The 101,991-nt window shown below is 49.5% G+C and overlaps 5 protein-coding genes across 5 annotated transcripts; 2 read left to right on the top strand and 3 right to left on the bottom strand.

The window, feature by feature from the left end:
* Positions 1 to 8,891: 8,891 nt before the first annotated feature.
* Positions 8,892 to 20,486, bottom strand: RGR (retinal G protein coupled receptor). Its single transcript, XM_055425316.2, has 7 exons — positions 19,772 to 20,486; positions 17,960 to 18,116; positions 16,829 to 16,950; positions 15,209 to 15,362; positions 13,237 to 13,354; positions 10,588 to 10,701; positions 8,892 to 10,112 (listed from the first exon to the last, which is right to left on the bottom strand). The coding sequence occupies exons 1-7, from the start codon at positions 19,848 to 19,850 to the stop codon at positions 9,981 to 9,983; spliced, it is 876 nt and encodes a 291-aa protein (XP_055281291.1). The 5' UTR covers positions 19,851 to 20,486; the 3' UTR covers positions 8,892 to 9,980.
* A 3,676-nt stretch (positions 20,487 to 24,162) lies between these two features.
* Positions 24,163 to 35,493, top strand: LRIT1 (leucine rich repeat, Ig-like and transmembrane domains 1). Its single transcript, XM_055425315.2, has 4 exons — positions 24,163 to 24,583; positions 28,554 to 29,020; positions 32,754 to 33,059; positions 34,520 to 35,493. The coding sequence occupies exons 1-4, from the start codon at positions 24,462 to 24,464 to the stop codon at positions 35,491 to 35,493; spliced, it is 1,869 nt and encodes a 622-aa protein (XP_055281290.2). The 5' UTR covers positions 24,163 to 24,461.
* A 5,796-nt stretch (positions 35,494 to 41,289) lies between these two features.
* On the top strand, positions 41,290 to 45,482 carry LRIT2 (leucine rich repeat, Ig-like and transmembrane domains 2). Its single transcript, XM_055424322.2, has 3 exons — positions 41,290 to 41,399; positions 41,699 to 42,480; positions 44,689 to 45,482. The coding sequence occupies exons 1-3, from the start codon at positions 41,290 to 41,292 to the stop codon at positions 45,480 to 45,482; spliced, it is 1,686 nt and encodes a 561-aa protein (XP_055280297.2).
* Positions 45,483 to 51,756: 6,274 nt separating this feature from the next.
* CDHR1 (cadherin related family member 1) lies at positions 51,757 to 75,889 on the bottom strand. Its single transcript, XM_055425969.2, has 17 exons — positions 75,772 to 75,889; positions 75,166 to 75,261; positions 74,229 to 74,374; positions 72,816 to 72,866; positions 71,571 to 71,660; positions 70,271 to 70,357; positions 68,614 to 68,730; positions 67,426 to 67,569; positions 65,639 to 65,717; positions 64,306 to 64,406; positions 61,280 to 61,483; positions 60,560 to 60,712; positions 58,423 to 58,587; positions 57,923 to 57,990; positions 57,155 to 57,383; positions 55,018 to 55,275; positions 51,757 to 54,422 (listed from the first exon to the last, which is right to left on the bottom strand). Exons 1-17 carry the CDS (start codon positions 75,824 to 75,826, stop codon positions 53,862 to 53,864), a joined length of 2,604 nt encoding a protein of 867 aa, XP_055281944.2. The 5' UTR covers positions 75,827 to 75,889; the 3' UTR covers positions 51,757 to 53,861.
* An 8,076-nt stretch (positions 75,890 to 83,965) lies between these two features.
* Positions 83,966 to 92,793, bottom strand: GPR15LG (G protein-coupled receptor 15 ligand). Its single transcript, XM_055425970.2, has 3 exons — positions 92,657 to 92,793; positions 90,758 to 90,847; positions 83,966 to 84,864 (listed from the first exon to the last, which is right to left on the bottom strand). Exons 1-3 carry the CDS (start codon positions 92,724 to 92,726, stop codon positions 84,779 to 84,781), a joined length of 246 nt encoding a protein of 81 aa, XP_055281945.1. The 5' UTR covers positions 92,727 to 92,793; the 3' UTR covers positions 83,966 to 84,778.
* Positions 92,794 to 101,991: the final 9,198 nt, after the last annotated feature.

Below are 101,991 nucleotides of genomic sequence, written 5' to 3'. Positions count from 1 at the left end.
CTTCGTGCCATGTGGTGTGGCAAAAAAAAAAAGATGTTGGAGAATTTTGTCAATGTGATGGAAAGCCTTTACAGAGGAAAGGAAGGCACTAGGAAGGACCATCAGCATGAATTGGGACCTCAGTGCTCTAGTGAGGTGTTGCTTTGAACATGATTGCAAGCCAACTGTATTTCAGAGACTTGAGAGGGAATAGAAAGGGAACTTATTTCACCTCCTCAGGAAAGCCTTCCTGGATCTCCCTGTACCTTTTAACTTTCCTCTGAGATCTTTTTTTTCCTCTGTAGCTTTTTTAATGTACATACTGTAAAACTGAGCTAGATAGTGAGATATATTGTTCCATCCTTCCTGCTGACACCCCAAAGCATTTTTAATCAACTTCATCTAAAGCACTTGTAACAAACGATAATGTATGACTTTATTTTCCTGCTAGATTGTGAACTCCTAGAAGGAAAGGATTATGTCTTATTCATCTCCTTATCTCCACCCCCAGAATGAAGCCAAGAGCTTGGTAAATAGCAAGCTGTTATTGAGGGAACGAGTGACTGGATTCCAAAGAAGATAACCATTTCTTTTTTTTTTGGCTGTTCCACGTGACATGCAGGATGTTAGTTTCCCCATTAGGGATGGAACCAGCACTCCCTGCATTGGAAGTCTTAACCACAGAATCACCAGGGAAGTCCCAAGAAGGTAACTACTGAGGATAAGTTTGTGTGTTTTGTTGTGATCCTCTGCTTTATTCCTTAATTCCAGAGAATCTTAGAAAAACTATTTGTATCTAGATAGTTTTGGCAGTTTCTCTCCCAATTGTGTCACTTATTAACAGTGTCCTAAGTACTGCAAGGAGATCCAACCAGTCCATTCTAAAGGAGATCAATCCTGGGTGTTCATTGGAAGGACTGATGCTAAAGCTGAAACTCCAATACTTTGGCCACCTCACACGACGAGTTGACTCACTGGAAAAGACTCTGATGCTGGGAAAGGTTGGGGGCGGGAGGAGAAGGGGACGACAATGAGATGGATGGATGGCATCTCCGACTCTGTGGACATGAGTTTGAGTGAACTCCGGGAGTTGGTGATGGACAGGGAGGCCTGGCATGCTGTGATTCATGGGGTCGCGGAGAGTCGGACACGACTGAGCGACTGAACTGAACTGAACTGAAGGCAGTTTTTATAATCATTTAGAGCCTCAGTTTTCTCATATATGTGATGTGGATAGTAATACCTGAGATCATAATATTATGATTGTAGTACGGTTCAGAGGATTACATGAGATGACATACAGCACGGTGTCAGGCAACGCTGCTCATAATTATGAGTGTTTATTCTTCTTACCTTTTCTAACTCCAGGGAGCTCTTTAATCATTTCCTGTTTAACTTAAGCAAGGATTGGGCAAATGTACCTGCCAACAGCAACTGATGAATTATAGTGTCTTTAGCTCTCTGATGCCTGAGCTTCTACAAAGGCTTTCTTTGAAACCCAGGCAGGCAGAACAACCAAGGTGCTCCATCTGTGGTGCTCATGCCCTGACAGAGCTATGAACAGAGAGCACCTGCTGCCTCGTGGGGCTCCCAGGTGTGGAGACAGGGACTGTAGGCTTTAAAGCTGGGGGCAGGTGGGCAGTCCCAGGACTCACCTAGAAAGGGAAGCAACACACAGACTCCTAGAATGCAGAAAGAGGGTCATCAGATCTTCCAGGATGATAGTTCTCAGAGAAGAGGACTGGGACAAGTTTGCTGGGATCTGATTTATTTACATCCTGGTATGGCTTTTCTCCAAAAACAGACAAACAAATACTCTCATTTTTTAAAACTTTGAAAACAAGTTATAAAATCCACATCCCTTATTAGATGAAAATATAGACCAGGAAAATTCAGTGACCCACTCAAGGTCAGAAAGGAAGGGAGCAGCAAAGCTGGAATTCCAAGGTTGGTGTTGTTTTGACTGGGAGCCCAGGGTTCTTTCCACCTTACCTGTTGCCACTCTGTTAAGTCACCACTGGAATAAACATCTGAGCACGTGCTGTCTTGAGTCACGGACATATTCTCCAAGAATAGTTTATCTGGTACTTGGATCTGCAAGGTTTGGAGGCTTAATTTAGAATCAAGAGGATGGGGTTCGTGCAGGCTGTGGTGTCATCAGTTAACCTGTGTGAATCTCAGTTTTTCACAAAAAAGGTGGCTCCAAATCTTCCTGCTTTCCTTTTTTGTTTGTTCTAAGAATCACAGAGAGAAAAGGCTTGAAAAAGAGATTTGGGTTTTTTGTGGGTTTTTTTTTTTGTGTGTGTATGTTTGTGATTTCTCTGTCCACATCATGCAGTATGTGGGATCTTAGTTCCCTGACCAGGGATTGAAACTGTGTCCCTTGTAGTGGAAGTACAGAGTCTTAACCACTGAACCACCAGGGCAGTCCCGAAAGAGGTTTTTAATTCCAATCCACATATTTACTAAGATCCTCCACTTATTCCCCTAGTAGCAGAATACTAATACTGATGGCTTTAATTGGTCTGGAAAATCACTGGCCCTAAATCTCTCATCAGAATCCGAGGGCACTCCTATCCTCGTGCTAATTCCTGGGCTGTCAAGAGAGACTGTGCCAAGACTGGGAGTTGGTCACTCTGTCCCACACCTAGAGGATGTCTATGTGACGTGGGTTACTCCACCCAGGACAACTCCCTTTAGCTCCTACTCATGTTTCCAAATGCTCACTGGACTCAGATACCTGAGCGTTTAAGAGGCATCTGTATCTATTCCCCTCCAAACCTGTGTGTCTTCGCCCATCTTAGACGTCACACCTCCAAAATACCTAGGAGTCATGCTTGCATTCTCCCAGGCCTTCAGCTCTCATACAGTTCCCACAATGGAAACTGTCATCTCCTCCTCAACACCCCTGCTGTTCTCCCCTGCTATGCAGCACCTGCGTCATTTGGGTAGGACAGACCACACCTATACCGTCATTGATCCAAGCCAACCGAGGTAATTTAATTCCATTTCACATGGTGACTCTTTCCAGCAACTTCATCAAAGTGAATCAGTCCAATGGCAACGGGGGTATAGTAGGAGTATGAAGCCACCTATCTGATCCATGCACTTGGCAATAAGGATTAGTTTAAATATGGGTCAGTCAATCCCAAGATCAAGATTCTTGTTTCACGGTTGTCACAAATTATGCTTGTTCCTCCTCCATGCCAATGGAGCCATCTTGCAAGCATGCATGTATCTTGCTCTTCAAGTCCTCTTGCAACTATGTATGAAGTCAGCCTAAGAATAAACCAACACATAAAGAGCTGTGGAGAGACTGAAAATTATAGAAAAATAAGGTTAGAGCCTTGATCAAAGTTGCCTGAAGCCTAACTTCATCTAATTTCTATTTGTGTGAGTATCTAAATTGACCTTATATTCTGAAGACAGTTGACTAACATTGTTTTTTCTGTTTCCTGAAATCAAAAGCATCCAAACTGATAAACCTATTCAAACTACTAGCAAGTCCTGTCCCATCTGCTTCCAAAACTATGTACTATATTTGTTTACTTCTCACCAGTTCCACCCCACCACCATCATCACCATTCCAAGTCAAGGCAAGCATCCCTCCAGCCTGAACTACTGTAACAACTCTATTTTACTTTCCTACTCCCACCACTGGCCCCTCCATAGCAGCCCCTACACAGCAGTCAGCACAATCAGTTAGAAACAGAAATCAGATCTTGTTATTTCCCTGATCAAAACCTTTCAAAGGCTTTCATTTGCTCTTAAAATAACCTCCCCTCCCCTTCTTCCCCATCCCGCAGCCCTGCTGAACATGGCCCCTGTCTCCTCTTGCTTCTCTTGACGTCATCTGCTCTAGCATCATGAACTTTTATATTCCTTGAACAGTCAAGCCCATTCCCACTTGTTGTTCTCTCTGACTGGACTGCTTTCCGCCCCCTGCTCTCCACCTGACTGCCTTATTCTCATCCTTTAAATCTCAGCTCAAATATCACCACCTCGGTGCTGTCTTTTCTCAGTCACTTTCTCTCTTATCTTCTTGCTTAGCACAGTTCATAATGATCTATTTTATACACTTGCTTATTGTCTCAGAGTGTAAACTGCTCATGAGGACCTTGACTGTCTTGTTTAAATGGTATCCTGATATAATTAGGCTAAATAAATATTTGTTGAACCAACACCAAAGGGTTGCTCAACAACGTGAAATCCTGCAGGGAGGTGTTCCCAGAGCGTCACCCAGTGGTGGGTTGAGGTACAGCATGGCGATCAGCAGATGTCCATAGCCTGATTACACACCTTGAAACTTTGGCATGAATTGTCTGGCAGGTGAGGGAGGCTGAATGATCAGCCCGGTCAGCTACTGGGAAAGGAAAGCCAGGCATCGGGACTAGGGATCATAGTGTGCTCAGTTCAGTTCAGTCGCTCAGTCGTGTCCGACTCTCCGCGACCCCATGAATCACAGCACACCAGGCCTCCCTGTCCATCACCAACCCCGGAGTTCACTCAAACTCATGTCCACAGAGTCGGTGATGCCATCCAGCCATCTCATTCTCTGTCGTCCCCTTCTCCTCCCGCCCCCAATCCTTCCCAGCATCAGAGTCTTTTCCAGTGAGTCAACTCGTCGCATGAGGTGGCCGAAGTATTGGAGTTTCAGCTTTAGCCGGGGGCAAATACACCACAGCTTCAACAGCATCACTTCACTCAGGAGTTTGTTAGAAATGTGGACTCTTAGCCCCACCTCAGACTCACTGAATCAGAATGTGCCCTTAACAGTGGTTCGTGGGCACTTTATGCCTTGAGAAGCCCAGCTCTACTAGCTGGCATCTGAGCTGCCAGCTCTGATACCCCAGAATCTTTGGACTGGGACTCAGAAGCCAGGCTTCCCCACGTACTATATGGCCTTAAGTAGTGTGTTTAACCTCTTTATGACTTTGTCTCTCCATCGATTATAAGACATGACTCTATTCTCTTGTAAATGATATCATGGTGATAAAACGAAAAGCCTTACTTAGGCTGAAACACTGCTGCTGGGTTCATGATCTTTGGGATTTGGGGAATTAATACAAGAAAGATGAGAGCAAGCCATAGGGTAAGATGGGAGTGTGTAACAAAGAAATAGACTTCTAGAGAGAAAAGTATATCATGTGTGTGTGGAGATACATATGTGTGTGTATATATATGTAATATATTCATATAGAACAGCAAAGAATGGCCTCAGAGCTGACTCAGAGTAAATCTCAGCTAAATCACTCTTCATAAAATGAGTGTCCATAACCTCCACCCCCATCCCTAATCAATGGTTCTTAATCCTGGCTGCACAACAGAATCATCTGGGAGCTTTTAAAAGCCTCAAACCCAGCCAGCCCTTCAGACCAATTACATCAGAGTCTCCATGGGAGGAAACCAGACATCACCGTCTGTAAAGCTCCACTGTGCTTCTCAAGCTTTAAGATGCACACAGAGGTCCTGGGGGTTATTTCAAAAGCATATTTGGATTCAGGGGGCTGGGGTGGGGCCTTGGAACCGGCATTTCTAACAAGCATTCAGATGTTTCTGGTCCAGGGACCACTTTGAATTGCCAGGTCTCAAGATGGTTCAAAGGTGCCAATGAGTTTGAGGATATGTTTTTGAGGATGTGGTGGGGGAAACTAAATAAAGTTGTGGAGGTGACACATGTTGCATATAACCATCACTCAATCATAATTCTCCTGTACACCTCTTTTTTTCATATGCCCCCTTCTTGAGTGATAGTAAAATTCAGGGAGTCGTTGATAAGGTGGGACTCTAATATTTATTGAACACTCACTATATACTATGTGCTTTAAAATATGCCACTCCAACCAGGTCATTTTGGTGGGAGCAGAACAATGTCAGAGATAGGAAACTTGCTCAAACTCGGTCACACGTTGAATAAAAGGCCCATCCTGGATTCATGCGAGGCCTTTCTGACCCACACCTAAGTGCTTTCTAAGCTGCCATGCTGTCTCTCACCTAGACAGAGAAGGAATTGCAGGTGTCTTGACAGCTGCAAAACGAAGGGCAGCTGGATGGAGGAGGCCTCGCAGGAGACAGTGGAGGCCATTGTGGCAGCAGCTGCAGGGAGCAGGGAGGAGGGGACAGGTGTACAGTGTCCTGGCCAGTTCAGTTCAGTCTGTCAGTCGTGTCTGACTCTTTGCCACCCCATGGACTGCAGCACACCAGGCTTTCCTGTCCTTCGCCAACTCCCGGAGCTTGCTCAAACCCATGTCCATCGAGTCGGTGATGCCATCCAACCACTCATCCTCTGTTGTCCCCTTCTCCTCCTGCCCTCAAACTTTCCCAGCATCAGGGTCTTTTCCAATGAGTCCGTTTTTCGCATCAGGTGGCCAAAGTATTGGAGTTTCAGCTTCAGCATCAGTCCTCCCAATGAATACTCAGAACTGATTTCCTTTAGGTCCCCGCCAGGGAGCAATACTAAGAGGGGAGCAGCAAGTTACCTCAGCCAAGAGGACAGGGAAGACTTAAGGAGTGTGGTTTTGGCCTTCACCCGGGGCTTTTCCAGAGCTCTTTCCCATCACCCAATGCCGCTTATGGCACCTCGGCTGAGGCTCGAGCTGCTTCTCTTGTGCACAGTCCTTTTAAAAACTGCAGTTAACAGTGTGTTTCCACATGTAATATCGGCACAAGGTATATCACCTCCGCTTTCTAGATAAGCAATCCAAGAGAGAAAAATTCAGGCACTGCCCCAACTTCTCACAATTTAGAGGCAGAAGCCAGACCAGACCTCCTAACCTCATCCCATGCAAGGGATTGGCATCTGGCTGGGGCCCTCCAGGAGTCCTGTGGACAGTGGGAGTGCAGTTCCGTGCCCTTCGAGGAGAGATGTGGAATCGTAACATTACTTAGAGGAGAAAGCGAGTAGACATCATGCTTCTGTAACAAGAGCAGAAAAGAAAGCTTGTCTGGGATCCTGCAGAAATCTAGGATTCACCCGAGTGGCCGCGTGAGACACCTCCCGGCTCTTCAAGAGACATCTGGGCTGAAGGCCCGGCCTGAATTAATTGATCATTGAGTTAGCACTGCCACCCTGTGGCAGACCCTAGGCACTTCATCGTCCTCATTTTTCTGCCTCTCACAGGGCACATGGCTCTTCCATCCTCACACTCCCGCCCCTTTCTCTTCATTTAAGCTTATGACAGGACAAATATGAATGATATTTACTGAGATGTGAAAAACAATTCAGGAGACAGTGGGACAGTGCGCTTGTATTTGAAAAAATTGAACTAGAACTATCTCTAACCAGGAAAACAGAAATCCTTTCAATTTTGTGGCAAAGGGAAAGATGTAAATAAATTAGGCCAACTACCTGTCAAATTTATCCATGTAGAAAATCTGCAAAAGCCCTTTACTTTTGAGAGAAAATACAGACATAGTTTAGGCCATAAGTAATTTGTTTCTTTTTCTTTTTTGCTAATCAATCAAGTACGAAGTCCTTCTCTCCCCAGGAAACTTGTTCCAATGGGGGATATTGGGAAGGAGGCCAGAGATTATATATTCCTTTACCTCAGAAACAACTTGCTACTGTGTTTGTAATTTTAATTCAAGTCCATTTGTCAAGAGGCAGAGTCACCTTTCCCAGCAAGAAGATGGGGTGAGATGGGGGCATGTTATTCCACTGTACTTATATTTATTTTTTTTTAAATTTTAGTGGCATATAGTTGCTTCGCAAAGTTGTGTTAGTTTCTAATGCACAGCAAGGTGAATCGGCTACATGTATACATATATTCCCTGTTTTTCTGATTTCCTTCCCATTTAGACCACAGGAGGGCCCTGAGTAGAGGTCCCTGTGCTATCCAGTGGGTTCTCACTAGTTATCTATTTTATGCCTAGTATTGATAGTGTCTATATGTCAATCCCAATCTCCTAATTTATATTTCTTTTAAAAAGAGCTTAAATAAACTCTGGAATCAAGGGATCTTAGAATGGTCATTGTTAGGACACAAACTTTGTGGCTTTTAAGACGGGCTTTATATAATCCCAGGCGTGGCACCTAAAGGTGATGAGGCTCCCTAAACCCAACCCATGAGTGAGATGCAGGGGTGTGGGTGGGCTTGGGGCTTCTGAGTTGATAGTTTCAGGTGGGGCTCTGGTTGTTCCCCACCAGGTGCTGACAGTCCCTCACATTTCCGGCCAACCCAGCTCAGAGTGGAGATGCCCCAAGCCCACCATCCCAGCTCTGGACAGATACAGCTTGGGGATACAGGGCTCAAGGTAATGCCTTCCTTGGCCACGCCCAGTCAACCTGCCTTCCTCTCCTCCTCTCTGAGCACAGGCAGGGGTGTGATCTGCTTAGGGACATGGGCCACTCTTACTGGAGTCTTCAGCCCCCCCTTACCTTCCAGCGCTTCTCTCTTGGACTCTGGGGCACATCTCCCCTCTCTTCTCACTGTGTACCCTCGTCCCTCCTTAGGAGCTTTGTGCTTCTAAGATCCATGGGCTGTGGGGACAGTGTCAGCATCTCTGGGCCCCAGAACCCATTGCTTTCCTGCGTTTTCAGTCTGTATGTGAGCCTGGATCAAGCCCCAGGGTTTCCCCACTCTGGCCCCACTCCAGGGCCAAGCCAAGAACCCTGAGTGGGAGCTGGAGGGAGGCCAAGTGATATCTTGTCTTCACGGTGCCTGGAAACGGTGCTGTGCAAAGACTTCGTCCTCTCCCCACCCCACAAGGTTCTGCAAAATGACTGAACCAGCCTCTGTTCTGTGCAGACTTCTGGTCTGGTGTTTCTGTGGCCTGATTTTCTACATCTGCAAAACCAAGAGGCAGATCCTGGTCTGCAGGGTTCTGAGAGGCTGTTCTCATGACCTTCCCCCACCCCCACCCCCACCCCAGGAACTTGGCACCTCCTTCCCTCAACTCTAAGGGATTGGCTCTCAGACTTCCTGCCCAGGTGGTGCCTGGGGCAGCTGCCCCTATGTCGTCAGACCTTCTGCAGCGCCCTCAACCATCCTCCACCCATCTCCACTTCCCCCTGGAACCAGGCCTGGGTGCCATCCAGGCCTGTGCACTTGTTATGCCTTTTCCCTGAGGGGCTGAGCCCATGGGAGGTGCAGAGTGCATCCAGGAGTGGGGAGCCCAGCACGAGTGTCTCAGACTCAGATGCCACAGGATCTGAAGGGAACACACGAACTGCAGCTGATGGGAGAGCACACGCCCTGGGCAGAGGGCAGAGCCACTCTGTGCCTCAAACCGTCACCATGGAGCCTCCTCCAGGCTGGTGGGGCCTCACCTTCAGATATCTGAAGTTCTAAGCAAATTATCCTGATTTTTTTAAATGTTGGCAACTAAGCAACGTGCAGCCAGCTGTCTTAACTGGAGGGTGGTGATGGCGACTCTTGATGAGCACTTCATATGTGCCTGGTAAGGTGCTGGGTCTTTCTGCATGATCAAGCCACCATTCCTGTTGTCATGCCTCACAAATTGGAAACACAACCCAAGAAGTGTAAGTCACCTGTACGAGATCACAATTTAATAAGAGGTGTTTGAATGCGGGCAGCCTGGGTTGAGCTCCCACAAACAAACCTGGGGCTTTCACCCCTTTATATGTAAGTCTCTGAATCCTAAGAGCTGTACTAATGAGCAGCAGCTTCTATGTGCATATGAGTATATGCTATCAAGTTCAAGCTTCACGACAGACCCAAAGTCCATATTAACATCCTTAGGTGAGGGGCCAGGAAGCTGAGTTCAGAGAGTGTGACTTTTCCAAGGTCTCTCAGCCTCTATGTGGAGAGCTATGGCCAACACAGGTCCATGTGGCTCCAAAGTCCGGGCTTGTTCCATGCAGTCTGGTTTTTCTCTGAAACCCCTGTGTCCGGCCTTGGGCCAGGCTCAAAGGGCCATCGGGGATGAAGGGTGAGTGTCTGGAGCTTGGCTCCTGAGGCTGCTGGACAGGACTCCCCAGGCAGGGGCTCAGTCCAGGAAGGCCTGGGTGGGCCTGGGTCTGGGCAGCCCCCTAGAGAGGCTCACTGCTCTCGGCTGCGCTCTCTCCTCTGTGGCGAGAGGCACTGCCAGATTCCCCTGTGCACCATCTCGCTGCCCAGGGCATAGTTCATGGCGTTGACTGTGGGTACTGTCTTGGCAATGAGAGCGGGCACCTGTTGTGACGGAGAAATCCAGGAAAGAAGTTTCAGAGCCTCTGTTCCTCTCCCTGGTCCCAATGGGTGACCACCCTCCCCCCTCCCCAACCCAACGTTCCCCTCCCCTCCCTGCCTCAGCTGCCAAGCATCTGCCCTATGGCTTGACTCTACAGCCTCTAAGCCTTCTCTGACTAGTTGCTGGATGATGCGTGGAACCTTGCTCCTCCCCAGACACCACTCTCAGCCCCTGGTCCCAGAGTGCGTGCGTCACCATTTGGCTGGCTGTCCCTGTCATCTCACGTGAGGCCTGGGCAATGTCAAGCAGTGGCCTCATGTGACCAGAGGGACAAGCAAATACCCAGTGAGTTATGAGCGTTCAGAGGGAAAGAGAAAGCGCGGGCCTATCAGGGAGGCTATAAAGCCAGAGAGAGACAGGGAGAAACAGAGGTACACGGATGGGGAGAGGGAACTGGAGGACTGAAGGTGTCGGTACCATCTGCAGCTTGGGGGAGATGGAGGTTGCATCTGCCATGGTGGCGTACAGATACAGGAGGGCGTAGGGGCCCCAGCCGAGCAGCAGCGTCCTTGCTGGCAGGACGGTGTTCACCTGCGGAGACATGGGGAAAGGAGGGTGGCGTCACGGTTGGTGGGAATGTAAACTGATCCAGCCACTGTGGACAACAGGATGAAGAGTTCTTCAAAAACTAGGGCTAAAACTACCATGTGACCCAGCAATTCCACTACAGGGCATAAACCCCAAGGAAACAACAATTCTAAGAGACATGTGTACCCCAGTGTTTGCTGAAGCACTATTTACAATTGCCAGGACACGGAAGCAACCTCGATGCTCAATGACAGAAGAATGGATAAAGAAACTGTGGTACATATACACACTGAAACATTACTCAGCCATAAAAAGGGGCGGATTCGAGTCAGTTCCAGTGAAGCAGATGAGCCTAAAGCCTGTTATGCAGAGTTAAGCAAGTCAAAAAAAGAAAAATATCCTATATTGATGCATATACGTGGAATCTAGGAAAATGGTTCTGATGAACCCGTCTCCAGGGCAGAAACAGAGACGCAGACAGAGAGAACAGACCTGTGGACACAGCAGGGGAAGGAAAGGGTGGGAAGGACTGAGAAAGCAGCGCTGAAACGCATACAGTACCATTTGTAAAACAGATACCTGGGGGAAGTTGCTGCGTAACACAGGGCGCTCAACCCGGAGCTCTGTGACAACTTGAGGGGTGGGATGGGTTAGGGGGTGGGAGGGAAGTTCAAGAGGTGAGGACATGTGTATACTTATGGCTGATTCACATTGTTGTATGGCAGAAACCACACAACGTTGTAAAGCAATTATTCTCTAATTTATTTTCTAAAAAACAGGAGGGTGGCATTGACTGGCTCAGGTGGCCGGCAGCCCCGTGAGGTCCCAGGACCAGCTTGGCAGGGCTGTGGGAAGGTGCTGAGCCTGTGGAGGAAACTGGGACCAGTTGAATCTCTCTTCTGTTTGAGATGCTTGACCCTGGGCCTCTCATTCAAGCTTTCTTGACCTCAGTGACCTTGTCCATAAAGTGGCCTGATAATGCCTGACTTGCCTGGAGGCAGTGACTGGAGTAGAGGATTCGCTTCCTTCTCAGTCTGTTCTCTGAGAAACCCGGGGCTGCGTGAGTGTGGCTGTGTGTATAAAGGTCCCCAGGCTGAGCTGCCCTCACAACTCTGTCCCAGAACTACCTTGCAACCAGGTCCTGCATTCACTGGCGGCTCAACCTGTCCTGGGTTCAAAGCGGCCGCTTTCCACCCTGTGAGATCCTCAACCAACCAGGCAGCGGGCGACGTGGTACCACAAGTGGCCACAGGAGGGCGCACGATTTCCGTACCATTTTCAGAATGGAATTTGCGAAATTACGATTCGCCACGTACACTCAGAGGTTAAAATTCTGACGCTAAAAATCAGTGCCTATTCTCTAACCGACCATGTCGCCCTTTAACAAAGCAGGTAACTTAAGCTCGCATCTGAGGTCCCTGGGACAGTGCGTGGCGACTCCTGCTGATACTAGTGAAACGGATGGTTTAAAGTAAACTGGGAAAAATGAGAAAAGCCGAGCGGCAGCCTTCTCTGCTGGCCCATTGAACCTCCAATAAATGTGGCGACTTTGAGCACCCAGGCAGGGGTAGGAGCCGGCGCAGCCTGGAGGCAGGCAACCGTGGAGGCAGCGATGAACAGGAAAACACCTGTGCAGCCCTCGCCCTCCTTCTGTGACCAGGAAAAGCTGGGTCCACAGCTACAATCAACTGGTACAGTGTTTTTCCAGTTCACAAAGGGAAAAAATGTGGCAGATGAAGTGTTTCAACAAAGAGAGTGCTTCTTTTATGCACAAGGATTGCCCACTTGAGTGACAGAGCCCCAGTCCTGGGTTTGATCCAATGCTGCTACTACTAATGGCGCCGCTTTTGACCAGTTGCTTAGCTAGTAACACCTTCCAGTCTCAATTTTCTGATCTGTGACATAGGGACAATAAAGCCTTCCTTCCTCAGAGCGTGGGTGCAAAACTGAAATGATATAATGCACACAAAGTTGCATTAGTACCTGAGGTTTTTTAGCTTTTGTTTTTTGAATCTTTACAGCTATGACTCATCAGCTAGAGACTGTTCAGGTAGCAAAAAAAAGAAAATCCGGCAAGAGGATATTAATGCAGAAATTGAGCAATGGCCAGGAAGGCTTATTTTGAATCATTGTTTCTCTTGGACAAATGTGCTTGCAGGTGTGATTTTACTTTGTGGGTAACAGTCTGTGCCTGCGGTTAAATGAAACATCCTGAAGCCATTTAAAATGCATGTAATTTTGTGTCAATCTTCATATCCTTGGGAAGAAGCAAGGGTAACAGCAAGGATGATGTCCACGAGGACACCCTGCCTCTCAGTGTTACGGGGTCTGGGTAAATCTGGGCAGTTTTGTTTCTTCCTCCCAGGTGTTGGTGATCTCCAGCAAAGGGAGGGGAGGGTGTGTTTCTGCCCTAACACCCCATGCTCTATATACAAAGCTAGATTCCTCTCCTGATCATTGAAAACACAGAGAACCCCTGATTGCAGTCACATCATTCATGTTCCCTGGTATTTCTCCTCCTTAGGAGCTGATCCTTACCGGGGGACGGCTGGTCTTCCCGAGTTTCTGCTCCATGAGCTGATAGGATACGACTGTGATGAAGAGGGGCAGGAAGAAGTTGAAAAAGGCCATGGTGAAGAGGAAGCTGGTGAAGTTTCTGCAGGCAGAGGGGATGAAGAAGTCAAGAATTGCCTCTCAGAGATGATCAGTTGCCCAAGAAGGCCCATCAGACTCGGGCTAAACAGTCAGATGCAGGGAACTCTTCCCATCAGGTGAGTATTCAGAGGTTGGGTGCTTCCGGGTCCCAGCTGAACTCTCCTGGGAACCAGGAGCTATGAGGTCCTCCTAGAACCTGCCTTTAGGCCAAGGAGCTGGGACAAAGGATAGCCTGGCTTTGATTTGCTGCTGGGCAGTTCAGGGGGCTCAGCCCTTCTCTCTGTATGTGCCCCAAACACGGAGAACGGGACAGTTTGTTTGGGAAATGTGTTTAGCAAATGGAGATGTCAGTTGACCAGGAGGAAAGATCATTCAAGGAGTTTTCTGGCATGGGTTTGGAAGGACCCTGTGGATGAGACTGGACATTGCATCACTGAAGAAATCATTGAAGGGACCAGAGAAGAACCAGGGGTCCCAGGCAGTGGTCATGGGAAGGCACAAGGGCTGACCAGGAGCAGGTGGGAGTCACAGGGAGGCAGACTGCCATTCTGTGCTGCGGAGACCACATCATCTGGCTGCCGTCCACTAAGGAGGGGTGGGAGGGAGGGCTGCCAGAAGAGCTGGACACCAGCGGGGGAAATACCTGCAGGGAACTCCCTGGAGGACATTAGACCAGACCCTATGTTCTCCAGTGGGTTTGACTTGAGAAGCCTGTCATCAAGGCAGGTGCATTATGAATAAACATGAATAGGAACCTCCCTGGCAGTTCACTGCTTAAGAAGCCACCTTGCAATGCAGGGGGATGTGGGTTCAATTCCTGGTCCAGGCACTAAGATCGCACATGCCATGGGGCAACTAAGCCTGTGTGCTAAAATGAAAGATCCTGTTGCAACTAAAACACAACACAGCCAAAGAAATAAATGAATATGTCAAGCAGATGAATGCAGTGTGCCTCTGCTACTGCTAAATCACTTCAGTCGTGTCCGACTCTGTGTGACCCCATAGACGGAAGCCCACCAGGCTCCCCCGTCCCTGGGATTCTCCAGGCAAGAACACTGGAGTGGGTTGCCATTTCCTTCTCCAATGTGTGAAAGTGAAAAGTGAAAGTAAAGTCGCTCAGTCGTGTCCGACCCCTAGCGACCCCACGGACTGCAGCCTACCAGGCTCCTCCATCCATGGGATTTTCTAGGCAAGAGTACTGGAGTGGCTTGCCATAGCAGAAGCAAGATCGGGGCTGGAGCCCATGTGGTCCCTCCCCAAGGCAGCCCCTAGAGGGAGCCCTGGACTCCCCAGAGCCCAGTGGACCTGGCGGTACTAGATGAGTGCTTCCTGATGGTGGGCGCCATCACGCATTTACTGCTGTCTCTCCAGGGCCTGGCCCACAGCAAATGCTCAGAGAACTGTTCTCAATACCAAAGAGCTCCCTCCCAATGCAAAGATCTTAACATTCTTTGACACTATAGAACCAAGGATATGGCTCCCTGTAGGAGTCAATACATCAGAGCTGGGATCTGACTGTGCTGAAGGTGGCAAAGGGGTCATGGGGCTCAGTGGCTGTTATAACCAACACAGGGGCTCAGCATTGTTATAACCAACACAGCTCCCTGGACAGGACCCCTTCTAGGGCCCAACTCTGCACCCCAACTTGCATAACATTCCCATCCCTTGGCCAGTCTTCAGAATGGGCTTTCTTTAGTCCCACTGTCAACTTATACACAGGGATCATGGCTAAGGAGTTGAGACTGTCTGGCAGATGCACATCCCCATGTGGATTTTCAGCTGACACCATTGTCCCACAGGCTCAAAGCCCAGATTCCCATGGAAAGAAGCCTCGAAGCTGCTGCCGACACCTCACCTGTCCCCCTTGGAATAGTCCAGAGTGCAGCAAGTCCCCAGCGGCTCATAGTCATAGCGGCCCCAGCCCAGGAGGGGCAGTGCCGCCCAGAAGGCAGAAGACAGCCATACGAAGAACACCAGGGAGACGGCTGTGTTCCAATCCAGACGGTTGCCTGCGTGGGACACAGGAGGATGGTGGAGGGGAGGCGGTAGCTTGGCCGAGTGAAAAAATAATGGACTTGGTGGTCATGCGGAATGTCCTTAAACGCTGGCTGTGATGCTTAACAGCGCAGTGCTTCAGGCAAGTTAAGTTTCTCTAAGCCTCAGTTTTCTCCTTCATAAACGGAATGGTAATCCTTGCCTCCGACGATTGTTATGAAGAATAAAAGAGACAATGGATGCGGAGGCCCCCTAGAGACAGTCTGTACCATCTTCTCTAGAGAACAGAGAGAAAGGGGGCAATGGCAAAGAGACAGGTGTGCGTGCATATGTGAGTGAGGGTCTGCGGGAGGTTTGGGGACAGGGCTGGAACAGAAGTAGTGGAAGAAGAGCTCCAAGGTCAGACGAGGCAGATAGGAGTCAGCATTAGCGAAGAACAAAGGCATTTGTGTTTTTGGCCCTGGAGAGAAGCATGTGACACTGTTGAGGGCAGTGAGCCTGTGTCCACGGGGCAGATCTGCAGTTTCAAAGGACTGATGCTCATGGCTCAAGGCCACGTTAGCTGTGAACCCCAGAGTAACCTCTGTGTCAGGGATTAGGACTCAGAGCCCAGGAGACAAATGGGACGCTCCCTCTGAGGCATCCAGGCCATGCACAATCCCAGCTTGGCTCCTGTAGCCGTGTGACTCAGGGCAAGCTACTTGACTTCTCTGAACCTGTGTTTCCCAGTCTGCAAGCTGGGGGTTTGAGTGAGGGGTGACTGAGCCACAGCCCCCAAAGAATGTTTATGTTTCTCCCATGGTGAGTGAGATTCTACATGGTCTGTGGGTGAATGTATTTCTTACCTTTACGGGTATTAAAATTATGACATTAACTTTGTGATTTCACAGATACTTTTTAGAATGAGACTAAAGCAGTGATTTAAATTTTTAAAATGAGTCAAGAAAAACATCAGGTAAATAACAAAGCAGGTGGTACACTTATATGTCTAATTATGAAGAGGGAATTTGACAATACAGCTTGGGAAATCTTGAACTAGAGTCATTTTCATGAAGCCTTTGCATGGCAGAAGCTCCATGGAAGTGTGAGGTGCAAAGGCATGTGCCTAGTCTCTCTCACACACACCACCTCTCTGCTGCCTCCTACCAGTGCCTGTCTTCAAGGGCATCCTCAGTGTCCAGCATCTCATTTGATTTTCCAAATAAAACTGTGACGTTGGTTACAAAACTCATCCTTGCAGAGGAGGAGACCTAGGTTCACAGAGGACCCCTGACTTGCCTGAGGCTGCAGTGAAGGCACAGGGAACCTGCCCAGCAGGTGTCTCAACATCTCTCCTGCGCTCTCCCACCCTCCTCCCTTTCTTGGGGGCCCACACCCCACACTCAGGCACACTTACACCCACCCACACTTCCCTGAACCGGGAAATGCTGCGCAGACCTTCGCTCTGACCGCCCTCAATATGTGGAACCCAGAGACCTACGGGTGCAGTAGTGGTGATAGCGCCCCCAGGCGATGGCTGCGCTGCTGCAGATGCTGGCCAACGCCGTGGCAAAGCCCTGGAAGCCGTGAGCCTGGCAGCCCTCCGAGCCATAGGGCCAGCGGCTGTGGGAGACATGGGGCACCAGTCACCCCTCACCCTCGCCGCGTCCTCCTCCCTCACCTGCTTGTCCGCAGCTTGGAGGGCACCTTCGGCTCCTTAGAAGAGGGCTTTAGTATCTGCTTTGCTATGAGGAAACCGAGGCCTCAGAGATGGAGCCACTGGGGTGAAGGGGCGTCTTGGTTGGATCAAAGAGTCTCCCTGGTGATCAGGTGCCTATATCACAGGAAATGGAGCAACATGATGGGAGGAGAGCTCGTGCCTGAGGCTCAGAGAGGAAGAGGTACTGAGCCAATGTCACAAAGCACATGAAGGCAAAGTCAGAGTGTAGACCCCAGACCTCCCAGGGCGGCAGCTTCAGTTGCCCATCCCCCACCCTGGGAAGGAGCAGAAGGACAACAGGGCAAGGAATCCCACTGATTCAGACCCTACAGAGTCAGCCCTGAGTCTTCGCACACAGACGCGGTGGCGGGGGGTGGGGGTGGGGAGTAGGCGGCTCTAGCTTCCACAGGAATGATTCATCTGCTTAAGAAAACAATCCTGTAAACACCTTCTTAGACCACATTGGAAGACCCTGGTCACGCAAGGTCTGAGACACTTGTCAAAATCCTGTTTGCTTTCACAAATACTTATTTAAGGCTTCCTAGCTGACAAGCATTTTTAAATTATTTACAAATAATACCTCCAACCACCATATGAGTTAGGTAATAATACATAATTTACAGAGTGATAGAAATAATGAAGTCAGGATTCCAACCTAGGCAGCCTGGTTGCAGGGCCTAGGCTCTTGGTCCCCACAATCAGCCAGCTCTGATGGTCAGGTCCAAGGAACTCCTGTGTTCCAGAAATCAGCTGTGGTTCTGCAGGCATGGTCTGGAATTCGGATTTACCCTAGTTCGGTCTGCCCACCCTCTCCCCTATAGCTTTCCACAGGTAGGAAGCATGTCTCTGGCCTGCTGCCCAGTGCCCTGAGGTCAGGCCCCAGAGCCCAGGGACTAGGGTGGGGGAAGGTACCGGAGGAGGCTGGACGTGGCTGCAACGAGGGCGTTCAGGCTGATCCCACTGTCGGCCAGCGCCAAGCTCAACACCAGCAGGTGGCTGGGGGTCCGCAGCTCTGGGGTCTTGCAGAAAGAGAGGATGGTCAGGATGTTTAAGCTGAGGCCAGAAAGAGCTGAAAAGAAGGGGAGAGCTGGCACTGGAGCTGCGAGGCCCTCCTGGGGTCAGAATGAGGGCCCACAGAATGGATGGGCCTTCTACAACCTCCCACCCCTACACTCAGCACCCATCTCCTTGCAGCTCATCAAGCGCCTATGAGGCGGGCTGGCCCTCAGATACCAAAAGCCATGAAATGTACACCCTGCCCTCTACCAATACACAGTCTGACAGAAAGATCGACAAGGAAGAAAATCAGTCAAGTGCAGTGGCTTGTGCCAGCACGGTCACCGTTATGGACAGCCACTGAGCACTTCACATGGATCCTCCCAGTCACTCTTCACCTCGACACTGTCCTCCCAACTTGCCACAGAGATGCCAAGGCTCAGAGATGTTGGCCTAAGTACACAGCTAGCAAGGGGCAGGGCTGGGACTTGAACTCAGCTTTTTCAAATTTCAAAATGCCCTTTCCAAGACTCTGGAACAATGTTAGGGAGAACCTCAGAAAGGAGGAGGCAATGTAGACCTGGTAGCTTCCCAGGACCCCAGGCAGTGAAGTGAGCTTCAAGCGGGTGGTGTCCAGCGGCAGACAGACCCAACTTGAATTTCAGCTTTGTCACTCATTTACTGCTCCTTTAGGCTCCCTGAACCTCAGCTTCTCCCATGTGAAGTGAGAAACTGGGGAGGATCCTGCCTTCAAACTGTGAGCAGTCACAGGGAGGACAGGGTGTGGAAGAGCATTCTAGAAAGAGGGACCAACACGTGCAAAAACATAAAGCTGTAAATTTTCAAGGCACATTTGAGGACCTAGAGGTATGCTCGATTGCAGGGTTCCTAGAGGCGAGGAAAGGGTGTTGAGGCCACGAGATGATGGGGTCCAGGGCTTCAGGGCCAGCCTGGTGGCTGCTGCTCCCTCTCCACTGTCAATTCTCAGATGTGTTGATTTTGTCTCTGAATCTGCTTGGAACAAAGGCTACATCCCCCACTGACCTAGACTTGGGCTCATCCAACTCTAGGGTCTATCGGTCCAGCCCTGGCTCCAGTGAGCATCTTAGGGATTTGGGGTTGCAGCTCACATCTCATGGACCCACGTCACCCTTAGGGCAGAAGTGCTTAGGGCTGAGGGCAAGAAGATGGTGAAAGTAATGTGGGGCTGGAAGGGAGTGAATGAACTTGAATACCTGGGTTTGTCCAGGCGGGCACTTTATACTTTGATCACATCCAAACTTCACCACCACTCATTTGGAATGTCAGGGCGCTAAGGGTCAGATAGCTTAGGTGTCTTGGTTTCAGTGACTCAGACAGCAGGTGTCAGAGCCGACTGTCTTCACAGCCTACCAGGGGCCTGATCTTATACGAGATTCTTGGCAGGATTTCCAGGGAGTGGATTCAACTTTCTCCTGACAGCAGGGACATGAAAAGGCCTGGTTCTTGGTCATGCCCTGGGCAGACATCCCCTTATCAAAGTCCCTCCCTCCCTGTCCCATGCCTGGCTTCTCTGTCTTGGCTCCCAGGCAGCAGGCTGCAGCCCATGGGTTCAACCATCAGAAGACCCTATGGGTTTAAGCACAGAGAAGTATGGTTTGGGAACTTCTCCGTGCCAGCTTTGTAGCTGTGACCTGCATTCTGGGGGCCTGCTGAGTTCCAGTCCACCCCAGATCCTGCCTGGCTTACCTTCCACCAGCAGCACCGTCCCCACGGCCAGCACCTCCAGCTCCCCGAAGCCAGTAGGCAGGGTCCCGGATTCTGCCATTCTCTCTGCCTTTCTCCCAGCTGACCCAGCTCTTCTCTGGCTCCCCCAACCCAGGCTCCTCCATTATAAAGGGCCATTCCACGTGCTGGCACATGCAGGGTATTATGCTAGTCATTGGATTCCTTTTTTGCTGCCCCCTGGCCCTCCAAATCATCTTCTTGGCCCGGACAGAAGGAACCCATTCATCAGTTAGACAGTGTAGCCTTTGTGAAGCCAGCACGGAGTCCGGCCTCATTCATTTCAGCTCCATCGGATTAAGGACCCAGAATCCAAATGTAGATAGCCGAAAGCTGAATTAGAAAAGAGTTGCATAACGAGGGCGGAATGAGGAGCAGAAGGGGGGATCTGAGCTGCAGCCAAGCCTGAGAGCGGGTCAGGAGCCAGGCCCTTCCATGTTTGGAGGTGCTGACAAGCTGAGCACCTGTGTGCATGTGTGTACATGTGTATGTGTGTCCACCGGAGCTCATGTGTATGCTCACAAGCCATGGGGAAGAATGATGGTTGGAAGCTATTTGTTGTCATGGAAAGAGCTCCAACTGGTACTAGAGACTGCTTCTGGTTCTGAATTAACCATTAACTGCCTATGTCCCTGGGGTGGACCCACTGGGGTCATCTCAGTTGTCTCTTTTGCAAAGTAAGCATCTCCCACCACCCTCCCTACTCCTCTCCACCCACCCTGGCCTGTGTAAGTCCTGGTCAGAAGAATACATCATGGATATAGCCTCTGGGGCTTCGTTTCCTGTGTCCCATTAACCTATGTGTCCACTTAACCTATGCAAGCATAAACATCTCCCAGGCACTGGCCTGAGACAGAGGGGCTGCTGCCCTAAGTGGACCATGACCCACTAAAAACTTTGCCTTCTATAAATGAAGTCCTGGTATAAGTTACACACTGGCTTATAGTGACATTTACATTAAGAAACACTAACTTTGGGGAGTCCCTGGTGGTCCAGAGGTTAGGATTCTGCGCTTTCACTGCTAAGGCCCGGGTTTAATCCCTGGTTGAAAAACTAACATTCTACAAGCTGTACAGCACAGCCAGAAAAGAAAAGGAGAAAAAAACACTAATCCAGAGCAACTTAACTCATTTTCATATAAAGAAACCAAGGCCCAGAGTGCTGCTATTAATATTACTGAATCCAGTATTGGTTTCACCCAATGCAGAAACCAAAACGTCAGTTTGGAGTAGGGAAAAGTTTAGTGCAGGGCCGTGCAAGAAGGAGTGGCTCTTGCCCCAAACACCCCAAACTCCCCAAAGAGTTTCAGCAAAGCATTTTTAAAGGCAAGGTGAAGCGGGGGTGTGGTTGGTTGGTGCAAATTTCTTGGTGTCAGAATCCTTTGTTCTTACAGCTGTTCCTCCAAAAGACAAATGTTGCTGTCTTTATACAACTTTTCATCTCTATACAAACGGAAGTGTGTTAAAACCCTTAATTTTAACTGTTAATGTTTTTGGCATTGTGCTTTTTACCATTTATTAAATTAAAAAAAATTAAATAAACCCTTAAAGGTCAGAGCTTTGAAAACAGGCTATCCTGTGTATATAAGCAACATTCTTTTTTTTTCTGCACTGGATGGCTCAGCTCCCCCATTAGGGTTTGAACTGAGACTACAGCAGTGAAAGCCTGGAATCCTAACTACTAGGCTACCAGGGATCCCCCTCTAGGCAACATTCTTAACTCAAAGCCAAAGCAAAAGAATATCAAAGGTTAAAGTAAAAGAAACAGATCTATTACAAGTATGGAGTCAGGTTTATTCTTCCCTATGACACTAGCAATATAGCTAATGTTTATTGAGTGCTCGCCAAGGGCCTGGTACTGTGCTGAATGATCTTACGACGATTCTTACAACATCTCCAAGAATTAGATACCACATCCTTTTAGTTTCATGCGAGGAAACAGGCTCAATGCAGTTAAGAACTGGCCTGAAGTCATACACAGATTCACATTTGGAGCTGGAACAGAAGCCCAACCTCCTACACCGACAGCTCCCTGCCAAGCAGTTCATTTCATTCTGTAAGTGTTCATTCCCCATGGCCTTCCTCTTGTTGATCCTCACTTATATCCAAGCCTAACTTTATTTTTTTGGGTTCCAAAATCACTGCAGATGTTGATTGCAGCCATGAAATTAAAAGACGCTTACTCCTTGGAAGGAAAGTTATGACCAACCTAGAAAGTATATTAAAAAGCAGAGACATTACTTTGCCAACCAAGGTCCGTCTAGTCAAAGCTATGGTTTTTCCCGTGGTCATGTATGGCTGTGAGAGCTGGACTATGAAGAAGGCTGATCGCTGAAGAATTGATGCTTTTGAACTGTGGTGCTGGAGAAGACTCTTGAGAGTCCCTTGTACTGCAAGGAGATCCAACCAGTCCATTCTAGAGGAGATCAATCCTGGGTGTTCGTTGGAGGGACTGATGCTAAAGCTGAAACTGCAATACTTTGGCCACCTCATGTGATGAGTTGACTCACTGGAAAAGACTCTGATGCTGGGAAAGGTTGGGGGCGGGAGGAGAAGGGGACGACCGAGAATGAGATGGCTGGATGGCATCACCGACTCTATGGACATGAGTTTGGGTGAACTCCGGGAGTTGGTGATGGACAAGGAGGCCTGGCGTACTGTGATTCATGGGGTCGCAGAGAGTCGGACACAACTGAGCGACTGAACTGAACTGAACTGAACAAAACTCAGGGCTGAGCTGACCCTCAACGTCTTTCTGGAAGCCTTCCTTGATAACCCTGTTACCACAGAGTCCTCCCTGCCCTTCCTGATTTCTATCTTGCATTACTGTAACCAGAAGCACAGGTCAGATTTTTTTTTTTTTTCATGCCTGCAAGATCACAAAGACTTCAAGGGAGAAGAGAAAGCAGGACAGGGCCAGGAATCAAGGGTAGAGTTTGGGTAGGCAAAAGAGAGAAGGAAAGGCATCCCCAACAGAAGAAAGAAAAGCCAGAGATGTGGGAATGGGCTGCTGCTGCTGCTGCTAAGTCACTTCAGTAGTGTCCGACTCTGTGTGACCCCACAGACGGCAGCCCACCAGGCTCCCCCGTCCCTGGGATTCTCCAGGCAAGAACGCTGGAGTGGGTTGCCATTTCCTTCTCCAATGTGTGAAAGTGAAAAGTGAAAGTGAAGTCGCTCAGTCATGTCTGACTTGTAGCGACCCCACGGACTGCAGCCCACCAGGCTCCTCCGTCCATGGGATTTTCTAGGCAAGAGTACTGGAGTGGCTTGCCATTGCCTTCTCCGGTGGGAATGGGCAGGGCTGGCTTTTTGGTTTGGGGGGGAGGAGTTACAGGTGGAAAACACTGAGAAAATCATATTGGCTGAATTGGAAGAGAGGAAGGAATGGGAACCAACAGTGCCTGGAAGCCAATGTTGTCAAAACAGGCACAGACATTGTGTGTGTACTGGGGCCCCAATCTCTGTCTTGGTCACACCTCACTGGTGGAGGTCTGTCTAGGCCCATGGGCAAGGGGGCTGATGAACCTTCTGGAAAAGCCATCAGAGCCAGGTAGGGCACGCCTGGGCAGAGAGCAAAGCCTTGGAGTCAAATGTGAAGGATGGATGAGTGAAAGGCGGTGTTGATGGTGGTATGAGGTTTAGGGTGGGATCAGTAGAAATTGACAGATCCTTCTCTAAAAGCTCTGGGGGGTCCTGCTCTGGGACCCTCCTCAGAGTGAGATAACTAGAGGTGAGGGGTGCCTTTGCCATTGGTGGTAATGCCCATAAGGCTCAAATGGCAGTGATCCGAGACTGTGTCCATGGGGTGTTCAGGGCAGTGGGCTGGGAGAGTTCATGAGCCCATGGGAGACAACCTCTGTGGTCACCCCCAAATATCTGAATCTACCCAGCTCATCCTTGGAAGAACCAGTGGAGCAGGGTACTTACTACTCCCAGGAAGCCTCTGTTCCCATAGGCTGTCAAGGTCTGAGAAACATGGCTTGTTTAATTTTCGTGAGCACCCTGAGCAGAGTAACGTTACTTCCCATTGACAGATGAGGACACAGGAGCCACAAGAGGCCATGTAACTTGTCCAAGATCACAGCCTATGAATGGAACAGCTGAGATTTGAACCTGGCTGACCCGGCCTGGAGCTTGGGCTCTTTCTAATGCCTTCACTGCCCTCATCTCATTGACTTTTCACTGAAAGACAGTGTTACTGAGAGAATGTCCAGGTGCCCTTATTAGAGGCTGGGTTCTGTCTTCATCTCCTTTGAGTCCAGGCACCCTGCGGGGTCTGTGCAGTCATAGCTTGGCTGGCATGCAGTGGCTCTGCAGGTATGCAGCCCTGCCGGTCAGTCCAGCAGCTGCCTGCCCCTCTCAGTGACCGCCCACCTCTGGCCGTGCCCTGCATGCTCTGGGCCTGCGGCTGCTGCCATGAAAGGGGATCCCCCACCCCCATCTTCGGGACTGGGTGATCCCAGGAAGCAATAAGCCGCTGAGTGCTGTGGCCAGGGCTCCCCTCCCTAATCCCCAGCCTGTCTGTGTTTATCCGATGGCTTCAAGTGGGGGTGTGGGCAGACGATGAGCAGTGGGCAGCTGCTGGGTTTGCTGGGCCGGCAGGACAGAGCAGTGAGGGACAGGCCCCTGCCTGGGCTACAGAGGAGCCAGGAGCCATGAGGGTGGCGGTGGGCATGCTCTGGCTCCTGGCCCTCGGAGGGCCCCCACAGGCCCAGGGTGCCTGCCCCTCTCAATGCAGCTGCAGCCTCCATGTCCTGAGCGATGGCAGCAAAGCCAGGTATGGCACCAGGTGTGTGGGGTGGGTAGCTCAGCCCCCGAGACTCTCCCAGCTAGTCTGGGCTGGGAGGGGTTGAAGGCAGGGCCCTAGGACCACAGCTGGGTGAACCCTCCATCTCCCTGGTCATCAAGATCCAAGGGTCTTATGGGGCTGGTCTGGGTTGCATTTTCTTCCAGTCAGCAGGTTGTGCCTCCACCCTGGGGATGGGGTGGGAGTACCAGGTACCTATACACAGGGGGGCAGGGGTGGGGCACAGGGGTGCCAGCTCCAGGAAATCCTTCCTGAATCTTCTGCCAGGATCTTGAGAGAAGAACCCTCCTTCAGGGCACAGGAAATCCCCCCGTCACTTGTTTCCTCTCCTTCCTTCCTGCCCCCGACTATCCCCTCGCTGTCTCCCCAGCTCCTTCTTCCCCAGGACTCTTTCATTCTCTCTCCTCACTTCCTGGGGATACCCAATCATATCCCAGGTATTCACCACCCCACCCATGATGGGACCACTTTTGCTTTCTCATTTTTCCCACTTAGGGTCCCCTTTGGCCCAGTCTCCAGGAATCTCAGCCTTGACCCCATTCTATGGGCTCTTGGAAAGGGCCAGGAGTGCCCATTCCATTGCAAGCAAGGACCTTCCATCCTCAGCCTCTACCTTGACTTTCCCCATCTTCCATCTGAGCCTGGAGAGCCTGGGCCCTTCCATCCTCTCCTCCATCCCCTCCTGGAATGTTCCCAAGGCCCTCGTGGTTTGTGGACCCTTACTCTTCCCCCATGGCTCATTCCCTGTCTCTCTTTGGCAATCTTTAAACTATCTTGTCTCTGACCTCTTCAGCGCTCTATTAATGACTGCTGCATTTCCCAATTTGCTCAAGGATTTCAGTCCTTGGCTTAGGGTCTTTCTTACCATCTTTCTAACCTTCTTGAATTTCATCCTCCCTTTCTCCCTTGTCTTAGATGAGGGTTGGGGAGCCACTGATGGTTTCTGATCAAGGCAGCAGTGTTATCAATACAACCCTTTCAATGATCTTACCAGTGGGTGTCAGGCTGACTGGGTATGAGGGGAGGTAGAGAATGAATGGAGAGGCACCCCCAAGAAAGGACACCCCATGTGGTCGGAATAACAGGAAGAGCCCCATATTCAGCCCACGTCTGTGATGCTCCAACTCAAATGGATCATCAGAGGTAAGGATCTTCTCCCCAAGGGAAGTCAGGGCTGAGCCCTGAGCAGGCCAGGAAATACCCTATTGCCAAGGACAGGGGTTTCCCAGGTGGCGCGAGTGATAAAGAACCTGCCTGCCAATGCAGGGGACATAAAAGATGCTGGTTCGATCTCTGGGTCAGGAAGATCCCCTGGAGAAGGGAATGGTAACCCACTCCAGTATTCTTGCCTGGAAAATCTCTAGGACAGAGGGGCCTGGCAGCTACAGTCCATGGGACTGCAAAGTGTCAGACATGACTGAAGTGAATTAGCACACAAGAATAGTGTGACCAGTGTGACAAAGAGCCTCCCTTGCAACCTACAGGGAGCCCAGGGCTCAAAGTCACACAGCATCAGTGGCAGAGCTGGTCCTAGAACTCAGAGCTTCAGTTTTACTTCTAGAACTCTTCTTACCTGGTGATGCTGCCATGAGCAGGGACCAAGGAAGGCTTCTGATAGCAAGCTGGCTTTAGGATGGAAAATGAAACTCCAAGGGCAGTTTCCAGGGCCCCTAAAGTCAGCCAATGATCAGTTCAGTTCAGTTCAGTCACTCAGTCATGTCCGACTCTTTGCGACCCCATGAACCGCAGCACGCAAGGCCTCCCTGTCCATCACCAACTCCTGAAGTCCACCCAAACCCATGTCCATTCAGTCGGGGATGCCATCCAACCATCTTATCCTCTGTCGTCCCCTTCTCCTCCTGCCCTCAATCTTTCCCAGCATCAGGGTCTTTTCCAATGAGTCAGCTCTTTGCATCAGGGGGCCAAAGTATTGGAGTTTCAGCTTTAGCATCAGTCCTTCCAATGAACACCCAGGACTGATCTCCTTTAGGATGGACTGGTTGGATCTCCTTGCAGCCCAAGGGACTCTCAAGAGTCTTGCCTCCTCTAAAGCCAGAGCTCTCACCATCGATTCTACCTGCCCAGATGTCCCACATCTAATAGGCACCAGGCCATCTGCATAGTGTCTTCTGAGGGGACATGAGGCCATGAAAAGCTGCAGGGGATCCTGAGGTCCCCAGTGGCCACAGGCAGATGGCACAGTCAGACCAGGCTGCTTTGGCATCTCAGATGCCTTTGGTCCTCTTGGAGGGCCCAGTTTTTACATCTGAGCACTTGGTGGGTCTGCCTGTGCTCCAGGCTCCCCGATCACGAAAAGACTGTGTGCATTTATGGGTCCCTGTGGTTTCCCGGGGGGAGGGTGAGTCTGGGCACCTGGAAAGATGTGCCCCATGTCCTTTGTGCCTTTTCACCCCACCAGGAGCCACGCTGTTGGCCTATATTGGGCTCTTATTGTTTTCTTTCATCCTTTCCTTGACTGTTTTCTCCCCCTTCCAGCACATGTTTCCCCATCAATTCCCTTCCTTCTACTAACATCCAGACCTACCTCCCCGCAACACCCAAGCTTCCATTATCCCTGAAGATATCATTGCCTCCAATGCTTCTTTTTCTTTCTTTGCTAAATTATAAGCTGTATGGGGACAGGGGCTGTGAGTCTGATGTTCTGAATTTCCACTATACTCATTGCTCAGTAGGAGTTCCACGTACATCCGAAGAATGAATATGAGTGGGTGGAAGTAACTGGGCCTTTTGTGGGCACATTGACAATAACTAGGAAGCCCAGCTGACTTCTGAGTACTGTATGTGAGTTAAGCTGAAGGATGAGGGTGGAGCCTGTGTGTGTGTGTGTGTGGTGCTGGGAAGGACGATATGAGCAATGTGTTATGACATTACAAGGGTACAACCTCTCTTAGTAAAACTAACAATACCCCACCCTCACCCCCCACCTCCTGCAGTGTGAGCAGAGACGTCCTCCAGATGAAACTGGGGCTGCACAAGGGCGGGTCCCTCAGGCCCAGCCTCCAAGCATCTCTTGCTTTCACCGTATGTGGGTGTGCTGCTGTCAATGATAGTGCATGACAGAGTCCTGAAGTGGAGTCTCCCTGAGGGTAGGGACTGCCTCCTGCTCTCTCTCTCCTCTGCTTTAGTGTCAAACTTGATAGGATGAGGTTTCAGAAGTCACTGTCTGGGCAGAAGGAGCACGGGAAGGAGCTGGTCAGACCGACCTGATGTACTTGCAGCACTAGATGCAGAAACTTACAACACCGGTCAACAGTAATTGGGTTTCTACAGGTAACAGATATTGCAGAGGTGGTATACATATGACCTCACTTAAAGCCTCAAAATTTCCCTCTGAGGAGGAGTCTATTCTTCTGGGGAAACTGAGGAAAAGAGAGGTTATATAACATACTCAGGGGCACACAGCCAGCAAGCAAAGAAAGAACCCAGAGGTGAATCTACCTGTGAGATTGCAAAGTTCCAGCTTTTAAACACCTTGATCATCTCAAGGTCCCTCAGAGTCAGAAGGGGCTTGAGGCATCTCTTGAATGGCTTCCACATCAGATGCCATGGGACATCTTCATTAAGGGACTCTCAAGAGTCTTCTCCAACACTACAGTTCAAAAGCATCAATTCTTCGGTGCTCAGCTTTCTTTATACATTTAAAGGGCATTCAAATTTGATTTTCAAATAATTTCTTAATGAAGAAAAGGCAACGCAGTCACAACTGAGCTATAATTTAACAAAGAAATCCTTTCGATTCATAGACGCAGTGTAACAGTATACAAGACAGTCTCAGGGTTTCTAAACACTGTTCATTCTTTGTGCGCTGCAGGAGGCATGGGCTGTAAGGGGACACAGCAATTCAAGCTTGGGCCTTTAGGCAGATGACTGGACCCACTCCACAGAAGCTTTGCTCAAATACTCCCATTTCTGTGTCCAGGACAGTGGTGTGCAACGACCCGGACATGACTCTGCCCCCAGCATCTGTCCCTCCAGACACCTCCAAACTGCGCCTGGAGCGGACAGCCATTCGCAGGGTGCCCGGGGAAGCCTTCAAGACGCTCGGCCGCCTGGAGCAGCTGTGGCTGCCCTACAACGCCCTGTGCGAGCTCAGTGCCCTGATGCTCAGAGGCCTGCGCCGCCTGCGCGAGCTGCGCATGCCCGGGAACCGCCTGGCAGTCTTCCCCTGGGCGGCGCTCAGGGACGCCCCCCAGCTGCGGCTGCTGGACCTGCAGGCGAACCGCCTCTCCGCTGTGCCGCCGGAGGCCGCGCGCTTCCTGGGGAACCTCACTTTCCTCGACCTCTCCAGCAACCAGCTGCTGAGGCTCCCACAGGAGCTGCTAGCCACTTGGATCCACCTGCACACCGGGCCCTTCCTTCCCGGTCACCATGCCAGGTTGGTCCTAGGTAAGAAATGGCATCTCTTAAGAGGCACACATTGACAGGTAGGGTTAGGAGCTCAAGCTTCCAGCCAGGCTGCTTCAGTTCACATCCCAGCTCTGAACTTTCTCCTTGTCCCAGGAGGGTTGGGGAACCCTGGTGGAGTCTTGGAGAGTGGGTGATGGGGAGTGGGTGAAGAGTATCATCAGAGAGACAGATGTCCCCTAAACATGCTTTAGCTCATGTGGGGTCCAGCTTTGCGGGCTGGAGCAATCTTAGAGTGGTTCAGGGCAGCTCCCACCCTGAGGCCAAGGAATGTCTCTCAAACAGGGAAAATTTAGACACCTCACTTCCCTGGAAGTGGGGCAGGGAACAGCAAACCCCATTCCAACTCTTTGTACTTTACAGACTTTCTTACCTAGTAAAGAACACTATATAGGGTAGTACTTACATGGAAAGAAATTGTTTATTTGAAAATCAAATTTGAATGCCCTTTAAATATATAAAGAAAGCTGAAAACCGAAGAATTGATGCTTTTGAACTGTAGTGTTGGAGAAGACTGTTGAGAGTCCCTTGGACTGCAAGGAGATCCAACCAGTCCATCCTAAAGGAGATCAGTCCTGGGTGTTCATTGGAAGGACTGATGTTGAAGCTGAAACTCCAATACTTTGGTCACCTGATGCGAAGAACTGACTCACTGAAAAAGATTCTGATGCTGGGAAAGATTGAGGGCAGGAGGAGAAGGGGATGACAGAGGATGAGATGGTTGGATGGCATCACCGACTCAATGGACATGAGTTTGTGTAGGCTCCGGGAGTTGGTGATGGACAGGGAGGCCTGGTATGCTTCAGCAGTTCATGGGGTCGCAAAGAGTCGGACACGACTGAGCAACTGAACTGAACTGAACTAAATATATATGTGAGCGTGTATGTGTGTGTGTGTATATATATATATATATATATATATATAGTGCCCTCTTCTGATTATAATTCCTTCTCCCTCTCCTAAAAGGTAGCCACTGTTATGTTTATTTGCATGTTCCCTCTCTTCTACATTTACATACACATGCATAAACATACATGCACATAGAAACTTTTATCATATTATACATAAAAAACAGCACTTTTTCACCCAGCAATAAGTCTTGGAGGTCTTTGTAAGTTACCACAAATGGATCAACTTCATTTTTTTTAAACTTTGGCATAATATTCCATCATAAAGTTATTATTGTTGCTGTTTAGTTGCTAGTCGTGTCCAACTCTCTGCAACCCCATGGACTGCAGCCTGCCAGGCTCCTCTGTCCATGGAATTCTCCAGACAAGTTGCCATTTCCTTTTCCAGGGGATCTTCTGACTCAGGGACCAAGCCCAAGGCTCCTGCCGAGTCTCCTGTATTGCAGGCAGATTCCTAACCACTGAGCCACAGAGGAAGCCCCATCAAACAGTTATACTACAGTTTATTTAGCCATTCCTCCTTTTACGGGCCTTTAGATCGTTTCCCTTATTTTGTTAACACCTGTGGTGCTGCAGAGAACATTCTTGACAATGCATCCTTGTGCACGGAGACAAATGTTTCTCTAGAATAGGAACAGAGAAGTGGAATTTCTGGGTCCATGGAGTGCACAACTTAGATGTTTTAATATTAACCATGTTCTCTAAAGTGCCAGTTCTTACCTGCCCCGAACCATGTGTATGTTTACTCAGCAAGGTTATTTGAGAAACTCAGCCAGCCAATGTGTGGGCTCCATTCTAGGTGCTGAGGATACAGCAGCGAACAAGATGGATGAACAGCTTTTCCTGCATGAGGCTAACAATCAAAGTGGTCAGAATGTTTAACTTTTGCCAATCTGACTGGTGAAAGTTTCACTGTCCTTTCACTTTGCCATTTGTATTTTTTGGGGATTCTGTTGTAACAAGTGAAGTCAGAGAACTGACTACCAGAGCTGGGCAGTGATGACACTTGTGATGCAGAGGTATCATAACATGCATTTAACCAGTGACACAGGATAGCAGTCACCAGGATGGAATGGGGCTGGGGGTGGGAAATAAACTAGTGCCTTCCAACCAGTGCGAGCCCCAGAGTCATGGATATACAAGCAGGTCTGAATCCACTGTCCCCAACCCTTGATATTTTCCCCTCCAAATATACCAAATACATCTATGTAAATATACTATATGCTATTGGTTCAGTTCAGTTCAGTCGCTCAGTCGTGTCCGACTCTCCGCGACCCCATGAATCACAGCACGCCAGGCCTCCCTGTCCATCACCAACTCCCGGAGTTCACTCAAACTCATGTCCACAGAGTCGGTGATGCCATCCGGCCATCTCATTCTCTGTTGTCCCCTTCTCCTCCTGCCCCCAACCTTTCCCAGCATCAGAGTCTTTTCCAGTGAGTCAACTCGTCGCATGAGGTGGCCAAAGTATTGCAGCTTCAGCCTTAGCATCAGTCCTTCCAATGAACACCCAGGATTGATCTCCCTTAGAATGGACTGGTTGGATCTCCTTGCAGTCCAAGGGACTCTCAAGAGTCTTCTCCAATTCCACAGTTCAAAAGCATCAATTCTTCGGCGATCAGCTTTCTTCACAGTCCAACTCTCACATCCATACATGACCACGGGAAAAACCATAGCCTTGACTAGACGGACCTTTGTTGGCAAAGTAATTCTCTGCTTTTTAATATACTATCTAGGTTGGTCATAACTTTCCTTCCAAGGAGCAAGTGTCTTTTAATTTCATGGCTGCAATCAGCAGTTAGACACTATCAAATTTAATAACAATCAGGGGAGGACAGAAGGACATCACATTAAATGATTCATTTTCTATTTGAGAAATGTAAACATATGAAAAAGAATTGCGTTTTAGGAATGAGGACACATGATACCTCTCTATATATTGAAAGTTCTTTGATAGGGTGGGTGCAGTGACCTGCCTTCAGCTCTATAAAGACGTTCAATTTTAAAGTAAAGAGGGCTGAGGATATAACATCGGATTTGATTTCCTGTCATCCTCACTCTTGTCTTTTTGAGCCTGTGTCAAAGGGACCATGGCTCAGAACATCCACCCTCTTCGCTGGAGTAATGCTGAAAGCACTCTTATACTGGGGGGACAGGTGTTAAGGTTCAGGATCATGAAGCATTTCTAGAAATGACTTTGGCATATTTCAGGTTTTGGGGAAATACCCACTGCCTGGCCAGTAGCCTGAGAGGATCAGTCCAACCATGGCAGTGGTAACTGCCGATTTTGTCCATATGCTGTCCTGCTTATACGTGCGTGCTAAGTCACTTCAGTTGTGTCTGACTCTTTGGGATGCTATGAACTGTAGCCTGCCGGGCTCCTGTGTCCATGCATGACGCTGTCCCACTCACCCAGTGCTTAATATGATTCACCTTTATTTATGTTTATAGCCACCCAGAAAAGGGAGTAAGCTATCATTCTATTTTATTTATTATAAAAAATTTTTGGCCACACCGTGTGGCATGTGGGACCTTAGTTTCCCGCCAGGGATTGAACCCATGTCCCCTGCATTGAAAGCATGGAGTCTTAACCACTGGATTGCCAAGGAATTCCCAATGCTGTCATTCCAGATGAAGAACCAGACTTAAGGTTGTATAGCTAGTGAGGCAAGGAGCTGGGCCTGGAGGTCAGTTCTGCTGACTCTGAGCTTATGACATACCTTGTCTTCTCTAGGGGGAAAGGGGCTCTGGACCTGGGGATCTGAATACCTTGGGCTTACCTCTTGCCTTCCCTCTCACGCCTGCAGGACTTCAGGACAACCCCTGGGTATGTGACTGCCGCCTCTACGACCTGGTCCATTTCCTAGAAAGCTGGGCTCCAAACCTGGCTTTCATAGAAGCCAGGCTGAGGTGTGCCAGCCCACGTAGCCTGGCTGGAGTGGTCTTCAGCCAGCTGGAACTCAGGAAGTGCCAGAGTCCGGAGCTCCGTCCTGGGATGACCAGCATCAGGTCGCCTTTGGGCAGCACAGTATTGCTACGTTGTGGGGCCACTGGGGTCCCCGGGCCAGAGATGAGCTGGAGCAGGGCCAATGGGTACCCACTCAATGGCACAGGTGTGTGACCTACAGGGACCACTGTGCTGAGATCCCAGACTAGGATGGGTGGGTCAACCCTCCACACAGGTGGGGAGGGTGTTCAGGTTTCCCAGGAGGAGGGGTAAGGAAGGCTCTTTACTCCTGTCCTGTCTGAATGGAGTTGGAGGGCTCCACCCAGAGGTGGGCATGGGGGCAGTGGCTTCAATGATGATAGTGGCACTCAACCTGTTCTGTCATATTCCACCAGCCACAGACTGGTGGATTTTCGGAGCCCACCTGAGAGGAACAAAACACTGGCTCTGGGGTAGAAAGTGCTCTCTTAGTGTATTTAATATTTACAATAAGTTTCTAAGTTGTAAATATGAAACCAGTATCACTAGGAGTAATTAATGCTAGGAGTTACCATCTACTGAGTTCTTCATGTGTTAAATGTATTATGTACATAATGTCACTGAACTTTAAAGAACAACCTGATTATTCTTCTATTTTGCATATAAGTAAATTGAGGCCCTGAGGGGCTAAATGCTTGGTCTACATCACACAGCTCATACAGGGAGGTAATGGGACTCCTTAGCCTGTGCCCTTTTTGCTGTGTAGACAGAGATGGTTCATCCCTGGCACTGAGTGGGGGTAGGGGGTTTGCAGGAGTCACAGCCCACCTACATGCACAAAGAGGATGGAGGTGGCATCAGTTTTTGGCCTCTGCCCAGAACACCTCCCATCCCTCCCAGCTTTCTCCTCTGTTTCCCTCAACTAGGTAGGCAAGTGTTGTTCTAGGGCTGTGGGTTTGAAATCAATGTACCAACAAAACTGTGGAGGAGTTCCACTCAGCTAAAACAGAAAAGTTGGAGATGCGTTGGTGGAAGTGGCAGTGGGCCCCGGCAGCGGTGTGCAGAGTTCACCTCTGCCTCAGGTGCACCCAAACCCCCATCCCCAAAACATGAGCCCACCGCCTCTGAGGGGTCAGCTCTGCAGAATTCAGGCCCCTGAAAGACAGCACTGGAACATCTCAGATCTAGATGGCTGATCATTCTTACACTCTGCCCCAGTCTGAAAAGTGAAAGTGAAGTCGCTCAGTCGTGTCCAACTTTTTGCAACCCCATGGACTGAAGCCTACCAGGCTCCTCCGTCTGTCCATGGGATTTTCCAGGAAAGAGTACTGGAGTGGGTTGCCATTTCCTTCTCCAGGGGGGTCTTCCCGACCCAGGGATCGAACCCGGGTCTCCCCAATTGTAGGCAGACGCTTTTACCGTCTGAGCTACCAGTGAAGTCCATGCCCCAGTCTGGGTCTCCCCAAATTTAATCCCAGCTGATCTCCATTCCCTTGGCCAATCTAAGAAAAGTTCTATAAGGCCCAGTCTTTTCTCGGGTGTTGGGCAGAATGAACACAATCCAGGGGCTGTGAACTTGGCTGGAAATAAGCTTGGGGCAGATGGGGCTGTTCACTCTTCCTCATGTGTCTCTGTTCCCCCTTGCAGTGCACCAGGAAGTCTCCAGTGACGGCACGAGCTGGGCTCTACTGGGCCTGCCTGCCGTGTCCCACCTGGACTCAGGAGACTACATCTGTCAGGCCAAGAACTTCCTGGGAGCCTCTGAGACTCTTATCTCCCTGGTCGTCACGGAGCCCCAGACGTCCACCGAACGCAGTGGGGGCCCAGGGGCGCGGTGGGCAAGGACGGGCGAGGGGGCGGAAGCTGCAGCGTACAACAAGATGGTGGCCAGACACGTTCCCCTCGTCCCTGAGCCTGCCGTCCCGGCCACCGGGCGCCCAGGGCCCAACACGAAGGAGCAGCTGCTCCTCCAGCACTTCCAGATGAGAGCCCCAGAAGAGCACCCGGACGTGCCGGCCGGCTCCCCGGAGGCCCAGGCGCCGAGCTCCCTCAAGGTGGTGGGGGACACTTACCAGAGCGTGACCTTGGTGTGGAAGGCCCCCCGGGCTGCGAACACAACTGCCTTCAGCGTCCTCTACGCGGCCTTCGGGCAGCGCGACATGCGGCGCGTGGGGGTGCAGCCCGGGCAGACCAGCGTGACCATCCGCGGGCTGCGGCCCAAGATCAAGTACGTGGCGTGCGTCTGCGGGCGGGGCCTGCTGCCGCGGAAGGAGCAGTGCGTCATCTTCTCCACCGACGAGGCGGCGGACGCCGAGGCCACGCAGCGGCTCATCAACGTGGTGGTGATCAGCGTGGCCGCCGTCATCGCCCTGCCGCTCACGCTGCTCGTCTGCTGCGGGGCCGTCAGGAGGCGCTGGCGCAAGTGCCGCGCCAGGGGCTCCGCCGAGGCCACAGGCGCCTACGTCAACCTGGAGAGGCTGGGCCACAGCGAGGACGGCTCGGAGGATCTGTCCCAGCACAGCCTCAGCGAGGCCGACAGACTCCTCTCTGCTCGCTCTAGCCTGGACTCTCAGGCCGTGGGCGTCAGGGCCAGCAGACGGATCAACGAGTACTTCTGCTGAGGGCCGCGCTTTCTCCCAGCTGCACACAGCTGCCTACACCCCTGCGCCCACTCTCCTTCTCCTCCCACAGGCTCACTCTGACACCTGAGTCCATGCTCACCCACTCTTACCTCCCCGGGTACCTGCTTCCTCTTACATTTACACACAACTACAACAGTTAACACTTTTAAAAGCACTTACTATGTGCCAGGAAGTGTTCTAAGTGCTTTATCTATATTAACACATTTAATTCTTATGACAGTCCTTTGCGGCAGACACCGCCCTTCTCCTAGCTTACCTGGAGAAGGAACAGGGGAAGTTCCTGTAACTTGGCCTGTATCACTTTCTGCTGCGTAACAAATCAAGGCAAAATCGCAGTGGTACAAGGCAACAAGCACTTATTTTCACAGTCTACAGGCTGGTGGGTTGATTGGGGTGGCTCTGCTCCATGTGTCCTACTTGGGGCCCAGGATGGAGAGTCAGTGGTTACCTGGGGGAGGCTTCTTTCATGGAGATGTCAGATGATAGAGAAATGAGCAAAAACATACAGTACCTCGTAAGCTCCTTAACACTGCCATTTCTGCCCATATTCTACCTGCCAAAGTGAGTCTCATGGCCAAAACTAAGCTACTAACAGGGCAGAAAGGGACAGTTCTCCCACAAAGGTAATGGTGGGGCAGGACAAACTTCGCTGAGCAGTGATCTGACCTCCGCTGCTCACAAGTGCACAGCTAGGAAGTGGCCGCTCTAGCATTCGGACCACACACTTGCTTCCAGAGTTGACAGTCCTCACTGCTTCTATACTGCATCTTGACTACATTTATGCTAACTCGTAGGCACTCACATTTAATCTCTTTATCCATTTTCCACATTTGTACAGTCACACACATACAAACACCATGGCCTCACTGTGGACACTCATGGATTCTAGTCATCTGATTTTTAGTAAATTCTAGAGATTTGGATGATGCCCACGAGACTACTGCTCATTTACTCAGAACGTGAGACTGAAGGGATCTGAGAGATCCTTTGAGGTGGGTGGCATGGTACACCCAACACTGTCCGGCACACAGCTCACTTCTGTCCCCATGTAGCACTCTTTGTGATTCTAACTGAAACTTACCTGAGTTCCTGAGGGTGTCTCAGAGCCTCCTGGGTCACTCCATAAGCCACTCAAAGGAGGATTCCTGTTCAGTTTGCTTAAAGGTGGGAAACTTCTGAGATGCAGTCTCAGTGCACAGGAGAAGGCAAATGTCCCCAGCAGAAGGACCAGCGTTCTGTCTTGTCTGTAGAACTTTCTTCTAATGAAGAGAACATCCAAGATGTTTGGTACCAAGGCCTTTGGATAACAACTGAGGAAAACAAGTGATGGGACAGCTTTTTGAAACTGGGGACAGCAAGTGATGCAAGGAAGCTATTTTGTTAGTGTCATCTGAGACCCTGTATTGTCTTTAATACTTGCTGAATATAAAAACCAATGTGATGCAATCATTTCTAAACTACTTCCTGTGACATTTACAGAAGACCTTACGATGGATGACCTTACAACTTATTTTCTTGTTTTCTCTCATATTGATCTTCACAATGACCTGTTTTGAAGCCTGGGCTATTTGACTTAACAGACAATAAAACTGAAGCCCAAAGAGCTGAATAATTTATAGAGGACAGTGATAAATTTTCTTGGAGGATCTGAATCTTTGATAATGTTCCGGCCAGGCTGAGGGTCTTTATTCAGTGTTGATCTCTGCAGTGTGACCCACAGCAGGTTTACCATGGAAATGGGTTTTTTTTCGAGCTAAGTGAAACCTGGGGTCAGAACCATGAGAGCACCAGTGCACAGGAACATGGGATTTTCATACATGTATATTTCCTGTCCATCACCTGGAGGGTACAACTGACTATAATTTGAGAACCGTTGCTATTGGCTAGAGAAATTATTTGGTTAGAAGATGACGAAGCCACTGTCTATATCATAGGTCAGAAAACATTTTTTTTTTCTGTAAAGAAAGCCAGATAAGAGATACTTTAAGCTCTGTTGCTGCTACACATCTCTTGAGTGTGAAAGCAGTTTCAGATAATATGCAAGTTAATGAGCACGGATGAGTTCAACGAAAATGTTATTTACAAAAACAGGTGGCAGGCTGAATTTGGTTCCCCCTCAATCTAGATGTGTAAAGGCATTCTGCGATGCCTTATGAGACTCAAGACTCAACTCTGATTGATGTATGAGACTGACAGGCACTCCCCAAATCAGAACAAATGTAAGTGCAGGAGATTAAAGCAGCCATCTGTTGAAATGATAAAGATATTTTCTCTAAATGACTGCTGAGCCAATCAAGAGTGAACAATTACTGGCCCAACTAACATGTAGTCAGTTTTATTGAACCCTGTTTGAAGAAAAATCAGGAACTTGAAGGCAAAAATGTGTTAGTATTTATCCAATATTATGGGTGTATGTGCCCGCGTGCGCGCGCACATGTGTTTGTGTGTGTGTGAGAGAAAAAGAGCAAAAAAAGATTCAACTTCCCAGTGCTTCATGAAGACCTACCTTAGTGGTCTGAATGGAATGGCTCCCAAGACGGTCAGCCTCCCAGTACCCTTCTGTCAGCCTCTCTTTTCGTGTTCTATCTTCCTTGGTTTCCTCTTGAGAAGAATCATCCTGGATTGTGCTCATGAATATTCAAGTCATTGGAAAAAACACATTCACGCTGTAAAAAATAAAATGATGTACTGTTTATGTATTAGTCTGTTGGTACATGAGTCTGGTTAGTATAAGTCAGTCCCTGAAAACCTAATGTCTTTTTAGAGTCTTGGGAAAAGAATTCCTAATCTCCCAGATGCTGAAGACCAGCCTGTACTATGGTGATCCCACAGCATGTGACCCTAGGAAGCCCTGTTTGGAGCTTGGCTGGAATCATGACATCTCCATGATGTCTTTTTTTTTTTTAATGTAACATGGTTATATTCCTCCTGATCTACATAGTAGGTCACTTGATGTAGACTTGCAACCTTACAGGGTACTAAAAGGCAGACAAGTGAAATTTAATCCTGAGAAGTGGATGTGGTTATTAAACTAGGCTATTAATCAAGAGACTCAGCAGTGTGTTTAGAAGACTAGAGCTGAAAACTTTTAACTGTCATATAATCCAAGAGAGACAGAAATCAACTTACAAGTATTTGAGCATATTTTATTTGATTATAAGGGCATTGTAGTCAGTATAGCTTAGGCTTATGCTGTGCTAACAGCTCCCAGATATCAGTGGCTTAACACAGAAACATTCCTGCTCTCATGGAGTATACTTGAGTGGGGGGGGAATAAGGATAGAGAAAGGGTCCTGCTCTCTTGTTCACCCAGGGACACAGGTTGATGAAGGCTCTACCACCTGGAATGGCAATGAGGGGAGACTAAAGGACCATCTCAGACGTGGTTGGAGCAGGTGGAGTAACGAAGGAAAAACACCAGCTTGAGAAAGAAGAAGGATAGCACATCTGCTGCCTAGAAGGTTGACTAGTTCTCATTCTGAGCTCTTCCAAAGTTCTGGTCATGAGACTTCCCTCGTGGTCCAGTGACTAAGACTTCACACTCTCAATGAAGGGGGCCCAGGTTGGATCCCTGGTCAGGAAACTAGATCCCACGTGCTTCAGTTAGGAGTTCACATGCCAAAACTAAAGATTCTGCATGCCACAACTAAGATGCAGCAGAGCCAAATAAATAAATATTAAAAAGTTCTAGTCATGTTGGAGTGACGTTTTTCCAATTGAGTGGACAGGAAATCTGCTGATACCCAAAAGCCATTTTTATCTAATTATTTCACAAACATAGAGTAACTCCTTGCCCATGACTCTGTCTCTACTAAGAATCCTAAGAGATAGGTTCCTAAGAGCATCCTGCCAGAAGGGAGATGGAAGTGTAGTATTCTCAGATCCCTCCCCTTTGTTGTTCCATCTCTTGAGTTTAGTCTTCTAGCCAACAGCACAGCTACTCCCTATGACCAAATATCAGATAAGGAAACCAGAGGATGAAGGAGTCAGGAGAGGAGAAGTAGCAGTGCAGAGGTGACCTGGCTGATTTCAGAGAGGACATGCCAGTGGGTGTTCTTCTCAAGCTTCCAGCAGACCACTGGAAGGCTGAGTTGAACAGAATTCGTTTAAGAAATCTAGATGGGATGAACAGAGAAGAAATTGTAGGGGATGTAGGGCTCTTTTGGCATTTTTATTTTGGGATGAAGAAAGAACTCCCTGGTCATTTGTGATACCCATGGATTGAATCACATTTTCCCACAAAGCAAGCCTGACAAAATCTTGGCCAGCCTGTTAGGGAACTCTGGAGTGAGAACCACCCATCGGAGTTGTCCCCCATCATGCCAGACTGGCCGGTCCTTGTGCCCTCACCACCGTCAGTCTCTGCATGGGGCTGCCTTGGGAAGGGCATGCAAGCACTGACTCATTCCTCAAAGGGTGTCTAGGCAGCACCTATCCTTGTCGGCCACAGCTTTGTGCCCACGGTACTCTCCTTCCTAATTTATTTTACCCGGAGAGGAAGCCCATATATCTAGCCATACTGTAGAGTTAGTTTGTCTGGAAACTCCAGCAAATATATTTGGCTTGGATGGAAAGCCTGGGGTGTAATCAGCTTAGTTGGTGACCCATTTCCCCATCACTGGTTAGCTACTAAGCGGATTTTCTTCCCTGAGGTCTTTTATAGGGTATAAAGTATATCATGAATCTTAGGGGAACCTGTGGAATTTTGATAGTCATCAGAAGTAATAGTACCCCAAGTAAAAGAAAGTGACTGTCTTCAAGAGTCTGTTGGTGTGGGAGGTGAATTAAACTTTATTGGGTACCTACTATATGTTAGATAGTTTATTTTGCATAATCTTAGTGTTTCCTAGAAACACTAAAAAGTGTCAATTTTCTCACTTTGCACAGAGAAGTTCACTTCAAAAATTTCAAGATTAGGAAGCTTAAGCTAGAGAGAAGGCCTCCTGGGACCAGATTCATAGCAGTCTTGCTAGCCACAACGTTCCTTGCATCTAGCAAGGGTGTGGCTTAAAGCAGATGACCAATTTATATTTGTTGAATGAATGAAGAATGGCAAAGTATCCAGAATCACATAGAATCTCACTTTAAAAAATTTAACATGTGAGATATACTGCATTCGAGATAAGTTATGTGATTCAGGATAAGAAACGTGCTTTGATTTAATCAGAAAGCACAATCTTGTGGTTTAACCTCTGTACCATGATGTTTCTCTGATTCTGGTCATCCAAGCAGCAGGTGAAGCTGTCTTAACTCACAAGATAAATGAATCCACCACATGCTGGAGAAATTGCCACTGATAAGAGTGGTTCTAAAATTACTTTGTCAACCATCATCTGAATTTGCATTTAGAGACTGGTTGAAAGTTCTAGGTTTCAGGAGTCAATTGTGATTAATGAATTTTAGATGGATTCTGGCAAAATTACCTGAACCATGGTGCTCAGAAAAGCATCACTTGCTTGTTTTTCTGATCTTTTCATATGAGACTGAGGGGAGGCAGTATCAGGATTGAATTAGACATCTGCCTGATAGTTGGCTCTCTGGGCTCAAGAGCCAGAAAAAGAGTGAATTTTCGATCTAGTTAGGAGAAATAGCTCCCTCTTCTGGGTTCTTACTGAGCTTGTGATCTGGGCCATAACAGACCTCAGGGTATCCAAGGGCTTTGCTGTTGCTGTGCTGACCTACATCATTATGGATTACCAGTAATAGGATTTGCCACTTGGAGGCTTGGACTGTACTTATTTAAAAAACTCATAAGGTAGTTTCTTACAGAAGGCTATGGCTTCAGTTCCTCAGTATTTCCTGCTAGTTCTGGTCTTTCTGGATTCACATGCGGCTCAGCCATCCTGTCTGCCAGGATGTGCCTGCTCAGAGGAGAGTTTTGGCAGGTGGGCTGGGATAGCAAGATCCCAGAAGGTTGTAGGGGAGTGGGTTTTCTTTGGGGATGATGTGGTGTGGGAGCAGGCCAAGATTTGGCAGGAAATCAGCAAAATATCTTTGAAACTCACTTTAGTTGGTTTAGTTGGTGCTAAAGTTTGATAAACTCTGCATTTTTACCAGAATGTGTCTAACTCAAGTGAATTGCATTTTTTTTCTTCTAATTCATACATCTAATACCAGGATGACCCTGATCCTACTTCCCAGTTTCTTGATGTTCATCTCAAAGCTGTTCTGTTTTTTTGTACAGGACTCTGAAATGCGTATCTATCTCTTTGGGAGAGATCCCAAGGAACCTTCCTGAAGAGTTCAAGCAAGTGAGAATTGAAAACTCACCTGTCTTTGAACTGCCCCGAGGGTTTTTCATCAATATGAGCACTTTGGAGTATCTTTGGCTCAATTTTAACAATGTCACTGTGATCCACCTAGGAGCCCTGGAGCACCTGTCAGAACTGAAAGAGCTGAGACTGGAGGGGAACAAACTCCATTCAGTACCATGGACAGCATTCCGTGCCACCCCACTCCTGAGGGTCTTGGACCTCAAACACAACAGGATTGATGCACTCCCTGAACTGGCTCTTCAGTTCTTGGTCAACCTGACCTACCTTGACCTATCCTCCAATAGACTGACAGTTGTATCCAAGAATGTCTTCTTGAACTGGCCAGCCTACCAGAAACACCGGCAGTCTGGCCATGAGGCTGAGATTCTCTCCAGCATGGTGCTGGCTCTACACGACAACCCCTGGTTATGTGATTGTCGCCTAAGGGGACTTGTCCAGTTTATCAAGTCCATCAGCCTTCCAGTCATCCTGGTGAATCCCTATCTCATGTGCCGAGGTCCTCTCTTCAAGGCAGGACAACTTTTTCATGAAACGGAGCTCAGTGTTTGCACGAAGCCTCAGATCTCAACCCCAAGTGCCAATGTCAGCGTCCAGGTGGGACAGAATGTGACCCTGCGATGCTTGGCACAGGCTAGTCCCTCACCAACTATTGCCTGGACTTATCCTCTGAGCACATGGAGGGAATTTGATGGTAAGTGCATGCACCCTCTCCATGTATCTGGGGGTGCTAGGGAGTTCTGTAGCAACCCTGTCCTCAGAAAAGAAGCTCTAAACTGGGTCAATCATGAAGGAGGGGTGCAAGTAAGATTGGGACAGGCCTGAATTATACTCACGACGACAGAAAGAATTCCAAGATAGTGCCCCACTATTGGCATTATTTTAAATGTTTGCATACAGAACTCTATAGGATGTATGATGTAAATACTATATACTAATATATTTAAATATTTGTTGCATGTAGATTTATCAATATGATATTTATATTTGTTACACACAGATGCATATAATAATATATATGTGCTGCATATAGATCTCTATGAGATAAAAGGTATAAATATATATATTACTTATGTATTTGTTGCTTACATATATATATGTTGCATACAGTATGTAAGACATAAATATATATTAGTTGACTTAACATACTGTATAAATATTATAGAATTGTATATGAACACATATAATCTTTGAAAGCCTTCTAGATGCAAAATACTATACTGCATATTTTTAAATCATATAATTTCTGACTAGAACTGAGTCAAGAGATAACTTAATACTTATTTCTTAAACTTTTCTGAGCAAACTCACCTGAGGTTCTTGTTTGAAATAAAATTTTCTGACCTCTTTTTGGAGATTTGATTAAATTAGACCAGGGGAGACCCTGGGAGCATTTATTTTAACAAGTGTTTCCTCACTCTCTCATTCCCTAACCTCCAGCTAGCTCTTACCAGGCAAGGTTGGGAAGTCCTAGATACTGAGTGAATCTTACACTTTCTACCACTATGTTGATCAGACTTTTTTAGCTTGAAGTTGCAATACTGGGACCCAGGGAGAGACCTCCAGGGGTCCCACTGCTGGGATTCGAACCTGTCTTTCATTTCCTGAAGTTCAGGCTCTGCTTTCATACCTCAGCAGAAGTCATCTTCAATGTTGACTCTGCAGGTTTGGAGCACATCATGAAGCCAGGGATGGCCTTTCTGGAAGCATCTTGACACTATCTAGAAGACAGCTGGGAATATCTAAGTAAAACCGGAGAAATACAGTCACTCAGATATTATATGTGGTGGCAAAACTCTGGAAAAAATACCTAATTAACTGAAATTTTGACTTTGTCCTACCATTTTGATTACATCTTATTGGCTCAAGGTTAAATACCAGTGAAGGAGAAATACACCATTTGTGGTTGTAGCTTCTTTGAGAGTGGTGAGGTACATCCAGATGTTCTCTTTGTGATGCTTTATCATCAGGCTCTTTGGTATCATGTTCAATCCATTCTCTCAATAATAGTAACAGCTAACACTTACTGAGCACTTACTATCAAACTTGTGGAGTAAGTACTATTATCATCCCATTTTACTGGTGAGGAAATTGAAGCCAAGAGAATCTAAGCAACTCTACTTACTTAGTACATGGATTTTCCTAATTTACTAAGTAAATGCAAGACCATTTACTTAGTAAGGGATAGATTCCAGGCATTTGGCTCCAGACTCTGAGCCACTCTACCTCTGCAAAGTAAAAAGGCACTTCCTGAAGCTCATGATATTGTACAATTACACTGTTGTTAGAGATCTCCTAGAAACCAGGGGATAGCTTGGCAAGGCTAAAGTCGGTTGGTAGGAGGAGCTAGTGAAGCTGAAAGAGTGCGGTCTTCATAGACAGAAGAACAAGGTTCCAGATCAACCGATGACTCTGAACAATTCTAATTATGGACAAGTTGCTTAATCACTCTAGTCCTCAACTTCCCATGTGTAAAAATTGGAGACTTACCTTACAGGGTTGCTGAGAGGCAAAAGAGCGAGTGAGTGAAAGTCACTCAGTTGTGTCTGACTATTTACGACCCCATGGACCACAGTGTCCGTGGAATTCTCTAGGCTAGAATACTGCAGTGGATAACCTTTCCCTTCTCCAGGGGATCTTCCCAAACCAGGGACTGAACCCAGGTCTCCTGCATTGCAGGCAGATTCTTTACCCGCTGAGCTGCAAGGGAAGCCCAAGAGGCAAAACCTGACACCAAACACATGCTTAATAAATGCTCACCACCACTTTAAAAGCAACAACAATAACAACAACAAACACCCCCCCCCCCCAAAAAAAAAAAACTGTCATTGCCAGACACTCTCCAGCTGACTGTTTATCAGAGAAATGTCTACCAGAGTTGTTCTGTTCTCTTTCCACCCAGTGCTGACTTCGTTTACTGCAGAAGATGCTACTCTGTCTGAGCTCGTCATTCCTGCTGCCCACCTGGTAGACAGAGGCAATTATACCTGCATGGCCTCCAACTCCATTGGCATGAGTACCGTGGTCATCTCCCTCCGCGTCCAGCCCGCCCAGGCCCTGCTCGCCCCCCATTCTCTTTTCTCCCCCTCGGAGAGCAGTGCCTATGTTGACCTGCGGGTGGTCAAGCAGACCGTGCACGGGATCCTGCTGGAGTGGTTTGCGGCGGCGGACACTCCTGAGAAGTGGTTCACGCTCTCTATTGCGTCGGATGAAGCCCTCAGGAAGGAGGTGGTCCACGTCGGCCCGGGAATCAACACGTACACGGTGGATGATCTCCTCCCTGGCACAAAATACGAGGTTTGCCTTAGCCTGGGGGGCCAGCCTCCACGCCAGGGCCGGTGTGTGGTCTTTGTGACCGGCCGAGACGACGGCGGGCTGGAGGGACGAGAGCGCCTGCTGCACACCACGGTGATCCTGTGCGCCGTGCTGCTGGCGGTGCCTGTGGGCGCCTACGCCTGGGCGGCCCAGGCCCCCTGCAGCTGCCGGGGGTGCGGCCAGCGCTGGTGTCTTCACCGCAGGAACGCCCCCAGGTGCCCCCTGGCAGTCCCAGAGCACAGAGACGACGCCTACAGAGACCACACCGCCGTCTGTGAGGACGGCCTGCGGCCCGGAGGTGCTGAGCGCGAGGGGGACGAGCAGAGAGCCGGAGAGGGAGATGACCTCCGGGGAGGGCTGGTGTGGACCTCCAGCCCTTAAACGGATTCTCTGTGGTGGCTCACCTTGGCTCGACCCATTTATTCAGCAGGTGTTTATTGAGCACCGACTCAGTTCCAGGCTCTGAACTTCACACAACGGTCCTGGAGACACAGTCTTTCTTAGCTTCATGGAACTGATGCCAAAGGAGCTTTCTCCAATTAATCATTCTATTATCCATGGTGAGTGGGGATTAATACATGTTATTTTCTATGTAAATAACTGTATAACATTTATATGTTTACGGAACATTAACATATAATATATTTCACACATGTTATCCCACTGGAGAAAGGTAGGCTTCTACCCCTTGTTACAGGTGAAGAAGCAGAAGTTCAGGAAGTTATAACCACCAGAGTCTGATGTTCTGAAAAAGCTGCCTTTTGGGGTGAAACTAGAGCTGGTGCGTGATGTGAGTCTCCATATGTGGGTGTCTGTGTTCCACAGAGCAATCCTTGGTGCTCCTGGGAGCCTGGCATCGCCAGCACTGAGGAACAGGGGACTGGCTGCAGCCCGGGGCTCATGTCTAGTGATTGCTGGAAACCAGAGTCATATGGCTTCCGGGAGCAATATCCAGAAGGAGAAGAATCTCTGTAAAATCATATGACTATTATTATTGTTGTTACTCTTACATGATCCTGATTCCCACCTATTTTCTTGAAACTGAGATTCAGGCTTATTTGTTCAGCCCTGTCTTCCTAGTATCTCAGTACTGAGTATGGCAAATGTTTTTCACATGAATAAGGATCTAATGCCTACTCCTGTTTCCAGTTAATGTTTCAAGCCCTCCTATTAAACTCCTGAGAGGTGACTGTTTCCTCTTACCTATGCTCACGTGGAGTGGGGGTCCCCATGAAACCCAGGGATGGCTCATTGTCCCTCCAGGCAGCTCTGTTGATGGAGGTCTTTCCCAGGGTTTAAACCCACATCTGTGTCTTCACAACTCCTCCAACTTGCCACAGGAAAACCTTCTGAAGCTTCAAGGGTAAGCTGGCCTTCTTGTGATGTCCCAGAAATATTTTCTCCCTCCCTTCTTCCTACCTTCCTTCCCAATTCCTTCCAGATCCATCTTAAGTATCATGTCCTTCCTCCAAGTAGCCTTCCTGGACTTTCCATGTCTATGGAAAAGAAATAAGGAATAGAAAAGGATGTGCGATGTTTTTGTTGCTTGTAAGCCCTTGAGGCAGAGACTGACCTTTCTTGCTGAAACTACTGGACTCATCCAACCACTGGACTGTGTTGATAATCAATATTGGTTGTAATGAATTTTTAGAAATTGAAGACAGCTCTCATATCAAACAAATCGTTCCATTAATTCTCATTGATTTTCTTCTGAGCAAGAAGTTTTTTATGGAAAATTTCAGTCATACCAAAAGTAGAGACACTCTTGTTCCTCCCCTTCAGTCGGCTTCAAAAAAAATTTTTTTTTAACATTTTCTGCTCTTATTTCATCTAGTCCTTGCTCTCAACAGTTGCTGGGGTGTTTTTTTTTTTTTTTTGGATGTGGACCATTTTTAAAATCTTTATTGAATTTGTTACAATATTGCTTATGTTTTATGTTTTGGGTTTTTTTTTTTTGCCACAAAGCATGTAGGATCGTAGCTCCCTGAACAGGGATAGAACCCACACCCGCTGCATTGGAAGGTGAAGTCTTAACCACTGGACCACCAGGGAAGTTTTTTTTAACTGGGGTGTTTGTGGCTGATACAAAGCTTCACAGCTTACCTGTGAGTATTTTAGTTTTATCTCTAACAGATAAAGAAGTTTCAAAAAGACACTCTCATAATGCCATTATCACACCAAAAAACATCCATTTTTGAATGATATGTATATAGTTATATATATGTGTGTATATATATGCACATATGTATACAAACACACACACGTACGTTATAAAACAGAGAATTCGTTTATGAAAATTTTCCCATGATAAAGTTGTTGGAACAGGACAAGAATGTGCTTCCACTGGCCTCCAGGTACTTCATTCCGTAGGATCAAAGGCCATCCACAGTTCTTGGTGGGTGGGCATTGCAGCCTTCATGAAGGGGCCTGGGGCTAAAGTGAAGACAGGAGTGGATGCTGTGGCCTCCATTTCTGGCAATAAAAACTTTGTGGTGGGTGTGGACAGAGGGGCAGGAGGAGGGAAAGGGGAGTAGAAGAGAAGTGCAGGAAGCAGGGAGAATCAGGAGCATGTCCTGAGCAGGGGTCGTGTTCAGCTGAATCTGTGAACTTGGAAATTTAGGGCAAGGGAACACAATCCACAGAGGAATTCTGAGAATCTGTCCCTTAAACTTTCCCTTAAAAAATCCTAGAGTATAGATGTGCATTACTCAGACTGACTAGGCAATATGGTTAGTCAATAGCATTGACTCTGCAGCCCAGTTTCCTGGGCTTAAATTTTGGCTTTGCTTCTTACTGGCTTTGTGACTCTATTTCCTTGTGCCTTAATTTCCTCTGCTGTAAAATGGAGATAATAATAGTAACTACTGCATAAAGTTGTCCTGATGATTATGTGAATTTTTACATGTAAAGTTCTCAGAACAATGTCTGGCACGCAGTAAGCCCTCAATAAATGTTATCACTATTTAAGGCATCCATGTCCATTTGTGTTTTCTTTGACTGACTTTGCAGACACTGGTCATTAGGAACATCAGATCTTACTAGGTTGACATATGTGTATATGTAGAAATACATATATAAATAGATACATGTATGTGCACACTATATATATTCAGTCCTGAATATTCATTGGAAGGACTGATGCTAAAGCTGAAACTCCAACACTTTGGCCACCTGATGAGAAGAACCAACTCATTGGAAAAGACCCTGATGCTGGGAAAGATTGAAGGCGGGAGGAGAGGGGCATGGCAGAGGACGAGATGGTTGGATGGCATCACCAACAACGATGGACATGAGTTTGAGTAGTCTCTGGGAGTTGGCGATGGACAGGGAGGCCTGGCGTGCTGCAGTCCATGGGGTCGCAAAGAGTCGAACACGACTGAGCGACTGAACTGAACTGATATACACATAATGACAGAATATCTATGCTAATATCCTTCACATTCTGTTGTTCAGTTGCTCAGTCATGTTCGACTCTTTGCGACCCCATGGACTGCAGCATGCCGGGCCTCTCTGACCTCCAGTGTTTCACGACATTTGCTCAAATTCATGTCTGTTGAGTTGGTGATGCTATCTAACCATCTCATTCTCTGTTGCTCCCTTCTCCTTTTGCCTTCCATCTTCCTCAGCATCCAGGTGTTTTCCAAACATTTGGCTCTTTGCATCAGGTGGCCAAAGTATTGGAGCTTCAGCTTCAGCAACAGTCCTCCCAATGAATATTCAGGACTGATTTTCCTTAGGATTGACTGGTTGGATCTCATTGCAGTCCAAGGGATTCTCAAGAGTCTTCTCCAGCACCACAATTCAAAAGCATCAATTCTTCAGCACTCAGCCTTCTTTATGGTCTAACCCTCACATCTGTGCATGACTACTGGAAAAACCATAACTATGACAATGTGGACCTCTGTTGGCAAAGTGACGTCTATGCTTCTTAATATGCTGTCTAGGTTTGTCATAGCTTCCTTCCAAGGAGCAAGCATCTTTTAATTGAATTCACATTCTGTTTAATGAATGTTTAAGTAGTGTTCTGTGTAAATAATGTTTTAAAGATGCAGTAGTTTTAGATTCAGTTGTCATGCTCTTAGGAATTTATTTAGAGCTTAGACTGTGTTATTTTAAGGTAAGTACCTTTGACTCAGGAGACATTTGTAAGCAGGTCTACTTGCTTTTAGAGTGAAGCCATTGCTAGTCTTAGGTATATGTAGTTAGCAACCTGAGAGAAGTGTTTTGTCCTTTTCCTCTTTTATTTTTGCTTGTTAGAGCCTGTATCCCTAACACCTAGAAGAGGGCCTGAGACAGGTAATATGTATATTTAGACATTGTATAACTAAAAGAAGGATTCAGTAAATTATTGATTAATAAATGAATGACTGGACCTCAGTAAGCCAAAGAGGTGCATTTGTACAATTTTATAACATCATCAACATCACTAGACTATTGACATAAAGTAAGGTCACTTACTTTATTGTTCAAGTTATGGTTACTTAAGCCATTGCCACTTCATTCTAGAAACTAAGACCTTCTGAGCACTGCCCTTCCCCAGTTATTTCTATGAATCTCCTAAGGGATCCTCCCTGTGTCCACATGTCAGTGATTAGCCTTAGTCTTCACATGGCATCCTCCCCGTCCTCCCTGTCCATCCTCCTGTGCTTGGGGCCTTTGAAGACTGTTGGGGAAGCATGATTACCTGCCAACATCCATGCTGGGTAGGCTGACCTGGATTTTCTCAAAGCTTCTAGTCTTCAGGGTGGGTGAGGGATAAATTGGGAGATTGGGATTGACATATACACTACTATATATAAAGTAAGTAACTCATAAGGATCTACCATATATCACAAGGGAACTGTAATCAATATTCAGTAACAACCCATATGTGAAAAGAATCTTAAAAAAATTATACATATACATACATGCTTTTATGTATATGTATAATTGATCCACTTTGCTGTACAGCAGAACCTAACGCAGCTGTGTAAATCAAATATACTCCAATAAAAATTAATAATAATTTTTAAAAAGCTTCCAGTCCTCAGAGAAACAGAATTCCTGCAGCCCCCAGAGAACTGGGAGACTGTGATTCCTCCCCAGTTCTTGCAATACTTGACCAGTTGGACTCTGGGGGCAGCCATTGATTGCAGAGTCCCACAGGTCCTCTTAGGGGCATTCTCATCACTTCCTAACTCCCCAGGAAGGTAGATGCTGAAACGCAGGCTGAATGGCTGAAAAGGTCACAGATGTTGTGGAATCTGCCCCACCCTCCCCCACTTCTTCCTGGTCCACTCTCCTCTCTTCTCCTAGTACCCAGGAGAGGTTTCCAGACCCATCAGTGGGTGGAAAACATCCTGGAAGTAAGGATGAGCAGAAGGAGCCCTCTCCTCCAGGTATGATGCTCTAGTATGGGGACTGTCAGCCGTCCTCAAATGCCCTCCTGTACAGCTAAGAATAGCACCTGCCTCCTGAGCTCGCATCAGCAGAAACAAAGCTGGTGGCAGGTGCTTTGCATAGATTAGCTCTTGTCATCCTCATAGCAGTGATTTTTTGCACCATGTATTGATGAGGAAAATGAGGTCCATGGAGGCTTTGGTGTCTGGCCCCAAGTCACACTTAGGTGGCAGAACCAGGATTCAGATTCAGGGTTGTCAGACTGTAAAGCACAATGTTATTTCATATAATTAGAAAGTCTGAGTTCAACCACAGGAAAAAACACACACTGTTCTACAGACTCTTTGGAGACCCAAGAGTGGGATAGCCTGCCCCTTCTGTCACCCCTGCCTCCCAGCTCTTTACCTTGAGGTGTAACATTGTGCTCGTCCCAGTGTGACTGGTCAGGCACTCCCTTGCCCCTGCCCCCACCCCATTCCCTGCAGTGACACTTGGCTTACGCTCACTCCCACTGGTCTGGGGTCTCCTCCAGTGCCACCACCTTTGCTGGTCCTTTAAGGGTCCACCATATTTTCCTCCTCCTTCTCAACACGACTTGTGCTGGCACTCTCCCCATACTTTCCAGCACAAGAGTTGCTCATGTGCCTAGTTTCCAAGATTGACTCTGCCTTGGTTCAAGTTCCCGGGTTTGTCCTGGAGCTCCACTCTCCATCCTTGGGCCCTGATGCTCTCCTGAGCTTCCAACCCAGTGCCACTGTCCCAGAGATGACACTGATTCCATGTGTGGGCTTCCATGCCCACACCTGCCCTCTCTGGGCTGAGCTGGGATAATTAGTTCTAGCTCCAGACCCTATTCCTCCCCAGGCAGCCCTGCTGGGGCTTGTCCTGCTTGAGAGAAAAGCCCCGTCCAGGCCATGATCTACTCAGGTAGATAAGCCCCACAAATGCGTTGCTGTTGGAGATGTATGCATGGCAATTTGGAAAAACTTTTGCAGCCTCCCAAAGTCAGATCTGGGGGTTGAGGGATGGATCCATTAAAAGAACCAAGTGGCAGCCCCGATCTTGGCTGTCAGGAAGATTGGCCTCTACAAGTCAGCTAACACTGATGTTGAACAGGGATCAAGAGGGACTTCCCTGGTGGTCTAGTGTTTAAGACTCTGTGTTCTCATGCAGGGGCACAGGTTTGATCTCTGGTTGGAAACTAAGATCCTGCATGCTGCAGGAGTGGCAGAATTTTTTTAAAAAAGCAGGGAGCTGGAGGTCATGTTGGCTTTTGGTTAACAGATTTTATTGATCTTTTACAAAAAAGGTTGACCGCATGCAAGTTGTAAGGATGCTGTATTCTCTGTGAAGGGCAAACATGATCCAACCTAGTCTTGAAATCCATACCCATTTGTTCAGCCTGGACTCCTAGTTTGTTAGAGTCCAACTGTTAATACACCCTGGGTTGTGGACCGCAGAAACCCCAGCAAGGAGCCTGCACACCGGCACATCTGAGTAACACCTCCAAACACCAACTCAGAAATCAACAAAACCACATATGCAGACAATCTGTGGTTAAATTCAGACATATCCTAGAGGGGTTATTAGTGAGTGGAGTGAAATGCAAAGAACTGTTCTGTTTCTCTCTATATATCTGTAATTCCTCTTGGCAAGTGTCCTTAAAGTCAGATGGAACTTCTTTGCATTAAATGAAGCTTGTCTCCGCTGGGGGCGGTGATCACAAGCGGAGGAGGTGTGGCCCAACTAGAGGGACATGCTAAGGAGCCCAGAGCCCTCAAACCAGGTTCCTGCCACCAAACTTCTGTGACCTCTGGCGATCACTCTCCCTCTTGGGAACTCATTTTCGTCGTCATCTTGGCAAGATGGAGCTTTGGCTGGCTGTGCAGCCCAGCTCTGGTGCTTTCTGACAACGGCTGACCGGGGCTGCATGGGGGATGTAGTTGGGGGGAGATGGGGGTGGGGAGGAGACACGGAGGGGAGCTATGCCATGGTCCAGCTCCAGCCATCTTGGATCAGTGGCAGCACCCTACCCTAGCACAGCACCTCCTGGGGGTGCTTGGCAGAACTGCTGGGAGGCTCCTAATACTTTGTGGAAGAGCTGCACCCAGGAGAACTGGCCAGCAGAAAAGTACTTTCTATTTGTGCTGTTTTGCACTTGGTTAAAGCCCTCATCTCTGTGTGACCCCATAGATGGAAGCCCACCAGGCTCCCCGTCCCTGGGATTCTCCAGGCAAGAACAGTGGAGTGGGTTGCCATTTCCTTCTCCAATGTGTGAAAGTGAAAAGTGAAAGTGAAGTAGCTCAGTCGTGTCTGACCCTTAGCGACCCCACGGACTGCAGCCCACCAGGCTCCTCCATCCATGGGATTTTCTAGGCAATAGTACTGGAGTGGCTCACGACTGAAGTGACTTAGCAGCAGCAGCAGCAGCAAAGCCCTCATCACTACTACTTGTTTTGATCCTCACCCCAGACCTGTGAATAAGGCTGATTCACTTTCTTCATTTTCCAGATGAGAAGGAGGATGAGTTTTCCCAAGGTTATTGCGTGTGAGCAGAAGAGCTGGATAAAAACAGAAGTCTCTCCAGATCTCAGCCCTGCTCTGTCTCCTCAAGGACTTCTAGTGGAACAGCTCCTAAGGGTACCTGTTGCTCCTGCAGATATCTCTGGGGCAACCAACATGGCTCCAGCCATCTCTGGGTCCAGGGAAGCCCTGGCTGGGGAAGCTGCCCTCACTCCCACCAGAGTCCATCTTATACCTCTGTGTCCCTGGTCCCGAGTGGGCATAGCAGGGGCTCACAGTCTCTGCCCAGACCCCATCCTCCACCTTCCAATGGCTTTTAGGCACAAGCCCACAGTCGGCAAGAGTTTTCAGTGCATCCTTGCCCTCTCTAGCTGCACTTGTTTTCCTACAGCCTGCAAGGTTCATTGACCCTCAGCCTTAGTCAGCCCCTGAACCTCCTTTTTCTGCTCCTGCACTTAGCTTGAGGCTTCAGGATCCAGGTGCTAGACAACCTTGTCACATGTGGCCAGAGCTCTGCTCCTGAACTAAGAAAGCTGGGGCCCCAGCAGGACCCAAGCAACACTGTGAGGTCTGGAGTTGGAGAGTAGAAGACATCAGTCTGGCTCCTTGTTGCTGCCTAGCCTCTGCTGCATGGGGAGAGTTGCACACGTGCCTAGGAGCTGGGTGATGGGGATGTTATTTCCCAATTGCAATCGTAACCAGAGGAATAAATCCTTTGCCCAAGGCATTGTCCAGAGCCCTGGTTATGGGGGTTACACCATTGTACAAAACAGGGGTGACCCGAAGGAGCAGAACTGAGGAGTGTGGCCCAGGCATCAGGGCAATTGGAGTGGGGAGAGAGGGGCCACAGGGCACAGTCTAGAAGTAAGCTTTGCTATGTACATTCTTCTTCTCGAACTTTTGCCTGAGCTCAGAGACCAGAGCTGACTGGACGGGGCTTCCCACGGCCTTGCGTTTTGCCACGGCCCTGGGTTTTGGTGATGGTTGTTGGGGTTGCTGAGGGGCAAGCGAGCCAGAGACGGTAGGCACCGTCCAGGGGGCCTGGCCCGTGCTGGGTGCCGCGCTGGGTGGTGGAGGGGGAGCGGGGGCTTGGGGGGGTGGTGTGCTTCCCCGGCTGTTGTTGTTGCAGTTCTCATTGGGAGGAGCCTCTTTGAGCACAAACTTGTCAGCGGCCTTGGTCCTTCGGAACTTGAGCCACTCGATGCGGATGCTGCGGGGCGCAGGGCTGGGCCGCTTGCGGAGAACTCGCCGCACCGGCTGGACCTTGTTGGACTTCTTGTTGCGCCAGAAGGTGGCGGTGGAGATGAGGACGGTTATGGCCACAATGATGGCCATGATGCCAGCCAGCACGCCCACGGCCTTCATGGGGTTGTCTTTTGTCTGCATCAGGAAGGCAGCCATGGGGCTTCGGGACAGCATCTGCAAGAGAGGTGCATTCAGCCGCTCCTGCCTGGTGCCCGGAGGACAGAACAGGGGCCCTGAGCTCCCTTAGGCCAGATGGTTTTTAAGCTTTCTGGGGTCAGTTGTCCCCTAGAGAATCTGATGAGAACTATGGGCTTCATTCCAGGAAAAAAAAAAAATGGAAGAAATACAATGCAGGCTGGCTTGGATGAACTCCTGTATTAGCTGGCACTGCTTTCCTTTGATGGGGGTGGGGTTGGGGGGGTCACATCTGCCCAAGTGTATTAGGAACCTCTTAAGGGATGACTTCCTACCAGACACTGAGCTGAGAACCACCCATGATTTTACTTCTGCCTTTCAACACGCCTGTGAAGGAGGCATTGTGAGTCCCATTTCACAGGAAGGGGAAATAGTTAGCAAAGTCACACTGCTACAAAGTGTTGAAACTGGTATTTCGACTTGATGTCAAAGCCTATGCGCTGGATGGCACAGGCAGTCTCTGTGAGCGCTGGGTGGGTGTCTTTGGAGGAAGGTGGTCTTTCTCTCTCTGGCCATGTGGCAGGGAGGCCTGAGCTGGCCTCTGACCAACCCTCCACGTGGGCTTCGTACTCACCTCAGTGTCTACAATGTCAATCTTGAGCAAGGCCTTGGTGCTGAAGGATGGGGAGCCACGGTCTCTGGCCTGCACCTCTAGGGACCACGTGCGGTCCCCATTGGGCGTGATGTTGTGCAGGGCATCCAGGGATTGGATGGAGTTCTTGAGCCAGATCTCCCCCGTGTGTGCGTTGATGTCGAACACGTTGGCCGGCTCTGCACGGGTGATGGAATAGTCCACCACGTTGTTGGGCTCTTCCGCGTCGTGGTCTGTGGCCTGTGTACAGGGAGGGATAGGCGGAGCTGGACTTTGAGGGTCATATTTGTGTCCCCTGGCTAAACTGACAGGTCATATGCAGTTTGCTGGGTTGATGGGAAGTGGTCCTAATCCTATTTTGGGTGAATGGAGCTGGGAGAGGAATTAAATGAGCCAGGGTCTGTGCTTGGCTATTTATGTGTGCTGTCAATCTCAGAACAAGCCTAGTCAAGTCAGTACTGGTAAGAAACAAAAAGCCTGGAGGCTGAGTGTCTTGCCTAAGGATGGAGAAGCAGAAGGAGGGGAGCTGGGGTCCAGAGTCAAGCCTGTTGTGTTTCAGGGCTCATGCTTTTTCCATGTTGGGAAGGCAGAGCAGTGGAGAAGCAGTGCTGTGAAAGCAGGCAGACAGCTGTGTGAACTCAGGCCAACCAAACATGCAACCTGCCTGAGCCTCCATTTTTTAATCTGTGAAGTGGCAATACTATCTTCTTTCTCAGAGGTTAATTCTGGGTGAAGGTGGGAATGGGGGTATATAGTGAAAGTGTTAGTCTCTAAGTCATGTCCAGTTCTTTGTGACCCATGTCCATTCTTTGCAGTCCCATGGACTGTAGCCTCCCAGGCTCCTCTGTTCATAGACTGCTCCAGGCAAGAATAGTGGAGTGGGGTGCCATTCCCTTCTCCAGGGGATCTTCTTAATCCAGGGATCAAACCTGGATCTCCTTCATTGCAGGCAAATTCTTTACTATCTGAACCACTGCTTCTGCTGCTGCTAAGTCGCGTCAGTCGTGTCCGACTCTATGTGACCCCATAGACGGCAGCCCACCAGGCTCCCCGGTCCCTGGGATTCTGCAGGCAAGAACTGGAGTGGGTTGTCATTTCCTTCTCCAATGCATGAAAAATGAAAGTGAAGTTGCTCAGTCCTGTCTGACTCTTAGCGACCCCATGGACTGTAGCCTACCAGGCTCCTCCGTCCATGGGATTTCCCAGGCAAGAGTACTGGAGTGGGGTGCCATTGCCTTCTCCAATCTGAACCACTGCTGCTGTTGCTAAGTCACTTCAGTCATCTAGGGGTATATAAAATACCTTAAAAATCATTGCCCATTTCAGCAGTCCAAGATATTTGAAAAGAAATTCTTAAGCCACAGCGTCGCTTGCAGCTGCAGGAATAAAGCTTTTTTTTTTTGGTCGAAGAATGATGGACATTTAGACACCGGTGCCAGGCTCACACCTGGCCAGTGCCACACCAGGGGTGGGCAGAGCAAGGACAGAGAGGAAGGGAGTGGGCATTACAAGGGCACCAGCCAGGCTACTGGTGTGGGGGTTGCTGGTGGCTGCTGGGGGGAGCAGGGAGGAGTTAGCCACAGTGACCAGGACGGCCAGAGTCAGGGGCTCACGCAGAGCCTGGCATCGTCATGTGGGTGGTGCCCACAGAGGGGCGAGGCCGGCTTTCAGTCCGTGGTGAGAGGGTGGAGGGGCCCGGCAGGCAGCAGCATCTCCAGCGAGGTTCTGGGCATCTGGCTAGCAGCTCCTGGATACAACAGCTGGACACTGGGCCGCCTGCTGAGCTAAGTCGTGGCTTCTAGCCTGTTGGATGCTCACATGGGGAAACGCCGTGGGACCCTGCTTCCCCAGGCCAGTTACTCCTGAAAAGCTTAAAGGGAGGGTCCCCGCGGGGCTCTAGCCAGAAGCATACACAAGCTGCCAGCATCGGGGCCACAGATCTTCACGGACAGTACTGGACGGGTGGCTGGCTCCCGCAATGGGCCCAAGATATTAAGGCAGGAAGCTTCCTAAACCCACTGGAGCAGGGCAGGGAGAGGACAGGCTCCTAGCGCCCTGGAGTTGGCCAAGTACACAGTGACTAAGCCATGATGACAGCTCAGCTACTTTTGAAGCTCACCTCAATTTTCACCGGGGTCCCCAGCACCATTGTCTTCTCCTGGACGCTCTTTCCAAACTGGGGGTAGTGGTCATTGACATCCACCAGCGTGATGAACACCTCAGCCAGGCTGTACCTGCCCTCCATGTCCTCCGCCTTCACATAGAAGTTGTACCTGGCAGTGGCCTCAGCGTCCAGGCTGGCCCAGGGCTGGGTGTAGATGATCCCAGAGGACGGGTGGATCAGGAAGCTGCCGGGCACAGAGAGTGCAGGCAAGGGTGTGCAGAAGCACGCACACGTACATACGTGTGCACACACGTGACTGCAGTAAGGAGCCGCCTCCAAGAAAAAGCGGCGATGCATCGGGCAGCTTCTCTGAGCATCTCGTCTGTTCCTCCCCACATCCTCACAGTCTGACTCAGGGAGGCAGGGCCACTCATCTACTTACTATCAATGTTCAATTTCACCCGAGTCACAGCCCTTCCCTCTCCTGCCATGACCTGCCTCTCCCTAGCCCAGCACTGCTTGCCTGGCCCCAGAGGCCATGAGCCCCAGCTCTGCATTGCGGTGATGACTTTACTTCTCTCAGACTCACCTCAGCAGGTGTATCCCCACACCTCTGCCCTGGCCTCTCTACAGCTGCCCTTCATGCCTGGCCCCCAGGCTCACCTCCCCAGCCCAGGTCCTGTTCGGCCCAGGCTCCTCCTGCCTTCAGCACAGATCCTCCTCCATCCTCAGCCTCCCAAATCCCTTGCCCAAGGCCCAGACTGGGTTTCTGGATCTACTCACAGGTCTGCCCCAGATCCATAAATGGAGTATTTGACTTCACCCCAGGGACCTGTGTCTGGATCCACGGCCTGGAAGAGAGAAAGCTCCCAGTGGCCCCGGTCCCTTTGTCAGGGCATGTTGGCAGCTCTTGCTTTCAATGGCCACACAAGGATTTGGGTGGGGTGGGAGGATTGCCCAGCTGGGGAGAACTGGAGGCCTGCTCTGGAGCCCTAGTTTGGCCTCAGGTCTAAAGCGTTGGAGGAACCAGCTCTGGAAGGCTGTCTACTTCTCATTACACATCCTCATTATCATCCTGTGAGGTGCTGTTATGCCCATTGTACAGAAGAAAAACTGAGGCTCAGAGAGGGCACATAGCTTGTCCAAGGACACAGCCAATGAATGTGGGTTTATCGAATCAAACAGGAGCCCAGGTTTGTCCGACTTCACAAGGGGCTTCAACAAGGGAGCTTCAGTGGGGCTCCCAACCCCACCCCCAGTCCCTGGGGCAGCCCCCAACCCACTGTGACAGCCAACACGTTGGAGCCCCCAGGGGCATTCTCGGGGATCCTGGCGATGTAGTAGTGGGAGGTGAACTTGGGGACGTTGTCATTGGTATCCAGGAGCTGGATCACGACATCCGCCGTGGAGCTGAACTTCTCCGGGGTGTTCACTTCAATGGCCAGGAGCTGGAGAAGGAAAGAAAAGGAAGACTTGTCTGGATGGCAGTTGCTCTGCAGGGAGCCAGTCACATCCTGTCTTGGTATCACCCCGGCACCCACCTGCCTTGTCTCCCATTTTCTCTGCTGCCAGCCAGCTATTCCTGCCGCCACCTGCAGGGGGCACCTCTAAGGCAAACATCATCCCCGCCCCTGCTACTGCTGCTGCTAAGTCACTTCAGTCGTGACCAACTCTGTGCGACCCCATAGACGGCAGCCCACCAGGCTCCCCCCGTCCCTGGGATTCTCCAGGCAAGAACACTGGAGTGGGCTGCCATTTCCTTCTCAAATGCATGAAAGTGAAAAGTGAAAGTGAAGTCGCTCAGTCGTGTCCGACTCTAGCGATCCCATGGACTGCAGCCTACCAGGCTCTTCCGTCCATGGGATTTTCCAGGCAAGAGTACTGGAGTGGGTTGCCATTGCCTTCTCCGCATCCCCCCTGCAACTGATCATAATGCCTCGTTGCTTATAGTTGCTATTTGCATTGGAACCAGTTTCTTTCGCTCCATTGGTTTGCATATTACATTTTTCTTTTTGCTTTCAATTTAAAGGAACTTTGCTTCATAATATAATTTAATATCTGTTAGAGCAAATTCTTGCCTCATACTCTTTTCCCCAAATTCCTTGACTATTCTTATCGATTTGTTTCTCCAGATAAAAGCTAGTATAATTGTTTCAAGTCCCCTACATCCTCCCCTAAGGAAATTTTGGGTAAGACTTAATTGAAGTGGCATTGGATTCTTTATTAACCTGATGAGAATTTGCATTTTTGAACAGGGTTTGTCTTTATATTTCTAACCTTCTTTTATCTTTTTGTTAAATTTGTACATTTTTTGTTATTTATATGCTCCAATCTTGTTAGGGTAACTCTTAGCAATTTTATCTATTAGTTGTTCTTATAGAAGTGATCTCTATTTCCATTATTCTCATTTCTATTTTTTTGGAGTGCAGGAAAATTATTAGATTTTGTGTACTAACTTTGTAATCCATCATGTTAGCAACTTTGCAGTATCTAACGTTTTGATCATTTCTTTTAGATTTTTCTAAGCAAGCAATCACATCATCTAAAAACAATGATAACTTTATCTCTTCCTTTCTAATGATTGTACCTTTTATTTCCTTTCTTATTTAGGAATGACATTTAATTCTAGCAACAGTGTTAAACAATATTGGTAAGAGCAGGTATCCACATTTTATTCATGACTTCAAAGAATGCTTTTGAACTTTCACTTTCATTGGTTGATTGATTGAAGTATAGTTGATTAACAATGTTATATAGAATTTCACTTTTAAGTATGATGCTAGCTGTCAATATGTATGCATGTATAACTATAAATAATTATAACAATTTAAATTAATATGAGCAAAGTACTTTTTCTTTTTATTAATGTTGGGTTGGTCAAAAAGTTTGTTTGCATTTTTCCAGAACATCCAACATCTTATGGAAATTTCCAAATGAACTTTTGGGTCAACCCCCATATTTATTTACATATTTATGTAAATATACATTAATTTTAATGTGTTTATATTTTGAATCATTTCAAATACAAAGGAACTTTTCTTATCCTTTGCTAAAGTTTTTAACAGAACAATTGGCATGCCGAGTGCAAACAAGAAAACATCTCTCCTGATGATCAAAGAGTTTTTTCTCTCAGTTCTATTCACATGGCTCAATACATGGGTGGTTTTTCTTTGGACCGCCCTCCTCCTTGCATTCCTGGGGAGAGCTGTAGTTAGACACTGGAGCTCAGTGAGGCTGTGAAGTAGAGGGGAGCTCTTGTATCATACTTTTCCTCTCCCCACTGCTCCCCAAGTCAGCAGGAGCAGAGGAAAAGAGTAGAGCTAGGAGGGGTAGGGGGTGACAAGAGGCCTCTCAAGGATGAATCTAGGTACTGCCATTACACCCCTCCCCCCGTTCAAGGCAGTGCACAGCATCACTTACCTTGAAGGTCAACACTTTGGACTTTTCAAAGTCAATGGCGGCTGAGTTCTCCACAATGATCGTGACTTGGGCTTCATTCAGGACCGTCTGCGGGACCACTCGGAAGATGCCCCCAGGTCCCACCAGCCGCAAGTTGAATTTGGCATTGGCTCCCTGGGTAACGGTTTGGAGAGCAGAAACAGGGGAGGTGAATGAGAGTCGTGCTGTGCAAGGAGACTTTGCATGCCCCTGACCCTGGGAGGTAAGTATTCTTAGGAGAGGTGATCAAGAATCAGAAAAGCTGCGTGAACTACGAGGACTCAGCGAAGAAACAAGCACAGAAAGCGCAGCCCTGCGCTGGGCACAGGAGGCAGCAGGACACACGCACAGTGTCTGGAGGGCCAGACACAGAGTGCTCTGATTTTTCAGTTTTTAAGGTTGAACCCTGGGCGATGGCACCGAAAGCTGGGAGTCCTAACCACCAGGCTACCAGGAAGCTTCCAGAGGTGCCTTTTTCTGACTGGCTTTTTCGTTTTAACTGATTGTGAGTATCTATAGGCCATGCAGCTAGCCTCTGATCACCTACCCTCCCTCCTCTGTCTCGGTTACCCACTCGTGACTCATTCATTTTGCGACCCTCCAACCCCAGTGACATCAGCAGGAAAGGTTCAGGCAGATTCAGCTTTGGGCCTTGGTCCCCTGTGGTTTGCAGGAAGACAGGTGGAGGGCAGGGCCACAAACCTGGTCTGAGTCATTGACGGTGATCTTGAGGCCCCGAAGGATCTCCCCCTGGGGCGGGTGCTCATACATGGACAGCTCAAATCTGTTCTGGGGTCCACTCTCCCCATAGAATGTTGGTGGATGGTTGTTGAGGTCCACGATCCGGATGGTGACAGGCACCATGGCCTGGGCAGCTGGAGTCCCTGCAGAGCTGACCTCAGTCACCTGGGTGGGGGACAGGTGGCTATGGCTGTGTGGCAGGCTGACTCCAACATGGCCCCAATGATCCCTGCTTCTTGGTATCTGTGCCCTTATGTAACCTCCTCTTTTCTTAAAAAAAGAAAATTTATTTGGTTGTACCAGGTCTCAGTCAAGGCATGTGGGATCTAGTTCCCTGATCAGCGATTGAACCCTGGGCCCCCTGCACTGGGAGCATGGAATCTTAGCCACTGGACCACCAGAGAAGTCCCTGTAATTTCCTTTTTGAGTGTGGCTTGGCTTAGGGACCTGCTTCAAACAGATAGAATATAGCGGAGGTGATGAAATATAATTTTGCGATTAGATTAGATCATAACTTCTGTCTCTGAGCAAAGCAGACAGCTCTGTTGACAGCTTCTCTAATGTTTCAAGGAACTAATGGTGATCTCCAGTCAACAGCTGGAGAGGAACCGTGGTTCTTAGTCCAACAGCCCAAGAGGAAGTAAATCCTGCCAATAACCATGTGAGTCCAGAAGCTCATCCTTCCTTGTTGAGCCTTCAGATGAGAACTTTGTCTTGGCTGAATATCTGTTGGCAGCCACGTGAGAGACCTTGAAACTGAGGACACAGCTAAGCTGACCCTAGATTCCTGCCCACAGCAACTGCAATGTTTAAACGTGTATTGTTTTAAGACAATAAGTTTGTGGTAATACATTACAACAGTCCTAGGAAACTAGTATAGTGCCATTACTAGTCCTATTTTACAGATGAGGCAAGAGGGGTCAGGCAGTCAGCGGGGGTCACACAGCTGGACTAGAATACGGAAGGTGTGTCTGATTCTTTAGTCACTGCTCTCTCCACTGCATCATACCACCCTCTTCTTATAGCCAGACATAGGTTCAAACCCTAGCTTTGCCATATTCTGCCCTTGTGTCCACTTGCCAGGGGAGGCTGCAGGGAAGACAGGTGTGGTGATGCAGCAGTGGATGACTAATACAGCCTGCAAGCCGGGGCTGAGTGTCCACAGGCACCTCATGGACATGTGGCAAATATCACATGAGGCTCTGGAAGGGCTTCCCCCCCCTTTTCTATAAGCAGGCTCTGGTCTTCAAATCACTGTCCCCTCCTGGACTCCACTCTGTCATATACTAGCTGCTTCATAACTCTTCTTTTTTATGTAATAAAATTTTTATTTAATTATTTATTTTTGGCCACATCCCAAGGCATTTGGAACTTCCCTGACCAGGGATGGAACCCATGACCCCTGTATGGGAAGGGTGGAGTCCTAACCACTGGACCACCAGGGAAGTCCCACTCTTCTTTTCTAGAACTTACATCCTGTGTGCCCTTTTCTTTCCTCCCACTCAGTTGTCGGCCTGTCCCCAACTCAGAGCTTCACGCCGATTCCCACACTGCATGTGGCACGGCCATGCTCCCTCACCCTCCAGAGGGCCCCGTCCCCTCAGCTAATGTGACTTCACATTGCAGGTTGGCCTTGACCCCGATCTCTCCTTCACCTGCTCCTCCCGCTTCCTTGCTCTTAGTCGGGATGCTCCAGCAGTGGTGTTCCCAGCCGGTGGCTCCTCTCTCCCCCAGCCCTCTTCTGAGTGGTCTCATTCCCGCCTAGCCCTTCACAGCCACCTGCATGTGGATGTTGTTTCCTTTGAAGCCCAAACCTGTACACTCAGGTGTGGATGTTTCAACTTGAATGTCCCAGAGGCACCAAAACGCATGATGCCTGCCCTGTTCAATGTGCCTCCCCTCCTGTGTTTCTGATGGTGTGGAACCACACTGGCTTCTTCCCTCCCTGTCCTCTCCTCTCCCCGACCCCTCGCAGCTACATCCTGTGGCATCCGCCTCCTTCATATTTTGCAGCCTGTCCATTTTCCCCATCCCACCTCCCCTTACCCCACGGGCTCTCACCATCTATAACCTGGGCTGATGGCTCTGCTCCTCATCTGATTCCCTTCAAACCCGAGTTGGGACCAGGGTTTTCAGATGCCAGGCTGGGACTAGTGCCAGAATCACCTGGGAGCTTGAAACATGCGGAGTCTTGGGTTTCCCCCAGGCATACTACATTCCTATCCTCCGTAGTGGGCCCCGGAAATCTTTGTTTGCCAAGATCTCTGAATCTGAGAATCCCTCTAGGTTAGTGAGCAGTCAGGGTGAGATTTTACAAGACTCTGATCCTGTTCAAAACCTTTCCATGGCTCTTCACTGCTCTTGGGCAGGACAAGCTATATAGTTCGCAGATTCAGTGAAAAATGAAAATAGCTGGCCCCTTGTTAGAAAATTGCTAAGAATTTCAAGTCAGCAAGAGCAAAGCACTAAGCCCAGGGCGGGACACTTCTAATTGCGGTCCCTGTGTAATCACACAGGTTGCATGGCCACAAAGCTGGCCCCATTGCAGGAAAAATCCATACCTTGTATTCAGAGCCTTTGCTCCTCTGTCCCCCCCACTTGGGGTCCAACCGTTTCTCCATTACAGGCTGATGTGGACTCTTGGCTCAAGTCCCACTTGTTCCTCATTGTCCCCCTGGTATATCATGTGCTTTCACCCCCAGCCTTGGCTCACTAAGCTTCCCTTGCTTGCAATGCCTCCACCTGCCCCAACCAACCAATGCTCCCCACACCTCTCTGCTTCCTGGGCCCTACCCACGTTCAAGGCATTGCTGCTCCCATCCTACCTTCTCTGCCTTGTCTCAGCTCCCCACACCAGGTGCCACCTCTTGTAGGTATTCCCTGAAACAATATCTAGATCCTCCCCCTGACTGTGGGCCCTGAGGGGTAAGGGGGGCGGCCAGGGTCTTATCACCTTTGGTGGAGAAGGCCAATATCGAGGGAGGTACCTGTACATGCAGCTCGTACACCTCTCTCCGGAGCTGGGAAGGGCTCTGCATCACGGAGATGGCTCCAGACGTCTCATTCATTTCAAAGGCTCCATCACTCCCTGTCACAGAGATGTACCCTGCAGTTCTGAACATGGCCACACGGTGGCGCAGGGGAGTTGTGCCAGGCCTCACAGGGTATTTTTTTTTTCCCAAGTTTCCTGTATTATCATCTGTGTCTTGCCAGTGAGGAAGCTGAGCTGAGAGGAGCTCAGTAACTTGTCTTAGGTTACACAGTGAGTGCAGAGCTGGGACTTCAAGTCACTACTTTCCGGCTCCCAGGTTCCCTAGTATTTTGCTTCTCTCATGCACGCATGTGTGGTGTGTGGGTAGGTATGATGGAAAGAGAAAGGAGAAATAAAGAGGTACCAAGGGAGGGAGATAAGAAAAGAGGGAGGGAGGAGAGAAAATAATGGAAAGAAGGAAGAAAACGGCTGGAGGAGGAGAAGGAGTAGAGGGAGAGGCAAGAAGATGGGAGAGGAGACAGGGTGGGCTGGGTGCTTGGTAGGTGTGTGAAGGCTTGCAGCTGTGGAGCGGAGCGAAGGCACTCAGAGGCTGCGTGCCTGGGAGAGAAGCCTGTCTGTGACGGTGTGCACGTTTGCATGTGTGTGAGCTGCTGGAAGGGGAGTGTGCACCAGGCATGTCCCAGGGACAGGGTCAGAGGACGTGATGGTATCTGAGTAAGAGCACGGAGACATGTGCGTGTGTGTGGACCAGGCACCAGGCGTGAGGGCCCCTGGAGGGGACCGGCTACTGAGGGCTGAAGAGCCCTCCCTGAGCTGGCTCCTCCTGCTCAGTTGTTGCCCAATGATTTAGCTTCTCTGAGCCTCAGTTTTCTCATCCATACACAGGGTGAGTATTAAGGACACCCTGAATCATCACTGTATTTAATTCACTTAATTCAGTAATATGCTTTAAACCAAAACATTTAAAGGAATAAGAAAAAACCATAGCAATTTAGAGTGTAAGAGAGCTTGCCACCCTTTCCTGTCAATGAGCATATGCCCATGAGCATGTGGGAACATGAGCTGGCACCACCTGTGCTGTCTCAGTAACACCGCTGCCCCTCCCCACCCAACGTGTCTCTCCCTGTTACTGGACATAATGACAAGTGGGGCCCAGAGCAGATGCCCAAGGAGATGTGCCGCCTCCGGGAGGGACCCAGCCTCTCCTCTCCATGCACCTTGTACTTCTGGCCTATAGATGCGGAAACTGGGACCCAGACAGACTGGGGGTCTCACTCTGCTCACCCAGGGATTTGTACCTACTGCCCAGCAATGAGCCCCAGACTCACCATTCACCAGACTGTAGACAACACGGTTGGGTTTGCCCCGATCTCCATCCATGGCAACCACCGTCAAGACCTCCGAGCCCTGGGAGGAACAGGAGCAGCTGCCTGAGGCCAGTGTCGGGGGTGGGGGGTGCTGAGGTTCTCCCTTCCCCAGATACTGCCCCCATCACAGAGGGGAGGTGCCACCCCACTCGAGAGTCAGACTTCTGCCAGGCCCCATCCTTGCTCTGCAGGGAGCTCATAGCCCCCTGGCCTCCCAGGGCTGGAGGGACAGCCTGAGCCCCGCTGCTTGCCCCCCACATGGGTTGGCACATAGCTGCCCAGGGACACTCAGGGCTCCTGCCTGGGCCTCCTCCTCACACTCTTGCAAGCCTCCTTCCCCACACACCACCCTCGGGCCTCACCTCTCTTGCCCTCCCTCCAGCCTCACACCTTCTGCCTCATCGGTCTTTGGCCTTCAAAGGCGCCCGAAGGGAGAGCCGGGAGAGGGGCCAGGCAGAGGGGGTCCAGAGCAAAGTCCAGGAACTAGGATTTTGTCCTGTGGCTGCAGGAACTGCTCAAAGGGTTTGGGAAGCTGCCTCAACTGACAAGGCCTGTTCAAACCCTGCCTGCCACCCTCTCCTGACCTCCCTACGCAGACCCTTCACCACAGAGGCCTACCCATGCTCCTGGCTGCTTCCTGACTGTCCTTTCCCCCTTTCCTGGCACCTCTTTCCCCCTTAGCTCCTCAGCAGTCTGGGCCTCCCCTGCTCTGCCCTACGGCCCCCATCGGGGAAGCCCGGCCTTTCTCTCTCCGTCACTCTGGGTCCGTCTCCACCACTCAACTTGCAGCTTCTGGAAAGGTGGTTTCTCAACTTGGACCCAGCACATGAGTGGTGCGCAGCATGTGTTATCATTGTTTTACAAAGTTGGAAAGAATCAGAAACCGGGGAAGTGAGAACAGAGGAGGCAATTCCAGTCCACGGAGAGTTCTGGGCCTGCGGCCAGCTATGTGAGGGTTGACTCCAGCCTGGGCCCTGCTGGCTGGGAGCTCATGGTCTGGTGGGGGAGCATAGTAACACATGGGTGCACCATCGAGGGGAAAGTGGCACCTGGGCCGAGCTGAGAAAGACGAGGGGCATTATGCCCATGGGCACATGTCAGGCGAAGGGAGAAGAGTGGGGTGGGGAGACGGGCTGGGCTGAGTAAAGGATGTTGCTGGCTCCAGGTGGAGGGCAGGCTGGCCCTCGGATGCCAGGCCCAGGGCTGGAAATTGAGAGGCCAAAGGGGCAGAGGCTGAAGACAGCCTTTGAGCTGGGCCTGAGTGTGATGCCTGACAAGGGTGATTCAGCAGGAAACTGTGGGAGAATTACTGGCCCAAGGGGCCTCAGACTACTGACTCGGAGAAAAGGAAGCAAAACTTTGGCACCTCATCTCCTGTACAAGATATACGAAAGGCCCCCTCTAAACCAAACCATCAGCTCTCCTCCCAGCCTCTCTTCACAGCCCTTTTGAAGGTCTGACACTTGCAGCCAGGCTGGGATAAGTGTGGATGAGTGAAGACATGCCTGGCACAGCCCTGGCACCCAATAGGTGCTCCACACATGAGCAGCTTCTTCTTCCCCCTTACACTTCCCAATGCAAAATGGCCTGTGTGTGGCCTGAGTCAGTGAATCCAGAACTGGCCTCTGTGTGAGGTGAGCGAGCCTGTGCTGAGCCTAACCATCTCCACCGGGGGGCCCTTGGGCAGTGCAAAGGACAGGGCAGGAGGCATCTGGAGGTGACATGGGTTGAGGGGTGCAGCTACCCACCGGAAGGGTGTCCTCATACACATAGCCGTAGTAGGGTGTGCCCACGAAGACAGGGGCCATGTCCTGCACGTCCTCCACATTGACCGTGACCGTGGCGGTGGCCGAGAGCACCACGTCGGCCCCTCGCAGCTTTCCCCCGCCATCCTGCAGAAGAGAGGTGGGCTCCAGAGTCGAGCAGACTCCCGTGGAATCTGGCTCCTGCCAATGACTGGCCTCGAGGCCAGCTGCCCACCCCGTTTCTGTTTGCTTCTATGCCACTTAGAGATAATTTCCTCCTCCTACGGATGTTAGGAAAATTAAATGAGATAATGCTTGAAGGTCTTCAGCCAGGGCACAGTAGGTGCTCAATAGCGTTCCTTTGGAAAGAGGGTTAGGTTTCTCTCCAGGAAAATCATCTCTGAAGAGTTGCAGAGGAGGAAGGGGTCAGAGCCAAAATCTCTCCTCCCAGCCAGGAGCCCAACTGCAAAGTCTCCCGAGAATCTTTAAAGAATATGAGGTGGACCCACGCCTGAGGGTACATCATGGAAGTGTGCACCCACCAAGCCCGCCCTCACGGGGCAACCAGCAGGCAGGGTTGGCTCAGGCCTCCCGACATAGACTGAGGGGGGGTGCCCTGTGGCCTATTTGACCAGCAGGGACTTTCTTGGAAAAGAAAACCAGGGGCTTAGAAGGAAGACGGGTTTCCTGCCCTTAAGGGGAAGAGCAGTCACTTCACTTGAGCACCCGCTGAGTTGCAAACCCTACACCACACACTTTAGAAATATGAGGAATTTAGTCAAGTTTTGGGGTGGGCAGATGAGGACATTGAGGCTCAGGGTGGGTAACTGGTCACACGGAGAGGAAGAGGTGGGACGGGCAAGCCTGGACAGAGAAACGGAGGTGCCCAGAGGCCAGGCTGTGTGGGATGTGAGGGCGTGGACACTGGGCCTACAGGGGGAAGGCTGGCCTGTCAGTCCTGAGGGGGCGGACGCCCTCTCCCAGGAGGGAATATGCCCTCTCCGGCCCACAGACGCCAGCGTCCCTGAAGAATATGTCCGTGTCTGGCAGGGTCCGCTCAACACAGAGCCGGGGCAGCGGCAGCCCCACTCCCGCCCCCAAGGTACCGTCTGTCCCTCTGTCGTAGAACCTAAGTGCTCCCATCCAAGGGCAGCATCCCCCGACGGAGGCTGAGGACAGCCTTTCTGTTACCTTGGCAACCACAGTGATGGAGTGGGCCCGGGCCTTCTCGTAGTCCAGGGAGGCCCCGGCCTGGAGGCGCAGCACACCGCTGTGGCGGTCCACGGAGAACTTGCTGGAGTGTGGATTCTGTAAGGGCAAGGGGCAGGCTGGGCCTCGGGGCGGGACCCAGGCCGGCCCCAGGAGCACCCGCTCTGCTTACTGAAAGGGAGTCTTCACCATCCTTTCTCACGAGAACTTCGACCTAGGGGCTGAGGTGCAACTTCAGGGCACTCAGGCTTTCCTGTCTCCAGAGTCCCCCTTCCTGGAGCTCAGGACTTCCCCTTCCCCTCCCTCAGTCCAACTAAGATGTTCCAGCAGGGCCTCAGCTTTTCTCTTGGCCTCAGCTAGAAAACAGGGCCCAGCTCGGGGCTAAACTCTGGCCCAGAGTTCCCAGGTGGAACATCAGCAGCACGCTCTAACCTAGACGAGGTGTGGACTGAAAGCCATAGGGACAGAGAGAACCTTCAGGATCTTCCAACCCTACCATTAAGTGACTGTGGGTCAGTCAGGCAGCGTCTGGGTGGGGGTGGGGAAGGTCAGGTGGGGACAGGAGATGATCTTTGATCTGAAGAGGGGGTCACTGTGGGTCAAGAGCTGTTGCTGGAGCTTCTCATGGGTTTAATCCTCACAACGGGCTTTGTAGGTAGCACTAGTGCTAAAAAATCCACCTGCCAATGCAGGAGATATGAGAGACACAGGTTCGATCCCTGGCTCAGGAAGATCCCCTGGAGGAGGGCATAGCAACCCACTCCCGTATTCTTATCTGGAGAATTCCATGGACAGAGGAGCCTGGCGGGCTACAGCCCATGGGATTGCACAGAGTCGGACACGACTGAAGCGACTTAGCACGTACACACACAATCCTCACAATCCAATGAGGATGTGCTTTCATCTTTCCCTCTCTATGCATGAGGAAACTGAGCAGGGAAAGTCACATAATGGTTGAACTCCCATACAGGGGAAGTGGTGGGTTCTCTCTACAACCCGTGGAGCCCAGGAGTGTTTCCAGGGTTTCTAACCACTGAGTTATACTGCCTTGAAAACTGTGAAAGCAAGAGATTAAAAGTGGAGAGAAGAGGAGAAGCTGTGGAAACAGCAGCTGTGGGAGAGGGGCAGTGGTTCCTGGAGGAACTGGGGGAGAGGCAGGATATATGGGTGGGGTCTCTGCCTTTAACAGAGTGGATTGGATGGACAAGGGTAGGGAGGGAGTGTCACAGCTCTGCTCCTCCTGAGAGTTGCCTCCCCTTTCCTTTTTCCTCTTGACAATTCTAGGCCCAGACAGGTTTCTTTTACTCTGTGTGGGTACCAAATGCCCAGGTCATCTCCTGGGGAAGGGATTGGCCGCTGGTGAGGTGAGAGTCCCGAAATCTGGAGAAAGGAAGGCAGGTCAACTTAGTGGGAGCCAGGATGCACCAGTCAGGGAAGATGGCATCTGCTCAAGCCAGTCTCATGTCCCCACTTGTTGGTCCCACACCTGAGCTTACTGAGGCCTCGCTGGACTCGGACGCACCGTCTCTGATAATCTTTGGGAATCGTTGAGGCACTGACCTGACGGATGGAGGTGGAGGCCATCCAGGTGTCCCCACCAGCCCAGGCCCCTGGTTATTTCCTGAGCGTCCCACCTTACCTTCAGGAAGTAGGTGATGCTCCCTGCAGAGCCTGTGTCCCTGTCCACTGCACGGACCCTGGCGATACTGGTCCCAGAAGGTGTGTCCTGAGGGGCCACAGCCACAGAGGGTCAGTGCCAGGAGCAGTGAGGGGTGCTCAGGGAGCTGGGGTGCGGGGGCAGGGAAAGGCGGGGTCCGGGGAGCGAGGGCTAAAAAGAGGTGAAAGGTGGTCATTGGCCCAGGGAGCATGAACAGGAGGAGGAGCCTCGACAGAGGAGACCCTGGAGTCAAAGTGGGGTCAGGAAAGGGAGAGGAAAGGGGGGACGGACAGACATCCTCCTTCTGAAAACAGCTTCAGGGAAAGAGCAAAGAAAAATCTAGGGCTCCCAACAGACAAAGGGTTTAAATATGAAATGACTGGAAACAGTGAAAAAACAAGGGCGTATTCAGTATCACCAGGGGCCACACACGTGCAGCTCAGAGCCAGAAAGAATAGCTTTCTCTTACTGAATCAGCAGACATCTAAAACTGCAAGAATCCCCAGTGTGGGCCAGGAACCAGGAGACATACCCTTTCCCACATCCCAGGGTAAAGGCAAACAGGTGCCATTCTGGAAAATCGAGTTGACAACGCTTCACATGTACCCATGCTTCGACCTAGCAATTTCAGATCATTCCCATTAGAGAAAAGGAACATTTAAGTTCAGAGTTTGATGTTTCTTATGATGGCAACAATTTAAAGCACCTTTAATATCCAGACATAAAGGAACAGATCAGTAAATGCTGGAATGTGCTATTAAAGGAAAGCTATTAAAATGTTAGGTACCCCAACTTCACGATTACAACTTCACACTTATGTTATAAATTCAGTGAAAAAGAGACTACAGAAAGCATTTGTTTAGTAGTCACAACTATGTAAAACAAACAGAAAACAAGAGCCTATAATCACAGAACTGACGAGAAGGAAATACCCCCAAATTTAACAGTGTTGTCTCAAGCTGGAGGGATTAAGAGTGGTTTTTTAAACTCTTTATTTTTCTACTTTTCTGTATATTTCACACTTCCACAATAAGAGTACACTAAAATTCTAATGGAAAATGGTAAATAAACATTCCTTTGGAATAATAATGAATGTATGAGGGGATGGCAATGGAGGTGGCAGGGGGAGACACAGAGGGGAGGAGTCTCCAGATGTTAGTGATGGAGGGGGCTCTTCACTCCAGGGCCCGGTTCCCCTTGGCCAGGTCACAGGTCAGTCCAGAGGACAGGCCACGGGTATGGGTGGGAGTGCATCAACACTGCTTGGGGGCCCCTCGCTCACCTCGGGAACCTGGACAACATAGGGCTCCTGGATAAACCTGGGCGCCTCATCATTGGCATCAGTAACTAGGATCGTGACTTTTTGTGCCACCTGAAAAGAGGCAAAAGGGACAGGAGTTGGGACAGTGAGACCTTCTGGGTGATAAAGGAACAACGTCCTCTAACACCCCAGGTGTAGTCTCTGCCCCCTTCTCCCCTTCCCTCCTTCCTTCCCCCCTCCCTCCTTCCTTCCCTCTTTTGGTCATTCATGAAGCACATATTATTATTAAGCAACTACTTGATGCCAAGCGCTGTGTTCTGTCTGACAGTGTGAAATTTGCGGGGTGGAGTAGTGGGCCAAGATCAGCATGTACAAGTGTGTTATCATTCAGCCTGACAACAGCGACATGCTGGGCACTGAGGTCAGGGGCCTGCACCGCACGACTCTGGGGGCACTGTGCACCCCAACCTAGGTAACGGCACCGGTCTAGGTGGCTGCATCCAGAGGCTCGGAGAAGAGGCATCTGACCCAGCCTATTGGAGGATACCGGGAGGCCTGGGAAGTAAGCCATTTGTTGGGTGAGAGGGAAAAGGGGGTGGAAGGTATGGCAGGAAGAAGCAGCAGCACGGGCAAAAGGCAAAGTGAAAGGCCTGGTGAGTTCGGAGAACAGAATGGAAACAGATTTAGGGCTAGATAGCTGGTAGGGTGAATGTGGGAGAGAAGGTGGTTGATGCTGAGGGTGTTCTGAATGCCAGTCTGAAACTAGGATTCCATCCTGAGGGTAGTGGGTAGCAGCTGGTAGCATCTTCTGAACTGGGGGACTGTGGCCAGGAAGGACTGTGTTGCACAGTGGTGGCTCCAGATTGGGGTCTGGGAGCCTTGAAGGGAGGGGAGCCCCTGGGATTATCTGAGAAGCACTAAAGAGGGATTAGTGAAAGTGGAGGCTGTGTAGAAAGAGGCGAGGGAGGAGGGATGCGTGCTTGTGTGATGAGGATGGAGCCAAGAGCCAGTCGGAGGAGAGGGAGGGGAGGGCGGGATTGAGGAGATGCTGCTTGAGGAACGTGGGGGTGCTCCGTCAGAAGGGCAGCGGACAGGTCTTGTCTCTTCCCGCTCTCTCCCTTCTGTCCCCTCTCTTCTACGAGCTCACTGGGGCAGAACTTGTTGGATTTCAGCTGGGAGCCCCCACCCCCAGCCCCTGGGGCAGGGAATAGTGCTCAGACCCTGGGAAAGGCTGGAGGTGGGGGGCTGGCTGCAGTGTGCACTCACCAGGTTCAGCCCATCGGAAATGCTGATAATGGCTTCAATCTCATCTTCCCTCTGTGAAGCACAAGGGCAGAGTGAGGGTCCGGGAGTTGGAGGTTCCCCGAGAACCCGTGAAGCTGGGCACATCAGAGGGGCCCTGTAGCAGGGCGGGGTGGCCAAAAGCTTCCTCCGCTGCCTCTGGCCATGCTCATGCTTGAGGTCTGGTTTGGGGTATAACCCATCAGGAGTTCTCATAAACCCAGAGGGCTTGGGTGCCAACAGAATATGCACCCTCCTGCTAGAATGAGGAGAGATGCTGGCTGGAGGACACAGGAGGAGGTTTTTCATCCTTTAAAAAATTGTCCTCTTTCTCCCTGTCATCTCTGCTGCTGCTCTGTATTCTACGGTTCCTCAGAGATCCAGGTCTGTGGTGTCTCAAACCCTCCCCAGGACACAGTGGGACCTCAGTGAGGAAGGGTGTCGGGGTCCCCCTGTCCTCCCCTGGGTTGACAGGCAGAGGCAGCACAGTCGCACCTCCTCTGCTGCGTCCCCACAGCTGCATCTGAGACCCACCGTTTCCTTTCTCTGGGCTGGTGCAGTCTGCTGGCAGCACCCCACAGCTGGGGTCCAGGTAGCTGGTTCCCCAGCCTGGTATGGGGTCTCACAAGGGAAATACAGCCTGTCACCGGCAGGTTCAGAGGGCACAGAGGGACGTAGTTTTACCCAAGTCGGACCTGCCCTTAAAACCAGTCTTTCCAAGCGTGGGCGCCGGCCTGCTGCGCATCTCCGTGAAGGAAGTGGTGCGGCGGCAAGAGGCCGGGCTGGGCGAGCCCAGCCTGGTGGCCGTGGTGGTATTTGGGGCTGTCACTGCCGCCCTGGTCCTGTCCACAGTGTTGCTAACCCTGAGGGCCTGGCGCCGGGGTTTCTGCCCCCCTGGACCCTGCTGCTACCCTGCCCCACACTATGCCCCAGCGCGCCAGGACCAGGAGTGTCAGGTTAGCATGCTGCCGGCAGGGTTCCCTCTGCCGCCTGACCTGCCCCCCGAGCCTGGGAAGACCACCGCTCTGTGATAGAGGTGGGGGCTTTCTGGGCCCCTCCTTCACCTCCTAGGGCGCTTGGACTCGAGTGGCCCTTTCTCGCCACCCCTCAGTTGGGGTACACACACTGAGGGACCTCAGCCTCATGCAACAAATATTATTTTTTTAATACACAGAATGTAAAAATGGGAATTTTATCAAATAAAACTATGGACGTGCACGTGGGTTCCTAAAAAAAAAACAAAAAAAAAAAAACAAAAAACAGTCTTTCCAGCCCTGATCTGCTGGCTGAATTTTCTGTGACTTGAGACCTCTCCAAGGATGCTGTTGAGGGAACCTTCCAGCCCACCGAGGTCCGTCTGCACACCCTGCAAGCAGTGCTCCTCCCAGGTCCCCATACCTCTCTGTCCAGCTCTTCAATCAGGGTGATGTTTCCCAAATTGGGGTCAACTGAAAAGACGCTTCTAGCGCTGGGGTTAAAGCTGATGTGGTAGGAGACAGGGTCTCCCTCGGGGTCTGTTCCATTCAGGGTGTACACAAGAGAGCCTGGAAGGAGACAGAGGGACCACGCTGAGCGCTGGCTGCTGACCGCGCCTCCGCTGCTGCTTCCCTCTTTTCCTCTTTATTCTTCCCAACTATCAGTTAGCAGTTAGTATCCACTGCTTTACAGATTGTGATCTAGAATATAGATTACAGAGGGCTTCAGGGCTGCTGAGTTTAACTCTAGGGTCTCTGCCTGGAGCCAAGACTGGAGATGGGGAGGAGGGAAAAGGGAGGAGTCATTAAGGTGGAGCGGAGAGCCAACTGCAGCACTGTTCCCCATGCTCGGACTAGTCCTTCAGAGAATTCTCAGCAGGTGCTCCTTTTACACGGCGCTCGCCTTATCCTCAGGGTTCTGCCCATCCAGTGAAGGAGAGGAAGTGCGAATCTCCCTCCTCCTCCCCCATCTCTGCAGATCCCAGTGAATTCATTGTTCTTGGGCCGTTTTAAAGCCTAGAGCCCTGGGGCTCTGGGAGTAAGTGCTTTGTTCAAGGTCAGAGGGTCAGGAGCCCCGGATCTGGGGACCTCCGTCTGCCTCTTGGGGCTGGTCATGTCTCTGGGCTTGCGGCTGGATCTCTAGAACTGCCTGGGCTCGGGTCTCCACGACTGCGTGGAGACCTTTCCCGCTACAGACCCTGGGGGATTCAGAGCGCAAACCGGGCGCCCCGGGAGCGCCTGCCGCCTGGCGCTCGGCCTCTCGATAGGTTCGGAGGAGTCACGGGTTCGGTCCCTGTGTCCAGGGGAACGCGGGCCCCTCCTCTGGGAGACTGTGCGGGGCAGGCGCCAGGGCTACTCACCCACCGGGGTGTCCTCCGGGAGGCTGAACAGGGCCATGTTTCCGTTGGTGCTGCCCGCCCCGTTGTCGAAGAAGTGCGGGGCGAAGTTGGCCTGAGCTAGGGAGAGAAGGCAGAACAGAGGACCGCGGGAAGTGCGGAGGGGCAGCTTCGCGCCCGCGTGGCCGCGCTGTCGGCCCCACAAGCGGGCAGGCGGGCACGGCCCTCCCCGACCCCAGCGCCCCCACCAGGTCCCGCGGCTACCACCCGTGGGCTCGGACTGGGCTGGACTTGTCAGGGACATGCACCATCTGGGGTGTCTGGGACCTAGGCAGCAGGCGATTTCAGCCTTATCGCTGGACAGACTGGGAAACCGCGACCCAGAAAGGGACAGGCCCCTGGCCAAGGTCACACGGGGAGTGGGGACACCCTCCCACAGCCCCCAGTGCGGCCGCCAAAGCAGCTTCTGAAGAAGCAAAGAACAGCGAGGGTTCCCCGTTCCCGCCTAGTTCCCGTCCCCAGCCCCGCTCTGAAAGCGAACGGTCCAGCACTGTCCCTAGGTCCACCCGGATTGAGCTGACACCCATTCCTCGTCCCCATCGGGGCCCGCTGGACCCTGCGGCCACTCACCCAGGCTGAGGAGCAGCATCCACACGGCCAGGACGGCCGGCGGGCCGCGCCCCATGTCTCCGCGGGCGGGCGGTGCGGCTCCCCGCAGCCCAGGCCGGGCTCCGGAGCGCGGAGCATGCCCTGGGCGCCCGACGAGTGCAGGGCTGTCGCTGCGGGCGGCGGCGGCGGCGGGCGGGGGCGCGGGCGGGAGTGAGAGGGCGCTAAGCGGATGACACAGCTCGGATCCGCGCCGCTGGAGCCTCCCGCCGCCTCCTAATGAGACCAATTAGTGGGTGCAGAGCTGAGGGGAACCGGCTCCCAGCAGGGGGCGAGGGCAGGGGGGCGGGAGGGGGGATGGGAGTGCCACCTCTGTCTCCCGATCTGCAGCGCGGGAGCCGAGGGGACCCCAGGACCGCAGGGCACTGGAAAACGGGGGCTTTTTCTGGGTCGTCAAGTCCTGGTAGGGCCGGGCTCCACTGGAGTTTTCCCTGTTTCTGAACTTCCTCTGTGACTTTCAGGGAGTTTGTCATTTTCTTGGAGTCCGACTGTCAAACAATGGCAGGGAAATAGCCCATCCTCAGCATGGGAGAATGTTGCCAGCTAGACTCTAAAAGAAATGAGAGCAGGGGAGACAAAAGGGTGCATGGACTTTGGGAAGGGCATGGCTTTAAAAACCGAAATAGATTCCAAGGATGTGTCCCTGAAGGCTTGGGTGGGGAGCGGGAGGAGATTAAAAGACAAAAAGGAGGGTTGTGGTAGGAAAAGGAGGTGGGGGGGATGGTGAAGGTTATCAGGACCACATCTCTGAGGTCTCAGCCCATTCTGAGTCTTCCCCCCAAGCCAGGCCAGCTCGCCCAGAGGGTCTGATTACTGGTCTGGTCAGTAGCGGGGTTCTGCATGTGTGGTGGACAGCAGAGAGGGCCTTCAAATCTCTACTAAGCTGGGAGGCAGATATTGCCAGGCAACAGTCTAGCCTCCCTCCCCATCCCCTGTGCCCAGAAGCAGCAAAGGCACAAAAGCCTTGCAAGGAGGGGTGAGCTGTTTGAAGGCAGGTCGGAACCCCATTCTAGGAGAGACTTGCTAACAAAGTTGGCCAACACAGATGTGGACTGTCCCAGGAGGGGTGAGCTGTCTGTCCCTGGAAGATGTTTGGGCAAAGCAAGGCACTGCTGTGGGGACCCTGGATGCTGACAACTGGGAGAAGCATGCTCAGGAGCCTTCCGCCTTCCTGGTTGCTGATAAGTTTCCCTGGGCTGGACCCTCTTTCTCTTGCTCTGACAGTAGCCTCTGGGTGAAGAAGCAGCCTGTTTCCCTTACATTCACAGGGTGTATACGGGGTGTATATACACCCTGTCCCTGGCCCAAGCCTTCAGTCCCAGGCTTAGCCACTCTCTAAGATGCCCTTGGGAGGGTGTATCCACAGACAGAAGAAACCACTTTGTGTCCTCACTGGAGAGGCCTCCCTGACTGGGGTCCCAATAGTTCTTTCCTGAGGGCCTTGACAGGAGCAGACCACCCCTCCTCCATCCTCCTGTAGCAGCCCCCCTCCATTTACTGTTAGCAAGAGTTAGGGATTCAGGCCAAGGAGAAGGTGAATGAGCAGTCTTGGAACGTTGGGCAATTTTTAGGCACCATTAACCAAAATCTTTCTTGTTCAATCCCCTTGGGCTTGGGCCTGTAGCTGGAAAGATGCACTTTATTTATTTTTTGAAAAGTTATAACAGTAATTTTTATTTTATTGACATATAGTTGATGTACAATATTATATAAGGTATAGGTGTACTGATTACAAACAGGGAAAGGAGTACGTCAAGGCTGTATATTGTCATCCTGCTTATTTAACTTATATGCAGAGTACATCATGAGAAACCCTGGGCTAGATGAAGCACAAGCTGGAATCAAGATTGCTGGGGGAAATATCAATAACCTCAGATATGCAGATGACACCACCTTTATGGCAAAAAGTGAAGAACTAAAGAGCCTCTTGATGAAAGAGGAGAGTGAAAAAGTTGGCTTAAAACTCAACATTCAGATCATGGCATCTGGTCCCATCACTTCATGGCAAATAGATGGGGAAACAGTGAGAGACTTTATTTTTGGGGGCTCCAAAATCACTGCGGATGGTGACTACAGCCATGAAATTAAAAGATGCTTCCTCCTTGGAAGAAAAGTTATGACCAACCTAGGTGGCACATTAAAAAGCAGAGATGTTACTTTGCCAACAAAGAACCATCTAGTCAAAGCTATGGTTTTTCCAGTAGTCATATATGGATGTGAGAGTTGGACTATAAAGAAAGCTGAGGGCCGAAAAACTGATACTTTGGAACTGTGTGGAGAAGACTCTTGAGAGTCCCTTGGACTGCAAGGAGATCCAGCCAGTCCATCCTAAAGGAAATCAGTCCTGAATGTTCATTGGAAGGACTGATGCTGAAGCTGAACCTCCAATACTTTGGCCACCTAATGGGAAGAACTGACTCATTTGAAAAGACTCTGATGCTGGGAAAGATTGAAGGCAGGAGGAAAAGGGGATGACAGAGGATGAGATGGTTGGATGGCATCACCGACTCAATGGACATGAGTTTGAATAAACTCCAGGAGCTGGCAATGGACAGGGAAGCCTGGCGTGCTGCAGTTCCTGGGGTTGCAAAGAGTCAGACACGACTGAACGACTGAACTAAACTGATAGGTGTACAATATAGTGAGTCACAAATTTTAAAGTTATTTATAGTTATTATAAGATATTGGCTATATTCCTCGTGTTGTGCAATATATCCTTGTAGCTTATTTTATGTCTAATAGTTTGTGCCTCTTAATTTCCTAGCTCTACATCGCCTACCCCCTCCTCTTTCCCCACTGGTAGCTAGTGCTTTATTCTGTATATCTGTGAGTCTGCCAAAAAGATGCACTTTAAACTGCACAGACATTTCTGCAACTTTTGTGTTACAAAATGCTGGGACAATGCCAGTCAACAGACTTGTACTAGAGAGGGATAGAGGAATACTCCACACGCTGTGTGTGTGTGTGTGTGTGGTGTGAGTGTTCCTGCTTTCAAATGGAAGAAGTTAAAGCACAGGAGAGTAAGTCACTTGCCCAGGCTCACACGGCCAGTGAGAGAAAGAGTGTGGGTTCATGCCCAGTTTAGCCTGGCTGCAAAAATAGTTGAAACTCTTTCCACGGCAGAGGACAATCACCACGAAGCTCCTGACGCTTCAGTCCTTGAGCCCCTTGCTCACACTTGGTCCTTCCATAGCCCACCTTTGTATTTGCAGTTTATATTCTTTTTCTTAAAAAGACTGTCCCCCTTCAGTTGTACCTATTTAGATCTGCTAGAGTGACTAGCAGCCTGGTTTGCCCGGGACTGAAGGGATTTCCAGGGATATGGGATTTTCAGGGCTAGAACCAGTAAGATTTAAGGTAAACTGGAAGGAGTTGGTCACTCTGGGCTGGCCCCTGTCCTCAAACAAAGTGCCCAAGAACCAAGGAAAACAACAGCTCTTCATGGAGATTCTCAGCCTGGACTCTGATCTTGACACTGTGGTACTGAGGGTCTGGAAACAGTCTGGAGAGCTCGCTGGGAAGGAGGGTCCCACCTGAGACAGGAGGCTTGGGCCTCACCCAAATACCCCGGGCAGTCTCGGCACACCCATGGCCTTGCCTTCTACACGCCCCTAACCCCGTGCAGGGGGACATGCTCCCTCTCCTCCAGGCCTCCCTGCCGTGGCACCTGCGGTGAAATACCTCATCGGTCATCTCTATGGCAGGTTCCAAGAGCTCTTCCTCAGGTAGATGTACAACAGGTGGTCCAGCTGTTAGTTAGTGGGAATTTGAGTGCCAGCTGCCAGCCTGGGCACGCATGTGTGTTCTAGCCCCACCTGCCAATATGCCGGGTTAGGCTCTAATAACCTCTTGGCTCATATCTGATCTGAGCACCTTCCCCCAAACTCACACGCATTCACACAGCTGCCCCAAACACGTGTGAGTTCTAGTCCCGTTTGTGCACACCCACACACCAGCGCACTGCTCGCGTCTCCTTGTGTAAACATGCGTGCCCAGCTCATATGTGCACACGTGCACCAGGGTATGTTGGGTGAAAAGTTCGCCCAGCTTCTGGTGTTGAGGCTGCGGTGAGAAGCAGATGGCTGCTTCCAGGCTCATCTTCCTGATGACCCTGCTCTAGGAGGGAGAAGGGTAGGTCTCCACACCCTGCTACTACCCCAGCTGTCTGGGATGAGACCATCTAGAGACAGACGTCTGCCCCTGGTCCTTGGCATCCTAAGCTCTTCTGTCCAGTTGCTGAGTTCCAACAAAATGACCACTCATGACCGGGAAGCTGTGGTCCAAGGTAGGATTTGGTCCTGGGGACAAAGACATAGAATCAGGGGATGAACCCTCTTTGAACGTGACTGTGAGGCTCCACCTATCTCTGCTCAGGTGAAGTCCTGAGGACACTCCTCTACAGGACTGGACCAGGTGTACTCAGCTGGCTAAAACTGGGGAGTTGCTTCCCACAGAAGTGGGTTCTGCAGGGCTGGGGAGTTCTGGATATTATTTGCTGTGAAATGTGGCCACCCTCTGTTCCTTTGCTGTGTCCAGGCCAGGTATAGGGTGGCTGCCTCATTTTCCTCTGACATGGAGAAGGCATTCCTCTTCTTACCTGTCTAAAGCCTGACTTCTTCCCCTAACTGAGAGACTCTGCAGGAATCTGGAAAGAAAGTGAAAGTGAAGTCGTGTCCACTTCAACCCCATGGACTGTAGCCTGCACCAGGCTCCACTGTCCATGGGATTCTCTAGGCAAGAGTACTGGAGTGGGTTGCCATCTCCTTCTCTAGAGGGCAGGAATCTGGGGCTTGTCCCTATTTCCCCGGTCCCCATCTAGCTGGAACTAGTACCCACTGGCTGGGATCCTATGTTGTAATGCTGGCTCTTGGTCACTGTGGCATCCACACAGGTGGGCAGAAGCTCCAGCCCTGGCGTCACCACTTTTCATCTTATAGCAGTCTCCTTTGTTCTCGCAGCTTGCCACATGGCTGAGCCTGGGTAGGGACACTCCCAAGAATGTCTTCTCCTCCAGAAAGCTTTTTTTTTTCCCTGGCATGCTTCTGCCCCCAGACAGAACTGGTCCCTCCTTAGGACCTTGACAGGGCCCTTAAAAGAATCCAGCTTGTAATCTGTCTGCTTTGGTGTCTCCCCCAGGGTGCCATGAATCATGTAGGGGAGCGACCATGTTTCATGCATGGGTTGCTTTAGTATCCACACAGGACCTGTCCCTCAGGAGGTCCTCAGTGAGCAGTTGTTGAGTGGGTGAATGATGATTGAGTACATGAATCAATGAACAGACACTTGAGAGTAGTTTGAGTCTTGGTTCCTGCTCCTAGTCAACAGCTGACACTCTGCAGGCCTTTGAAATGCTCCGCCCCCTCCATCCATCCATAAACTGGTAGAGTGAAGTAGCCAAAGGGGATACAATGAAATGCCTGCTGAGCCAGGCGGGACATGGAAAAGTGTGAAATAGTTGAGGGAAAGGCTGTAGGGGACTACTGCACACGTATAAGTGCCCATATCCAGAGCATATTTAAGCCCTGAGTTGAACAAGGGAAAGAGTTGCATTTTTATGTGTGTAAGGAACTTTTCAGTTCTGACAGCTTGTAATTTGATAGCTTCCACTCTCTGGTTCATACTTTGCAAATCCTGAGGGGCAGGGCAATTGGACAGATTAAACAGCAGATAAGTCAAAGACCTCATGCAGAGATGGAGCTGTTGATAACAAGCTTGCCTCTGGAGCTGGCCACAAGTTACTAGACTGATTGTAAACAGGCAAGGTCCAGCCACCACTTGGGAGACCAGACTATATACCTAGACACACCCAGATTCTAGAAGTTTTATGATGCTTCCATGACTGGGCAAGCGGCTGCACAGTCAAGGGAGTCACATGTGGGGTCCGGCGTGAACATTAACCAGCCGGGACTCCAGAAAGTGGTTCAGCCTGGACGGTCTGCCCAGAGATAAGCTCAGGTGAATCAGCAGAGTGAGCGGGCACGCAAGGCTGTAAAGTGTGTGTGGTTTCCAACAAGAAGTTCTGCCATAGCTGGGGATGGAATTGGTCCTGGAGGACCTAGTCTTGAGTGGAGGTGGAGAGTCCTGGATGTGTTCAGTGTAGTGGAAGCAAATGAGGCTACTATTTCAGAGCCAGACATTCTTTACTTCCTGATTTCCTCTCCCTCATGGGCCTCTGTGATAGGCAGTCTTAGCCTCATTTCCAGATGGGAAACCTGAGACTCTGAGAGGTCATCTGAATTTCCTGATGTCACATGACAGAGTCATCATCTTAACCCAAGTCTGTGCCTTGTCAATTGCAGTGGGGCCCTATCCAGTCAGGGCATGTGGGCCCCTTCAGTTGCCATGGAGATTGCACACGTTCTCTAGTGACACTGCTGTAACCTGCCAATATGTTAAGGTTCTTCGAGGGGATCATTACAGAGACAGAAGAATTCCAGTTCTGTGATGCAAAGTCATGTCCAGATGTCTGGTTTTCTTTGTATCCTGTAAGGGCCCCAAGAGCCTTTTTCTCCCCCAACTTTTTTGGCCATGCCTGTGGCATGTGGGATCTTAGTTCCCTGAGCAGGGATAGAACACACACCCTCTGCATTAGAAGCATGGAATCTTAACCACTGGACCACCAGGGAAGTCCCCTGAGAGCCTTATTCACAAGACCCTCCCTGTCCACTCAATACCTCAAACCCCTCGCCTCTGTATCCTCCTCCGCTGTCCTGCCTTAGTTCTACCTCATTCCATCTCCTCCTAATGGTTCTTCCTACCTGTGTTTTCTCCCGCTCCATTGTCCTCAGGATAAGCTCTAAATACCTGATAACTTTTGGGTGCTCTTATATTCCTAGACCGAAACCTCCCCATTGTTCCCCATTTTGCTGTCCAGTTGCTGGATTCCTCTCAAACACTCAAGTCTTACCCCTGCTTTACCCCAGCATACACACATACACGTACACACACACACGCACACAGACACACACACACATATCTGCTTCTTCTCCAGCTAGCACGCTTCCAGAACTCAGCAGAAGCATCAGCTCTTCTCTTTCCATGCCCACTCCTGTGCCCAGTCCTCTGTTCTTACCTCACAACTGTGCAGAGCAGTGAAGGCTGCTCAGCCCTCAAGGACTGAATCTGCTCATCTCTGAGCCTTGGAACTAGCACATTCTGACCATTACCTACCCCAGGAATGGGTGACTGAGTGAGTGAGTGGATGAGCTCACAAATGAAGTTTCTGGAAGGAACAGAAAGGTCTGGCCTAGGACAAGGTGAAGACCTTGGGCTTCCTAGGACAAGGTGAGGACCTTGGGCTTGCCCTGGGACCACTGTCCCCATTGCTGGGTGCTAGGGAACCTCTGCTCATTAGCCTCACAGCTGGTGGGTCTGGCATTCTCAGACAGCTGTGGGATGACGTAGGGAGGGGCTTCTCACCTTGCCGGGAGAAGCAGATTAGGAGGAAATTTATTGAGGGATAAGCCTCTTAGACATGGGCCATCTGTTCCTCTGAGCCTCCTCTCCACAGCTGTGTGTTCACTTGGACATAAACATTCCCTCCAGGATGGGGGCAGGGAAGGTAGGGGCTTTCCGGAACCAAGCTCCTCTGTTTGTGCCAAGCCCCGTGTGGGCACTTTACATCTGTCTACTTGCCGGGTCCTCACTTTAGCTTCTCTGAATAGGTCTTGGACTCTCCATTTTACAGAAACGGGAACTGACTTGACCAGATCACATGAAAATCCTGGAGAGTGCTGGTGTGTCAAACTGAGACCCTTGCTCCTGTCCCTGTTCCTCACTCCCCGCCCTCCTGCCCCCTTTCAAGGTTAGATTGTGCTGTGATGAAGGTGCTGCTGCAGGAGAGGCCTCAGGGAGTGGGTTTCCTGTAACAGACAGCTGTGTCTCAGGTCCTGCCTCCTGTGCAGTGCTGTGCTTAGTCGTGTCCGACTCTTTGTGACTCCATGGACTACAGTCATGGTTCCTCTGTCAATGGAATTCTCCAGGCAAGAAGACTGGAGTGAGTTGCAATGCCCTCCTCCAGAGGATCTTCCCAAACCAGGGGTTGAACCCAGGTCTCCCACATTGCAGGCAGATTGTTTATTGTCTGAGCCACCAGGGAAGCCCAAGGTCCTACTGAAGGTCCTACCTCTGGTTTTCTGAAACAACCGTGTGCCATGTGTTTTGTTTATTTATTTACAATTTGTTTAACTGCATGCTCTTTACAGTAGATTCACATCAGAAAATCAGGCAGGGGTTCCTGCAGGGGCCATGGGATGTGGGACAGTTAGGAGCTTAGGTGTGTCTTGGGTCAGCTGAGCCTCTGCATTGCTGGTTGGCCATTCTTGGGTCCCTGTTACCCTTCACCCTGGCAGGCTCGGAAGTCTCTGGATTTGTAGTTCTTCAGGTCACGATGGAGTCTTGACTATCCGTGCACAAGGGGCCAGATGGAGACTGAGGCTGGGTGGGCTGGACCTGGCTCACAATGATTCTGAAGGTTGGTGGCATGATTGATACCGGGATCTGGAGTTCTGGAACTATGCCAAGGCCTTTGCTGCCTGAGATGAAGCCCTCCAACAGCCTAGCTCACTGCCATGAGGCTTGAAAGGGGTAAGTGAAGCCCGTTGGTGCCTTCCTTGGATGTCTTCTCTCACTGGAATTTGTATCTCTGAAGCCAGCATGAGCCCAGAGGGACTGAGTTACTTGCCCAAGACAATACAGCAAAAACCAGGCATTCCAGAGCTTGGACTTTTGAATCCATGTTGTGGTTTTCAGAAGATTCTGGTTCAGGCTTTTCTAAAAAAATCATGAGCACAGTCCAACACGGTAGGCAAGAAATGTTGCGTCTTTAAGAAAGAAAGCTCAGGTTCATGGGCAGAGGTTTTGGCATCAGTCCCGACTTTGAGGGGAGCACCCTGGGGGAACCTAAGGCTTCTGGGTGCCTCAAGAATTGAGCTTGAGGGTCTCAGTGGTATGGAGCCTGTTTGGGGGAGCACTACACCTGTGGGAGTGCCCCAGGCACCACCCAAAAGCGAGGCTTTGGCTTGAGTTTGCATGGTCTGCAGTTTCTCATATGGTGTCCTAGGAAGGAGCAGCAGGCAGGCAAGAACAGACAAGATCAGACAAGAGGCAGAGGCAGACAGAGTCAAGGTGGGGGAAAGGGAGAAATACCATTAAGATTATTTTTTAGATAGGAAAATATGTTTTTAAAAAAATCAAAGCAAATGTCAGGTCTTACCCTCTTTCTGGGATGCCCAGAGGGGGTCTTTCACTGCAAACATGACCAGCCCAGGCTATTTCTATCCCATCAAGGAGAAATCTGATTTATTAGCAGATGATGGAGGGAAGGTAGTTTATCTGTTCAACCATCTCTGTCAAGAGCAGAGTCCACTAAAATTGGGGGGTCTGGAAGGTCTGTTTCTGATGGTAGTGGTGAGGGGGTTCACCCTTGAACCCTCAGCTGTCTCCTCTCTGTCTCAGGTAATGTGTGTCTCAAAGCTTGGTTTGCATCTTTTGATGAACCAATCCCATTTGTGGGAGGGATAATCCATAAGGAAAGAAAAACCTGCATGCATTAAGCTAGTCTTCATAGTTTTGTTTTTAGCAGCAGAAAAAAATTCTGGAAACAGTCTGAATATCCTGTGGTAGAGAAATGGTTAATTACTAAATGGTATGTTGTAATGAAAAAAATGTTTAACAGTGATAAAGCCCTGTGGCTATGAAGACTATACAGCACCTTGAAGAAAAATGCATACAATGCAATGTTAATTTTAAAAATTAAAAAAAAACAAGGTATAATAAAAATAAAGCTAGGTAAACATGTTCACGTGAAAAAAAGGAAATATGAATGAGGATGGTTATTAAATTATGCTAATGTTCTTTTTTCTGTTTTAGTTTCTGGATTATTCCTATATGCAAGGTGGTATGCTAGTTAAGAACATAGTATCTGGAGCCAGGTTACTTGGATTCAAAGCCCAGCTCTACCCCTTACTTACTAGCTGGGTGACCTTCAACAGCTGACTAAACTCTGTGCTTTGGTGCCTTGTCTGTAATAATAAGAATAGCAATAGTATCTAACTCTTTGGATTATTGTGAGGGTTAAATGAGTTAGCAGATGTAAGTGCTGCACAGTAGTTGCTATATAATTACTAGTTATACAAAAAATAAATTTAATTATCATAATTCTTCCATAGCTTCATGTCTTAATCATAAATAAGTGCTAATATTGGTGTAATTTTCTTTTTCTTCCTATTTGAAAGTGCTTTTGCCTTCCCATAGTGATAATCATAGTAATATACAGTGTTAACTACTCTTTTCTATTAATATTGTATTGTGAGAGTTTTCTACTAGCATTTCTGATGCAGAACCATGATTTCCTGACCACTGCTTCCCCTCTACCCCTTGTCCCCACCCTCAGGCCCCAAGACTCTCTTCTCTGGTTCCTACAATAAATAATGTGGTTGCTGCTGCTGCTGCTAAGTCACTTCAGTCGTGTCCAACTCTGTGTGACCCCATAGACGGAAGCCCACCAGGCTCCCCCGTCCCTGGGATTTTCCAGGCAAGAACACTGGTTGCCATTTCCTTCTCCAATGTGTGAAAGTGAAAAGTGAAAGTGAAGTCGCTCAGTCGTGTCTGACCCTTAGCGACCCCACGGACTGCAGCCTACCAGGCTCCTCCATCCATGGGATTTTCTAGGCAAGAGTACTGGAGTGGCTTGCCATTGCCTTCTCCGAAATAATGTGGTTAACTGAGTGCAAATAAGGATAGAGTTCTCCGCTCTTCCTTTGCAATGTGACTTTGCATCTTCTCCCATCATGACAAGGGGTCTATTTCCCTGTTCCTTGAATCTGGTCTGGTGACTTGCTTTGGCCCAGAGAATGAAATGGAAATGAAGGTGGACCAGTTCTGAGGCCTGAAGAGGCCTTAGGTACTTCCGCTCTGTAGGTGGAGCCCTGCAGTCCCCAGGTGCATAAGCCTAAGTTAGCCCGTCAGAGGATGACTCTTCCACACTTTGTGGAAGAGAGTTCAGTCACTCAACTGAGATCATCCCAGCTTCATTCCACTGACCCCTCAAACATGTGAGAGAGCCTGGCTAGCCTCAGCAGAAGTACCTATCCAAACCCTTGGAAAAATGAACGAGCCCATCCAAGACCGGAAGAACGGTTCAGCTGACCTGTAGACTCACAGCAAATGATAACTACGTATTGTTTTGGGCCACTGAAGCTGGAAGTGCTTTATTATGCAGCTGTGGCTGATGGGTATAATTACAAGGAACAAAACTGCTAGTCTGAGCCCCTCCGATGGGTCCACTGGGCAGGATGGGTACCCTCTCCACCTCCTGCATCTGTTGCTCTGAGCCCTGGTGTCCACCTTGCTACCTTCCAAAGTTGCCAAAACCCTCAGGTCATCACACTCAAGGTCCTCAGTGGATAGCCTTTGTCTCTGTAGTCTAGGCTCCTTTCTGAAGACAGGGGCAGCCCCTGTCTCCCACTATAGTTCAAGTCATTTTGTGGGGCTTCAAAGCGCGGAAGGTGGCATGGAGCTCTCAGGCCCTAGGAAGCCTGCAGGATGGACAGGCACTCTCTCAGACCCCCAGGACCCTCCCACAAGGTCTCTCTAGCCCTCCCCAGGAGTCCCCTTGCTGACAGCCTCAGGACCCACGGAAGGAGGGCAGCCTGACAGAGGCTCAGTGTCACAGAGTTTCCCAGCTGGTGAGGCCTAGACAGCTGTCTGTCTGACCACAGCCTAAACCTGAGACCCCTCAAGTCCCAACAGAACCAACAAATTGAACATTCCTTTAAAACAATGTTGCCGTATAGATGGCTACCAACTTTTCAAATGCTTTAGAGAAAGTCCCCCTTTTTTTAAAAAAATTAATTGGGAAACAGTTTACCAATTGTGGTAAGTTCAGCAAACTGGCCACTCATTACATTGATTTTTGATGCTGGTTTTGTAGAGTTAACCCAGAGTCCCATGCCTGCCACTTCATGTCACTGCCACGGGCCTAGCGTAGCACTTCGGCAAAGCCATGCTCCGGAAAGACATCTTAGATTGGACAGCAGGCGATTCTGGCCTGTGTGTGTCACAGCCGGTGATGTCAGCTCAGGGGCGTCCTCCGGGCAGCCCTAGGGCACTTTTCCTTTCAGCAGACAGTGCACAGGCACAGCTGTGTCAGTGACCAGGGTTCAGAGGCCAAATTCCCAGAGCCTGGCACACCCGGCGCCCCTGCTGCTCATTCCATAGTGCTGTGTGAGCCGCAGAATACGGTGTAAGGGGAGTGGAACCACTACACCTGGGCAAGCTCAGACTTCCTCTGTAGCCACAGCAGAGCAAGTTTTCCAGATAGCTGGTGGCAGGCCAATGCCCGGCTTTCTAGTCACAGCCTCACTGACTGTGGGGTAATAGACCATGATCATAGAGTCTATTGTTATGCCCATTCACAGGGGAGAAGCCTGAGGCTTAGCAGAGCTGAAGGACCTGCTCAAGGACACAGATCTAGCCGGTGGTGGAACTGAGATTCCAACCCAGACAAAGCTTCCCTTCCAGGAAGTCTGCAATCTCCCTCGGGCACCTGGGTGTCTTCATAAATGTGATGAGGAAACTCCTTTCTCTGCAGGAGGCAGTTGTGGCAATGGAAAGAGATGGACAGACCCAAGTTTCTGGCTCTGCCTCATAACCTTTCTGAGCCTCAGTTTCAAATCTGTAAAATGGACCATGCTGCCCTAGGGTGGTTCCAAGGATTTAAATGAGACAGCCCTACCTTGGTTCGAGACTGCATGATAGGGACCTATTAAAAATGCTTGCTTTGCCCTTCTTGTTCTAAGTTGCTTGCAGATCCCTGCAATGGAATTTAAAAGCTATGTACACTGATAGAAATTCAGACTCACCATGGGAGCCACACACTTAGATTATTCTGAAGTATTGTGTGGCTAAAAAAAAAAAAAAAAAAAGCTGCCCTTGTACTGTGCACGAGGAGCTAACCCTGCTGTGTTTCCTATGAGTTGTGTGTGCGTGCATGCACATACAACTTCAACTTCTCTTTTCTTTATTGTAATAAAAAAACATTTTCACAGGGAATTCCCTGGTGGCTTAGTGGTTAGGATTCTGGGCTTTCAGTGTCATGGGAAGTCATTCTGGCTTAAACATGAACTAACTTGAATTTTACGTTAAATAAAATAGCCTTTGTGTGCCTATCAATCATACATTGTACATCTGCTTTGAATATTTACAAAAAGGGCACATTGACCAGAAGTAAAGAATGTCCATGTTTAAAGTGTAGATTAAATGCTCCCCTTCCTAGGACACCAATACTAATCCTCTGATGATAAGAGTCACTTCCCAGGTACCACGGCTATACTGACTTGCTGTGTACAGGTTGGTCTGTTTTGTTTTGTTTTTTTTAAAAAAAAAAAAAAACAACCTTGAAGAAATGTGACCCTGACTTGTTTAATGGTCTTATTCTTACAAGATATGTAACTGGTGAAAACTCTGCTTCTCTTGGGCAGTTTCTTAAGAGTCAGCTGGGAAGCAGGCTTCTGGCTAGTCTTCAGTTTGGCGCAAATAAAACTCTTTTCTATTCTTACTTTTGATTGTTTATTAATTATTTTCATTGACAAGTGCTCCTGAGCAAGTTCATCCTGGGGAGGGCATTGCAGGGTCTGAGCCCAGCCTGGCCTCCCAGTGGGGAGGGACTCAGGAAACAGCCCTCCTCTGCCAGGCTGGGGCCTCCAGGGAGAGCCAGGCTGCAGCCAGCAAGCCAGCTCAGGCGGGGGCCTTACACTCGGGTTCAGGGTGTGAGAACCGGCTATTTTTACCCAGCCTCAGTGGGATGTGATGCCATTCTGGAAAGGGGGGCTGTCAGTTTCTCCAGAGAAGTGGCCTGAGGCTGAGCAATGCAGCCTGCCCCCCTCCCTCTGCTTCACACCCAGGCCTCCCCTTGGCACACAGATCTCTTGATAACCAGGAGGGGTGTGGAGGCTCCAGCTCTGGTCACAGGTTCCCTGAGCCATGGCCCCAGAGGAGTCAGCGGAGCTGAGCCTTCTTAGACCCCTGAGATGGGGCCTTCCTTAGGCTGCAGAGACTAAGTGGGGGATGGGGGACAGGAACCCTGGGTTTGTGTCATGCCTGGCTGGTTTCTCCCCCAGAGACTCTGCCTGCCCCAGGCCCTAGGACCTTCTACCAAAGGCCAGCCAAGGTTCAGCCGTCCCAACCTTGCATCTTGGGTTAGGCAACTCCCATGAATCAGCCTGCCCAGGCCTGGTGCCCCAGTACTGGGAGCTGGGTGCCTGTAGCTTTCTGTTGGCCTGTCTCCCTCACCCCTCAATGTCCCCGCCCTCCAGGCCTTGTAGGAGAGGGCAGCCTTGCTCTTTGAGGCCTCACTCTGGCAGGGAGTCCAGCTCCGCACCCCTAGCATGATGCCTGGGATGGGTGCTGTCTGCCTGCAGCTCGGGACTCCTTGGACCTGTGCGCCCCATCCCCACTGGTCACCCCACCTCATGGGCCAGCTCACTTACCAGGCCAACCCTGCCTTGGTTCGTCTTCTGTGAGCACCCCACGACTCCCCATCTGCTCTGTTCTCATGCCTGCTGTTTCCCCTCCTGCACCGTCCCTTCCACACTCCTCCTGCCAGTTCCTGGGTCTTCTTTCGGGTCTCACAAAGGTTGGCCCCTCTGAGGCCTCCCACCCAGGGTAAGGACCTTCTCCATCCCATTTTCTATTTGCATCCTGTTCTTTCTTGAGGGAATGTATTCAATTCAAGGTGATTAATCTGTTGACTTTTTTTTGGGGGGGGCAGGTCAGTTTCCCCACTAGACTAGAAAGATCCATGAGGCCAAGGTCACATCTGCTCATGGCTTCTCCACAAAAGGGCCTGATGCCAGGAATGGAGGGCAGGTGGGCAGGGGATGCGTACACAGCCTGTCCCACGGCCTCCCCAGAGCCTTTCCTTACACCTGTGCAGTTGTGCGGTGCTTACCTTTCTGGGTCATCAGGTCAGGGCCAGGAACTCGGGGACAGCAGGGCCTGCCTTTTCCGGGCTTCGCATGATGCCTCGGGTGCCTTCTCCCTGAGCGGGGACACAGGAACAGAGTCCCTCCCTTAGCAAGCTTGGGGACCCTGGGGACAGGGTTTGTGCAGGAGTGACAGGAGGGAACTTCAGCCCCCAAGGCCAAGGGCTCGGGCATATTTATTCAGGGAAACTGAGGATGGGTCAGGCTACAGGAGGATCCAGGGAGAGTGGGCCTTGAGGCTCTCTCTTTTCCATAAATAAAAACGTCAGTGTGGGGAGATACTCTGCCCTCAGTATATGTCTTCCTCATCTTCCTGCCCAAGAAACAGTTCAGCACCATCACTCAGAAGTGTCTATGCCCTTGGGACTTCCCTGGTGGTCCAGTGACTAAGATTCTGTGCTCCCAAAGTAGGGGGCCCAGGTTCCCTCCCTGGTCAAAGAACGAGATTCCTCACGTTGCAGCTAAGAGTTTGCCTGTGGCACCTAAGACCTGGTGCAGCCAAACTAAAAAAGTAAATGTTTTTTTTTAAGAATTGTCTATGCCCTTTGACATAGTAATTCTCTCCCCTCGGCAATCTTAGCCGAAATATAGGAAATGTTTTATGTAGACCCATGCTTTTTACTGTACACTTAAAATAGCTCAAAGTTGTGAATTATTTAAAGATCTAAACATGTAAATCCATCACAGTACATTCATGTAGTGGCAAGTTATACCTAAAACTATTAGTTAAATAACACCATTTTGGGAAATCTGATGGAGACACTCCTAGGACAGGATACTTCATGAGGAAAGACATTCATCTTCACTGGATTGTCATTAAGGTAGCATTGGCAATCTCTAACATGTCCAACAGAAGAGGTCTGATAAATCATGTTGCTATGGGCTGCGTTTATGAGGAACTCTAATCACTGTTTTCCATGCTGTGTATGTGGCAATGTTCATTGCAGAAACTTTAGAAAGTGAATACTTTCGATACTCCTACTGCTCAGAGATGGTTGCTGTTGACATTCTGGTGTAAATGCTTCCAGATTTCAATCATAAATATTTTTGGTGACAATAATAAAACAGTGATAACACAGATACAAGATCGAACATACAGAGAGATATCTATTACAAAGATGCTTGTAAGCATACTAAAAAGAAATAAACAAAATGTTGAACCCGGCCATTCTTGAGTAATGAAATTATGGGTGTTTTTCACCCTGGTATTTATTTCTATATCCTCAAATTCAGATAAATGTTAAAATAACCATATCTGTTAAAAACAAACAAACAAACCAGTAAACAGTTTTTAGAGGGTTAGGCAAGAGAAAAAGTTCAAAATATTCAGCAACCTGAATTGAGAAAGACAGCAGAGCTAAACACTCATATCCATAAAGGTGCAAGGGCTGTGTGCCCCAGTTCTAAATGAACATGCCTCCCCGCCACATTCTCATCCCACCTGCCACAGGTGTAGATTTGGGGGTGTTCAGACCCAGATGGTCTACTAATTAATTTATTCACTCATTCAACACAAATTGACTGCATAATGCGTGTGTATCAGAGTGGCTCCAAAACTTCCAGTGAGGTAGGAATTAGTTGCAGTAAAAGCAGTGTGCTTACCACACAGACACAAAACCTTTTCCTTTTCCTTAGTGTGTGGGTGTTTGGGGAGCTGGGGCTGTGGACAGATTGCAGGGTTTAAGGCTTCTGAGCCTCCCTCTGGTGCTGCTACTGTGAATAGAGGTGCCATATGGATTCAGGGGTGATGTCTTTCAGGGCCCAGGACTGCCTGCCCTCCAACATTTCCTGATTCCCACCATCCCAGACCAGAGAATCCCTGCTCAGGGACCGGCACCCTTGGTGGGGACAGGGGAGAGTCCTACCTTCTGCGGAGAAGACGGACAAGCAGAGAAACACGATGCAGAGCAGGCTGGTGAGGACTAGAAACCTCATGGTGGCGCGGCAGGAACCTCACGACCTGGGGAGGCTGCTGTGCTGCAGAAGTCCTCCCTTAGGGTCACCTGGGAACTTTATAGAGCAGCAGAGACAGAGGAGTTTCCCAGTGGGCAGGGCACCAGCAGCCTTGGAATTCTCATAAAGGGTAAAATCAGCCCCTCCCAAGAGGAAAAAACCCAAACCAGCTTTTCGAGAAGTTGAGAGCATTTCATGAACTGTAACACGCAAAGCTATAAATGCCCAGCCCCAGGAGGGAGCTTCCAGCCCTGGCTTCAGAAAGCTCCTAGGAGGGAAGAGTCATTTCCCAGGGTTGAACATTAACTTTTAGTGTCAGTAATCATTCTATCAAACACAGATTTTCCTGTTTATTCCTTGGATGTGGCAGGGAGGACCATAAAACCCTTTGCAAAATCTCAGGGGAAGAGTCTTGAGCAGTGAGTGAAAAATAGGGAGCTCAGGGCGAGGAATCAGACAACCTGGGTTTGAGTCCTCGGTCTGACACATATCCATGGAGTGTCCTTGAAGTGAAAGTCATTCAGTCGTGTCTTTGCGACACCATGGACTATATAGTCCACGGAGTTCTCTAGGCCAGAATACTGGAGTGGGTAGCCTTTCCCTTCTCTAGGGGATCTTCCCAACCCAGGGATCAAACCCAGGTCTCCCGCTTTGCAGGCGGATTCTTTACCAGCTGAGCCACCAGGGAAGACAAGGTGTGTCCTTGAACTTGCCATCAAATGGCTTTGAGTCTGCTTCCTATCTGTGAAGTGGGTACAGTGCTCTCTTTCCCACAAACCTGAACAAGGACACGTGTGAGGAGCCACCTGAAACACGGGAGATGCTTGTACAGCTGGAAAGGAGAGGGATTGGTGGCTGCACCTTGACGGGTATCTAAGATAGTAATGAAACAAAAGAACATGCAGGTTCAGGATCAATGTGAGAAAAGACGTGAAGAAAGAACATCCTATGACAGCAAGCATGGGGGAAAGTTGATCAATAGTACAGGTGGCTTGAGTCACCTACTCACTGGATACATATCATGGGCTCGGCTGTGTACCTGGCCCGAGGGACACAGAAGACACTGTGCCTGGCTGGTCTCAGGGAGATTCTGTTGGTGGAAGCAGTCATGCAGACACACAGAATTTGCATTTGCCCTGTGATATCATGTCTATCTGTCCTTTGCCTTAATAAGTGTGCCCTTCTAACCAAAGACCTGGCTCTGGTTCCCAGCCTTGAAGGGCACGTGGAAAGACAGTAGTATCAGGTTCAACTCTCTAGGATCACCTTGGTTTCTGGCAGTCAGTTCAGACAATCCCCACTGCCTGGGACTGGCCCTCTTCTCTTGCTAGAGATTAGAGATTCAATTTAGATCACATTCTCAGACAGCTTCCTAAGCAAATTTCTTGGCCAGGGGATTTCTGACAGTCAGCCTATATGCTTTGATGTGTTTTCAAAACCTTTAAAACCAGTTCACACAAGGAAACTAGTTGGAGCCACTGAGCTTAAGGACCAAATGTCATACTATGTTAGTCACTTGCCTAGCCCCTGCCTGATCCCCTTTCCAGCCTGTGTTCTGAATCCTGCTGGCTGTGCTGAGTGGGCAGTGGCAGAGAGTGTGATCAGAAAGACCCAAGGGGTCTTCCAAGGGTGGCTTCAGAACTGGTGCCCAGGAGAGGCATTGTAGGAAGGAGAGGCCTAAAGAGGATGGGGCTGGTCTTGAGGCTGCTCCATCAGCCTGCACCTTGTTCTCTCTTGGATTGCTTGTTATAGGTTCCTAAACTCAGCAAAGTTTCCTGAAGATGCTTCCTAAGATTGAGATTACATCCATGACTCACATCAAGCACTTTACCACTATTTTATCTAATTTTTATCTGGTGTTACTTGGGGTGCCACCAAGTTCTCTGGGCAACAGTATACCTTTGGCTGCCACTCACCCGTTACCTGCTGAAATAGGCACTCTTTGCATTGGCACGGTTCCTTTTTCCTTTTGGCAAACCATCAGAGGTGAAAGGAACAAGCTACTTGGCAGAGGGAGTAAAGACTGGCCAAGCTGAACTCTCACTGCTTAGCAGTGGTGCAGAAGTTAGGACAGAGTCAACCCTGAATATTCATCGGAAGGAGCTGAAGCTCCAATACTTTGGCCACCTGATGGGAAGAGCCAACTCATTGGAAACAACTCTGATGCTGGGAAAGATTGAAGGCAAAAGGAGAAGGGGGCAACAGAGGATGAGATGGTTAGATAGCATCACCGACTCAGTGGATATGAATCTGAACAACTTTGGGAGATAGTGGATAGGGCAGCCTAGCATGCAGCAGTCCATGGGGACGCAGAGAGTCAGACATGACTGAGCGACTGAACAACAACCCAGGCTAGTGAAGAGATTTGTTGAGATTCACACTCTAACTAAAGCCAGGACTTGGGTAATTTTCTCAGAACCCTCAGCCACTCAGCCATAGAGTCAGAAATAGACATTAGGTTTTCAGTATGGCTTTTTTGTCACCATAGAACAGAGCCATGGGGACACTGAACAGTTAAGAGCAAGAAGAACTGGCAATCTCAGGAGACTGTTACTTACACACTCACACATACGATTCACAGATTCTCAGGTGTTCCTGGGACCATATGTTTAAAGGGAAGAGTAGATGCAGATGTCAGAATTCCACCTCCTTTTTAAATGCTTCTAAAAAATTACTGAAGCAATCTCTGATGCATTCATTTGAATAACACAGGGTATTAAGTATCAATTCCATCTGAAATCCCACTCCCCAGAGACAATTCCTGTTCACAGATTTTTCACCTGTTTTTTTTTTTTTTTTAACATTTCAAAGATAGCTGTCAACTTCTTTAAAAAAGGAAGAAACACCTCTGGCTCTTTAGAATATTTGAAATCTCATGTCGAACTGAGAGAGGTGAAAATGAGAAGTGTTTTAACAGGAACACCTGTTAGTTTTTAAGCATATGAAGTTTGGGTACAAAAATAATCAAATTTGAGGCTTTGAATCCTTTCCAAAGATGAATTGGAACACTTGGCAGCCTTCCTGAGAAACAAATCTCCGGAGACACACCTAACACACAGGGGAATTTACAAGGAAGCAAATATTTTCAAGTTAAGTCTGTGATTTCTGAGGTCAATTAGGAAAATGCCTGAAGCCCTTTATGGTAAGAACATTCTGGCTCGTGTCCCTCACTTTACTCTTGGCCATCACGCTTTTCTTCAAGGATGCTTTATGGACCCCGTGATTGATCAGAAATGACTCTCCCTCTTTTATTTGCCCAGCAAATTGCAGGTCAGTTTATAATACAGGGTGGGGTCAGCATCTGGTGTGGGCCTTCAATTGTCCTCTAATTTAATTCTCCTCCCACCTTAGGGATGCAGGCATTTCATTTCCATCTTGCAACAAGGGAACGGAAAATTTTCTTTCACCTAAACATGTTATGGTAACTTCTCACTTGGAACCAGGTCTTGTGCCTCCAAAGCTGAGGTTCTTTCCTGACTTGGTTCCAGAAGAACTCAGTTGGAAATAATCCATGATGTTAATGTTTAGCTTACATGCCATCTTCAAATTGCACCCAAACCTGATACTTTCTCTATTTTTTACAGCTAATCTGAACTTCCTCATGAGCCTCCAACTCACTGGATCTTACCTGCCTTTGGGTTGTTCTGCTGCTGGTGTCAAGACTGGTAAATCCAGGGTCTGCTGCCTCCACCTTTGTCCTCACTGGTCCCCTCGGTTCTCAAAGATGCTGTGAATCCTTCCACTACTACTCTTGCCTCTCTCCCGCTGCCTACCCACAGTCACGGCTGTGGGCTACCCCGTCTCACCTTGGTGGCTGCTAGCAGACCTGTTGGCTCCTCCATAGGCACACGCCAGAAAATGATCTCTTCTCCCACACCATGAAGTCACCAAAGGAGACCAGAAGGCACTGTCTTTTCCATCCTATGACTGCTCCACGCTGGTGCTGTAGCACCTGTGAAGCCACCATCTCTGAGTCTCTAATGGGACTAGTCCCTTGGCTTTCTGCTTTCTTACTGGAGTTCCTGGCCTCTCGCCTCCACCCCTTCATACCTGCCACTTGGTTTTAGTCTGGAGTAGGGGACTCAGGGGAGAAGGCACTGGCAAGCCACTCCAGTACTCTTGCCTAGAAAAATCCCATGGATGGAGGAGCCTGATAGGCTGCAGTCCATGGGGTCGCTAAGAGTCGGACATGACTGAGCAACTTCACTTTCAATTTTCACTTTCATACCTTGGAGAAGGAAATGGCAACCCACTCCAGTGTGCTTGCTTGGAGAATCCCAGGGACGGGGAAGCCAGGTGGGCTGCCGTCTATGGGGTCGCACAGAGTCAGACACGACTGAAGCGACTTAGCAGCAGCAGCAGCAGCAGCAGGGGACTCAGGACACTTGCCATCGCTGTCTCCCTACCTTCCCCTACACTTGTGACAAGCCCAGGCTCTACAGCCACGTGATCCAGGCTCTAAGCAGAGCCCTGCCATGTTTAAGCTGTATGACTCTGGACAAGTTGCTCAACTCCTGTTCCTCAGTTTCTCTGCTCCTCTGTAAAACAGTACTTGGAGTTGGAAAGGAAGAGATCCCTTTGAGAAAGTGGGATGGTAAAGCATTGTGTTATATGAAAAGAAGATTTTGTTCCATTAGGCAGTCAGCTGCCAGCAGTGGAATGCAAAGCTTTCCCTTCTTTTTTCAATAGCAACCTGTCTCCAAGAAATACCAGCCTCCCACTTGTGTTCAAGAATGTACTATGCTTCAATGCGAAATGATGACTGTCTTTTCTTGCCACGATTCAGGGCAAAGAAAAAATAAGCACACTGAAGTTCAGGTCTAAATGACTGATAGCAGACCCACTCACTCATGAGGACCTTGATGGAGAAGGGTGAAAGGACCAGCAGAACAAGTGCCATTACCTTGGGTAGTAAGGAGGAGGAGGAGGATGCTAAGATTTTCCACTTTTGCCAGTGCTTGGAGCTGGAGAATTGCAGGTAGGGTTGGGATGGATCCTGTTTGTCAGCATCTCTTCTGTGCTCTGCAAGTTTGGCAGCAGGCTTCCCAGAAGAGGTGTCACCTTCCTTACTGTCACCCCCACGCCTAGCATCACCAGGACCAGGTGGATGTGTAAGGTGCGGCAAGAGCTCTGTGTCCTGGGCTAAACTTCAACCCTGACATCACTGCAGACACAGCACATCAGCGCTTCAAGGCCCTTGAAGACTCTGGGTTCAGTCCCACTCAGGCGAGATGGTGCCAAAGGCCACAGGGTGGAGAGAGGTTCTGCTTTCCCACTAAGTTTCTAAAATCTGAAAAGCTTCTTTTAAAGTGTTTCAATATATTTTCTTTCCCTATGGACTTGCCTTTCTAAAAAGCTATTTGTTGTGATATTTAGTTGCTAAGTCACATCCGACTCTTGGTGACCCCATGGACTGTAGCCCTCCAGGTTCCTCTTTCCATGGGATTTCCCAGGCAAGAATACTGGAGTGGGTTGGCACTTTCTTATCAAGAGGATCTTCCCGACCCAGGGATCAAACCCATGTCTCCTCCATTGGCAGGCAGATTCTTTACCACTGAGCCACCAGGGAAGCTCCCCCAAAACTATTTAGGGGCAGATATACTGAAAAAGAGTCTGATGCTAGGAAGGATTGGGGGCGGGAGGAGACGGGGACGACAGAGAATGAGATGGCTGGATGGCATCACCGACTCGATGGACATGAGTTTGAATGAATCTGGGAGTTGGTGATGGACAGGGAGGCCCGGCGTGCTGATTCATGGGGTCGCAAGGAGTCGGACAGGACTGAGCGACTGAACTGAACTGATACTGAAAAAGATACTGAACACCCCATTTCCCTTCCAAATGCCCATTTTTCTGCCACTCAGAATTAACAAGAGTAAAAATCTTGTCATAATTTCTCCAACTTCTTTTTATCCTGCCTCAGGGCATGCAGGATCTTAGTTCCCTAACCAGGGACTGAACCCATGCCCCATGCAGTGGAAGCTCAGAGTCCTAATCACTACACTGTCAGAGAAGACCCCAACTTCTTTATTAAATGCTTCTTCTACTTAAATGAGGTAGGTGATTGCACTTGTCTTCTCTGAAGCACCCAGTACAATGGCGACATAATATGTGAGCACACAATTAGGCACAGACACATTTGGTTTGCAGGCAGAGGCTGGGTTCTCTGCAAAGTAGGTCAGGATACTTCCCATGATGCCTTGTGTGGAGGCTGCCCCATACATGCCCCTTGGCATCAAAGCTGGGAGCCCCCTCCAGCTACCAACCCTTCTGTGGTACGCAGGACATCTGTGTTCCTGTGAGCACTTACATAATTGCTCTTTCTCTGAACTCCTGGAGTGGCTAATCTGGATAATGCTTTTGTAGCTTCTGAATGACTACTCCACAATTACCTTGGTTGGTTTGTTGCCATTTCTCCTATTTTAACAACTTGCTACCAAATAGAGTGACTATCTCTTCACCCGGCTTCTTAAAAAAGTGACGTGTAAAGATTAATGCTGTTGTGTACAGCCCCGAAATTTCCCACCAATGGTAAAGGTTTGTCTTCAGCATTCCCTGCTCAAAGGTCATCAGGGCCAGGGCCAGTGGCTGTCTCTCACTTCGAGAGCTCTTCTGGCCACCACCCATTGCCTCTGCCCATCTGATGCTATCTTCTAGCTGAGAAGTTTCCTGCCGGGCTTTGACAGGAGGGCAAAAACGGGTCTCCTTCGTCCTGGTTCGTTTCCAGAGTTAGTGCTAGGAGGTCATTCCTTCAAGGAGTACCAAACTGAACCAACTTGTTAATTCCCTACTGTCCATATGAACAGATCATACCAAAGCACAAAAGCTTTCTTTTTCAGCCACCACTGGCCTTTCTGTTCAGAAGTCATTCTGCATTGCTGGGAAATCAGTCCATTTAGCCTGTGTTAAGTACATGACTGGGTGGGGCTAGGTTGTTCATACTTTTTTTGTGGAAGATTCCCTCTGAATCATCAGATCCCTGTTCTTACAGGACAATGAACTATGAGAAATAGAAAAATCACTGAGAACTACCATTATTTCTTCAATTCTAAGATGCCACTGATTTAAAGATAAGCTGTTTGGTTTTGTGGGGGAAAAATTACAAAATCAAATACACGTTTCAGAAATGAAGTGTGAAAAATACTGCATCTGAGAACAGGTAGCATGACTAACACGCTAATATATCAAGACATGACACCTCCTAGGAGATCATCATTAGAACCTCAGGTTACCAAGCCCTGTGATGCTATGTAAAACTGCCCTGGGGTGCACAGGTGAGCAGTCCACCTTTTCCAGGCACGTGGAAGGTTAGGCTGGAAGGATGGTCAGCTGACACCACACTTACTGGTCATCAGGCAGATTTTAACAAGTACTTAGTGGAAAGCATTTAGATATTTAAAAATTGTCTGAATTTGCCTAGTTATGAGAATGAATGTCAGGTTGGTCCTGCCAGAAAAAAATCAATCCTGTATTTCTGGGCGTAGTCACAGAGACCCTCCCTTCCCCTACCCAAAGGCTTCCAACTGTAGCCAGCAAGGTTACAACACAACTTCCCAGTTGAAGGCAGAGGACTGAGAGGCCCCTTTGGAGGGCTGATTTTCCACTAGGTGAGGAAGCAACACAAGCTGAGCAAAGCAGAGTGGAATGCTGAGGCTGAAGGGACCACACTGTGCTGGTCCCGCCACTGTGCTAACTGGTAGCAGCCCTGTGTGCTATCAGCTAAAAGTATAAACCTCCTTCCCCCATCAGACTCTTCACTTATTTCATCTTTGATAGACACAAAATGCTCCTTTTGCTATTTTCAAGTGTTAATAATACTGAGAGAACTTTCTCCATCTTCCTGAACTGTTTCAAAAAATACAAAGTCCTCAAGATCATAACTTTTATCCTTTCCTGAAAAATGGCTTCCATTTTGAGTGACAGTGAAACTGAGTACATTTAAGGAGGATTTCATCTTACTGATTACATCAACCTTAAATAAACGGCTTGCTTTGTAGCTCCAAGTGGTCTGGGCAACACAAAAAGAGTTTCTGGTCCTCTATAAATTAGGATCTAGGAAGTAAAACATGGATTACCATCCATTTACCCTTCAATGATATCAATGCCTTTATGATAAACACTAAAATTCTAACATTCTAGGTATTAGTCTTTTCAGCTAAACCTCAACCTATTTAACTAGTACAGTTTCTGATTCTCAAATAGGAATTCAGCTCTACGGCATTCATCACAAACTTACCAGTGTAACTGGTTAACTCGACCACTTTATTTTTCCCAGCTATGACCTTGTGCAAAGACTGAACCTGTAGGCTTTGGTTTACTCCTCTGCAAAATGGGGGAAGCAGTGCTTGGCTCAAAGGAATGTTATGATCACACAAAGGATAGCATACAACATGGAAAAATTTTAATTCAGTCATTAGCTATTAACAACATACCTGGATCCTCCTACCCTATCCGAATGATACAGATCTTGGGTGTATTCAATTTCAGGGACTTTAACTGGGACACATCCTACACAGATGAACAATTTTAAGGAAAACATGCCTGCTTTTCTGCCTGCTGCTGCTGTTGCTAAGTCACTTCAGTCGTGTCCGACTCTGTGTGACCCCACAGACGGAAGCCCACCAGGCTCCCCCATCCCTGGGATTCTCCAGGCAAGAACACTGGAGTGGGTTGCCATTTCCTTCTCCAATGTGTGAAAGTGAAGTCGCTCAGTCATGTCTGACTCGTAGCGACCCCATGGACTGCAGCCTACCAGGCTCCTCTGTCCATGGGATTTTCTAGGCAAGAGTACTGGAGTGGCTTGCCATTGCCTTTTCCGGCTTTTCTGCCTAGATCCTAACAATTAAAATGCACATAAAATACTCAAAAGTCCAGGGCTCTAGGCCAGCACCCACCACCAGCTGTGAGCAGGAAATTGGGCTTCATATCTTGCCATCTTCCCCAGGTCTCTGCCCTGACTCCATTGCATTGCTGCTGTGTAAAGTGCCCCGCCTTTTTTATATGCTCTATGTTTACTCTTGAAGACTTCTGCCTTGGACATCTTAGAAGCACACTTTGTTCACTCTTCTTATGACACTCATCACAATAGACTGGTTGTGTTTACATGAGGTTGCTGTGCTTTAGAAGGCAATTTCTACTCATTATCGTCTCGCCTGGGTCCAGTTAGCATAGTGTCTGCTATACTCAAGCCCTCTGAATGTTCATTAGATACCATTCTAAGCAAACCAAACAGACCTTTATTATTTTG

The sequence above is a fragment of the Moschus berezovskii genome, chromosome 12 (genome assembly GCF_049115385.1).
Source record: "Moschus berezovskii isolate FMDL1 chromosome 12, NW_MosBer_1.0, whole genome shotgun sequence".
In the NCBI taxonomy this organism is placed as follows: Eukaryota; Metazoa; Chordata; class Mammalia; order Artiodactyla; family Moschidae; genus Moschus; species Moschus berezovskii.
Note: the sequence above shows the minus strand (reverse complement) of the source record. Positions and strands in the feature narration are given on the sequence as shown.

Coding starts and splice junctions, on each gene's coding strand:
- LRIT1 (XM_055425315.2), top strand. CDS start 24,462: ATGAGGGTGGCGGTGGGCATGCTCTGGCTCCTGGCCCTCGGAGGGCCC. Junction 24,584..28,553: donor AGCGATGGCAGCAAAGCCAG/GTATGGCACCAG, acceptor TTCTGTGTCCAG/GACAGTGGTGTGCAACGACC. Junction 33,060..34,519: donor GTACCCACTCAATGGCACAG/GTGTGTGACCTA, acceptor TCCCCCTTGCAG/TGCACCAGGAAGTCTCCAGT.
- RGR (XM_055425316.2), bottom strand. CDS start 19,850: ATGGCAGAATCCGGGACCCTGCCTACTGGCTTCGGGGAGCTGGAGGTG. Junction 18,117..19,771: donor GACGGTGCTGCTGGTGGAAG/GTAAGCCAGGCA, acceptor CCTTCTTTTCAG/CTCTTTCTGGCCTCAGCTTA. Junction 15,363..16,828: donor CTATCACCACTACTGCACCC/GTAGGTCTCTGG, acceptor TGTCCCACGCAG/GCAACCGTCTGGATTGGAAC.
- GPR15LG (XM_055425970.2), bottom strand. CDS start 92,726: ATGAGGTTTCTAGTCCTCACCAGCCTGCTCTGCATCGTGTTTCTCTGC. Junction 90,848..92,656: donor GTCCGTCTTCTCCGCAGAAG/GTAGGACTCTCC, acceptor GTCCCCGCTCAG/GGAGAAGGCACCCGAGGCAT. Junction 84,865..90,757: donor TGACCTGATGACCCAGAAAG/GTAAGCACCGCA, acceptor GCTCCTTCCTAG/GACACCATATGAGAAACTGC.
- CDHR1 (XM_055425969.2), bottom strand. CDS start 75,826: ATGGGGCGCGGCCCGCCGGCCGTCCTGGCCGTGTGGATGCTGCTCCTC. Junction 60,713..61,279: donor CCGTCAATGACTCAGACCAG/GTTTGTGGCCCT, acceptor ACCGTTACCCAG/GGAGCCAATGCCAAATTCAA. Junction 54,423..55,017: donor TTGACATTGTAGACACTGAG/GTGAGTACGAAG, acceptor CCTCTCTTGCAG/ATGCTGTCCCGAAGCCCCAT.
- LRIT2 (XM_055424322.2), top strand. CDS start 41,290: ATGGCTTCAGTTCCTCAGTATTTCCTGCTAGTTCTGGTCTTTCTGGAT. Junction 41,400..41,698: donor TCAGAGGAGAGTTTTGGCAG/GTGGGCTGGGAT, acceptor TTTTTTGTACAG/GACTCTGAAATGCGTATCTA. Junction 42,481..44,688: donor CACATGGAGGGAATTTGATG/GTAAGTGCATGC, acceptor CTTTCCACCCAG/TGCTGACTTCGTTTACTGCA.